General features: G+C 46.4%; 1 protein-coding gene across 1 annotated transcript; it reads left to right on the forward strand.

Moving 5' to 3' along the window:
* Positions 1 to 45,500: 45,500 nt before the first annotated feature.
* On the forward strand, positions 45,501 to 105,382 carry dkk2 (dickkopf WNT signaling pathway inhibitor 2). The gene is made up of 4 exons (XM_070872584.1): positions 45,501 to 45,982; positions 74,654 to 74,807; positions 89,004 to 89,153; positions 98,692 to 105,382. The coding sequence occupies exons 1-4, from the start codon at positions 45,788 to 45,790 to the stop codon at positions 98,928 to 98,930; spliced, it is 738 nt and encodes a 245-aa protein (XP_070728685.1). The 5' UTR covers positions 45,501 to 45,787; the 3' UTR covers positions 98,931 to 105,382.
* Positions 105,383 to 144,179: the final 38,797 nt, after the last annotated feature.

The raw sequence follows: 144,179 nt of genomic DNA on the forward strand, positions 1-144,179 counted from the left end.
ATTATGACTAAGCAAGTATTGATTTACTTTTCCTCCATTGTTCCCTGTTGGTTTTGGCACCTTGGTCACCCAGTTGGCTATATAGGTGAGCCTTGATAATGACTATCAGCAGGCTGTAGGACCACTGAGGGCTTGACAGCAAAATCTGATCGGGACCTCACACATACTTACCAGCAGGGGTTGCTGGATCGCGATTCGGACAGGAATCCTCCCCTAACCCAGGGACTCTGACTCCAATTGTAGCACATCCACTGCTCCACCTGGCTGAGATAAGCAAACTCATCACGGACCAATGCTTTGAACCTGGGACCTTCCTGGTATGCAAGATTCAGCTATTCACCAGATAAATCTGCTGAGACATCGGGGGAGCTTGAATAATGTTGTAATTAATTTATCTGTTTCTAGTTGCAGTTGCTATGGTGAAAGCTTTACTTCTTGCTATTATAATTTTTTATATGTGTTTTTTTCCTACAGAAATGAAAAAGGTGCTTTTGGTCCATGCAAGAAAGACTTGAATTTATCATAAACATCATAGGTAGTCCCTCGAAATTGAGGAAGACTTGCTTCCATTCTAAAAGTGAGTTCTTAGGTGACTGTACAGTCCAATATGGGAATTACAGTCTCAGTCACAGGTGGGATAGACAGTTGTTGGAGGAAAGGGTGGGTGGGGAGTCTGGTTTGCCGCAAGCTCCTTCCGCAGCCTGCGCCTGTTTTCTGCATGCTCTCGGTGACGAGACTCGAGGTGCTCAGCGCCCTCCCAGATGCTCTTCCTCCACTTAGGGCGGTCTTTGGCCAGGGACTCCCAGGTGTTGAAGGGGAAGTTGCATTTGATCAAAGAGGGTGTCCTCGAAACATTTCCTCTGCCCATCTGGGACTCGCTTGCTGTGTAGGAGTTCCGAGTAGAGCACTTGCTTTAGGAGTCTTGTATCAGGCATGCGAACAATGTGGCCTACCTGGAGCTGGTCGAGTGTGGTCAATGCTTCGATGCTGGGGATGTTGGCCTGATCGAGAACACTAACGTTGGTGCGTCTGTCCTTCCAGGGGATTTGCAGGATCTTGCGGAGACATAGTTGGTGGTATTTCTCCAGCGATTTGAGGTGTCTACTGTATATGGTCCATGTCTCTGAGCCATAAAGGATGGGCTGCAGTGCTCCACCTCACACTCTTGCATTTATATAGCACCTTTCACAATATCAGGATACACAGCAGCCAAATTGCACAGAGATCCACAAACAGCAATGAGATAATGACCAGTTAATTTATTTTTTAGAGATGTTGTTTGAGGGATTAATATTGGGCAGTGTAACGTATGCACCTGTGATTATGCTCACAGGTTTGTAGAGCTGTTGCATTGGGAATGGCTTAGCCAGTCACGTGATGTTCACAAGACTCAATAAAACCCCAGTCAGTTGGGTCTGGGTCATCCACGATGAGGCAGGTGGTTGTGAGCCTAGTGAATGAACTGGTAATGTGTAGTGTGATAGTTAAACTTTTATTAATAAACCAACTAGTTAACAATAGAACATAAGAAATAGGAGCAGACATAGGCTATTTGGCCCCTCGAGCCTGCTCCGCCATTCAATATGATCATAATTCTTAATAGCAATGTGTCGCTATGAATTCTCAAGCAAAGAACCCATGAAGCAAATACATTACAGGCAGGACACCAGCTGAGCTTACCTTTAAATAGTATCATGGGATACAACCACTTGAGAGGGCAGTCAGGGCCTCGGTTTAACATCCCATTGGAAAGTTAGCACCTCTGACAGTGCAGCAGTCCCTCAATACTGCCCTGGGAGCGTCAGCCTGGATTATATGCTTGAATCTCTGGAGTGGGACTTGAACCTACAACCGATACAAGAGTGCTACCACTCAGGCATGACTGACTCCTGTTTACCTCACTTCTAGCTCCCTTCCACCAGGGACAGGCCCATATTATTCTAGGTGCTTGAGTGCTCCAAGCAAATCCACATTCCCTGTGAGGGGTGCTGATCGAGACCGAAAATGCACAACTCCCAAGAGTAAAGCTGCTTCTGTTTCAGACAGTGCGCGAGAGGCTCTCTTTGCTTGTGACCATGCCTGCCCTGTTAATGCAGTCATTTGATGATGGTGTCTTTGTGGTGTGGAAAGCAAAGAAGGGAAAATGAATCCCAGGCCGAGGTCACTGGGCCTCACACACAGATTGAGATATTTCCCTTATAGAGCGCTGAAGGAGGAGGCGACAACAGGATTCAGCTATGTAACATGAGGAGAGGACTTTGCAAGTTTACAGATGTTAGGGACTATTCCCAACAGCTGGCTGCTCATTCCTTTTGACTGAAAGACAGGCGGCTGACAGTTAAAAATGGACTGGGGGGAATGGTGGTCCCACAAGCTGCCCCATTAACACCTAAGGCCTGCCCGACACGATTTTCAGGCAGGGCCTGTAAATGGGCGAGCAGCCTGCCTGCCTGTTTCAGAGTCCTACTTCAGCTGTCGGACCCCAGTTGCAATTTTCGGGCACAGATGGACAGAAAATGCGCCGTGCAGGCTCCGTCCATTTGTACCAGCGGTCCTTAAAGGGACCGCTCAAAAGAAACGGCTCAGGAAATGTAACATTTTTTGCTCTCCTCCTGGGTCCACAATAAAAAAAAACCTCTGGCCTACTGCCGACGGGTTCAAGGTCCTCCCCGGGATCACCTCTTTCCCCCCAACACCAAACCCCAGCCCACCCAGCAAGTGTGAGAGCCAGCTGATTTCCCATCTAATTAAATTAGGCCCTAATTTTTTTTTAACTAACCAGGGTCAAGGGTCAAGTGTATCAGTACAGCCTGTGATGTGCGCATGCTATATCCTGGGTCCGTGAAGGTTTGTAAGACAGAGTGTGTATCCCAGTGAAACGTCCTCCTCCCCCGAACTGTCCCTTCCCTCACTCCATCCACTGCCCACCCTCCCTCATCATCATAGGCAGTCCCTCGGAATCGCGTAGGACTTGCTTCCAATCAAAAAATGAGTCCTTAGGTGGCTGTACAGTCCAATGCGAGAACCACGGTCGCTGTCACAGATGGAACAGATAGTCATTGAGGGAAGGGGTGGGTGGGACTGGTTTGCTGCACACTCCTTCCGCTGCCTGCGCTTGATTTCTGCATGCTCTCGGCGACAAGACTCGAGGTGCTCAGCGCCCTCCCGGATGCCCTTCCTCCACTTAGGCAGCCTTTGGAGATCCTTAGACGCCATGCAGGCCGTGATCCTTACCAATGGATCCATTATAGACCCACCCTCCCTACCACAACATGGTATTTAAAGCCTGGGAACAGTCTGTTCTTTCCTTGGTTTCAATTCTGCTTCCAAAGCCTTTGCAAGAGGCGTCACCGAGCAAAGATCAAGCATAATAACGTGGGAATTCTAGAATGGGAATCTTCCCGGATAATGAGCAGGAGAAAAGAAACAGGAAGCGTAGAACTGGTGAGCCTATGGAGCTTTTCCTTCTCAATCCCTACCGGACCAGTAACTCTCATGACGGATCGATTTCCTATGTATCTCAGTTGTAAAACAGAACAAGAGGAATGTTTTGCATTACTGAATGTGCCTTAGTTGGCAGTGTTGCTAAGTAGACTTTAAAAAAATTTGATTTCTTGGATGCAGATTGCAGAGATATTGCTGTGTTCACAATGGAAAATACTTGCCTTTATATAGCATCTTTTTACAGTCTCAGGACATCCCAAAGCGCTTTACAGCCAATGAAGTACTTTTGAAGTGTGGTCACTGTTGTAATGTAGGAAACGCGGCAGACAATTTGCGTACAGCAAGCTCCCGCAAACAGCAATGTGACAATGACCAGATAATCTGTTTTAATGATGTTGGTTGAGGGATAAATATTTGCCAGGACACCGGGGAGAACTCCCCTGCTCGTCTTCAAATAGTGCTGTGGCTGTACTAGGATTTGGATCCTGGAGAAGTGTGCTAATCTTTGTCTTATTGCTGTTCATTTATGTAATGATCAAATATATATCAAATCGAATGGACAACAGTGCAGTTTGCAATCATGAGCTTGTTCTCGCCAGTGATTGTAATAAAAAGTCTGAATGATTGATTTTGATATATTCGCTGGTCCAGCATGGACCTCTGCACACTTGCTCAAAGACATGTGTGGGTTTCAGCTGACAGCCAGTAAATGCTATATGTATTGAGATGTTTGTCACTGTTGAAACTGTACAAGATTTGCACACATAGTCTTGGCTGAAACTTCAGTGCAGTGCTGCATTGTCAGAAGGTCTTTTGATTCATGTCTCATATGCTTAGGGTTGCCAACTCTGATTGGACGTATTCCTGGAGGTCCCCATCACATGAATACCCACCTCCAACCCTCCCCGCCCCGCCCCACCGCGTTCCTGCTATTGGTTACCTGGCACGTCCATCCTCCCAGCACACGGCCAATTGGAAAGCAATTCTTTGTTACCTGGTGGAATGTTTCTTGACTCTCAGTCCAACAGTTGACGGTTGCTCACACAGTTTAGTCTTCAATTCCTGGAGACTCCAGGACAAGCCTGGAGGGTTGGCAACCCTGGATATGGTAGATATAAAAAAAACCTCAAGGCACTACCAAAGAGCGGGGGAGTTCTCCCCGGTGTCCTGGACAAAATTTTCCCCTCAGCCAACATCACCGAAATAGATTAACTGGTCGTTCATCTCATTTGCTGTTTGTGGGACCTTGTTCTGCGCTAATTAGCTGCTGCATTTGCCTACACACCAACAGTGATTCAAAAGTAATTAATTGCCTACAAAACGCATTGGGACACACTGAGATGCTATATAAATGCAAGCTCTTTGCTTTTGCTGTGGTCAGACCGCACCCTAACTATCGTGCCCAATATTAGTCACGGAGACAGTTCAGCAAGAGCCATCAAGTTCATTTCTTGTGTCAGAGGATTGAGCTGAAGGCAAAAATTGGAAGGACGCAATGAAAAGGACTTTATAGAGATCTATAACGTTGCTAAACTATATAGAAAGAACACTGGTAAGTCAGGACAGCAAAAGAAAGAATAAACTTGCATTTCTATAGCGCCTTTCATGACCTCAGGGCATCCCAAAGCGCTTTACAGCCAATGAAGCACTTTTGAAGTGTAGTCTTTGATGTATTAGAAACATAGAAAATAGGTGCAGGAGCAGGCCAGCCGGCCCTTCGAGCCTGCATCACCATTCAGTAAGATCATGGCTGATCATTCACCTCAGTACCCCTTTCGTGCTTTCTCTCCATACCCCTTGATCCCTTTAGCTGTAAGGGCCATATCTAACTCTCTCTTGAATATATCCAATGAACTGGCATCAACAACTCTCTGCAGTAGGGAATTCCACAGGTTAACAACTCTCTGAGTGAAGAAGTTTCTCCTCATCTCAGTCCTAAATGGCTTACCCCTTATCTTTAGACTATGTCCCCTGGTTCTGGACTTCCCCAACATCAGAAACATCCTTCCTGCATCTAACCTGTCCAGCCCCGTCAGAATTTTATATGTTTCTATGAGATCCCCCCTCATCCTTCTAAACTCCAGTGAATACAGGCCCAGTCGATCCAGTCTCTCCTCATATGACAGTTCAGCCATCCCTGGAATCAGTCTGGTGAACCTTCGCTGCACTCCCTCAATAGCAAGAACGTCTTTCCTCAGATTAGGAGACCAAAACTGAACACAATATTCCAGGTGAGGCCTCACTAAAGCCTGTACAACTGCAGTAAGATCCCCCTGCTCCTATACTCAAATCCCCTAGCTATGAAGGCCAACATACCATTTGCCTTCATCTCCGCCTGTTGTACCTGCATGCCAACTTTCAATGACTGATGAACTATGACACCCAGGTGTCGTTGCACCTCCCCTTTTCCTAATCTGCCACCATTCAGATAATATTCTGCCTTCATGTTTTTGCCACCAAAGTGGATAACCTCACATTTATCCACATTATACTGCATCTGCCATGCATTTGCCCTCTCACCTAACCTGTCCAAGTCACCCTGCAGCCTCTTAGCGTCCTCCTCACCGCCATCCAGCTTAGTGTCATCTGCAAACTTGGAGATATTACTCTCAATTCCCTCATCCAAATCATTGATGTATATTGTAAAGAGCTGGGGTCCCAGCACTGAGCCCTGTAGCACCCCACTAGTCACTGCCTGCCATTCTGAAAAGGACCCGTTTATCCCGACTCTCTGCTTTCTGTCTGCCAACCAGTTCTCTATCCAAGTCAGTACATTATCCCCAATACCATGTGTTTTAATTTTGCACACCAATCTCTTGTGCAAGAAACGCAGCGGACAAGTTGCGTCAGAACACCGGGGAGAACTCCCCTGCTCCTCGTCAAAATAGTGTCATAGGAGCCTTTACGTAGCTCAAAGGGTATAGGCTAAAGCAGATAAAAAGGACAGATGTCAGAACTTTCTTTTTCACCTCTCCGCCTCTCTACCTCTCTTTCCTCCTTCAGGAAGCTCCTTAAAATCTACCACTTCGACCAGGCTTTTGGTCATCTGCCATACTATCTCCTTATGTGGCTCAGTGTCAAACTTTATTTGATAATGCTCCCGCGAAGCACCTTGGGACATTTCACTACGTTAAAGGTGCTATATAAATACAAGTTGTTGTCGAGTCACTTAACAGATAGTTGGAAACTGTAACAGGAGCGTTGCTGTATGTTTTTATCTAGCTGGATTAGTTAAGTAGGTCTGAATGACCTTCCTCATCCTTTTTTAGTTTGCGATTGGAGCATGCTCAGAAACTACCTATCTAATATCTTCACACAGCTTACTTCAACGAAAGGATGTCCTTATAGGAGAATTATTTTTCCTTGGGAATTTGCATCATTAGGAGGGCACAAGTACTGCGTGAGCAAGACTAACTATTTCATAACTAACCAGTCAATCCGCCACAGCGTTGCGCACAGTGAATAAAGATTAAGTGTGGTCTCAGATGACATGGGGTTAGAGAGTGAGGCTAATTCGACCAAGGCACACAGATATAATTCAATCCCCATTCCAAAGTCATTCATTATGTCCTTATTATTATGATAAATTCCTATGTCCACATCTATAAGGAAAATTGTCTATGTAAACTTGTCATGCTGCAATTACAATCTCCTGCCAGTGATGGCGCCGTGATGCTACTTGGAACTCCGACACGGCAATCAAGCCCCAGGAGGGCAGAGGAAACATTTCAAGCACACCCTCAAAACCTCCTTGATAAAGTGCAACATCCCCACCAACACCTGGGAGTCCCTGGCCAAAGACCACCCTAAGTGGAGGAAGAGCATCCGGGAGGGCGCTGAGCACCTCGAGTCTCGTCGTCGAGAGCATGCAGAAATCAAGCGCAGGCAGCGGAAGGAGCATGCGGCAAACCAGACTCCCCACTCACCCTTTCCTTCAACGACTGTTTGTCCCACCTGTGACAGAGACTGTGGTTCCTGTATTGGACTGTACAGTCACCTGCGAACTCACTTTTAGAGTGGAAGCAAGTCTTCCTCGATTTCGAGGAACTGCCGATGATGATAATGATGGTGGTGGGAGGAAGTAATTACAATGTGACATGCTTTCATAGACAGCTTCCATTCTAAATATGGATGTGGGAATTTATAATGGAAAAGGTTGATAGGAAATGAGTGCAGATGTAAGAGTTTTAATGTATTAATAGATGCGTTCTTCCAAAATTCACCTTTCAGATTAATACAGACATTGGAGTTAAAATACATGAGGTTGACATCCAGCAGGTCCGGACAGAGTGAGCATTGCTCAGTGATAGTATTCCTGCCTCTGAGCCAGAAAAGGATGGGTTTGGGCCCAGACCAAACAGCCGCGGCGAGTGGAGACCAGACTGTCAGCTCTGAATACTGAGTTGACGTCCAACGGGGGAGGGGTGGTGGGGGAAGGGGGCTCCTTGTGTCCAACTGGTGCAGTTGACCCCTCGCATTGAAAAAGGAAGGTTAGCCTTGGTTGCAGCCCAGCTAGGAGAAGATACTCAGAAGATAAAATGTGTCAGGATGGCAATGGGAAACCACCTCACCTACTCTTCGCTAGTAAGTGGCTCCAGCACCTCAAGGGCAAGATTTGAGTGAGGACTGGGGCAGAACACAACGGACAGGTGGATATTTGTGACAGAGGTACTCTCTGTTCTACGAAAACTGGCAGTTGAGTTGAGTACTAAGTTCCTGGATGACAGACACCACCTACTGTATTACATGACTCATTACTTCAGCAGTATTGTATCATGTACCTTAATGATGTAGTACTCTCAATTTTTCAATTGCCATGTCCACGTATGCTCATGCAAGTGTGTTTTCTAGTGACAGGACAGTCATCTCTCTTCAAGTAGTCATCCACCAAGTATCTGGCAGAAAACATTCTTCCCTGTCTAAGGAATGTTGGAGCTGTGACCAAAAGGTATGTTTATATAATCCATGCATTCTGAGCAATGAACTAGGGGATCATAAAGACTATATGATTGGCCTCATAATCCCAGCAGATCCTTACTTTGTGCTTACTGGACCTACTGCAAGAGGGGGCGAAATTGCCATTTTTTTTATAGTCACATGAGCGTTTCCAGGGAGTGCTATTGGGGCACAACGAGGTTATGGCTCAGAGGGAGGGGTCGATAGCATCTCCGGGAAATTGCACCGGAGGTTTGAGGGGTGTTGTGTCGTTAGCGCCGGCTCTGCGATTTGCACCCTGGGCTGGTGCACGCGCAGCGATGATGTCATCGATGATGTCATTACCGTGCATGCTGACCCCCTCACCGCTACGCGTCAACTCCTTTGCGCCTCGTGGGGCAAATTGCCCTGTGGGCGGCGCGGATGGCGCCGGCCTATGTCACGGCCAGATTCCCGGGTCACGAAGCTGGCGCACATCCGCCGCTTAATGATGTCGTTACACAGCATTTACCAATGAAGTACTCCCAATTTTTCAATTGCCATGTCCATGTATGCTCATGCAGGTGAGTTTTCTAGTGACAGGAGGCTACTTGCGCTGTGGTCCGCCATATTTTTCTGACGGCCGACTCTTCTGTCGGCGTGACAATGGCGGCCCTCACACCAAGTGGGCTGCCATCCTGCAGCACGGCGCTCCGCTATGTGTGCTGGGCTGTTGACCCCTGACGAGGACGACCCTGGTGGCCCTGTGGCGGCCGCGCAAAGGGGACTGCAGAGCGCGCAGCGACCCTCCCCTTTAATTGAAGAGGAGGGGCGCGCTGCTGATGTTGCCGGTGGGGGCTGGGCTCCAGAGCGCACCTCCACGGATGTGGAGCACCTCCGATAGTCCCGGGGAAGGAACTTCCGGGCTGGGCGATAAAAGTCCCGGCCCCGAAAGGTTATTGCCTCCAAATGGAGCGCGGGGCAATTTCGCCGCCTAAGAACCCCTCTGTTCCCACAGGATGCAAAGAGGTATATCTTTATGCTATCGTAAAGTGTGCAAGCTCCCACAATAAAACGGCAATGGGAAGTCCAAATGGAAAGTGCACAGCCTCTGCATTGGATTGGGCACCCCTCCGAAAGGCCTTTTCAGTGTCATCAATTCTTGGAACGTGTCAGCATCCCTATAAAAACGGAGCTGACCACTGCAAAAAGAACACTGCCAAAGCAGTGAAAACCCCACTACAGGGACAAGCTAGCCCAGCCCATCTGCCCCAAGCTGACTCACAGCTAACAACAGGCTCCAAGCCCCTCGTGTGACAATGACGCTCCAGCATGTTCAGCTTGGCTAGGCCATCAAGGGGTTGAATTTCTGCAGGGCTTTTCCAATCTTTTGCCGTAACTTCAGCGTAAACTCCGAGGTGTAATGATGTAAACACTGGCTCCGTGGTTCCCGCTGACCTTCTACAAAAGTTACAGCGATCGGGGGAACGGCCGTGGAAATTTCGGGTGTATATTCCGGCAAGGGTTCGACGGGCCGAATGGCCTCCTTCTGTGCTGTAACCATTCTATGATTCTCTGAAATGTACAAATTGCTAAAGCCTAGAAATAACTGTTGCTGATATTGGTGGCAAATGCTTAAGCATTCGTATCATGTTCCCCATTTCACTATTTTAATAAAGACCTTTTTAAAAAAATCGTTCCTGGGATGTGTGCATTGCTGGCAAGGCCGGCATTTATTGCCCATTCCTAATTGCCCTTGAGAAGGTGGTGGTGAGCTGCCAGTTCAGAGGGCAGTTAAGAGTCAACCACATTGTAGGTCAGGCCAGACCGGGTAAGGGCAGCAGATTTCCCTCCCTAAAGGACATCGGTGGACCTGTTGGGTCGTGATGACAATCCGGCAGTTTCATGGTCATCATTACTGATGCTAGCATTTTATTCCAGATTAACTTAATTAACTGAATTTAAATTCCCCCAGCTGCCGTGGTGGGATTTGAACTTGCGTCTCTGGATAATTAGTCCAGACCTCTGGATTACTAGTCCACCCTTATCAACCCATTTCAAGTAAGAAAGTCCAGGGTACTTGGATTTATATAGAAGAAATAAAGACTTACATTTATATAGCGCTTTTCCTGACCACTGGACATCCCAAACACTTTACACAAATGAAGTACTTTTTTTGAAATGTAGTCACTGTTGTAATGTAGGAAACGCGCCCTCCTGCAGCAGCACGCGCTGCTCCCTGCAGTGCTATGCCGCCGCACGCTTCTCCCTCTGATGGCCCCGGCCTGCTGATGGTCTTGCATGCCGGGACCGCGCCAATTTCCGGGCCGGTCCACCGCACGCAGCTCCTGCACGCAGCAGTGTGGGCAGCTACAGCAGGAGCGGTGAGGTCGGGGCGAAGGAGCAGCAAGAGTTCGTAGAGGGATGTGATCGGGGCCCAGGAGAGGCGCGAGTCCGGGGCCCAGAAGAGGAGAGGGCCCAGGGGCAGCACGGGCCAGCCCACACTGCGATATGTGCGCGCACTAGGTCCGTGCAACAGAGCAGGTCTCCAGTCGTCTTGGTTAATCCTTGCCACTGGACCAATATCTAGCTGTGTCAAGCCCATGTGGTGGCTGGTGTGCAACGGTCACCACACGTTAAAAAATCCACACACAGGCATCTTTCTCCCTTCAAGATGTAGTTCGGGATCCGGAATATTAGGTCCTTCGTTGAAACACCTTTGAACTCATCCCTTTTCGGCATGGAAGCAAGTCATCCTCGTTTCGAGGGACTGCCTATGATGATGATGTAGGAAACGCGGCAGCCAACTTGCACACAAGCTCCCACAAACAGCAATGTGATAATGACCAGATCATCTGTTTTAGTGATGTTGATTGAGGGATAAATATTGACCAGGAGACCGGGGATAACTCCCCTGCTCTTCGTCTAAATAGTGCCATGGGATCTTTTACATCTACCTGAGAAAGTAAACAGGGCCTCGGTTTAACGTCTCATCCGAAAGACGGCACTCCCTCAGCACTGCACCTAGATTTTTGTGCTCAAGTCCCTGGACTGGAACGTGAATCCATCAACCCTTCTGACTCAGAATCGAGGGTGCTACCCACTGAGAAACTGGCTGACACACGGGCTGACATATAGCGACTTTCATGACTTCAGGATGTCCCAAAGCACCGTACAGCCAATGAATTACTTTTGAAGTGTAGTCACTGCTGTAATGTAGGAATAATGACAGCCAATTTGTGCAGAAGCAATTCAAGGAGAGAGCCCGCCCTCAACTTCTGAGGCCAACTAGGGAGGGATAATGACGGCAGCCTTGCCAGCGACGTCCACATTCTGAGCACCAATGACTGGCTGCTGCTTGATCACATCTGTGAGGGCAGGAAGGAGAGATTGCATGTGATAAAAGGAGGTGGTGGAGGGGCAGTGGAGGGGAGATACAGAGGTTCTTGGAATTTAGAAGGAAGGGACAGACGTATCATACCACAAAGTTCCACACCATCATTAACATCAGAATGGAGAACTGCCAAAAGGAAACAAAAAGACACAGGACATAGATGGGAAAATAACAGCCACTTTACATACAATGGGTAAATGTGCTCTTCATATATAGCTGCAGCAAATGTAGTTGTCCCTTCATCATTGTCACATTGTGTATATTAATATAAAATGGTCATTGATCATCTGAAATTCTTTCAGAGCTGCTAATATTCCATCGTACTTGTTCTGTCTCCTCTGTAGCCTCACTGTGTTGGCATCGAGACAATCCCCTGTTAGCAACTCTAACTACTGCTACCTCCAAAATGTAGAGCCCCTTACCTCCCTCAAACTCCCCTTCTTCTACAATCTACAGGCTTATAAAACTATGTCCGTGGCCCTTCGCCTAGATTTCAATGTTAAAAAGTACAAATTAAGATTGATATCAGTGCAAACCGCAGTGCTCCTCAGGTGATATTCTTTTGTTCCATTTAATAAAGTCTGCAAGATTAATTACGTTATAGAAAACTAATGGGATGCAACATCAGGGGGCTAGATTTCCCCCTAGATTTTCAATGTCCGATTGCCCGCTCAGAAAAACCACTAACATTTTGCAACTAACACTGGTGAGAATTTCCATAATTAATTAGTTTTATGTACTGTTAAATGGCATTGAATTATTTTGAAAATGTATTTTTTTTCTCCCACTCTTTTCATCAATATTGCCCTCAGCAGGTGGCAATGTTTGGGAGGAGCCATCATTTTGACGTGCCCTTCACGGTTCTGGGTCTGGGACCGCATCAACGCTGAGGACCACATGAAGGTTCAGGGTGGTCTTCAGGGAAGTCGCATGAGCTCCATGGAGACCTGGTCATTTTGAACCAGTGCGATGAGCAGGTTAATGAGAGAATCAACCTCATCCATCAACTGTGCTTGGCATTATATTGGAATGGTTATACAATAGTCATACTGTGGGCAACAGCAGGTGTGACCTGGGGTGTGACAGGGACAGCCCTTGTCCTCACCTTGCTTGGTACACCTCTCCCTGCATGTGAACCTCTGGCTTCCACTGCAGAACCCAAAGAAACTCCTGTTGGGGAGCCAATCACTGCTCATGTGTCTTTTAGCCACGTGGCAACCCTTCATCCTGATGGCAGACTTTGATCTCTGTGTCAGGGATTTCCTCCTCACTTTCTAAAATGGTAATGGCCTCCTGCTTCAACCCAGAGGTGGATGTGGTGACTTCATCAGAAGATACAGTTTACGCCTCCATACTTTGGTCTGTACATGGACGTTGTACGTGAGCAAAAACCAGTATCGAAAGCAGAGTAAAACCACACAAGTTCTTTACTGAGAGGTCAAGAAATGATGAGGGAATGCAAGACATTACAGCAAGCAACTCAGCCAGCATTTATTATCTAGAGTTGGGATATATACAACAATGGACATTGTGAGATTTAAGGCACAGTTATGTATTTACAGCTGCAAAAGACACACATGCCAAGTTCCTCAAGCACTTCAGGCAAAGAGGTATTATCAGCACACATCATTCAATGGAGATGAGCTGAGATACATTAACGCTTTTGCAAGAGGTTTATTGATGGCCAGTTGCTACTGTTTGAATTTGCTGTTATGATCTTGTTTGAATTTTGTTGATAATTTGAAGTTGATGTGTGTTTTTTTGCGAATCCGATACTTCTAATATTTGTTAACTTTTTAACTGAGACCAGACTATGTATTAGCTCATTCCCTGCGGTTTTGGAAAAGGTCACTTGAGTTCCGAAGAACAATTCTACCCCTTACAGCAAGAAGTAAACCTTCACTAAAACAAGGCTGCCTGATACGTTGTGTGTTTCCCCCCATGTTAATTTATATAAAGATATATATAGAGATATAAATCACAGCAGCTCATGCATGAATGTGAGACATGTCAAAACCAGCCAGTTAGCATTTGATTGGGTGACTTAAATTAGCACATTGGAATCCAGGGGAACCCAAACTAGAATGTAATTGGTTAGGTTTAATCCAGAGTTAATGCCTGCAGTGCCTTAACATCCGACAGTCAGGAAATAGGGCCCAAGAGAAGAGGCACAATGTACCTTCTATGTGTTAATAACCAATTTAAAATCTTGAACATAGTGGCAAATTGCCTTCCAGCCACATGCTTTAAAAAAAAACTCATAAAAGAGTGCAGTAATTTTTTTAATTGAGCCACAACTCAGGTCTGCTGACGGACGCCAACATTAGGAGTTCCATATGATCATTATCCTGCGTTACTGTTAAAGTAACTGTCACACCAGTATGTTCTCACCTTCTGCCAATAAGTTATTAACACATTCTCTTAGGTGACAGGGGGATCTCAGTAGGTGATTAACGGCACCAACTCAGAACATAATGATGCAAAACCACTTTATTAGGTCCCCAGTGTGCACTACAGCTCAAAAAGAGGGGAGGCGGTGGGGAAAGCTTATGGAAATGTAGCGATACTGAAGCGCTAGGAACAGCAGCAATTCATACGTGAAGAATTGCAGCCCACTGTAACCAACAGCGGAATGCCAATGCAGATCGATAGACTTGGATTTCTGTAGCGCCTTTCATGACCACCGGATGTCGAGAAGTGCTTTACAGCCAATGAAGTACTTTTGGAGTGCAGTCACTGTTGAATGTGGAAAACACGGCAGCAAATTTGCGCACAGTAAGCTCCCACAAACAGCGATGTGATAATGACCAGATTATCTGTTTTTGTTATGTTGATTGAGGGATAAATATTGACCAGGATAATTCCGCTGTTTCTTCTTCGAAATAGTGCCATGGAATCTTTTACATGCACTTGAGAGAGCAGGCGGGGCCTCGGTTTAATGTCTCAACTGAAGAAATCAAACTTTTAATTAAACACTGAAGGTAAGAACTTTGAAGTTGTGGGAATATACAATGTATAAAGAGAGGAACATTGAAAACAAAAATTGGTTAAGGCATCCTGCACTCAATCTTTCCACAGTGTGCACAATGTGACCACCAGACATATACAACAACTTTTATTTATATAGCACCTTAACGTAGTAAAACATTCCAAGGCACTTCACAGCAGTGTTATAAGAACAAACAAATAAATTTGACACTGAGCCACATAAGGAGAAATTAGGGCAGGTGACCAAAAGCTTGGGCAAAGAGTTAGGTTTTAAGGAGCGTCTTAAAGGAGGAAAGAGAGGTTTTAAGGCGGAGAGGTTTAGGGAAGTAGTTCTGGGATGGCAGGACTGACATATGAAGAAAGACTGGATCGACGAGGCTTATATTCAGAAGAATGAGAGGGGATCTCATAGAAACATAAAATTCTGATGGGATTGGATAGGTTAGATGCAGGAAGAATGTTCCCAATGTTGGGGAAGTCCAGAACCAGGGGTCACAGTCTAAGGATAAGCGGTAAGCCATTTAGGACCGAGATGAGGAGAAACTTCTTCACTCAGAGAATTGTGAACCTGTGGAATGCTCTACCACAGAAAGTTGTTGAGGCCAGTTTGTTAGATATATTCAAAAGGGAGTTAGATGTGGCCCTTACGGCTAAAGGGATCAAGGGGTATGGAGAGAAAGCAAGAATGGGATACTGAAGTTGCATGATCAGCCCATAACCCCGGCTGAAGGGACACCCCAATTTCGCCGCATCTTATCCCGGGCCGAGTGGCCTCCCGCATTGGCCGGCCGGCCCGCTGAGTTCCCGGGCCGAGGTGGGACTTCAGTTTTATTTTTTATTCATTGATGGTTGATGGTTGTGCTTGAGAGTGTTGATTGCGGGGTGGGGGGGGGGGGAGGAGGAGAGTTTTGGGGGGGCGGGAGAGTGTTTGGGTGGGGGGAGAGAAAGAGTGTTTTGTATACCAGCAGCTCTCTCTCTCTGGCTACCCCCCGCCCCCCCCCAGTGACATCGCTGCCAGCAGCTCGCATTTCACCGGTCGCTCTGGACTCCCGGTGCGTGTCTTCCCTCCCCTATCCAGGCTGAATGGCCTCACGCACAGGCCAGCCCACTGCCTCCCCGGGCTGACTTTAAAGATTAAGGTAGGATTTACCTCATTTTTATTAGTATTTTAATTGTTTGAGCATTTCCTTGCAATGTTTAGTGCTTGGTTGTTGAGGTCCTCTCCAGTTCCCTTCCCTCCCCTATCCCTGCCCTAATGTCTGCCGAATGTGCGCTGCTTTTTCTTCACTGCCCACAAGGTTTTTCAGAGCTGGCCACATACGCTGACCTAAGTTGATTTGGAGTAAGTTTTTGCTGGCCAAAGTGGCATAAATGGCCAAAACTGGTGTAAGCATCTGGAAAAGAAAAACTGACCTAAAAAAAAAATCATACCTAACTGACTTACTCTGGAGCAAATTTTTTGAGGAAAATGGCATTTTTTAAACTTACGCCAGAAAAAACAACTTACTCCAAAAAACTTGATGCAAGTTATGGCCAAGGTTAGGCCCATAGGCACCACACTCCCATCCTGCTGCTTCTAACATACCTGACAGTTTAGCAATGGGAGTATGGGAATATATACAGAAAAAGGTTTGCTGCTTTTCAGAGGTGCCTAGCACTTGTGATAAAGGATGCAGTATAGAATCACTGAAAATGCAGCACACAAAGAGGCCATTCAGCCCTTCGCACTAGTGCAACATCTGGAGCCAGTGTTAAAGAAAGAAGGACTTGCATATATATATATATGGCCTTTCATGACCACCAGACATCCCAAAGCATGTTACAGACAATGAAATACTTTTGAAGCGTAGTCACTGTTGTAATGTGGGAAAAGCGGCAGCCAATTTGCGCACAGCAAGCTCCCACAAACAGTTTTTTTTTTAAAGTGATGTTGTTTGACGGATAAATATTGGCCAGGACACCAGGGAGAACTCCCCGGCTCTTCTTCAAAATAGTTCCATGGGATCTTTTATGTCCACCTGAGAGAGCAGACGGGGCCTCGGTTTAACGACTCATCCGAAACACACGTGAAATAAATGTTCAACCACTTATATCCGCAACAGTAATTTTGGACTCAATGCTAAATTTCTTTGGTGGCTGTAATGGAATTAATTATAAATGCTCTTAGTGCAAGTTGTCGCAGGTTGTAATGAGGAATAAAACATCTATTTTTTTTTGTCTATACGTTGATTTTGTTGAACATTACTGTTTAAACTTTGGATGCCAATGACAATAATGGGAACTCAACTGCGTGAGAGTTAAATATCCACAGTGGGACAAACATTAATCCAGGGTTAGATCAGTGATTGTGTTTTAAATTCCTTCGCAGTGACAAATGAATAACTTCTCCCAACCATTTCCACCAGTTTTCCAAACATTATTCACTCCGGTGGCCCTGAAAATATGTTGTGGGGAGTTAGTATACTAACGCTTCATGCATTCACCTGAAATCCCTCTGTGCTATTGTACCGGGGGTGATAACCTAGTTAAAATAAATGCCTCTGGTAAATAGGAGTGGAGGGGACTTCCAGACTGGAAGGATTCATCTGCTAGTGAACCACAGTGCAATTACAGGGCAATGTTTTACAAAATCAACAGCAATAAAAAAGGTAATTAAAGTTAACAGTTGATTTTTTATAATGAGGCCCCGATAGAAAGCCTTGCTCGCCAAGAATTCCCTTTGTTAGGAGTTTGTACTTGAATTAGATTTTTTTCTCTCTCTATGTGGCAGGCTTACCTGAAGAATGTCTACACAATGGACCAAGCCTCAGTTTTTTCATTTGGTTTGATATCTATGTGATGTATCAAAATAGCACTCTTAGCACTAATAGCAGATGTGATTGCACTAGAGAGAGTGCAGAGGAGATTTACAAGGATGTTGCCAGGACTGGAGAATTTTAACTATGAGGAAAGATTGGGTAGGCTGGGGTTTGTTTTCTTTGAACAGAGGCGGCTGAGGGGAGACCTTATTGAGGTGTATAAAATGATGAGGGGCCCAGATAGGGTGGATAGGAAGGATCTATTTCTCTTAGCAGAGGGGTCAACAACCAGGGGCCATAGATTTAAAGTAATTGGTAGGAGGTGAGGGGAGTTTTTTTCACCCAGAGGGTGGTGGGGGTCTGGAACTCACTGCCTGAAAGGGTGGTAGAGGCAGAAACCATCACCACATTTAAAAAGTATTTGGATGTGCACTTGAAATGCCATAACCTACAGGGCTACGGACCAAGAGGTAGAAAGTGGGATAGCTATTTGTCGGCCGGCGCGGACACGATGGGCTGAAATGGCATCCTTCCATGCTGTAAATTTCTATGATTTTTATGTTCAGCTCAGAGTGGTTCAGTATGCATGAGTCTAGTATGGTTTACTGCCCTGGTTGTACTGTCTTTTAAGTTTACAATCTTGCTTATAATTCTGAACCTGATGCCAGTCAAGATAATAATGAATAATAGCCGTAAATTGCCACACTACCAATTTTCTTCCACAATTTTAAGGCCTTGGTACAAATAACACTAATTTTGAGAAATTTGTCCTCGCTAATTAACGCCCCATATCCAACCTCTTCAATGTCTTTGAAACTCTTGTTGCTTCTGCAAAAATGGGTCAATTTCAGGATTGCAAACTGTAACTAGTGGGGTGCCACAGGGATCAGTGCTGGGGCCTCAACTATTTACAATCTATATGAATGATTTGGATGAAGGGATCGAGTGTAATGTAGTCAAGTTTGCTGATGATACAAAGGTGGGCGGGAAGCAAGTTGTGAGGAGGACGCAAAGAATCTGCAAAGGGATATAGACAGCTAAGTGACTGGGCAAAAATTTGACAGATGGAGTATAATGTGGGAAAATGTGAGGTTATTCACTTAGGTAGGAAAAATAAAAAAGCAAACTTTTATTTAAATGTGGAGAAATTACAAAATGCTGAGGTACAGAGGGATCTGGGGGTCCTTGTACATGAAACATAAAACGTTAGCATGCAGGTACAGCAAGTAATTAGGAAGGCAAATGGAATGTTGGCATTTATTGCAAGGTGGATGGAGTATAAAAATAGGGAAGTCCTGCTACAACTGTACAGGGCATTGGTGAGACCACACCTGGAGTACTGCGTACTGATTTGGTCTCATTTTTTAAAGGAGGGATATACTTGCATTGGAGGCAGTTCAGAGAAGGTTCACTAGGTTGATTCCTGAGATGAAGGTGTCGTCTTATGAAGAAAAGTTGAGCAGGTTTGGCCTATACTCATTGGAGTTTAGAAGAATGAGAGGTGATCTTATTGAAATGTATAAGATTCTGAGGGAGCTTGACAGGGTAGATGCAGAGAGGATGTTTCTCCTCGTGGGGGAATCTAGAACTAGGAGGCATAGTTTCAGAATAAGGGGTCACCCATTTAAAACGGAAATGTGGAGGAATTTCTTCTCTCAAAAGGTCGTGAATCTTTGGAATTCTCTACCCCAGAGAGCTGTGGAGACTGGCTCATTGAATATATTTAAGGTGGAGATAGACAGATTGTTGAACGATAAGGGGATCAAGGGTTATGGGGAGTGGGGCAGGGAAGTGGAGTTGAGGCCAGGATCAAATCAGCAATGATCTTATTGAACAACGGAGCAGGCTCGAGGGACTAAATGGCCGACTCCTGCTCCTATTTCTTATGATCTTCCCAAATGCATTCTCATCTGTCTCACAACTCCCTGACATTATCCACACCCTGACCTGCCTCCATCCCTACCTCAGTCGATCCACTTCCGAATCCCTCATTCATGCTTTTGTCAACTCCAGACTCAATTACTCCAATGCTTTCCTGGCCCATCGCACCCTCCACCCTCTGAATTTCAGCTTATCCAAAACTGCTCTCTCTATCCTATCCAGCAACAAGTTTCACTTCATCCATCACTCCTTCCTCAGTGACCTCCATTGTGTCCTGGTCCCCCAGTGCTTGCAATTTAAAATTCACATCCTTGTGTTTAAATCTCTCCATGGCCTCTCCCCTCAGTATCTCTGTATCTTTCTCCAGACCCACAGCCAACCTGCCCAGAATTCCCCATTGCTCCCACTATGTTCTCTTGTGCATCCCCCTTCTTTTACTCCATCATCGGTGGCCATGCCTTCAACCCCACGCTTTGGAATTTTTTTCCCCTATACCCTTTCACCTCTCTGTCTCCCTTACTTCTTTATGACCCTCCTTAAAATCCACCTCTTTCACCAAATGTTTGGTCATCCCACCAATTTTAACCTTATTTGGCTTTGACTTGGCATTCAATTTTTTTCCTTATGCCCCTGTGAAGGACCTTGGGCTGTTTTTCTCCATAAACTCTTCAAACGACCTATAGTAAGATACAACACTAACGAAGCTAGATTATGGATCCCAGTGTAACTTCTCACTAGAACTGATTTTGGATGAAGGGCCATACCTGAACGATTAATCTGTATTTCACTGCCATTATACCATCCCCCTCTGCACCAGTGGGACGAGCTTTTGACTGAGCATCAACAAGCAAGTGGCTGGTGTAACTCAGGAGTCATGTTCCAATCTGACTTAAAGATGCACTGCTATAAGGTCGAAGACCACTTCTAGTAGGTATTATTATCACCACTCGGGCTTTGTACCACATGAAGTATAACTCCAGCCCAATGTGAGGCCACATTTTAAATGTGTCCAGGCAATCTGCCGGTTCTGTCCTCTTGCTCAGCTACACGCTCCGCCTTGTAGTGACATCATCGGCAGACATGGAGTCAGCTGCCACATGTTCGCTGATGACACCTAGCTCTACTTCTCCACCACTTCTCTTGACCCCTTTCACTGTGTTTTCAGGCTGCTTAGCTGATGTCCAGTGGGACTGGAGTCACATATTGGCCAGACCGGGTAAGTAATCATAGAAACATAGAAAATAGGTGCAGGCGAAGGCCATTCGGCCCTTCGAGCCTGCACCACCATTCAATATGATCATGACTGATCATGCAACTTCAGTACCCCATTCTTGCTTTCTCTCCATACTCCTTGATCCCTTTAGCCATAAGGACAACATCTAACTCCCTTTCGAATATATCCAATGAACTGGACTCAATAACTTTCTGTGGTAGAGAATTCCACAGGTTCACAATTCTCTGGGTGAAAAATTTTCTCCTCACCCAGGTCCTAGATGGCTTACCCCTTATCCTTAGACTGTGACCCCTGGTTCTGGACTTCCCCAACATCGGGAACATTCTTCCTGCATCGAACCTGTCCAATCCCATCAGAATTTTATATGTTTCTATGAGATCTCCTCTCATTCTTCTAAATTCCAGTGAATATAAGCCTAGTTGATCCAGTCTCTCCTCATATGTCAGTCCTGCCATCCCAGAAATCAGTCTGGTGAACCTTCGCTGCACTCCCTCAATAGCAAGAATGTCCTTCCTCAGATTAGGAGACCAAAACTGAACACAATATTCAAGATGTGGCCTCACCAAGGCCGTATACAATTGGAGTAAGACCTCCCTGCTCAAATCCTCTCGCTATGAAGGCCAACATGCCATTTACTTTCTTTACTGCCTGCTGTACCTGCATGCCTACTTTCAATGACTGATGTACCATGACACCCATTTGCACCTCCCCTTTTATTAACCTGCCACCATTCAGATAATAATCTGCCTTCCTGTTTTTGCCCCCAAAGTGGATAACCTCACATTTATCCACATTATGCTGCATCTGCCATGCTTTTGCCCACTCACCTAACCTGTCCAAGTCACCCTGCACCCTCTTAGCATCCCCCTCACAGCTCACACTGCCACCCAGCTTAGTGCCATCTGCAAACAATCAATTCCTTCATCTAAATCATTTATATTGTAAATAGCTGGGGTCCAAGCACTGAGCCCTGCGGCACCCCACTAGTCACTGCCTGCCATTCTGAAAAGGACCCTTTTATTCCCACTCTCTGCTTCCTGTCTGCCAACCAGTTCACTATCCACGTCAATACATTACCCCCAATACCACGTGCTTTAATTTTGCACATTAATCTCTTGTGCGGGACCTTGTCAAAAGCCTTTTGAAAGTCCAAATACACCACATCCACTGGTTCTCCCTTGTGCACTCTACCAGTTACATCATCAAAAAATTATAGAGATGTTGTTGAATAGAAAATTCCATAGAAGATTCTAGATGGTCGGTTTCCTTCCTTAAAGGACAGCAGTGAACCAGTTGAGTTTTTAACTACAATCAAAAGCATGACGGTCACTTTTACGATACCAGCATTGTTACTTCCCGCTTTTTAAAAAGAAAAGTGGGATTTGAACTCAGATTCCGTGGATTACTAGTCCAGTAACATAAACGCTATACTACCGTGTCCATTCCCTTCAAGGTTCCTTATGCCTGTCTGAGCAGCAAGGTTACATGTAAGTACAATTAGTAAAGAAACATCTAACACAGAAAGCAGCAATTACAGTGTGTCAGCCATTACTTCCATCTCATTTTTTGCTGCTACCAATGTCGGCTGAAGGCAGGGGGGAGGGGGAGGGGAGGGGGGTTCAAAAAGCCAGCTGCTGTGACAACAAAACCTGCAAATATTACAGAACAAAATAGGAGTGTATTAAATTACAGTTCCAGTACCTCAAAAGGGAAAAAAAAAAACAGGTCAAAGTCAGGCAGCTTCCAGTTGCCTGTATAATCTACACATGTTGCACAAACTGAGCTCACACATTACCTGACTAAGCAAACATCAGTCGCTAAAAGGGTTACACCAGGGGTGGGGAGTGGGTATAAGGAAGAAAGACTTGCATTCATATAGTGCCTTTCACAACCTCAGGATGTCCCAAAGCCAATGAAGTACTTTTGAAGTGCAGTCACTGTTCTAATGCAGGAAAGGGAGGGGAGGGTAACAGCAAAAACAGACCTTTGTACAGAGAGACATTATAGAATGTGTTCTGTGTGAAGGTGCTCCAGTGTTCTGCCAGCTAAGAAAAAGAAAGACTTGCATTTATATAGCGCCTTTCATGACCACCGGACGTCCCAAAATGCTTTACAGGCAATGAAGTTTTTTTTTAAATGTCATCACTGTTGTAATGTAGGAAACGCAGCAGCCAATTTGTGCACAGCAAGCTCCCATGAACAGCAATGTGATAATGACCAGATAATCTGTTTTCCTGATGTTGATTGAAGGATAGATATTGACCGGGACATCGGGGATATCTCGTCTGCTCTTCTTTGAAATAGTGCCGCAGGAACTTTTACATCCACTTGAGAGGACAGGCGGGGCATCGGTTTAACATCTCATCTGAAAGACGGTACCTCCGACAGTGCAGCATTCCCTCAGCACTGCACTGGAGCGTCAACCGAGATTTTTGTTCTCATGTCTCTGGAGTGGGACTTGAACCCACAACGTTCATGACTCAGAAGTGAGAGTGCTACCCACCGAGCCACAGCTGACACCGAGATCAGGCGTTATAATGAAAGTCACACTCTATTAAAGATTGCACCAAGCCAAGCTCTAACTTTCATTACATAACAATAGATTTTAAAAACCTTATTAAAGTGGGCACAACCATAAATAAACAGCGTCACTCCTCTCTCCCAATCTATATCCCAATATTGAAGCAAATATTTACTTAGATGCATCTTATTTTATTGTCTGGTGTTGCTCAATAGAAATCACTGACTACCCACAAGTGTGGGTGGAGTGACACTGTTTTAGCCACATGCATTAAATTTAATAGAAACGGCCTTATTGTTTCCATATCTTCACGGTCTTCCCTTGGTGTACAGTAGAATGATTCGCAGGCTGATTAACAATCTGACTGGCCACGATGTGAACACTCCTTCCGTGGCCGTAACCATCTTTGTATACCAGCCGATGTTTTGTCCCACACGGCAGGAGAGGTTTATTGGCTCCACGACCAATGATTGGGGGGGCACCCAAACCCACTAGATGCAAGTATCCTGCTGGAAGCCCACACAGAATTCAGAGCTGGAGTCTTCGCTCACCAGGATTGTGGTTCGAACCTTACACCTTCTGACTCCGAGGCGTGAATGCGGCCACTAAACAACAACAACTTGTATTTATATAGCGCCTTTAACGTAGAGAAATGTCCCAGGGCGCTTCACAGGAGCCGCATAAGTAGAAATTAGGGCCAATGTCCAAAAGCTTGGTCAAAGAGTTCGGTTTTAAGGAGCGTTTTGAAGCAGGAAAGAGAGGTAGAGTGGTGGCGAGGTTTAGGCAGGGAGTTCCAGAGCTTGGGGCCTAAGCAACAGAGGGCACGGCCACCAATGGTTGAGTGATTACAATCGGGGATGCTCAGGAGGGCAGAATTAGAGGAGCGTAGATATCTCAGGGGAGTAATAGGGCAAAAGCAGATTACAGAGATAGGGAAGCCAAGGCTTACTCCACAATCCAGATAAATGTACTTCGGTGTACATTCACTTCACAAACATCTACCACCGTTCAGTAACCAAGGAATTAAGACAGTCACAAAAGCACTGACACACTAAAATCTAGGCTGACACTCCAGTGCAGTGCTGTCGGAGGTGCTGTCTTTCGGATGAGACGTTAAACTGAGGTCCTGTCTGCTCTCGCAGGTGGACGTAAAAGAGTCCATGGTACTATTTGTAAGAAGAGCAGGGGACTTATCCCCGCTGTCCTGGCCAATATTTATCTTTCAATGAACATAACAAAAAACAGATTATCACATTGCTGTTTGTGGGAGCTTGCTGTGTGCAAATTAGCTGCCACATTTCCCTCATTGCAACTGTGACTACATTGCAAAAGTACTTCACTGGCTGTAAGCACTTTGAGACGTCTGGTGGTCGTGAAAGGCACTAAATAAATGCAAGTCAGTCTTTCATAATAAAAACAGAAAATGCTGGAAACACTTGGCAGGTCAGACAGCATCTGTGGAGAGAGCAGCAGAGGGGCTAGATTTTTCCATTCCAGCTGCCGGATTACCGCCCAGTCACCGCCCGTTTTTGAAAGAATTGCAAATTATCACCTGTTACCGCCCATTTACCGCCTGTTGTAGACCCGAATATCGCTAGCGGTAATTGCGCTACCTGCGATTACCACCGGCGTTGCTGTAGACGTTTCCCGTCCAAAAAAATCAAGAAAATCCCCTCCAGTGCTAAATTCGCTAATTCATCCGTTTTCATCACCCACTACCGCCCGCTATCACTGAGGACATGTACCGCCCATTTTTTTAGGTACTTACCATGCCTTGTCCCAGCATTGTGCCTCCATTTTGGAATTTTTTTTTCGGTGGTGGAAAAGGCTGTGTAAAGTTGCCAGAAGGCTGGAATTTATTTTTCGGTGATTTTCAATGATATCTGGAGTAGTTAATAAAGGATTTTGATTTTGAATATATTGTGGATAATTGACTTTAATTCTTTTGTGGACATCTGAACATTGTTGAGTACGTTAAAAGAAATGGGGCCTATAGTTTCATTGCCAATATTGCTGACTACTTACATGATGCAGAATAGAGCTGGAAGAAGGTTCGTTGATGTGCCCAATCAAATAGGACGCAGACTCTTGAGGAGGACGAGACCTTACCCTCAATGAAATTACACGGAGTACTATTCGTACTTGCACCTGACTGAGACGCGGTGCATTAGAAGGTTGCACTTCCGAAAAGAGGTCATCACTGAGATATGTCAGCTCATTTAGATGTGCAACCTACTGGCACCATCAGCACTGCCTGTCGAGGTGAAGGTGACTGCGGCACTATCTTTCTATGCATCCGGCTCATTTCAGGCATCAGCTGGTGACATATGCAGAATATCTCAATATGCCACACATCGTTGCATTCGACAGGTAATTGATGCACTGTATGCACACAGGATGGATTTTATTAACTTTACAATGATCAAGGAGGCACAGAGTGAGAGGGCTTTGGGCTTTTCGAGACTAGCAAACTTCCACAAAGGTCCAGGGTGCAATAGACTGTAAGCACATCGCCCTGCGGGCACGTTGAGAGGAAACGGAGGTATACCGAAACCAAAAGGGATTCTACTCCCAGAACGTGCAGCTCGTTGTCGATCACAATCAAACATTCATGGCAGTAAATGCTAAATTTCCAGGGAGCACCCATGATGCGTATATCTTGTGTGAGAGTACTGACTCTGACCTGTTTAAGAGTCAGCCACAAGGTCAATGTTGGGTGCTGGGGGACAAATGATACCGCCTTACCAGCTGGCTCATGACCCCTCTGCGAAAGACTCAGACAGAAGCCGAGAAGCGCAACAACGAAAGCCATATAGCCACATGCAATATAGTCGAAAAGACAATTGGAGTGCTGAAGCAACGCTTCCAATGTCTGAACCACTCAGGAGGCATCCTGCAATACCTTCCTGAGCAGGTTGCTCAGTTCGTTGTGGTGTGTAGCATGTTGCACAACCTAGCCATCAAGAGAGGACAGGAATTGCCAGATGGTACTGCCGGACCACCTCAAGAGAGGGGTGGAGGAAGACGAGGAGGAGGAAGACAGGGACATTGAGGAGGACGAGGTTGAAGAACCTGGCGATGAACATGTACCACCACCACCCTGCCCCCCCACTCCCGACACCACAGGGGAAGCCTCGTGGTGCTTTAGCAACTGCGAAACTGCTCTGTCAGCAGCTCATAAATGAACGCTTTGCTTGAACGTCAAGAGTTGCGTTTAACCCTTGCATGGCCATGTATGTAACCCTTACAATGATTGTTACTCCTCATTTTCCAGAAGTAAGACACTGTATAAGAATGGTTTAGTTGAATACATTTTTTTAATAAATGTTGTAATTTGAATTTAACTTTAACAATTTTTAATAAAATAAATAAAATAACAACTAATTGTTCTCAGTGAACATTTTGCAAAACAAAACATTATCAACAACCAACAGCAACAACAACAACATCAACAACGAGTAAAAACACTCCTCCCACGATTCTACCTGTGGCCACCTTTCCCAATGCCTTCCCTCCCCAATCCCCCCCCCCGATCCTTGGCCTTGCCCTCGTCCTCCTCCCGTTATTAGTACCCTTGGTCCTGCCCACATGGTGACCAGTACGTCGTGCAGCAGAGCACCTCGTGCGTGACTACTGTGGGGGGGGGGGAGCGGGGGGGGAGGCAATAATGGCAGTACGATATATGTGGGGTCTAGAGAAGCTGGGGGTGTTGAGGACCCGTCTTCAAAGTTAGACGGAAGTACTTCCTCCCGACGATCAAGTGGTCACCATTGATGGTACGGCACCTTGGGATGCAGTGCCATATCCCAGGACCGTCAATTGTCGCATAGCATTGGCATTGACGGTGTCATGTATGTTACTACAATGTAACACCACTGTATTACTGTATACACACAACCTAGATGCACACCTTGACCACAAGAGGTGAACTTGTGGGAGACACTCCTTACCTGATCTCCCGGGTATATAAAGGGAGGTCCCACGCAGGGTCATCACTTGTGGAGTGCTGTGAATAAAGAGTTGAGGTCACAGAGTGACTTTGTCCCCAGAATGTGCCTCGTGTGGTTTCATGCTGTAGAGTAAGGACTTTACATTGGCGACGAGAAACGGGAACTCACGACCCACGAGAATGGCCACCGGTAGCACAGAGGAACGGTACTGTGTTGGGGAAGACTGGGACGATTTTGTCGAGAGGCTTCAGCAAAGCTTCGTTACGAAAGAATGGCTGGGGGATGCAGCGGCCGACAAGCGAAGGGCTCATCTTTTGATCAGCTGCGGACCAAAGACTTACGCGCTCATGAAGGACTTAGTAGCACCCGAAAAGCCGGCGGACAAAACCTTTGAAGAACTTAGCAAACTGATCGGGGAGCACCTCAAACCGGCAAGTAGCATACATATGGCCCGACACAGATTCTACACCCACGACATCGTGAAGGCCAGAGCATACCGGACTTCGTAGCGGACCTCTGGCGTTTGGCCAGCCTCTGTAAGTTCACAGACACCTGCAGGGGGGAGATGTTGAGGGACTTCTTTGTCGAGGGCATCGGTCATGCGGGAATTTTCCACAAATTAATTGAGACCAAGGATTTGACCTTGGAAACGGCGGCGTTGTTCGCTCAAACTTTCATGGCGGGGGAGGAAGAGACGAAAATAATATACGCACGCAATTCTGCATCCAAAGCGGCGATGGATCAGGGAGTCAACATCATCAATGCGACTCAGAGCCCCGCAGGCTGGCAGGGGCAGTCCGACATTCCCCAGGCAGCAATAGACCTCAGAGTAAGACTCCAACAGAGACAATGGCAGGCTGAACGGACATTCACGCCATCACAAAGGACAATACGGCCCGGGAATAGGGTACTTAAGAGCAGTCAAAGGGACAGTCAGCACGGAATGCCTGGCCATAGTCCCTTTGTCTCCAACAATAGAAACTTTAGCTCATGCTGGAGGTGTGGGGGAAAACACTCAGCCAGATCTTGCAGATTTCAACAGTTTGTCTGCAGAATCTGCAATCTCAGTGGCCAATTAGCTCGAAGTTGCAGGCTTCCTGCAACCAGACTAATATATGAGGCAGATGGACCAGAAGAGGGTTCTGTGAGGCAGGATGACTTTTGGGGCAAATTGATGGACACCGATGTTCAGCGGGTCCATGCGGCGAATATTCACAGTTCATACACCAAAACGCCACCAATGATGATGAGGGTTTTATTAAACAGTATCCCAGTACGCATGGAGCTCGACACTAGGGCCAGCCAGTCACTCATAGGCGTTCAGCAATTTGAGAAGCTATGGCCACTTAAAGCCAGTAGACTCAAATTAGCACGTATTGAGACACAATTACGGACTTACACGAAAGAAATCATTCCGGTGCGAGGCAGTGCAATGTTGGCTGTCACACACAATGGGTTAGTGAATCGGCTGCCGCTCTGGATTGTCCCAGGCAATGGTCCCGCACTGTTGGGGAGGAGCTGGTTAGCCGAGATGAACTGGAAATGGGGGGATGTTCACGCAATGTCATCTGTGGAGCCAAGTTCGTGCTCACAAGTCCTACAACAATTCAATTCACTATTCCAACCTGGCGTCGGGACTTTCAAAGGCAGCAAAGTAGTGATACACATCACCCCGGACGCCAGGCCAGTCCACCACAAAGCCAGAGCGGTGCCGCATGTGATGCGGGAAAAAAAATCGAGAGCAAATTGGACCAGCTGTTGAGATAGGGCATCATCTCGCCTGTTGAATTCAGCGACTGGGCGAGCCCCATTGTTCCCATCCTAAAAGCGGATGGCTCTGTCAGGATCTGTGGCGACTACAAGGCCACCATCAATCGGGTATCCCTACAAGACCAATACCCGCTCCCAAGAGCGGAGGACCTTTTCGCCACGCTGGCAAGCGGCAAGCTGTTCACCAAGTTGGACCTCACTTCAGCCTATATGACCCAGGAACTGGCCGCCGAATCTAAACTACTGACCACCATCACCACGCACAAGGGACTGTTCGTTTATAACAGGTGTCCGTTTGGCATTCGATCAGCGGCCGCGATTTTTCAACGAAACATGGAAAGCCTGCTTAAATCCATTCCTGGAACGATCGTATTCCAAGACGACATCCTCATCACGGGTCGAGACACCGAGGAACACCTTCACAACCTGGAGGAGGTGCTACACCGACTGGACCGGGTAGGCCTGTGACTCAAGAAGTTTAAATATGTGCTTTTAGCTCCTGAAGTTGAGTTTCTGGGCAGGAGGGTTGCTACAGATGGGATTCGGCCCACCGAATCCAAAACAGGCGATTCGACGAGAACCCAGGCCCTGCAACACATCGGGGTTGTGTTCATTTCTGGGACTGTTGAACTATTTCGGGAACTTTCTGCCGAACTTGAGCACGTTGTTGGAGCGGCTACACATGCTCTTGCGCAAGGGTTGTGACTGGTTTTGGAGGGACTGTCAGGAACGGGCTTTTAATCGGGCGCGAAACCTACTTTGTTCAAACAAGTTGTTGACTCTGTATGACCCCTGTAAAAAAATTGGTTCTGCCATGTGATGCATCGCCCTATGGAGTTGGGTGCGTGTTGCAGCAGGGCAATGCTGAGGGTCAACTACAACCTGTGGCTTATGCCTGCAGGTCGCTCTCTCAAGCAGAACGGGGATATAGGATGGTCGAGAAGGAAGCGCTTGCATGTGTCTATGGTGTAAAAAAAATGCATCAGTACCTCTTTGGTAGGAAGTTTGAATTAGAGACTGTTATGTATTGTCCAGGTACATTAAATGTATAGTTACAATGGTGCACCACAAGGGCGCTGTGGTGGGAGACCCGCAAGTACCTGCAAGACAGAGTATAAAACGCTGCCCACCACACCTGAGAGGCACACTGGAGTTACACAATAAAGGATTAAGGTCACAGCAGTTACTACAAAACTAGGCTGTGTGGAGTCAGTGATTTGTGTGCTAAATACACCACATTGGCGACGATCACACGGACGAGCTTCACGCAACCATGGCTACTCTGAGCTCATTAAAGGATTTTACGGAAAGGCTCGAGTACTACTTCACAGCAAACGACCTGACGGGAGACACCGACGTACTGAGAGAGAAGCATAAAGCGATATTGCTGACCAGTTGTGGCGATGAAGTTTACTGTCTTGTCAGGGATTTGCTGGCACCCACGAGCGCCAAGGACAGGTCATATGAGCAGCTGATTGAACTCATTCGTGACCAACTGAATCCGAAGGAGAGCATCCTCACGGCCAGGCACAAATTCTACCACCACTGCAGACCTGAGGGCCAGGATGTCACCAAATATGCTGCGGACATCAGGAGACTTGCGGCGCCGTGCGATTTTGGCACACACCTTGACGAGGCTTTGTGAGACGTTTTTGTTATGGGGATCGGCCATGAGGGTCTCCTTCACAAGCTGCTAGCCACTGAACCTACAGTCAGTCTGCAGCAAGCCATCAACATTAGCCGGGCATTTATGACCTCGACTTGCAGCACCAAGCAGATGATCCACACGGTCTCGAACCCGGCAGGCACTGTCCACAGGATAGTACCCGTCATGGACAAAACTGCAGAACGTGGCTCTGCCCAGGGCAGGGAGCACGGACCTAGGGGTCCTGGAACTCAGAGTCCGCCGAGGGGGGCTAATCGAGTAGCACCATGCTGGCGCTGCGGAGGAAGCCATGGGGCTCACCGGTGCAGGTTTGCGGAGTATACGTGCAATACCTGCCACACGAAAGGCCACCTTCAGCGTATGTGGAAAAGAAACACGACTCACCGTGTGGCTGAGGAGATGGTAGATGATCAACTATCCAGCGAGGAGCAGGTAGAAGAAGATGTGGCATTTGGACTGTATACTTGTACGACCCAAGCTGGTCCCGGTCACGGCGAAGCTGCGTACCTACACCAAGGAGCTGATACCTGTTCTTGGCAGAGCGGATGTGCAGGTATCTCACGGGGGCGAGACGCACGGTTTACCTTTGTGGATCATTGCAGGCGATGGGCCGACTCTACTCGGCAGGAGATGGATGGGGAAGATCCGTGGGAGCTGGGAAGGCTTCATTCCCACACAGACCGCTGTTCCCCGTGTTCTCAGCCCGGGAGAAGGTGCAGGATATCGGCACTGTGGAATGTTCTGAGGCGATCCAGACAAAAGATTACAATGGCCATACTTGGTGCTTGCTCTGTCAACGAGTGTGCGCTGGATTTCGTCAGGAAGATAAAGACTCACTGTGCCGAGCCCTTCACAGAGTACTGGACGAGCGACCTGGAACTGGTGATAATAAAGTAATGACCTTGCTGAAGAAGTTAAGATGGCGGCGAGCCTCGTGGCAGCAGAGTTCTGCAGGGAGAGAGACAGGCAGGACCAGCAGAGCACCTAAAATGGCGCACCCCCGCCACCCCCCATGGAAACCTCGTGGAAAAACATGATGGCGTCTTAAAAGGGAAATGTACCCAGGAGCCTTAAAAGGGCCTTACACCGTTGGCGGACCCCACAAAGAGACTTTTGTGAGGGCAGGAGTGAGTCAAAATGATTAATGTGATTTGTACGATGATGTGATTTATGACAAGAGTTAATATTTTGATGCTGAAATGGCTACTGTGTTTAAAATGATTGTATGATTTACGAAAAGAGTTAGTATCACAATATGCAAATAAAAGGGTTAATGGATCTGGACTAACATGACTAATGGACTAATACGATTTCCGATTTTATGTGATTCATGCAATGGTTCAGCGCCTGCAGATGAGCCGCAAAGGCGACTATTTGCCATACCCTGTCTCAGCGCAGCCCATTACCTCGGGCAAAAAGGGGCGGTGTACCGCCACCATACCTCACCCAGTGGAGCAGGGATTAAATAACTGTTCAGTGTACCTGCAAGCATTTGATATAACTCTTCAATGTATCTATATGTACCACACAAATGTACTGTCTATGTATACCTGCTGTCTGTTGGAGGTTATGCTTGTGTACTTCATCACCCATATAAGGACTGCAAATACCACGTGCTTGCACCGGACCGCAAGCATAATCTCTACATCGGGGGGAGAAGAGGAAAGTGGATGGTCATGGACTCACACTCACAAATCAACCAGGACGAACAAGGCCGAGGTTACCGGCAATGTGCTTGTGGAACTGGGGTGGGAGTGAGATGTTATGTATTGTCCAGGTACATTAAATGTATAGTTACAATGGTGCGCCACAGAGGGCGCTGTGGTGGAAGACCCAAAAGTAACTGCAAGAGGCACTCTGGAGTTACACAATAAAGGACTAAGGTCACAGCAGTTACTACAACACCAGACTGTGTGGAGTCAGTGATTTGAGTGCTACATACACCACGGAGATGGACCGCAAGCCATTAATATTCCTGTTGTCAGACAGCAAGGCTATCAATTCCAACGCATTAGCCCACATACAGCGATGGGCTCTCACGCTGGCTGCTTATGACTACTCCATCCGGCACCAGCCCTGCACTGAAAATTGCACTGACGCGCTCAGCAGGCTTCCACTGGCCACCACTGAGGGTGCAGTGGAGCAAAGCGCTGAGATGGTCATGGTTGTCGATGCCTTTGACAGCGCAGGCTCCCCCATCACAGCCCGTCAGATCAAAATCTGGACAAACAGAGATCCCCTCCTATCCCTGATTAAGAAATGAGCCCTGACTGGGGATTGGGCGCCCACACACGGAGCATGCCCTGAGGAGGTCAGACCGTTCCACAGATGGATGGATGAGCTCTCCATCCAAGCCGACTGCCTACTATGGGGCAGTCGGGTAGTCATGCCCAGAAGGGCAGGAAGGCATTCATCAGGGAACTCCACAGCGAGCACCCAGGTATTGTGCTGATGAAGGGCATTGCCCGGTCACACGTTTGGTGGCCTGGAATTGATTCAGACCTGGAACACTGTGTTCGCAGGTGTACGACCTGTGCCCAGCTGGGTAATGCCCCCAGGGAGGGCCCGCTCAGCCCGTGGCCCTGGCCCACCAGGCCATGGTCACGCATTCATGTTGACTACGTGGGCCCATTCATAGGAAAGATGTTCCTTATTGTGGTAGATGTGTACTCGAAATGGATCGAGTGCATCATTCTGAATTCATGCACGTCATCCACCACCGTGGAAAGCCTACGTGTGATCTTTGCAACCCATGGCTTACCGGACATCCTGGTTACTGGCCCATGCTTCACAAACTACGAATTCCGGGAGTTTATGTCGGGCAATGGCATCAACCACGTCAGACTGCGCCGTTCAAGCCGGCCTCCAATGGCCAGGTGGAACGTACGGTCCAAATCATTAAGCAAGGTATGCTCAGGATTCAAGGACCCTCCCTACAATGCTGCCTATCGCACCTTCTGCTGGCCTAAAGATCCCGCCCGCACTCGCTCACGGGGGTCTCGCCCGCAGAGCTACGAATGAAACAGACACTCAAAACCCGGTTGTCCCTCATTCACCCAGTCCTAACCGACATAGTTGAGGGCAAGTGCAAGTCACGAAACGAGTACCATGACCGTAATTCAAGGGGGAGATGTATAGAAATAAATTATCCTGTATTTGTCCTCAATCACGCCATGGGCCCAAACGGCTTGAGGGCACTGTAATTAACAAAGAGGGGAATAGGGTCCTCGTGGTAAAACTCAACAATGGTCAGATATGCCGTAAGCATCTGGACCAAGTAAAAAAAAGGTTCAGCATCGACACGGAGGAACCTGAAGAAGACCATGAGATGGAGCTCACACTACCGCCAGTGAATGAGCAACAAGAGCAATGAGAGGAATGCACAGTCCCTGCGGTCAGCCCGGACAGGCCGGAATCACCACAGGTGATAGAAACTCACGTCAGTGTCCAACAACCAGAGCCGCAACTGCGGCGCTCCACGAGGGAGCATAGACCACCTGAAAGACTAAACCTATGATCCGAACAAGACTTTGGGGGGGGAGGTGATGTCATGTCTGTAACCATAATGTAACACCACTGTATTACTGTATACACACAACCTAGATGCACACCTTGACCACAAGGGGTGAACTTATGGGAGACACTCATAAGAACATTAGAACATAAGAATTAGGAACAGGAGTAGGCCATCTAGCCCCTCGAGCCTGCTCCACCATTCAACAAGATCATGGCTGATCTGGCCGTGGACTCAGCTCCACTTACCTGCCCACTCCCCATAACCCTTAATTCCCTTATTGGTTAAAAATCTATCTATCTGTGATTTGAATACATTCAATGAGCTAGCCTCAACTGCTTCCTTGGGCAGAGAATTCCACAGATTCTCTGGGAGAAGAAATTCCTTCTCAACTCGGTTTTAAATTGGATCCCCCGTATTTCGAGGCTGTGCCCCCGAGTTCTAGTCTCCCCGACCAGTGGAAACAACCTCTCTGCCTCTATCTTGTCTATCCCTTTCATTATTTTAAATGTTTCTATAAGATCACCCCTCATCCTTCTGAACTCCAACGAGTAAAGACCCAGTCTACTCAATCTATCATCATAAGGTAACCCCCTCATCTCCGGAATCAACCTAGTGAATCGTCTCTGTACCCCCTCCAAAGCTAGTATATCTTTCCTTAAGAAAGGTGAACAAAACTGCACGCAGTACTCCAGATGCGGCCTCACCAGTACCCTATACAGTTGCAAAAGGACCTCCCTGCTTTTGTACTCCATCCCTCTCGCAATGAAGGCCAACATTCCATTCGCCTTCCTGATTACCCGCTGCACCTGCAAACTAACTTTTTGGGATTCATGCACAAGGACCCCCAGGTCCCTCTGCACCACAGCATGTTGTAATTTCTCCCCATTCAAATAATATTCCCTTTTACTGTTTTTTTTTTCCCAAGGTGGATGACCTCACATTTTCCGACATTGTATTCCATCTGCCAAACCTTAGCCCATTCGCTTAACCTATCTAAATCTCTTTGCAGCCTCTCTGTGTCCTCTACACAACCCGCTTTCCCACTAATCTTTGTGTCATCTGCAAATTTTGTTACACTACACTCTGTCCCCTCTTCCAGGTCATCTATGTATATTATAAACAGTTGTGGTCCCAGCACCGATCCCTGTGGCACACCACTAACCACCGATTTCCAACCCGAAAAGGACCCATTTATCCCGACTCTCTGCTTTCTGTCAGCCAGCCAATTCTCTATCCATGCTAATACATTTCCTCTGACTCTGCGTACCTTTATCTTCTGCAGTAACCTTTGTGTGGCACCTTATCGAATGTCTTTTGAAAATCTAAATACACCACATCCATCGGTACACCTCTATCCACCATGCTCGTTATATCCTCAAAGAATTCCAGTAAATTAGTTAAACATGATTTCCCTTTCATGAATCCATGCTGCGTCTGCTTGATTGCACTATTTCTATCTAGATGTCCTGCTATTTCTTCCTTAATGATAGTTTCAAGCATTTTCCCCACTACAGATGTTAAACTAACCAGCCTATAGTTACCTGCCTTTTGTCTGCCTCCTTTTTTAAACAGAGGCGTTACATTAGCTACTTTCCAATCCACTGGTACCTCCCCAGAGTCCAGAGAATTTTGGTAGATTATAACGAATGCATCTGCTATAACTTCCGCCATCTCTTAATAGTGCATTTCATCAGGACCAGAGGACTTTTCTACCTTGAGTCCCATTAGTCTGTCCAGCACTACCCCCCTAGTGATAGTGATTGTCTCAAGGTCCTCCCTTCCCACATTCCTGTGACCAGCAATTTTTGGCATGGTTTTTGTGTCTTCCACTGTGAAGACCGAAGCAAAATAATTGTTTAATCTCAGCCATTTCCACATTTCCCATTATTAAATCCCCCTTCTCATCTTCTAAGGGACCAACATTTACTTTAGTCACTCTTTTCCGTTTTATATATCTGCAAAAGCTTTCACTATCCGTTTTTATGTTTTGCGCAAGTTTACCTTCGTAATCTATCTTTCCTTTCTTTGTTGCTTTCTTAGTCATTCTTTGCTGTCGTTTAAAATTTTCCCAATCTTCAATTTTCCCACTAACCTTGGCCACCTTATACGCATTGGTTTTTAATTTGATACTCTCCTTTATTTCCTTGGTTATCCACGGCTGGTTATCCCTTCTTTTTCACTGGAATATATTTTTGTTGAGCACTATGAAAGAGCTCCTTAAAAGTCCTCCACTGTTCCTCAATTGTGCCACCGTTTAGTCTGTGATTCCAGTCTATTTTAGCCAACTCTGCCCTCATCCCACTGTAGTCTCCTTTGTTTAAGCATAGTACGCTCGTTTGAGACACTACTTCCTCACCCTCAATCTGTATTACAAATTCAACCATAATGTGATCACTCATTCCGAGAGGATCTTTCCCTCGGAGATCGTTTATTATTCCTGTCTCATTACACAGGACCAGATCTAAGATAGCTTGCTCCCTTGTAGGTTCTGTAACATACTGTTCTAAGAAACAATCCCGTATGCATTCTATGAATTCCCCCTCCCGCTTCCTTACCTGATCTTCCAGGTATATAAAGGGAGGTCCCACACAGGGTCATCACTTGTGGAGTGCTGTGAATAAAGAGTTGAGGTCACAGAGTGACCTTGTCCTAGAATGTGCCTCAAGTGGTTTCATGCTATAGCGTAAGGGCTTTACAGACGGTATGGGTATTCTCCCTCACTGCCGCAATCAGCTCCGCCATGTCCTTTGATTGACGGGCTGCTAAAGCTGCGATGTTTTGCGGACAGCCCAGCAAGGGCCTGGAGGAGCTCTCGACTCAAGTTGATACTCATCCTAGACAGTCCCACCATGTCCAGGCTCACATCTGCCTGTCTCGCAGCATTCCTACCTTGCTGGATCAGCCGTTGACGATTCAGCATGGGGGTCGGTATGCGCCGCTGCATGTCGCTTGGTCCCGCTTCCTCGGACCGGAATCCAAGAAAATTGGATTCCGACGAGGAACCAGTGGCCGCAGGCAGAAAGGACTCTTCAAGTCCCACCACCCCTCCCTCCTCCTCCACCACCGTCACAAAGTTTTGAGGAATGTTCTCGTCCTGCTCCTCAACCATCTCTTCCACCACTGTCCCTTCCATCGTCACTTCATCCAATAACTCCTCCTGTGCAACTGTAAAAACATAACAGTAATGGTTGGCGACAGGGGAGGGGAGGGAGAGGAGGGGTCAGGGGTAACATGAGAGCAATTCACTTTGCGCAGGCTTATGTGGAGAACAAACATATATTTCCAAGAATCATTACATGAAACTATCATAGACAGAAACTACATGGCATAACAAAACTTGAGTCCCAAACAGTATGTTGCTTTCCAAGTGGCAGAGTGTGATCAACCAAAAATTCATGTCAGAACTGACAACATTTCGTGCTCCCAGCACGACATAGGGAAGTTACAGGCGACATAGAATGTACTGATATTTATTGTCATGTCATTATATTGACATGACAATAAATTACATGACCACAGGACAGCCCAGGGATGATGCAGACTTACCCTCCGTGAGAACTAGTTTGGCGCCAACACACAGGCTGTAGCACATTCTTCAATATCCGGCAAGTCAACCCTCTTCGGTGGACCTCCGACCATTTTAGAACATAAGAACATAAGAATTAGGAACAGGAGCAGGCCATCTAGCCCCTCGAGCCTGCTCCGCCACTCAACAAGATCATGGCTGATCTGGCCGTGGACTCAGCTCCACTTACCCGCCCGCTCACCGTAACCCTTAATTCCCTTATTGATTAAAAATCTATCTATCTGTGATTTGAATACATTCAATGAGCTAGCCTCAACTGCTTCCTTGGGCAGAGAATTCCACAGATTCAGAACCCTCTGGGAGAAGAAATTCCTTCTCAACTCGATTTTAAATTGGCTCCCACGTATTTTGAGGCTGTGCCCCCTAGTTCTAGTCTCCCCGACCAGTGGAAACAACCTCTCCGCCTCTATCTTGTCTATCCCTTTCATTATTTTAAATGTTTCTATAAGATCACCCCTCATCCTTCTGAACTCCAACGAGTAAAGACCAGTCCACTCAATCTATCATCATAAGGTAACCCCCTCATCTCCGGAATCAGCCTAGTGAATCGTCTCTGTACCCCCTCCAAAGCTAATATATCTTTCCTTAAGAAAGGTGACCAAAACTGCACGCAGTACTCCAGGTGCGGCCTCACCAATACCCTATTACAGTTGCAGAAGGACCTCCCTGCTTTTGTACTCCATCCCTCTCGCAATGAAGGCCAACATTCCATTCGCCTTCCTGATTACCTGCTGCACCTGCAAACTAACTTTTTGGGATTCATGTCCCCTTCCCTTTTATAGGGGGCACTGGAAAAATGTGATTTTAGCGCCCAAAAAAAAAACCCCAAAAAAATGAAAAACACAAAAAAAAAGGAAAAAAGGGCCTTGTAAATGGTCTGGTGTGTCACCCAGGTCGGGTGGCACGGTTTAATGTTTTATGTTTTTGCAGGTAGACTCTAAAAGAGTTTCATGCACAAGGACCCCCAGGTCCCTCTGCACCGCAGCATGTTGTAATTTCTCCCCATTCAAATAATATTCCCTTTTACTGTTTTTTTTTCCACGGTGAATGACCTCACATTTTCCGACATTGTATTCCATCTGCCAAACCTTAGCCCAGTCGTTTAACCTATCTAAATCTCTTTGCAGCCTCTCTGTGTCCTCTACACAACCCGCTTTCCCACTAATCTTTGTGTCATCTGCAAATTTTGTTACACTACACTCTGTCCCCTCTTCCAGGTCATCTATGTATATTGTAAACAGTTGTGGTCCCAGCACCGATCCCTGTGGCACACCACTAACCACCGATTTCCAACCCGAAAAGGACCCATTTATCCCGACTCTCTGCTTTCTATTAGCTAGCCAATTCTCTATCCATGCTAATACATTTCCTCTGACTCTGCGTACCTTTATCTTCTGCAGTAACTTTTTGTGTGGCACCGTATCGAATGCCTTTTGGAAATCTAAATAGACCACATCCATCGGTACACCTCTATCCACCATGCTTGTTATATCCTCAAAGAATTCCAGTAAATTAGTTAAACATGATTTCCCCTTCATGAATCCATGTTGCGTCTGCTTGATTGCACTATTCCTATCTAGATGTCCTGCTATTTCTTCCTTAATGGTAGCTTCAAACATTTTCCCCACTACAGATGTTAAACTAACCGGCCTATAGTTACCTGCCTTTTGTCTGCCCCCTTTTTTAAACAGAGGTATTACATTAGCTGCTTTCCAATCCAATGGTACCTCCCCAGAGTCCAGAGAATTTTGGTAGATTATAACGAATGCATCTGCTATAACTTCCGCCATCTCTTTTAATACCCTGGGATGCATTTCATCAGGACCAGGGGACTTGTCTACCTTGAGTCCCATTAGCCTGTCCAGCACTACCCCCCTAGTGATCGTGATTATCTCAAGGTCCTCCCTTCCCACATTCCCGTGACCAGCAATTTTTGGCATGGTTTTTGTGTCTTCCACTGTGAAGATCGAAACAAAATAATTGTTTAAGGTCTCAGCCATTTCTACATTTCCCATTATTAAATCCCCCTTCTCATTTTCTAAAGGGACCAGCATTTACTTTAGTCACTCTATTCCGTTTTATATAATCGGTAAAAGCTTTTACTATCTGTTTTTATGTTTTGCGCAAGTTTACCTTCGTAATCTATCTTTCCTTTCTTTATTGCTTTCTTAGTCATTCTTTGCTGTCGTTTAAAATTTTCCCAATCTGCTAGTTTCCCACTAACCTTGGCCACTTTATACGCATTGGTTTTTAATTTGATACTCTCCTTTATTTCCTTGGTTATGCACGGCTGGTTATCCCTTGTCTTACCGCCCTTCTTTTTCACTGGAATATATTTTTGTTGAGCACTATGAAAGAGCTCCTTAAAAGTCCTCCACTGTTCCTCAATTGTGCCACCGTTTAGTCTGTGTTTCCAGTCTACTTTAGCCAACTCTGCCCTCATCCCACTGTAGTCCCCTTTGTTTAAGCATAGTACGCTCGTTTGAGACACTACTTCCTCACCCTCAATCTGTATTACAAATTCAACCATACTGTGATCACTCATTCCTAGAGGATCTCTTACTAGGAGATCATTTATTATTCCTGTCTCATTACACAGGACCAAATCTAAGATAGCTTGCTCCCTTGTAGGTTCTGTAACATACTGTTCTAAGAAATAATCCCGTATGCATTCTATGAATTCCTCCTCAAGGCTACCCCATGCGATTTGATTTGACCAATCAATATGTAGGTTAAAATCTCCCATGATTACTGCCGTTCCTTTTTCTCATGCCTCCATTATTCCCTTGATTATTGCCCGCCCCACTGTGAAGTTATTATTTGGGGGCCTATAAACTACACCCACCAGTGACTTTTTCCCCTTACTATCTCTAATCTCCACCCACAATGATTCAACATTTTGTTCATTAGAGCCAATATCGTCTCTCACAACTGCCCTGATATCATCCTTTAATAACAGAGCTACTGCACCTCCTTTCCCTTCTTGTCTATCTTTCCGAATTGTCAGATACCCCTGTATGTTTAATTCCCAGTCTTGGCCACCCTACAACCACGTTTCTGTAATGGCCACCAAATCATACCCACTTGTAATGATTTGTGCCGTCAACTCATTTACTTTATTTCGAATGCTGCATGCGTTTAGGTAGAGTGTTTTAATACTAGTTTTTAAACCATGATTTTTAGTTTTGACCCCTCCTGCAGTCCCTTTATATTCATACATATTGTCCCTTCCTATCACCTTGTGGTTTACACTTACCCCAGTGCTACTCTGCTCTGTTGCCTCCTGCCTTTTGCATTCTTTCTTGAGGTCCTGTTCATCTGAGCTCTCACCCACTCTAACTAGCTCAGAGCCCTCTCCTGGGTTCCGAATACTCCTTGCGTTGAGGCACCGAGCTTTCATGCTTGCCTTTTTATTACACTTTGACCCTTTAGAATTTTGCTGTACAGTGGCCCTTTTTCTTTTTTGCCTTGGGTTTCTCTGCCCTCCACTTTTACTCATCTCCTTTCTGTCTTTTGCTTTCGTCTCCATTTTGTTTCCCTCTGTCTCCCTGCATTGGTTCCCATCCCCCTGCAATATTAGTTTAACTCCTCCCTAACAGCACTAGCAAACACTCCCCCTCGGACATTGGTTCCGGTCCTGCCCAGGTGCAGACCGTCCGGTTTGTACTGGTCCCACCTCCCCCAGAACCGGTTCCAATGCCCCAGGAATTTGAATCCCACTGCTCAAGCCACATATTCATCTGAGTTATCCTGCGATTCCTACTCTGACTAGCACGTGGCACTGGTAGCAATCCCAAGATTACTACTTTTGAGGTCCTACGTTTTAATTTAGCTCCTAGCTCCTTAAATTCGTCTCGTAGGACCTCATCCCTTTTTTTTAACCTATATCGTTGCTACCAATGTGCACCACGACAACTGGCTGTTCACCCTCCCTTTTCAGAATGTCCTGCACCCGCTCCGAGACATCCTTGACCCTTGCACCAGGGAGGCAACATACCATCCTGGAGTCTCGGTTGAGGCCGCAGAAACGCCTATCTATTCCCCTTACAATTTACGGTGCTCCGCCCTATTACTGACTCATTTTTTCTGCAAAGGTGATAAAAAATATGTGTAAACTAATTTCACGGCCACTATTACGGAACACACATAATAATGTGGATAGAGAACTGGTTGGCAGACAGGAAGCAGAGAATTGGAATAAATGGGTCCTTTTCAGAATGGCAGGCAGTGACTAGTGGGGTGCTGCAGGTTTCAGTGCTGGGACCCCAGCTATTTACAATATACATCAATGATTTAGATGAAGGAATTGAATGTAATATCTCCAAGTTTGCAGATGACACTAAGCTGGGTGGCGGTGTGAGCTGGGAGGAGGATGCTAAGAGGCTGCAGGGTGACTTGGACAGGTTAGGTGAGTGGGCAAATGCATGGCAGATGCAATATAATGTGGATAAATGTGAGGTTATCCACTTTGGTGGCAAAAGCAGAAAGACAGAATATTATCTGAATGGTGACAGATTAGGAAAAGGGAAGGTGCAACGAGACCTGGGTGTCATGGTACATCAGTCATTGAAGTTTGGCATGCAGGTACAGCAGGCGGTGAAGAAGGTAAATGGCATGTTGACCTTCATAGCGAGAGGATTTGAGTCTAGGAACAGGGAGGTCTTACTGCAGCTGTACAGAGCCTTGGTGAGGCCACACCTGGAATATTGTGTTCAGTTTTGGTCTCCTAATCTGAGGAAGAACTTTCTTGCTATTGAGGAAGTACAGTGAAGGTTGACCAGACTGATTCCCGGGATGGCAGGACTGACATATGAGGAGAGACTGGATCAACTGGGCTTGTATCCACTGGAGTTTAGAAGAATGAGAGAGGAACTCATAGAAACATATAAAATTCTGACGGGATTGGACAGGTTAGAGGCAGGAAGAATGTTCCCGTGCTGGGGAGATCCAGAACCAGGGGTCACAGTCTAAGAATAAGAGGTAAGCCATTTAGGACCGAGATGAGGAGAAACTTCTTCACTCAGAGAGTGGTTAACCTGTGGAATTCCCTACTGCAGAAAGTTGTTGAGGCCAATTCGTTAGATATATTCAAAAGAGAGTTAGATAGGGCCCTTACGGTCAAAGGGATCAAGGGGTATGGAGAGAAATCAGGAAAGGGGTACTGAGGTTGAATGATAAGCCATGATCTTATTGAATGGCAGTGCAGGCTCGAAGAGCCGAATGGCCTGCTCCTGCACCTAATTTCTGTGTTTCTATATTTCTATACTTATATAGGTAGACATCCCCAATTAACCATCCCCCGTCCTTTTGTCAACGAGTGCACCTTTTAAGTTTTGTTAGGACGCAAGTGTCGCATGATGAACACATGAAAATACAGATGATTAACACAATGAGATCGATGATGGAAAATAAAAAATGTCACCAAACTTTACAACATAATAAAATGTGGCACTACTTAGTGCATGATGAAAGTTATTACTTACTCTCACCGACCCAACGTTGTCATGCCAACGTCTGCGGCACTGGTTCGGCCCCCACATCACTGCCTCAACGATCTCTTGCCATAACCGCTGGTACACATTTGGTGCAGGTTTTCCTCGCCCATCCCATGGTAATTGCTGCCAGCAAGCCTCCACTTCGTGCACCAACAATTCCTGGGCTTCTTCACAAAAATGCACGGCCCTCCTCCTCCTCCTCCTCCTCCTCCCACCTACCTCCCTCTCCACTTCCATATCTTGTCTTTGCATCTTAATTATTTATTATTTATATTTATATTTAAATAATTAATTATTATTTCTTCTTTTTTTAATCTTGTAGAAGTGTTATTATATTATGAATTATGAATTACAATAATGCTCCAAATCCTTTCGAAATACTTTTGAAATAACTGCTGTGTCTCTGCAGACAACGATCTCCAGCTCACCATTCAGCACTCCTCTCTCACTCTTCTCTGCTGCGCATGCGCAGAGTCAACTCTGACCCCGAAACCGTGGGAGAATGCCCGCGCATGCGCAAAAAGAAAAAAAATGCTCGTTACTAGGGAGTCTGTTTGCCTTTACAAAAGCAAGCAAACCATCGACTCCGGGGGACTTCACCATCGCCCGCTCCGGCCCGCTACCGCTGAATACCGCCGCCGCTGAGAACCAACACGCAAAAATCGCAGTAGCGCGTCTTAGCGGTGTTCTGGCGGTTCTAAAGACACAACCGCCGGACTACCGCTAAGATTCGGGCGGGAGCGATCTGGATGCAAATTCTAGCCCAGAGTTAATGTTTCAGGTCGATGACCTTTCAAAGGATTGAGAGCATTCACAGTATTTTGCTTTTATAAATCACTGCTTTTCCTCTTCGCATTTTACCAATAAATTCACAAAAGGGTTAAAGTTCACGTGCATACCGTGCAAAGAAGAGCAACGTGATCTCAAGCCCAACAAAGGTTGTCTATTACTCATTGTTTTCTAATAAGGAATAACATTCCCCACGCCTGGATTCCTGGTTAGCCACACGTGGATGGTGAAGTGGTCTGTTGTCGGGGTCTCTGTCGCTGGGGTGATCCACCTCCCCAGATGGGGATGCAAAGCGACAAAACAACCCTTGGAATAAAAAACAAAAAATGCTGGCAATACTCAGCAGGTCAGGCAGCATCTGTGGAGAGAGAAACAGAGTTAACTGTTTGGGTGTGAGTTCATGATAAGTGAATCCTTTCACCGTATCTCTTAAGAACTGTGGTTGCTTTATTTATCCGTGCATTTTACCCCTGAGTTTTGCTCTTTAATTGAGTTTTATTTAAAGTGTTAAAATATCTATAGTACTTTTAATTTTCGTGTATCGGGCAAATTTCCTGTTTTTGTTTGGGGCTGGGCGAGGTGGGAAGCCTTCTGTGATCTTTGACAGTCCAGCGAGAGATCCGTGATCTTTGGGAGTCAAACGAGAGATCAGTGATCTTTGACAGTCCAGCGAGAGATCAGTGATCTTTGACAGTCCAGCGAGAGATCCGTGATCTTTGGGAGTCAAACGAGAGATCAGTGATCTTTGACAGTCCAGCGAGAGATCCGTGATCTTTGGGAGTCAAACGAGAGATCAGTGATCTTTGACAGTCCAGCGAGAGATCAGTGATCTTTGACAGTCCAGCGAGAGTTTAAGATGAGACAGAGGACGACCTGATAGTGCAAGTCCGGGATCCTGTGGAAAATGACAGGTTTTGCCAATATCTCTGATAGTGACCCAATCCCACTGCTAATCCCACCCTCTGGACTTGATACACTTCCCCCTCTCCCTCCCTCCCTCCCTCCCTCGCTCTCTTCTGCCCGCCTGACGATGTCTCTAGCACTGTGATGAGATGTTAATACACTGGAGACTGCGAACTGGAACATCTCGGTCTAATTTAAAATTTGCGATAGAAATTTCAAGCGATTAGGATCCCTGTCTCAATCCTGCAGCGTGTTTTTTGGTGCTGTTGCCCCGATTTGGGGGTATTGGACGGTGCCCCCGGTGGATGGTCGAGTCTCGATGTGTTCCCCAAGTGGCCGAGGTCTGAGCCGTGGCTCGGTGGCGGGCGAAAGGACAGTGTGGCCGCAGGGGAGGCAGAGACTCCCTCCTCGCTTCCCCTGCCAGCCGCGGCTGCCTTGATCCGCACTGTTGCTCGCTCGCTGTGTCTTTCCAAGTTGGGCATAAGTCTCCTGGGGAACGGGAACGGGGATGGGGAGGGAGGTGGTTGAGGAGGAGGAGGGGAGAGACCCGCCTGCATTCGACCCTCCCTCCCTCCTGTCATCTCCTGAATTGGGGAGGGGAGGGCGGAGGGAGTCAGGCGGAGGTCTATAAATAAAGAGGTTGAGTACAGGAGAGGCGCAGACGCCGATCTCAGGATCAACTTCAGACAACGAGCAACTTCCCTGAAAGAAATTAACAAGCGATAAATCAATTTCATTGGGATATCCAGACAGCACGGTCTATCCATCCAGTCGTGACTAATCCTCCTAGGTTTGGGATTTTCTCTTAAATTGCTTCCTTTTTTTTTTAAAGTCCTTTCTCCCTCTCACTCCTTCCCTCTCTCTCTCGCTCTCCCTCCCTCTCTCTCTCTCTCTCTCGCTCTCCCTCCCTCTCTCGTTCTGTTCTGCCCGCCTAACGATGTCTCTAGCGGGCTCTCTCTTGCTCTGGACCGCACTCCTCATCCTGAGCGTTCAAAGGATTGACAGCGCCAGGTCCAAGGTCAACTCCATCAAATCTCCGGCCGGCGGGCAGACCTCCGACCAGCCCCCCGCCAACCGCTCTGTCGGCGTCCAGCAGGCGAAAGTCAACAAGAAGAACCCCCCGGGCAGTCAGGTGAGTGGTCAAGGCGAGGGGACCTCAGCCTGGTCCAATGTCAGCATTGGGGAGGGGGCTCCCAGCAGGAATCAGTTGGGAGGAGAGGGGGGGGCGGGGGGGTTCATGGCATCGTTATGGGAAGGTTTCTTTCGGGGATTAAGGACTTGCAGTCCACGGATGTGTCATAGCAACATAGGATAGTGTCATTACAGACATTTACGGCATGGAAAGAGACCATTTCGGCCCGTCGCGTCTGTGCCGGCTGGGACAAAGAGCTACCCAGCCTAATCCCACTCCAGCTCTTGGTCCGGTACACCGCAGGTTGCAGCACTTCAAGTACACATCCGAGTACTTTCTGAATGCAGGGTCTGTTTTTTTGGTGTGCACTGGGGGGGAAGGTAAAGAGCGTGAAAGTCCCATTTCACCATGAGGTGCCTCTACCACCCTTTCAGGCAGTGAGTTCCAGACTCCCACCGCCTCCCACCACCCTCTGGGTGAAAACACTTTTCCTCAGCTGACTTCTAGCCCTTACTTTAAATCTATGCCCCCTGGTTATTGACCTCTCTGCTCAGGGAAATGACATCTTATGGTTGGGTAGGGAACTGGGGACTCCTGCCAGCTCCCAATGGCAGCTGACCATAGGGACCAAGTTATCTATAAGAGTCATCGGTCTGCCTTCTGCTTGGGTATGGTTCAAAAGAGAATTTGACCGGTATTGATGGCGGAGTCTATTTTTGCTGTGCACTGGGGGTGGGGATGGGGGGCAGGTAGAGAATGTGGAGGATCCCATTTCACCACAATGAGGTTTATGTTAACTGCCAGGAAACCAGTTCACGGGCTGTTTGAACAGAAACTGGAGAAACATCGGTCTACAACTAATATAACCACCAAGTTTCCTCCGGCGACATTAAAATGATTTTGAAAACATTTGTTCCAACACGTTGAAAGATTGGGGCTTCAAATCGAGGAGATTACAGGGAGATTTGATGGACATGTTTCAAATCATGAAGGGATGGGGCAGTGCAGATAGAAATAGAGTCTTTCCAGTGGTTGAAGAGCTCTAGATTGAGGGGACCTAGACAGAAGGTAAATGCCAGAGATTTAGTACAGAAAACAGGAGGGACAATGTTACAGTGAGTGAAGCAGAGACCATCAAAGGGGATGAATTTTCCCGCTTAACCCGCCATATCTTTGGCAGAACCCCTGTCCATGTGAGTGAAGCACTTTGCGACGTTTTACTAAATGCTGTATAAATGCATCATCATCATAGGCAGTCCCTCGGAATCGAGGAAGACTTGCTTCCACTCTTAAAATGAGTCCTTAGGTGACCAAACAGTCCAATACGAGAGCCATGGTCCCTGTCACAGGTGGGACAGATAATCGTTGAGGGTAAGGGAGGGTGGGACAGGTTTGCCGCGCGCTCTTTCCGCTGCCTGTTGTGGCTGTTGTCTCCGCCAAAGTCACAGCGACAGAGTGGGAGAATTCCCAAGGAAATTCAAACACCCCATGTTAACATTACAGACTGGGTTAGCTAGAGGGTTGAAGGAATCGGGGAAATAAAGGGATACGGGAACAGGACGGACACCTGAGATTCAAGCTACTGCTTGTGTGGATAATAAACACCGGCACGGACTGGGTGGGCTGGACATCCTGTTTCTGTGTTTCAATTTCAAAGTCAAAGTTACGCAGCAGTTAGAAGACTCTCTTGTAAATTGAGTTTATTTGGTAAATCTAAATGGACCCCCATCCCCTTTTTAAGATTAAGTGCAAGGTTTAATATCTGAAAATCGTGCACATTGTAAGGGTGAAGAGCACAAGGAAAGTTTACTTTGCCATGCACGGATATTGCAATGACGGTGCTTTACGTTTCTTCAGCTCAAATAATTCTTCAATAGGAACAGAAACTGTTGGAAGTACAGTACTCAGCAGGTCAGGCAGCATCTGTGGAGCCAGAAACCGAGTTAACGTTTTAGTTCGATGAGTTTTCACCAGAACTACTATTAATGAGTCATGATGAAGTTACCTGGTATATGCAGGCTCTTGACTTTTCAGTATTTATTTAGTTTTATTATACTTTGGTGTTTATTTGGGTGTCAGCCATGGCTCAGTTGGCAGCGCTCTTGTCTGTGATTCAGAAGATTGTAGGTGCAAGTCCTACTCCAGAGACTTGATCACATAATCTAGGCTGACCCTCCAGCGCAGTGCTGAGGGAGTGTTGCACTATTGAAGATGCTGCTTTTTTGGATGAAACGTTAAACCTGCCCTCGCAGGTGGATATAAAGGTTCCTTTGCACTATTCGAAAAAAAGTAGAGGAGTTCTCGCTGAAGTCCTGGTCAATAATTATCCCTTAACCAATATCACTGGAGTAGATTATCTGGTCATTATCACATTGCTGTCTGTGGAACCTTGTGTAAAAATTGTCTGCCACATTTCTTATTTTACAACAGTGACTAGACTTCAAAAGTTCTTTATTGGCTGGAAAACGCTTTGAACAACCTGAAATGGTGAAAGCTGTTATAAAAATGCAAGTTCCTTATTTTTACCAACCTACCATTTTTTTTCTTTCTCTTTCTCTCCCTCCTTCCTTCCTTCCTTCCTTCCTTCCTTTCTCTCTCTCTCTCTCTCTCTCTCTCTCCATCCTTCCTTCCTTTCTTCCTTTTTCTTTCTGCCTTTCTTTCTTTCTCACAATCTTTTTATGTGCAGGGAAAGGGTGTCATTGCATTCCATCAGATAAAGATTAAAAACTGCAGCAAATATTTTATCTTTGTTCACCTCACAAGACTGGCTGTGCTCTCATGAAATGCTGTTATTAATAAGGATACCAGGAGTCATTTCCTCCTTTTCAGTAATTTGGTTGAAGCTCATAAACGTAAACTCACATTACTGAAAGTAAAATTGTACAAGTTATTATGTAAAATGTTATGTTTATATTTTTGGTTAACAAATTAACATGGAGTTCAACATTTTTTAATTGCTAGTTTATCGATTTAGCTCAAACCTCTAGAGCCTACATCATAAGTTTCCAAACTGGGGTTCCTTGAGGGAATTCCTGTGGTTTGTGAGGTCTTCAGATTTTATCATCAGCGTTTTGTACTTTATTTTCTGTTTTTGATGACTTGCTAAGGTTTTTACAGCAATGATGGTACAGTTTTGCAATAAGTAGCTAATGCTGTGTCTCAGATCTTAGTCTCCGGGAGGGTTGGGAGTGAATCAATAGTTGTGGTGAGGGGGTCATGGGGAATGTGCCAATTTTTTCCAGGGAAAAATTTGAAAATCACGGCCCTAAACACATGGCGAGCAGGAGATTACCACCCAGGCGGTGGTGATGAAAATGTACCCCCTAGATGTCAGCTATAAGAGAGGAGAATAGGCACATAGGAATTGCTAGGTGAGAAAAGATCACGGTCCATCTAATTCGCCTTCTACCATCCTGGTAGCTACGTGATGCAACGATAGGGATATTAAGGGAATCAAGGGATATGGGGATAGTACAGGAAAGTGTTGAGGTAAAAGATCAGCCATGATCTTGCTGAATAGCGGAGCCTACTCCTGCTCCTAATTCTTATGTTCTTGTAATGGAGTTATTGACCAATCAGTCTCTATTAATTGGTCTATAAAAGATCCGGAGATGACACGAGAAAAGTCCCAGTAGTGGAGAGCTTTGGGAACTATAGGTCCAAAGTTACCTGTTCCTCCCAAGCACGCTACACTCACCACACATCATGTCTCAAGTTACTCATCTATTGTATCTCAAAATTTTATTTACTGAAAGAAATCTATCTAAAGAAAGAAATGTATTTGAATTCATCCACACTAACAGCTTCCACCATCTCCCGAGGGAGCCTGTACCATAGATTGATCACTCGCTACAGATTGGTTTTGAATTTATCCCCTCCATCGAGCGCAGGCCAAGTCCTCTGGTTCTACTGTTCTGGGCAAGGGGAAGTAGTTTGTCTTGGTCTAACAATCAGCATGGTCATGGAGATGAACATAACCAGAGCCCTGGCTGGTGCAGACACTTGCACTTAAGTGGGAATATCAGATTTAATCATTTGGCGCATCCACTTGTCAATGTATACACATCTATGGATGTTAGTCTGAATATGTGTATTCGTATATATGTTAGAATTAATCCTTGGGGTACCTGGGCTTAAAGCAGCAGAATAACTTTTAGGAAGTTCCAGACAAACAACAATGACTTGCATTTATATAGCACCATTAACGTAGTAAAACATGCCCAGGCATCTCTCAGGAGCTTAATCAAATAAAAATTGACACCAAGCCAAAGGAAGAGATATTAGGAGGGGTGACTAAAAACTTGCTCAAAGTGGTAGGTTTTAAGCAGCATCTGAAAAGCGGAAAGAGAGGTAGAAAGGTGGAGAACTCTAGGGTGGGAATTCCAGAGCTTAGCGCTTAGATGGGTGAAGGCATGGCCGGCAATGGGGGGATGCATAAGAGGCTGGAGTTGGAGGAATGCAGAGCTCCAGGAGGATTGCACAGCTGGAGAAACTTAGAGATAGGGGAGGGGTGAGGCCATGGAGAGATCTGACAGAAGGATGGGAATATTAAATTTGAGGCCTTGATGGACCGGGATTCAACGTAGCTCAGTGAACACGAGTGATGACTGAGTGGGATTCAGTGCGAGTTAGGACACGGGCAGCAAAGTTTTGGATAAGCTAAAGTTTATGGAGGGTTGAGGATGGGAGGCTGGTTAGGAGAGCATTGGAATAGTCGAGTCTGGAGGTAACAAAAGCATGGATAAGGGTTTCAGCAGCAAATGGGCTGAGGCGGGGCAGAGATGGGCTACATTTTGGAGTTGGAAGTAGAAAGATGGAAAGAAAGAAAGAAAGAGAGATTCATATAGCATCTTTCATGACTACTAGATGCCTCCAAGCACTTCACAGCTAATGAAGTACTTTTGAAGTGTAGTCACTGTTGTAATGTGGGAAATGCGGCAGCCAATTTTCACACAGCAAGCTCCCACAAACAGCAATGTGATAATGACCAGATAATCTGTTTTTGTTATGTTGATTAAGCAGGGGGTCTTAGTGAAAGGGATTCAAGTCAGTCAATCCCTCTCACATACCATACCATAGTGGTCAGAGAGGCTTGTTTAGATAATGCATGTGTTGATAGCAGTGATAGCATGTGATGAGGTTAGAGTTACCATATAATTAATAAGCAAGTGACTTTATGCTAACCGAATAGTCGATCTGCATTTTTAAGGTCCAGTTTTTTAATGGAAGGCTATTGTTGGCAAAGGAGACCACCTATTCCCCACTACCCTATGTGCAAAGAAAGAACTTGCATTTATATAACGACATCTGGATGTCCCAAAGTGCTTCACAGCCAATGACGTACTTTTTGAAGTGTAGTCACTCTTGTAATGTAGGAAAAGCAACAGCCAATTTTCACACACGTTCAATGTCCCATAAACAGTAATGAGAAAAATGACCAGGTAGTCTGTTTTAGGTGTTGGTTGAGGGATAAACATGGATAGGGACTCCAGGGAGAACTTCCCTGTTCTTCAAATAGCGCCAGGGGATCTTTTATGCCCACTTAGAGGGCATTGTTTTAATATCTCATCCAAAAGGCAGCACCTCCGACAATGCAAACTCCCCCAGCACTGCACTGGATTATGTGCTTGAGTGGGACTTGAACTGACAGCCTTCTGACTCAGAGGCAAGACTGCTACCACTGAGTCAAGGCTGACATCTTGTGTCAAAAATTCAGTCTGAAACTGGAACAATCATTTACACTGTTAGAGGATGTTGGTGTGTATTAAATGATTGTTTGGTTAGAATGAAAGTAGCAAATCAAAGGCAGCACCACTTATGGGTTCTTAAGAGGTACATGCATCATTACCTTTTAAAAGAGGAACTCATTACCTTCTTGCAGAGGAGCGAGCCCAGACAAGCCAGGACGAGAAGATTCCCATCACTATGACATCATGCATAAGTAACACATTGTCCTATTTCAATACCAATCGCTTGATGGGAAAGTAAATTACATCATATCATTGCATGCTTAAGAAACTGGTTAGAAGCATTGCATGCGATATTTAAGGTACAATAATGCCCTTTTAAAAATGAATCTAAAAGTTGACACACCTATTGATGATTACAAAGCAGAAATTTGATTCTATGGTATGGCTCCTCAGGATGATTACATAGAAATTACAACGCAAGAACTGTCCGTTCGGCCAAACCAGTCCGCATTGGTGGTGTTCCGCTTAATCCTGTGTTTCTGCCCTGTTCCCATATCCCTTTATTCCCATTTTCCTTCAACCACTTACCGAACATATTCTTAAATGTCCTCTGCTTCAATCACTAACAGCTGTCTGTGGAGAAGAGTCACTGTCCTAAATCTCTCACATCTAAGCCTAGAAATTCGGGTCATTTGCACCTTGGTCCCCGCTAAATTCGGCAGGAGTTTAGCGGTGGTGGTAACCCGTAGCAACCCGCTCCACTGCACCGGCGATGCTGACGTCACCACCACGCGCTGCGCTCCGTTAGTGCCCCGGACACTAAACTGGGTCTCGCCCCCTGAAGCTCCGCAGGGCGGTGACAGAGACAGCTTCAGGGGGATGCTCCATGGGGCGAACGTTAAAGGGGAGGTGTGCTGCTGCTAAAAAAGAAATTGCCGATTAGTTTTCCTGTGCCCCGTTGGCAGCTTTGAACACGGGGTCCGTGCCTGGATAGATCACATGGATGAACTTCAACAATTGTACATCCCTGTCTGGAGTAAAAATAAAACGGGGAAGGTGGCTCAACCGTGGCGAACAAGGGAATTTAAGGATAGTGTTAACTCCAAGGAAGAGGCATATAAATTGGCCAGAAAAAGCAACAAACCTGAGGACTGGGAGAATTTTATAATTCAGCAGAGGAGGACAAAGGGTTTAATTAGGAGGGGGAAAATAGAGTATGAGCGGAAGCTTGCTAGGAACACAAAAACTGACTGCAAAGGCTTCTATAGATATGTGAAGAGAAAAAGATTAGTGAAGACAAACATAGGTCCCTTGCAGTCAGATTCAGGTGAATTTATAATGGGGAACAAAGAAATGACGGACCAATTGAACAAATACTTTGGTTCTGTCTTCATGAAGGAAGACACAAATAACCTTCCGGAAATACTAGGGGACTGAGGGTCTAGTGGGAAGGAGGAACTGAAGGAAATTGTGTTAGGGAAATTGATGGGATTGAAGGCCGATAAATCCCCGGGGCCTGATAGTCTTCATCCCAGAGTACTTAAGGAAGTGGCCCGAGAAATAGTGGATGCATTGGTGATCATTTTCCAACAGTCTATCAACTCTGGATCAGTTCCTATGGACTGGAGGGTAGCTAATGTAACCCCACTGTTTAAAAAAAAAGAGGGAGCAAGAAAACGGAGAATTAGCCTGAAATCAGTAGCGGGGAAAATGTTGGAATCAATTATTAAAGATGAAATAGCAGCACATTTGGAAAGCAGTGACCGGATCGGTCCAAGTCAGCATGGATTTATGAAAGGGAAATCATGCTTGACAAATCTTCTGGAATTTTTTGAGGATGTAACTAGTAGAGTGGACAAGGGAGAACCAGTGGATGTGGTGTATTTGGACTTTCAAAAGGCTTTTGACAAGGTCCCACACAAGAGATTGGTGTGCAAAATTAAAGCACATGGTATTGGGGGTAATGTACTGACGTGGATAGAGAACTGGTTGGCAGACAGGAAGCAGAGAGTCGGGATAAATGGGTCCTTTTCAGAATGGCAGGCAGTAACTAGTGGGGTGCCGCAGGGCTCAGTGCTGGGACCCCAGCTCTTTACAATATATATCAATGATTTAGATGAAGGAATTGAGTGTAATTTCTCCAAGTTTGCCAATAACACTAAGCTGGGTGGCGGTGTGAGCTGTGAGGAGGACGCTAAGAGGCTGCAGGATGACTTGGACAGGTTAGGTGAGTGGCAAATGCATGGCAGATGCAGTATAATGTGGATAAATGTGAGGTTATCCACTTTGGTGGCAAAAACACGAAGGCAGAATATTATCTGAATGGCGGAAGATTAGGAAAAGGGGAGGTGCAACGAGACCTGGGTGTCATGGTACATCAGTCATTGAAAGTTGGCATGCAGGTACAGTGGGTGGTGAAGAAGGCAAATAGTATGTTGGCCTTCATAGCTAGGGGATTTAAGTATAGGAGCAAGGAGGTCTTACTGCAGTTGTACAGGGCCTTAGTGAGGCCTCACCTGGAATATTGTGTTGAGTTTTGGTCTCCTAATCTGAGGAAAGACATTCTTGCTATTGAGGGAGTGCAGCGAAGGTTCACAAGACTGATTCCTGGGATGGCTGGACTGATTCCTGGGATGGCAGGACTGACATATGAGGAGAGACTGGATCAACTGGGCCTGTATTCACTGGAGTTTAGAAGGATGAGAGGGGATCTTATAGAAACATATAAAATTCTGACGGGACTGAACAAGTTAGATGCAAGGAGAATGTTCCCAATGTTGGGGAAGTCTAGAACCAAGGGACATATTCTAAGGATTAGGGGTAAGCCATTTAGGACTGAGATGAGGAGAAACTTCTTCACTCAGAGAGTTGTTAACCTGTGGAATTCCCTGCCGCAGAGAGTTGTTGATGCCAGTCCATTGGATATATTCAAGAGGGAGTTAGATATGGCCCTTACGGCTAAAGGGATCAAGGGGTATGTAGGTAAATGATCAACCATGATCCTATTGAATGGTGGTGCAGGCTTGAAGGGCCGAATGGCCTACTCCTGCACCTATTTTCTTTGTTTCTATGTCAGCCGGCACAACCACACTCCCCGGTGGTCCAAGTAGGACCTTTTTTTTTTGCTGAAGTGTATGCAGCTTGGGCCCTTCCCTTTTAATTAAAGGATGAGCCCTTCCTACACAGCAGCACTATGCAGCCCCGCTCCTGAGGCATCTGCCCCACTACCGCCCCAGAAAAGAATTGGAGCGTTTGATTTAGCGCTCCACTTCCTTTCGGGGGCGCGAACCCCAATTTCCCGCAAGAGGCGAGACCTCTGCGCCTGGCGCAAAGTCTCGCGCCGCACAAGTGTGACCGCTCCCTACCGAATTTTTCCCCGTTAATCTTATAATTATTTATATTATGCTTTATATTTATATATTTATTTATATTTCCTCGCTCGAGACCCCCTCAATCACCGGAAATGGTCTGTTCCATTCCTTCACAATATTAAACATCTCTGTCCAATCAGCACTTACTCTCTCCATTCTAGTGAAAACAGCCCCAATGTTTCACGTCTTTCTTTGTATTTCCGCATGCTGAGCTGCAGCCCAGTGAATCTGCACTGTGCAGCATTTCTAGAATATATACCAATGATTGGTAACTAAATGGTTGAAACAATCATAGAATCGTAGACGTTTACAGCACAGAAGGAGGCCATTCGGGATCATGTCCATACCGGCCTCTTGGTCCGTAGCTTTGTGTGTTACGGCATTTGAAGTGCATATCCAAATATTTTTTAAATGTGATGAGGGTTTCTGCCTCTACCACCCTTTCAGGTAGTGCGTTCCAGACCCCCACCACTCTCTGGTTGAAAAACATTCTCCGCCACGAAAAGAGAGAAAGAGTAGCAGGAATGGAACAGACTGGGAGAGTAATAGATGGAAGAAGGAAAGAGCTTGGGAGGGAGCCAGATAGTAAACGGGAGCGGAGTGAATAAAAGGTCAGTGCGTGTATGGGATACACATGGTCAGTAGTGGCTCTAAGTGGCATTGGTGGTAAACTGATACTTGTGGTATAAACAGCAATGTGTCTGAGAAAATGATATTTAAATGTCTCGTTTCACTTTGTGCATTAAAAAAAATTGAGACAAAACGAGACAGACAGACAGAGAAACAAATGAGATTAAAGGCAAGGCTTTTATAAACTGAAAGTGATATGATATAATGAGGGAAGTTTAAACATCTAAAAGCCCTATACTTTCAAAGCTGCCTAGAGTGGGTGTAAAGGTAGGGGATGTTAATCAGTCAGGATACTATCTGTGATCTTTTCTCTCTTGGGCTGAAGTTGGAAGGCAGCACGTCTGTATGGACAAGGATTGCCAGTTGATTCACTGTCCCAATCTCTTCCGTCCCACCCCCGCCCGATGCAATCACAAAGCTGCAGATTAGAATCACTCCCTCCATTTCTGGGGGTTGATAGGTTTCACCTCCTGTTCACCAGCGACAACTTTCCTCCCCTGTCTCTTGAACAGGAGCAGACTTGTGTCAGACAGTTTACCATGCTGGTGCGTGTGTTGTACATGGCACTCCACACGGCTTGCAACTATATCACTTTCCACTTGCGAAAGGATGAGTATTGTATACACAGGTGCCCAACCTGATCCAAATATAGGATTCTAATATGCACATTGTGTACAGTCCCTAAACCCAAGTATATCACTACTTTTGCCTCATCTCCTAAGGTACAATTCATGCCTCACCCAAGTGACTGTTATTTGTGCATGAAACTATTTGACTGCTTGGGGCATCACAGCAAGTCCCATTCCTATCTTCATCCGGCATCTGCATATTTCCAGTATTCCATTGCAATAGTGTCCAGGGGCTGATTTTATCCTGTTTTATACAAGCAATTAAGCCAATTATAAGGTTCCTTACTTCCCCATTGACTGAGATAAGTTAACTCAGTGCAGACCAATTCATTGCATCTGAGACTTGCTTGGTCTATATGGTGATTGCTTACTGATACATTTCCTGAGCAATGAAAGGAGCCATTAAGCTTAACACGCAAGTATTTGTACCTGATTGAAGCATAACATGCTTAATAGATCAACCCAATAATACATGTCAGTCTGCAAGGGTGACCCCGAGCTTCCGCTCGCCTGTCACTTTAATTCTCCGCTCCACTCCCAATCTGATCTCTCCATCCTTGGCCTCTTACTGTTCCAATGAAGCTCAAGGTAAGTTCGAAGAACCGCATCTCATCTTTCGTTTAGGCACTTTATAGCCTTCTGGACTCAACATCGAGTTAAAAAATTTCACACCGTAACCCATACCTCTCTTTTTTTTTTGTCTTTTTTTCTCTTTCCCACTGCTGTTGTTGTTTCTGCCATTTCCATTTACACCCTATCTAGACTCATCTTTTGTTTCTTAACTTGTCCCATTACCATCTCCTTTTGCCTTGCACCGTCATCCCTTTTGTGTCTCTAATCTCTCCTGCCTTCCACCCTATCACAGACCTTCTCTTTTGTTCTTTCCTCCCCTCCCCACTTTCCCTGCCTCTGCATTTGCTTAAAAACCTGTTGCATCTCTAACTTTTTCCAGTTCTGACGAAGGGTCTCCACAGATGCTGCCTGACCTGCTGAGTATTTCCAGTATTTTCGGTTGTTATTTAATATGTGTCACTTAATTGCAGTACACCGAAACTCTCGAGTAAGATCTGATTTTCTGTGCTAAACAATTCTCATGCCGTACGAGAGACTGAATGGTCTCAGGTACAAATAACACCAACTTACAATTATTTTGACCTTTAAAGAAAGAACTTGCATTTATATAGTGCCTTCCACAACCTCAGGACATCCCAACATGTGGTTACAGCTAATGAAGTACCCTTGAAGTGTAGTCACTGTTGTAGCATAGGAAATGCAGCAGCTAATTTGAGCACAGCAAGGTCCCACAAGCAGCAATGAGATTAAATGATCAGATAATCTGCTTTAGTGATGTTGATTGAGGGATGAATATCGGCCAGGACACCGGGGAGAACGCCCTTGCTCTTTTTCAAATAGTGCCGTGGGATCTCACTAGAGTGGGACTTGAACTCACAACCTTTTGACTCCGAGGCGGGCGTGCGACCACTGAATCAAGGCTGACACCACAATAGAAAAAATCCTATGGTGCTTCAGAGTGGTGTAAAGACACTGAGCCAAAGCTACGTGGAGAGACTGGAGAAGCTGGGGTTCTTCTCAGAGCAGAGAAGGCTAGAAGAGATTTGATAAAGATGTTTAAAATCAAGGAGGGTTTAGATAGATTAAGTAATTATAAACTGTTTCCAATGGCTGAAGGGTCAATAACCAGAGGGCACTGATTTAAGGCGATTGGCAAAAGAACCAGAGGCAATATGAGGAAAACAATTTTAATGCAATGAGTGGTTAGGATCTGGAATGCACTGCCTGATATGGTGGAGGAAACAGAATTAATATAGCCTTCAAAGGGGAATTGGATAAATACTTGAAGGAGAAAAAGTTGCAGGGATATGGGGAAAGAGCAGGGGAGTGGGACTAACTGGATTGCCCTACGAAAGAGTTGGCGCAAACTCGATGGGCCAAATAGCCTCCTGTGCTGTGCTGTTTTATGAGGGGTGACAAAAGGTCAGAGATGGGTTATAAGAAGGGTCTTAAAGGAGGACACGGAGGTGCTGAAGACGAGTATGGGGGTGGGGGAGACGTTGGGTGGGAATTTAGGGTGCAGGCTGATCACATGACCACGAATGCTGAGATAAAGGCAGGAACGGATATACAAGAGGTTCAGAGGAAAGGAGAGTTTGTTACGGAGGGGGAGTGCAAATCTGGAGCAGGTTACAGAGAGAGGACAGGACAAGGCCGGAGGAATTTAAACACAAGGATGAGAATTTTAAATTGCAAGTGCTGTGGGACTGTGACCCAATGTGCTTCAGTGAGGACAGGGGTGATGGGTGAGCAGGACTTGGTGTTGGATAGGCTACAGGTAGCATGATTTTGAATGTTCTGAAGTTTATGGAGGGTAGGAGAATGGGTGGCCAATTAAGAAAACATTGGAGTAATGTGTTGCAAATTGATCGTTTTTTAAAATATAGACAAGTGTCAAATTTCTCCCATTGTTTATTATTCTGCTGGTGCTCGCTGTCTCATCAGCCGTGGCTCAGTGGATAGCACTCTCGCCTCTGAGTCAGAAGGTTGTGGGTTCAGGTCCCACTCAGGAAGCTTGAGCACATAAATCTAGGCTGACAGCCTAGTGCAGTGCTGAGGGAGTGCTGCACTGTCAGAGGTGCTGTTTTTTCAAATGAGACATTAAAACCAAGGCCCTGTCTGCCCTTTCAGATAGATGTAAAAGATTCATGGCACTATTTCAAAGAAGAGCAGGGGAGTTATCCCCAGTGTCTTGGGCCAATATTTATCCCTCAATCAACATAACAAAAAAACTGATTTTTTTGTCATTATCACATTGCTGTGGGAGCTTGCTGTGCACAAATTGGCTGCCGTGTTTCCCACATTACAGCAGTGACTACACTATAAAAGAACTTCATTGGCTGTAAAGCGCTTTTGAGGCGTCCGGTGGTCGTGAAAAGGACTATATAAATGCACGTCTTTCCTTCTTTTCTTAAAGAATGATCACTTGGGTGGGCATTAGGAGCACACTGCCGCCCAAGTAATTTTTAAAATCCCAGTCTGAGTCGCATCTTTAGGTGGGGGTGGACATGAAACATTGGAGCAAAAAAAATCTAATCATTGAGAAGTCGGGACCTGAGGAAGCGACAAAGAAACTCAATTCTGTGCGGTAACAAATAAAATGATGATAGCAAGTAGAAACCGAGGCTCAGTTAGAATTGGCCTTGAACAGTAACAACAGTTGCCGTTCTAAATTGACCTTCAGAAACAACAGTTGTCACATTCGTTGGCACCTGCGCCTTCCTCCCTAGTTCTGGGCCACAGATAAACAGTGGATATTCAGCGAGTAGTGGTTTGTGGTGTTGAATGTAAAAGTCCCAATGCTCCTGAGCCCAGTAAGGCAGTGAGCTGTCGTAATGGTTATATTTAGTTAAATGTGGGGAGTAGCACAGAGTTGAAATATTTCATTGCGAAACTTCTGGCGATGGGCGGCAAGACTGGAATGTGCAGTGTTTTTAATAACATCACGAGACAAAAACAACAAAAAGAAGGGTGCCAGTTGCATAATGATCAGTATAATTAAAATTAAAAGCCTAAAAATTCTTTAATGATATGCCTCTGGCAATTTTATGTCAGGCATCAATCATGCAAAGGTATTAAGCATTGCACCACTTAATATCACTGATAGCAATAAAGAAAGGAAAGATAGATTACGAAAGTAAACTTGCGCAAAACATAAAAACAGAGAGTAAAAGCTTTTACCGATTATATAAAACGGAAAAGAGTGACTAAAGTAAATGTTGGTCCTTCAGAAGATAAGAAGGGGGATTTAATAATGGGAAATGTAGAAATGGCTGAAACCGTAAACAATTATTTTGCTTCGGTCTTCACAGTGGAAGACACAAAAACCATGCCAAAAATTGCTGGTCACGGGAATGTGGGAATGGAGGACTTAAGACAATCACTATGACTAGGGGGGTAGTGCTGGACAGGCTAATGGGACTCAAGGTAGACAAGTCCCCTGGTCCTGATGAAATGCATCCCAGGGAATTAAAAGAAATGGTGGAAGTTATAGCAGATTCTTTATAATCTACCAAAATTCTCTGGACTCTGGGGAGGTACCAGCGGATTGGAAAGCAGCTAATGTAGCGCCTCTGTTTAAAAAAGGGGGCAGACAAAAGGCAGGTAACTATAGGCCGGTTAGTTTAACATCTGTAGTGGGGAAAATGCTTGAAGCTATCATTAAGGAAGAAATAGCAGGACATCTAGATAGGAATAGTGCAATCAAGGAGACGCAACATGGATTCATGAAGGGGAAATCATGTTCAACTAATTTACTTGAATTCTTTGAGGATATAATGAGCATGGTGGATAGAGGTGTACCGATGGATGTGGTGTATTTAGATTTTAAAAAGGCATTCGATAAGGTGCCACACAAATGGTTACTGCAGAAGATAAAGGTATGCAGAGTCAGAGGAAATGTATTAGCATGGATCGAGAATTGGCTGGCTAACAGAAAGCAGAGAGTTGGGATAAATGGGTCCTTTTCTGGTTGGAAATCAGTGGTTAGTGGTGTGCCACAGGGATCGGTGCTGGGACCACAACTGTTTACAATATACATAGATGACCTGGAAGAGGGGACAGAGTGTAGTGTAACAAAATTTGTAGATGACACAAAGATTAGTGGGAATGCTGGTTGTGTAGAGGACACAGAGAGGCTGCAAAGAGATTTAGATAGGTTAAGCGAATGGGCTAAGGTTTGGCAGATGGAATACAATGTCGGAAAATGTGAGGTCATCCACCTTGGGAAAAAAAACAGTAAAAGGGAATATTATTTGAATGGGGAGAAATTACAACATGCTGCGGTGCAGAGGGACCTGGGGGTCCTTGTGCATGAATCCCAAAACATTAGTTTGCAGGTGCAGCAGGTAATCAGGAAGGCGAATGGAATGTTGGCCTTCATTGCGAGAGGGATGGAGTACAAAAGTAGGGAGGTCCTGCTGCAACTGTACAGGGTATTGGTGAGGCTGCACCTGGAGTACTGCGTGCAGTTTTGGTCACCTTACTTAAGGAAGGATATACTAGCTTTGGAGGGGGTACAGAGACGATTCACTAGGCTGATTCCGGAGATGAGGGGGTTACCTTATGATGATAGATTGAGTAGACTGGGTCTTTACTCGTTGGAGTTCAGAAAGATGAAGGGTGATCTTATAGAAACATTTAAAATAATGAAAGGGATAGACAAGATAGAGGCAGAGAGGTTGTTTCCACTGGTCAGGGAGACTAGAACTAGGGGGCACAGCCTCAAAATACAGGGGAGCCAATTTAAAACCGAGTTGAGAAGCAATTTCTTCTCCCAGAGGGTTGTGAATCTGTGGAATTCTCTGCCCAGGAATGCAGTTGAGGCTAGCTCATTGAATGTATTCAAATCACAGATCGATAGATTTTTAACCAATAAGGGAATTAAGAGTTATGGAGAGCGGGCGGGTAAGTGGAGCTGAGTCCACGGCCAGATCAGCCATGATCTTGTTGAGTGGCGGAGCAGGCTCTGGGGGCTAGATGGCCTACTCCTGTTCCTAATTCTTATGTTCTTTATGTTCTTATGTAATTAAACATTCACTCCCTCCACCACCGGCGCCTCCTGGCTGCAGTGTGCACCATCTACAAGATGCACTGCAGCAACTTTCCAAGGCTTCTTCGGCAGCACCTCCCAAACCCGCCACCTCTACCCCCTAGAAGGACAAGGGCAACAGGCGCCTGGGAACACCATCACCTGCAAGTTCCCTTCCAAGTCACACACCATCCTGATTTGGAAATATATCGCCGTTCCTTCATCGTTGCTGGGTCAAAATCCTGGAACTCCCTCCCTATCAGCACTGTGGGAGCACCTTCACCATACGGACTGCAGCGGTTCAATAAGGCGGCTCACCACCACCTTCTCAAGGGCAATTAGGGATGGGCAATAAATGCCGGCCTTGCCAGCGACGCCCTCATCCCATGAATGAATAAAAAACATCCTAAGAATCAGATATAATAGAATGTAAAAAAATAGGAGAAATGTCGAAATGAGCCCTGAGGTCATGAGTTCAAATCTCAACATAGCAAATTAAACTCAATAAATTGTATAATTTGAGGGGTGGCACCAGAAAAAAATGACCATGAAAAGCTTTCAATTTGTTACAAAAACCCAACTGGTTCACCAATGTCCTCCAGGGAAGGGAAGCTGCCACACTACCTGGACTTGTCTACATGTGAGTCCAGTCCCACACAATGTGGTTGACTCCAGGGCTGGAACTTCCCCAACCTTGCGCCGGTTTTTCGGCATTATTTCGCTGTTTTTGGTGCAAAACGGTGCGGCGGGAAATTCCCTGAAGCGGATTTGAAATACCGCTGGGGAGCGGACTGCTGGCGTGCAAGACAGGAAAAAGCACTTTCGCCCGATTTTTGGCTCAGGACCCGGAGCTAGGACTAAAAAAAACGCCGGGGAAAAAGCTGCGTTGCAGCCCTGGGAACGGCGGTAAGTATGAAGACCTGCAAAACAGGTAAGTTAAAGTTTTTAATTTTTAATTCTTTTGCTGCGATCCGCTAGCAAAGGGTCTTGTGAATATTTTGTGATTTAAAAAAAAAATTTTTTTTTGAGTAAAATAATTTTTGGTGTCCCCCCTCCGCCCCCCTCCGCCCACCCAAACCCAACTTGCAGCAGTATCGGCCACAGAGAAAAGTTGCAGAAAATTCGCGGTTAGCGCTGCCAATCTTCGTGCACCACCGATTTTTACCGCTGGGCACATTTTTTCCCGAATGTTAGGTCTTGGAATCAAAGCAGTATGATTAGCGATACGTTTGGCGAAAAATGCAAAGAAAATACCCAGAAACGAATTTCTCGCCCTTAATGCCTTTTAGGGCAACTAGGGATTGTTGAACAATAGCATCCAATAGTGGCTGGTGAACTCAAGCAGGAAAGCCAGACTGTTTTGTCCTTCCTAGCTCAGTTGTTGAGGCAAATAAGTAGCACTCCAGCTCAGATGAGGGATTAAATTGTGCGTCCATCCTGTTTGGTATGGCTCAGTTCCATATTAAGTATTCACTATCGAGGAAGCTACTGATTTTTAAATATAAATTACTATCGTGTTTGAGTACTGATGCTTGGTGTCATCAAGTGATGGGGCTTGAATTTTATACTCTCTTCCTCTTGTCTCCACCCACTTTCATTGATTTCCTGATCTCATCCGTTCAGTTAAAAAAGAAAGACTTGCATTTATATAGCGCCTTTCACGACCACCGAACGTCTCAAAGCGCTTTACAGCCAATGAAGTACTTTTGGAGTGTAGTCATTGTTGTAATGTGGGAAATGCAGCAGCCAATTTGCGCACAGCAAGCTCCCACAAACAGCAATGTGATAATGACCAGATCATCTGTTTTTTTGTTACGTTGATTAAGGGATCAATATTGGCCAAAACACCAGGGATAACTCCCCTGCTCTTCTTCGATATGGTGCCACGGGATCTTTTACATCCACTTGAGAAAGATGGGGCTTCGGTTTATTGTCTGATCCAAAGCTGGGCACCTCCGACAGTGCAGCACTCCCTCAGCACTGCACTGGGAATGTCAGCTTAGATATTTTGTGCTCAAGTTGCTAGAGTGGCACTTGAACCCACAACCTTCTGACTCAGAGGCAAGAGTGTTGCCCACTGAGCCACAGCTGACACTGTCAAAGTTGTGGGAAGATACTTTCCAAAAGAGGAGCGGGGGAAAATCATTGCTGAAGCATTTGGGCGCAATACCTTGTGGCCGGCGCACAGCAGTGTTGGCAGTGGTCTGGGAAGCAGGTTAGCTTGTCTGCTCACCCTCTCCATCACATTCGGTCTGTGCCCTAGAGAGATCACTGGAAAGGGCTGAGGGATCCCATAAACTCCAGAAAGAAAGACTCGCTTGTTGAACATAACATAATGCAATGAACTTCTCAAAGAGAAGCAGGCACAATCAGAGCATTGGGCAACACATTTAAGCACGCTATCCCTTTAGATTATTGGGATAGAACATAGCCAAAGAAAAGCACTTTTTACAAGTGGGACAGTTTATTCTCAATGGGAATTCAATCCCGTTGAAATTAGTGACGCTGTTGTGAATAAGAAGCTTATTCTTGTTGTTTCCCAAAAAACTAATCAGTAAGGCAACACAAACAAGAAAAGACCTTTTAATAGCAGTCCTGGGTTACCTTTCTCTTAAAGCCGCATTGCAGAGTCTGATATTTCTATTGCAGTCTTCTTCTGACCTACAAATACTTATTGGTGAGAAATAAAAACCACCGAGAGAACTCTAGTATAATGGATGCTATTTAATAAGTGAGGGGCAGTCCTGGTATTATAAAACTTCCAGAGTTTATGAACATCAGAACTAGTCGTGGATATTTTACATTTTTATATTAGCAAATTTTACTATATTTTAAAAACTTTTACTTTTAAATTATATCAACATAATAAAAACAGATTATCTGGTCATTATCACATTGCTGTTTGTGGGAGCTTGCTGTGCACAAATTGGCTGCCGCGTTTCCCACATTACAACTGTGACTACACTCCAAAAGTACTTCATTGTCTGTAAAGCGCTTTGAGATGTCAGGTGATTGTGAAAGGCGCTATATAAATATAAGTCTTTTCTTTTAATCACCCATTACTCTGGTCGACTTTAGATTGAGAAAGTACTTGCACTTATACGGCGCCTTTCACATCCTCAGGACGTCCCAAAAAGCATCATGCAATGCATGACTTTTGAAGTGTAGTCACGGTTGTAATGGAGCAGCTAATTTGTGCACAGCAAGGTTCCACAAACAGCAATGACATAAATGGTGGCATCAAGGGATATGGCGAGAAAGCAGGAATGGGGTACTGAAGTTGCATGTTCAGCCATGAACTCATTGAATGGCGGTACAGGCTCGAAGGGCCGAATGGCCTACTCCTGCACCTATTTTCCATGTTTCTATCAGTTGAGGGGGTAACTGTTGGCCAGTACACCAGTAAAACTCCCTTGCACTTCTTCAAATAGTGCCAGTGAATCTTTTGTATCCATCTGAACAGGTAGACTTGGTCGCAGTCTAACATCTCATCTGAATACTAGCACCTCGAACACTGCAGTGCAAGCCTGGAATATGTACTCAAGTCTCTAGCATGGGGCTTGAAGCCACAACTTTCACCTCAGAGGCCGAGCTCCATGCTACTGATAGTTAATGGGTAGAATTACTCCCTGCAGCATTGCAGCTATATAGTCCCAAACTTCATGAAAAGGTGTGATGTATTTTGCAGTGGATCTCCAGGCAGTTCACTGTACAGTCTCTGTATAAAGAATAGCAGAATCATGATTATCCAATCATGGCACCATGAAGTGAGAAAGAAATTGATTTATGATTGCCCTTTGAATCTTTTAATCAGATTACAATATTATAGTCATTAATCATTTTTCATAACATAAACTAACTGATCTCTGGTGTCATTGCTCTGGGGCAGTCTGCGATCTGGAATGCAATTGTCAGATTTAGTTGCTGTAAGATGGAGCTGCACCTAATCTGACCTGTCCCTTTAAGAACATTAGCTGTGAGGAAGTGACCTGACTAGGAGCTTCCTCGGGTCAACTAGAGTCTGATGTTGAGCCGAATTTCTGTAGATTGGTAGTTGCCAGTAAATACTCGTTTTTTGTCCTCGAAGAAAGGCTAGTTATCGGAGTCAGGAAAAACTAGGAGCAAGTGACTGGCTTTTCACCACTTTTTAAAATAATCTTTCACCATTCCGAAGTGTAATGCTTAAAGTGTGATGGACACACACTATGCAAGAGATTTATATTAATGGGTGTTGGGGCCGAGAGTCCTCAGACTCCCTCTCCCTCTGCCACTGTCCTCCACTCCTCCTACACTGTTCCCCACATTACAACAGTGACTACACCCAAAAGTACTTCATTGGCTGTAAAGCACTTTGACATGTCCGGTGGTCTTGAAAGGCGCTATATAAATCCAAGTCTTTCTTTTCTTTCCCTCTTTCCCGCTTTCTCTCGCTCTCGCTGTCTCTCGCTCTTTCTCTCTTTCTCTCTTTCTTTCTCTCTTTCTTTATTTCTCTCTCTCTTTCTCTTTCTCTTTCTCTCTCTTTCTCTTTCTCTTTTTTTTCTCTTTCTCTTTTTTTCTCTTTCTCTTTCTCGTTTTTTCTCTTTCTCTTTCTCGTTTTTTCTCTTTCTCTTTCTCGTTTTTTCTCTTTCTCTTTCTCTTTTTCTTTTTTTCTCTTTCTCTCTTTCTTCCTCACACTGGCAGAGTATTTGGGACGTCAGATAGCCACACAGGATGCTAGAAGGGAATGGCGATGTCTCCAAAAGCCACTGCTGGCCAGATCATCGGCCCTACTTTATAAGAGGCCTGTGTGGCCTAGGGTTGGAACAGTTGTGAGGATTCCTTGCTGTCCAGTCCCCTTGTTCTGGACCTGGTGATCCTGACCGAGTTCTGCCAAGGGATACCATTCTGACCAGAGTCGGATTCAGAATTCCAAACATTTCACAATGTCCTCTCGATCCTCAGCTAAGGCTCCGTTGGTGCCACATGGAAGTTCTGTCATTAACTCGCTTTTCAGGCGAAGGACCTGCATTGAAAATATTCTGAGAGTCTATCTGGCCCTTGCTCCTCAGAACCACATAGAAAGATAGAGAATAGGTGCAGGAGTAGGCCATTTGGCCCTTCGAGCCTGCATGGCCATTCAATAAGATCATGGCTGATCATTCCCTCAGTACCCCTTTCCTGCTTTCTCTCCATACCCCTTGATCCCCTTAGCCATAAGGGCCATATCTAACTCCCTCTTGAATATATCCAATGAACTGGCATCGACAACTCTTTGCGACAGGGAATTCCATAGGTTAACAACTCTGAGTGAAGAAGTTTCTCCTCATCTCAGTCCTAAATGGCCTACCCCTTATCCTAAGACTGTCCCCTGGTTCTGGACTTCCCCAACATCGGGAACATTCTTCCTCCATCTAACCTGTCCAGTTCCATCAGAATCTTATACGTTTCTATGAGATCCCCTCTCATCCATCTAAACTCCAGTGAATAAAGGCCCAGTTGATCCAGTCTCTCCTCATATGACAGTCCAGCCATCCCTGGAATCAGTTTGGTGAACCTTCGCTGCACTCCCTCAATAGCAAGAACGTCCTTCCTCAGATTAGGAGACCAAAACTAACACAATATTCCAGGTGAGGCCTCACTAAGGCCCTGTACAACTGCAGTAAGACCTCCCTGCTCCAATACTCAAATCCCCTAGCTATGAAGGCTAACATGCCATTTGCCGCCTTCACCGCCTGCTGTACCTGCATGCCAACTTTCAATGACTGATGAACCACGACACCCAGGTCTCGTTGCACCTCCCCTTTTCCTAATCTGCCACCATTCAGATAATATACTGCCTTCGTGTTTTTGCTCCCAAAATGGATAACCTCACATTTATCCATATTATACTGCATCTGCCATGCATTTGCCCACTCACCTAACCTGTCCAAGTCACCCTGCAGCCTCTTTGCATCCTCCTCACAGCTCACACTGCCTCCCAATTTAGTGTCGTCTGCAAACTTGGAGATATTACACTTAATTCCTTCATCTAAATCGTTAACATATATTGTAAAGAGCTGGGGTCCCAGCACTGAGCCCTGCGGCACTCCACTAGTCACTGCCTGCCATTCTGAAAAGGACCCGTTCATCCCGACTCTCTGCTTCCTATCTGCCAACCAGTTCTCTATCCACGTTAGTACATTACCCCCAATACCATGCGCTTTGATTTTGCACACCAATCTCTTGTGCGGGACCTTGTCAAAAGCCTTTTGAAAGTCCAAATACACAACATCCACTGGTCCACTCTGCTAGTTACATCCTCACAAAATTCCAGAACATTCGTCACGCATGATTTCCCTTTCATAAATCCGTGCTGACTTGGACTGATCCTGTCACTGCTTTCCAATTGCGCTGCTATTTCATCCTTAATGATTGATTCCAACATTTTCCTCACTACTGATGTCAGGCTAACCAGCCTATAATTACCCGTTTGCTTTCTCCCTCCTTTTTTAAAAAGTGGTGTTACATTAGCTACCCTCCAATCCATAGGAACTGATCCAGAGTCGATAGACTGTTGGAAAACGATCACCAATGCATCCACTATTTCTAGGGCCTCTTCCTTAAGTACTCTGGGATGCGGACTATCAGGCCCCGGGGATTTATCGGCCTTCAATCCCATCAATTTCCCGAACACAATTTCCCGCCTAACAAAGATATCCTTCAGTTCCTCCTTCTCACTAGACCCATTGACCCCTAGTACATTCGGAAGGTTATTTGTGTCTTCCCTCGTGAAGACAGAACCGAAGTATTTGTTCAATTGGTTTGGTTTAATTTCTTTGTTCCCCGTTATAAATTCACCTGAATCTGACTGCAAGGGACCTACGTTTGTCTTCACTAATCTTTTTCTCTTCACATATTTTTAGAAGCTTTTGCAGTCACTTTTTATTTTCACTGCAAGCTTCCTCTCGTACTCTATTTTCCCCCTCTTAATTAAACCCTTACTCCTCCTCTGTTGAATTCTAAATTCCTCCCAATCCTCAGGTTTGTTGCTTTTTCTAGCCAATTTATATTCCTCTTCCTTGATTTTAACACTATCCTTAATTTCCCTTGTTAGCCATGGTTGAGCCACCTTCCCTGTTTTATTTTTACTCCAGACAGGGATGTACAATTGCTGAAGTTCATCCATGTGATCTTTAAATGTTTGCCATTGCTTATCCACCGTCGACCCTTTAAGTATCATTTGTCAGTCTATTCTAGCCAATTCTCCCCTCACACCGTCGAAGTTACTTTTCCTTAAGTTCAGGACCCTAGTTTCCGAATTAACTGTGTCACTCTCCATCTTAATAAAGAATTCTACCATATTATGGTCACTCTTCCCCAAGAGGCCTCGCACAACAAGATTGCTAATTAGTCCCTTCTCATTACACATCACCCAGTCTAGGATGGCCAGCTCTCTAGTTGGTTCCTCGACATATTGGTCTAGAAAACCATCCCCAATGTGGTGTATGTAGCACACAAATCACTGACTCCACACGGTCTGGTGTTGATCTAACTGCTGTGACCTTCGTCCTTTATTGTTCAGCTCCAGAGTGCCTCTCATGTGTGGTGGTCAGCCTTATATAGCGCCTGTTGCAGGTACTACCAGGTTTCCCACCACAGCGCTCTCTGTGGTGTGGCATAGTACTTACATTACATTTAAGGTACTGGGACGATACACACATCATTACATAACAGCTAATACACTCCAGGAAATCCTCCTCCACCGCATTGCTGCCAGTTTGGTTAGCCCAATCAATATGTAGATTAAAGTCACCCATGATACCTGCTGTACCTTTATTGCACACATCCCTAATTTCTTGTTTGATGCTGTCCCCAACATCACTACTACTGTTTGGTCGTCTGTACACAACTCCCACTAGTGTTTTCTGCCCTTTGGTATTCCGCAGCTCCACCCATACAGATTCCACATCATCCAAGCTAATGTCCCTCCTTACTATTGCATTAATTTCCCCTTTAACCAGCAACGTCACCCCGCCTCCTTTTCCTTTCTGTCTCTCCTTCCTAAATGTTGAATACCCCTGGATGTTGAGTTCCTAGCCTTGGTCACCCTGGAGCCATGTCTCCGTGATGCCAATTACATCATATCCGTTAACTGCTATCTGCACAGTTAATTCATCCACCTTATTCCGAATACTCCTCGCATTGAGGCACAGAGCCTTCAGGCTTGTCTTTTTAACACACTTTTCCCCTTTAAAATTTTTCTGTAATGTGGCCCTTTTTGTTTTTTGCCCTGGGTTTCTCTGCCCTCCACTTTTACTATTCTCCTTTCTATCTTTTGCTTCTGCCTCCATTTTATTTCCCTCTGTCTCCCTGCATAGGTTCCCATCCCCCTGCCATATTAGTTTAACTCCTCCCCAACAGCACTAGCAAACATTCCCCCTTGGACATTGGTTCCGGTCCTGCCCAGGTGCAGACCATCCGGTTTGTACTGGTCCCACCTTCCCCAGAACCGGTTCCAATGCCCCAGGAATTTGAATCCCTCTCTTTTGCACCACTCCTCAAGCCACGGATTCATCTGCGCTATCCTGTGATTCCTAATCTGACTAGCACGTGGCACTGGTAGCAATCCCGAGATTATTACTTTTGAGGTCCTGCTTTTTAATTTAGCTCCTAGCTCCCTAAATTCGTCTTGTAGGACTTCATCCCATTTTTTACCTATATGCACCATGACAACTGGCTGTTCACCCTCCCTTTTCAGAATGTCCTGCACCCGCTCCGAGACATCCTTGACCCTTATATCAGGGAGGCAACATCCCATCCTGGAGTCTCGGTTGCGGCCGCAGAAACTCCTATCTATTCCCCTTACAATCGAATCCCCTACCACTATAGCTCTCCCACTCTTTTTCCTGCCCTCCTGTGCAGCAGAGCCACCCACGGTGCCATGAACTTGGCTGCTGCTGCTCCCCCCGATGAGTCATCCCCCTCAGCAGTACCCAAAGCAGTGTATCTGTTTTGCAGGGGGATGACCGCAGTGGACTCCTGCACTACCTTCCTTGCACTGCTCTTCCTGTTGGTCACCCATTTACTATTTGGCTGTGTACCCTTTATCTGCGGTAAGACCAACTCGCTAAACGTGCTATTCACGACATTCTCAGCATCGTGGATGCTCCAGAGTTCATCCACCCGTAGCTCCAGTGCCGCAATGCAGCCTGTCAGGAGCTGGAGGCGGATGCACTTCCCGCACACGTAGTCGTCAGGGACACCGGAGGCGTCCCTGACTTCCCACATAGTACAGGAGGAGCATAGCACGTGTCCGAACTCTCCTGCCATGACTTAGCCCTTAGATAAACTTAATTTGGCAACAACACTGCTAAAGGTTACTTACTGATAAAGAAAAAAGAAAAGCTGCTTACCAATCATCAGCCAATCACTTTCCCCCTTGGCTGTGACGTCACCTTTCGATTTCTTCCTACTTTTTTGCCTTCTATCCCCGCTGCAGCTGCACCGGCTGGGCCTTTATAGGCCTCACTAACGCCCCGAACTCCCGCCTCTCCGACATGCACCTGGACCCCCCCCGCCACACACCCCACAGTGGATCTACGTATGCCCCGGGCACTGATTTCTTTCTGGTGTCTAGATCATTGGGCACAAAGGAGGTGGGCCCAACGGGAATTCCAGTGGGAGAAGCCCTCCTACTGGCCCCGCTTCCTTGTGACATCATGGATCGGGTGGATTGATGTTCCACGTTCCCAGGCCCCTATGGAAATTCTTTCTGGTTCCTCTTCTGGGTGCAAGCCCAGTCATTCTGGTTGCTGTCAGAATTTCCTCTCTCTCCATTGCACTCCAGGCTCCGTTACACCCCAGGCCCTGATGAATTTCGGGGCCATTTTTTTCTGTGGGCATTATTCTGCTTTGGACAACAAACAGTCATGTATAAAGCCATCAAATGTTTCTGTACATTAATCAGCAAAGAAGGGAGTCAATGTCCTACCAATCAAAGGAGATACAACCTTCATACATACATACGAACAATGACAGACAAGTAAAGATCATCTGGTCCATCGAGGCTGTCATTGGTGGAATTCGACAGTTAAAAGGAATTATGTACCGAGGAACTAAGGGGATGAAATTCCCCAGTTCTGCACCTCCTGTTAGCGCCTTCAGGTGGCGCTAACAGGACGCAAAATTGTTTTCACCCGGGGGGGAATTGCTAGATGAAAAATGACCACGGTCCATCAAGTTCACCTTTCTGCTATCCTGCTAGTCACATGATACAATGACACTCTCGATCGATTGGTCTACAACAGACCCAGACATGCGTTGAGGAAAACCCGCCAGTGGTGGAAAGCTTTAGGAACCATAGGGCCAAAGTCACTTGCTCCTCCCAAATTTGCTACACTCACTACACGTCACATCTCAAATACAATACCTACGCTCATGGAATGAAGAAAGAAAATAAGTGAATGGGAAGTTAGCTGACGGGGGCAGGGCAGAGGTTTGGGCAGGTTTTGCAGTATTGGTGGATGTCAAGGCAAGTGGCAATTGACTGTGCAGTCCAGGTTGTTGAGATTCACACTCTAGGATAACTGGTTATGATATTTTCGTAGATTTATCAATACTACTCAGCAGTTAATTAACAAGCAATTCTTCGCCAATAACATTTAACAATATTCATTCATATTAACTGTATTCCTCGACTCCATTAGATATCAGAATATTTTTTTAAATACAAAAAAGGTCCGATCTATATTCCAAACAGCAAAAGTAATAAAATAAGTATTAGCCAGAAGGCAAGAACCACACAATCAGACAAAAATCTGAGATTTGTAATTTTTTGATATTCATTCAGTTAATAAGTTCAAACCTTGTATTGAGCATTATATCCAACATTTTTCATTCAAAAATATTTGCAGACAGTTTCAGAAGTGTAATGGGATACATAAAACTATTAGGGTGAACGCTAAAAGATCAACATATTTTGAAAATGCAGAATGAACAATTAATTTTTAAATGACTAGTTGATCTCCCATGAGATTGCAGAAGGGGAGAGAAATTTGCGTGCAGTTTTCAGGTAGTGGGGTTAGAGGTCGGGATAATTGGACCAGGGATGCAGGTAATTTAGCCCCCATTTTGAAATTATACATTCTGTCCTTATTTTTATATTTCTTTTATAGATTCGTAAATACACATTTATAATGGAAACTGGCTGTGTTTCTCCATGGCCAATCACTAAAACAGATGATCTGGTTCTGTGTCTCAATGCTGTGGGATTTTGCTGTTGGGTTTCCTACATTACGACAGTGACGACACTTCAATAGTACTTCATTGGCTGTAAAGCGCAAAAGTATCGCCGGGCGGTAAAGATTTGATTCTGCCGGGAACTTCCGCCTTAGTACTCCGAAGTGAAGCGCTAAATCAAGCGTGACCACTTCCCTTAGAGCACTAAAGGGAGGGAGAGGGGCAGTGGCAGCAGGATGCTGAGCAATGTTCAGGGCAGCGCTGCCGTCTTTACAGGCTCCTTACCTCCCTTAAGGGGAAGGCCCAATGCTGTGTTGAATGAATCTTCAGGCTGTGTCTGTTGGGCGACGCACTTCTGATACGCGCGTAGCAGCCTCAAGCACTCTAAGAGAGTGCAGGGCTGAGCAATCGCGGGGGCAAAAGAAAGCAGGAGGCACCTGAATGGGGATATAAATACATTTTGCCCTACCTAACCACCACTGCTTTTAATTAGCGCTCTCCAAGCAGCGGCCAGCCAAGGGGACAATGCCTCCTGCAGCTGCCTTTGTTGACACCCGGCAATGCCGCAGGGGGCGGGAGTGAATATTGCATCTGAGGCGGTAACGGGTTGCTGCGCACTGGATGATGCGCAAGAGATCGAGGCGGTAATTCTTAGCGCCAGCGCAAAACCGTCAGAAGTTCGCGGGCGTTGTTGATTTCGCCGCACCCAGTCGGTAACCCCTTAGCACCCCGTTACCGCACCCCCCACCCTCACCGCAGGCGTTAACGGGAGGCGCAAACTAGGCCAATTTCTCCTATTTCTTTTCCTATGTAAATTTGTCAACTTGTAATTACACCCGCCCACCAGTGATGGCGCTGCAGAGCCTCCACTGACCAGCGGGTCTAATGCTGGTGTGACATGTTTACACAAGCAGCTTTCGTAATAAAATTGACAGGAAACGCATTCCGTCATATCATTTTTTGATATATTATAATAGATATTTTTGTGAACTTTTAATCTTTCACAGTTGGCAACACTTGAGGGCTGAGTTCCTGAGGTACGCTCAGTGAAGGCGGAGTGGCAAAACATATTGCTGCCTTGGTACAGACGCACCGCTCGTACCTCTCCGCCACCACCCTCCCAGCTATGCTGCTGCCGCGTTAATTATCTTTCTCTCCGCTCCCTCCCGCCAACAGCAAGCAGCAAGTAAAAGCAAAGTCTCTGATGGTTACTGTGAAGCGAGGGGACATTGTTTGAGGGGGCATGACGCTGTGACTGAGATAAGAAGAGGATATCTGTGTGAAAATGATTCCAGACAAAGCTAGCTTTCACAAGGCACTCAATAATGTGAGGTAGCTCACTGAGTACAGCCAATCTTTACAAGCAAATGCGCATCAAAACCTGATACTCTACCCTTCAGGGCACAAGTGCTGGGTAGATTTTACACAACCACCCCCTCCCCAAAACCCCCACCCCCTCAATCGAGACTGTTTGTCTCACACCGACCGGCTGCTTTTAAAATATATATATATATATATATTTATAATCTCGTGTTTTTTTTTGTACCCATCAGAATCAAGCGTGCAGCAGTGATAAAGAGTGTGGGCTCACTGGCTACTGTCACCATTCGCACCACCAAGGCTACCCGGCTTGCCTATCCTGCAGGAGGAGGAAGAAACGTTGCCATAGAGACTCGATGTGCTGCCCAGGGAACTACTGCAGTAACGGTACGTTGGCTTTTACTTCACTGGGGCACGGGTCTTGGAGTGAAAGTGGAATTTAAGCTCTTGTTTGTTGGAGGGCCGGTAATTTTAACCGAACTAGCGCTAGGTGGGCGACGAAGAGTTAAATCGGGTGCGGGGGATGTAAAACGGGCGGTCTCCCGCCGGGCGGGTTGGCTGAGGTTCGGTGTCAGCTGTGGTTCAGTGGGTAGCACTCCCGCCTTTGATCAGAAGCTTGTGGGTTCAAGCCCCACTGCAGCGACTTGAGTGCGCAGTGCCGAGGGAGCGCTGCACTGTCGGAGGTGCGGAGACGCTAAACCGAGGCCCCGTCTGCCCCCTCGGGTGGACGTGAAAGATCCCGTGGCACCATGCAAAGAAAAGCAGGGGAGTTCTTCTTGGTGTCCTGGCCGATATTTGTCCCGAAAGCAAGCCTCACAAAAACAGATTATCTGGTCATTATCTCAAGCCAGGGGGGTGCTCGGAGAGGCAATCGAGGGGCTAGCTCTGACTGTCAGTGGCTCACAGTTTAATCACGGAACCAGGAGGAGCTCACATTCAGGTGAGTATTAAAACCTCTAGCTGTCCCTTTAAAGACCACTGCTTAGGCCTCATGCAGATCTGGTAATCCTGATCTCCTGCTGCATTCAGGGCAAACCAACCTGGGGTTTGGGTCCTAGAACAGTTTCTGATAAGAGACCTAACATTCAAGGAGTCTAACCATTTTAGGCAGTCATCAGGAACGCCTCTACTGTGTCCGAACCAGCATGAATGAAGGACTTGCATTTATATAGTGCCTTTCACGACCAGCGGACGTCTCAAAGCGCTTTACAGCCAAGGAAGTACTTTTTGGAGTGTAGACACTGTTGTAATGTAGTACTGTTGATAAAATGCAACATCCCCACTGACACCTGGGAGTCCGTGGCCAAAGACCACCCTAAGTGGAGGAAGAGCATTCGGGAGGGCGCTGAGTACCTCAAGTCTCGTTGCCGAGAGCATGCAGAAATCAAGCGCAGGCAGCAGACCAGACTCCCCACTCACCCTTTCCTTCAACCGCTGTCTGTCTCACCTGTGACAGAGACTGCAATTCCTATATTGGACTGTTCAGTCACCTAAGAACTCACTTTTAGAGTGGAAGCAAGTCTTCCTCGGTTTCGAGGGACTGCCTATGATGATGAATGTGGGAAACGCGGCAGCCAATTTGCACACAGCAAGCTCCCACAAACAGCAATGTGATAATGACCAGATAATCTGGGTTTTTGTTATGTTGATTGAGGGATAAATATTGGCCAGGATACCAGGGATAACACCCCTGCTCTTCGAAATAGTGCCATGTTTTACATCAACTTGAGAGAGCAGATGGGACCTCGGTTAAAGTCTGATCCAAAAGACGGAACCTTTGACAGTGCACTGCACTGGGAGTGTCGGCCTAGATTTATGTGCTCAAGTCCCTGGAATGGGACTTGAACCCACAACATTCTGACTCAGAGGCAAGCGTGATACCTACTAAGCCACGGCTGACACAGTATGGTATCAGAAGTCTTTCCAATGGTGTGAGAGATCGACCCTCCAATTTAAACACATGTCTGCAGTATGTGGAAAGTTGCAAGACTAATCACAAGGAGATTTTCTTTAATAATATATGACAATGAGAACACAAGATGCCTGGATTTACTCTATAAAGAATTGCTGGCGCTGGGGGAAAAATGGCATTTCTGCCTTGGCACGAACAAGACTAATTTTAGTGCAGTTTAAATATTTTCCAATCGTGCCTAGTTCCAAAATCCCTATTGTCCGTTTAATAATTTCCATTTGCCTGAGTTCTCTGGCTCATCCTGAGGAAGCACTGTGTCGGGACATGTTGACGGCAATACGATGGAAACGACTTTCAAATGAAGAAATGTGGCATTTCAATGATGGACATGCCTGGATGAGTACAGCTCCAACAACGTTCAAGAAACTTGACACCATGCAGGACAAAGCAACCCGCTTGATTGACTCCCCATCCAGCACCTTCAACATTCACTCCCTCCACCACCGGCGCCCCCTGGCTGCAGGGTGTACCATCTACAAGATGCACTGCAACAATTCGCCAAGGCTTCTTCGGCAGCACCTCCCAAACCCGCGACCTCTAACACTTAGAAGGACAAGCGCAGCAGGCGCATGGGAACACCATCACCTGCAAGTTCCTCTCCAAGTCACATACCATCCTGACATGGAAACATATCGGCCATTCCTTCATCGTCGCTGGATCAAAATCCTGGAACTCCCTCTCTATCAACACTGTGGGAGTTCCTTCACATCACCGACTGCAGCGGTTCAAGAAGGCGGCTCACCACCACTTTCTCAAGGGCAATTAGGGATGGGCAATAAATGCTGGACTTGCCAGCAGCGCCCATACCCTTCATTCCAGCTCTCTGTTACAAAGAGTACATATTAGGAGTAATCCCACGATTTCTTGTTCCCAATGGTGAACCATGTTTTCGGCACTGCCCCCTGGGAGCAAGGGATCGCGGCTAGTGTACTGTTTAATGGAACAGTAACAGGGGTCTAGCACAGCAGCTGAAAATGTTGGTGGTTCAGCAAAGAAGTGTGCAGAATGATGCAATCACAGCTGCACCCTGGTACTTGTTTTAAGAGTTTCATTAGAGACCACACTTCCCAAAAAACACCACATAAATTAATTTTGAAGTGTCAGGAACAGAAGAAATATCACCCCCTTGCAATTCGTGAGTTCCTAAGATTCCTGCAAGCATCAGTTTATGATAAATGGACATTCAGCTTGAATTGCTGTGCTTCGGTAGAGCTCGCTTGGGAGCCTCTGACTGGGCCAATATCCTTCTTTCATTCTCTACAAAAATCTGCTGGATGTCATCCAAGCTGATGTTTTCTTTGTTGTTCATGCTGGTTCGGACACTGTAGAGGTGTTCCTGATGACTGCCTAAAATGGTGAGTGTTTAACATTCCATCTGCAGGACAGGCATTGACCAAACCACCGCTGCCTGACACAGAAGGATGAATTCATTGATTCCATGTGCCCAGCAGGGGGCCAAGCTCAAAAGGAACACGTCAGAGAGTCAGTGCTGTACTGTTGCAGTCTAAGTTTGCCACCATCCTCCGCCTGCTCCATGATGACATGCAGGCCGTGATCCTGACCAACAGATCCACCACAGAGCCAATCCACGTCCGGACTGGGGTCAAGCAGGGCTGTGTCATCGCGCCAACCCTCTTCTCGATCTTCCTCTCTGCAATGCTCCACCTCACACTCCACAAGCTCCCCGCTGGATTGGAACTAAACCTCAGAACCAGTGAGAACCTGTTCAACCTTCGATATCTCCAGGCCAGATCCAAGACCGTCCCATTCTCTGTTGTCGAACTACAGTATGCGCACGACGCTTGCATCTGTGCACATTCAGAGACTGAACTCCAAGTCATAGTCAATATCTTGACTGAAGCGTACGAAAGCATGGCCCTTACACTAAACATCCGTAAGACAAAGGTCCTCCACCAACCTAACCCCTCCACACAGCACTGCCAGTCATCAAGATCCACGGCGCGGCCCTGGACAACGTGGACCACATTCCATACCTCGGGAGTCTATTATCAGCAAGGGCAGACATCGACAACGAGATTCAACACCAGTGCGCCAGCGCAGCCTTCAGCCACGAGGAAAAGAGTGCGGAAGGAGCATGCGTCAAAGCAGACTCCTCACCCACCCTTTCCTTCTACCACTGTCCGTCCCACCTGTGACAGGGACTGTAATTCCCGTATTGGACTGTTCAGTCACCTAAGAACTCACTTTTAGAGTGGAAGCAAGTGTTCCTCAATTTCGAGGGAATGCCTATGATGTTGCAGTCTATTGGGGAATCCTGCAATGGATCATTCACTGCAAAGGAAAACAGCATTCTGCCCTCAGCACTAACAGGACCCAGCAATACCTGTCAAGAGAGATGGATTGTGATGTTGTCCACCCATTCCAACTTCCTGACAGCAGCATTCTAAATTCAACTCCAAACATTCAGCTTCTTTGCTGCTTAATCATATCTGATCTTTGAAAACAATTGGGGGAAACAGCCGGAAAGCTGGTCGGAGGAGCATCGACCCTCATGAAAGCTCCATGTTACTTTGAAATCATCTTCACATTTGATGTTCCACCATACCTTGATCTACAATGGAATGGAATATTATAACACTGTCTGACAGTCACCGAGAAAAGTGACCTCTTGTTCCTGGAGGCACCACATCATCATCATCATTATCGTCACAGGCAGTCCCTCGGAATCGAGGAAGACTTGCTTCCACTCTAAAAATGAGTCCTTAGGTGGCTGAACAGTCCAATACGAGAGCCAAAGTCTCTGTCACAGGTGGGACAGAGAGTCGTTGAGGGAAAGGGTGGGTGGGACTGGTTTGCCACACGTTCCTTCCGCTGCCTGCGTTTGATTTCTGCATGCTCTCGGCAACGAGACTCGAGATGCTCAGCGCCCTCCCGGATGCACTTGCTCCACTTTGGCCAGGGACTCCCAGGTGTCAGTGGGGATGTTGCACTTTATCAGTGAGGCTTTGAGAGGGTGTCCTTGTAACGTTTCATCTGCCCACCATGGCTCGTTTGTCATGAAGGAATTCTGAGTGAAGCGCTTGCTTTGGGAGTCTCGTGTCTGGCATGCGAACAGTGTGGCCTGCCCAGCGGAACTGATCAATTGTGGTCAGTGCTTCGATGATGGGTCAAGGACACTAACGTTGGTGTGTCTGTCCTCCCAGGGGATTTCCAGGATCTTGCGGAGATCACAGTTCAAAGACTAGTAGACTTAGAGGCAGGTCTGCTCCAGTACCAAAGGACAGTCTCGACAGCAGAAGACCAGCGTGGTTGGGCTGTCTGTTGACGTGGCACCACAAGATGTTTTAGTGCTTAAGACAGACCTCCACTGCCAAGAACATTGGAGCCACTGCAGCCACCCCTCAACATCCTGTACCAAACCAAAACGTTTGCACAGAATACCAGCATGGGAACAGGAGTAGCCCATTCAGGCCCTCATACCTGCTCCACTGTTCAATCAAATCACGGCTGATCTGTACCTCAACTCCATTACCTACTGTAATGTATTCGCTTCATGGGTTCTGTGTTTAAGAATTCATAGCAACACATTGTGATTAAGAACTAGTTAGTTTATTAGCAAAAGGTTTAACAATCACACTACACATTACCAGTTCATCCACCAGGCTCGCAACTACCTGCCTCAGGGATCACACTGTTGGTACATCTCCTTGCTGTGCTCCACTTGCATTTGCCTTCTCATAAAAGGAAATTCCACCAAAAATGTCTTCATGAATAAAATCCCATTTTCATCGCCATTTTGTAATTTATTGGCCCCGTGAGTTCTTTGCTTAATAGCAATGTGTTGCCATGAATTCTTAAGAACTAGTTGGTTTATTAGAAGTGTGTTGCTATGAATTCTTAAGCAAAGAACCCATGAAGTAAATACATTACACCTGCTTTTGTTCCATATCCCTAGATACCCTTACCTAATTAAAATCTGCCAATCTTGAAAATTCCAATTGGCCCAGCATCCACAGCCTTTTGAGGGAGAGAATTCCACTTTTGTACGCCTGTTTGTGTGAAAAATTGCTTCCCGATTTCACTCCTGAATGGCCTGGTTGTAATTTTAAGATTACGCCCCCTTGTTCTGTATTTCCCCCAGCAGAGGAAATAATTTATCTGTATCTGCCCAGTCAAATCCCTTTATCATTTTAAACACATCAATTAGATCACACCACTCCCCCACATCACACCTTTCCCCACTCGCCCCCCCCCCCCCTCCACCCGAGCCAGTCCCATCTTCTAAACTCAAGGGAATATAAGTCAAGTCTATGCAATGTTTACTCATAACTTCACCCTTTAAGCCCTGGTATTAACAGCGAAGCTCTCCACTCTGGTCCTCCAGTCTGTGGGATTTTCTCCCAGACAGTGTTGTTGCCCAGAGATGTGAGTTATCCATCACTGACTGTTGGCCACATTGGTGTTCGGGCATTGACCGGGACAGTGGAATATCTGCGATCTGCCAATTGTTAACCTCGTGCAATCTCTCCAAGTCTACTGGGTTCACAGAAATCACCAGGGTTTGATTCATAATTCATCTCTTCTTGCTGCTGTTGTCTAGAGTTCAATCTTGTTGCTACCTCCATGATGTACAAAGGAAAAAAATGAGAAACTTGCCTTGGCGGTCAACAAAGCAATCTTCAGAGTACATGCTCCTGGTCTATGTCCAGGATTAAATAGGATATACGGCACAGAAACAGGCCGTTCGGCCCAACCCGTCCGTACCGGCATTTATGCTCCACTCGAGCCTCCTCCTGTCTTTCCTCATCTAAATCTATCAGCGTAACCCTCTATTCCCTTCTCCCTCCTATGCTTGTCTAGCCTTGCCTTAAATGCATCGATACTATTCGCCTCAACCACTCCTTGTGGTAGCGAGTTCCACATTCTCAGCACTCTCTGGGTAAAGAATTTTCTTCTGAATTCCCTGTTGGATTTCTTGGTGGCTATCTTATATTGAAGGCCTCTAGTTATGCTCTTCCCCACAAGTGGAAACATTCTCTATGTATCTACTGTATCAAAACCTTTCATAATTTTAAAGACATCTATTAGGTCACCCCTCAGCCTTTTTTTTTAAGAGAAAAGAAACCCAGCCTGTTCATCCTTTCCTGATATGTAAACACATGCATTTCTGGTATCATCCTTGTAAATCTTCTCTGCAACCTCTCCAGTGCCTCTGCATCCTTTTTATAATATGGCGACTAGAATTGTACGTAGTAATTCAAGCGTGGTCTAACCAAGGTTCGATACATGGTTAGCATAACTTCCCTACTTTTCAATTCACTACCTCGAGAAATAAATCCTAGTGCTTAGTTTGCTTTCTTTATGGCCTTGCTAACCTGTGTCTCAACTTTTAGCGATTTTATGTATTTGTACTCTGAGATCCTTTTGTTCCTCTACCCCACCCAGACTCTCACCCTCCAAATATCATTATTCATTAAATAGCTGTTATACCGTTATTATAATCAGTAACACTTCAGTAATTCTTTGGTATAGATGTACATTACAAACGCTAACCCATTCCTAAATAGTAGACAGGCTTTGATTATAACTTGACACAAATGATTTTAACTTTTGCGTGCTGGCCTTTTCTGAGTCAGGGAGTCATAGGTCCAAACCCACTCCAGACTCTTGAGCAATGGAGCATACGTTGGGATTCCACTTGAGATCAGAGGCGATATTGGGGCTGGAAATATAAACAGATGAAGAAGGACTAAGATTGAAAAAATAGAAAGAAAGACTTGCATTTATATAGCGCCTTTCACGACCAGCGGATGTCTCAAAGCACTTTACAGCCAATGAAGTACGTTTGGAGTGTAGTCACTGTTGTAATGTAGAAAACGCGGCAGCAAATTTGCGCACAGCAAGCTCCCACAAACAGCAATGTGATAATGACCAGATAATCTGTTTTTTTGTTATGTTGATTGAGGGATAAATCTTGGCCAGGACACCGGGGATAACTCCCCTGCTCTTTTTCGAAATAGTGCCATGGGATCTTTTACATCCATCTGTGAGGGAAGACAGGGCCTCGGTTTAACGTCTCGTCCGAGAAACAGCAACTCTGACAGTGTAGCATTCCCTCAGCCTAGATATTTTTTGTGCTCAAGTCCCTAGAGTGGGACTTGAACCCACAACCTTCTGACTCCGAGGTGAGAGTGCTACCCACTGAACCACAGCTGAGTCACAAATAAGAGCTGATGTTCTTGTGAAGCTCGTGACAAAGAGTAATAAACTGCATTTTTGAAGAACTGAGATAGATAGATTTTTGGACTCGAGGGGAATCAAGGGATATGGGGATAGGGCGGGAAAGGGGAGTTGGGGTTGAAGATCAGCCATGATCTTATTGAATGGCGGAGCAGGCTCGAGGGGCAGTATGGCCTACTCCTGCTCTTAATTCTTATGTTCTTAAAGAAACTGCATCGGAGGGCTTGTGAACTGCTGCACTGCAAGAGGAATCAAGGTTGTGTGCACTAAAGTCATGTGATGTTGAAAGAGGCTGATGAATGTTAAGAGAATGATTCAATGATGAATGGATGGGGTGATTCGATGTGGAGCAGGGAGTGTGCGAGAGAGGACAGAAGCTGGAGAAATCCCTTAGTTCATTAAAAAAGAGTCAGGATGAGTTATTAAACGAGACCACAGATGGAGCAGTTACCAGCCATCAATATAGTTTTGATGGGAGCCCATGTGCATGAGTGCCAGACCCTATCAGGTTTTCGTGATGTTCACGGCAATGGAAAATGAATCACCAAAGTGCCGAAGTGTAGGCTTGTGCGTCATCCAACAAGATCACCAATGGAATGATCATAGATCATACCAATAATCAGGGGTTGGGTCAGAAGTTTCAAGATGATGGATAACTTGGAAGTTAAAATTGGAGCATCGGAAAGCAGCTCTAGACCTCAAGAAGGTCACTGAATCCTGTACAGAGTTTAAAAAAAAAAGCTGTGTAAATGTTTCCCCGTGTTAAACAGTTGCACTTTGGAGAAGGGACATGGTGGGGATTTCTTCCCTTACCACAATGACTCCTTTTACCCTCCATGTGCATGATTCATGAATTAAGAAGCCTCAAAAGCAATGTGGGAGTAATTTCATGCCACAGTGAAAAATATAGCTATTTTAAAACCTGGAAGAGTTAAGGCAGACAAAGAGAAACACTTAATTCTGAAAGAAACAAATGCTGAACTATAAAGCAGGTCCCTTGGCACTATAATTGGACAACATGGGCTGACACTTAAGGTGGCACTTTATCAGTGCTGGAGTGTGGGAGTTAGGCCTGGCCCTTTATGGAAGTAAATCTAATGGAAGAGGTGGGAGAGCAACAGGTAAACATTAAGGGGGAGAAATCGGCCTCCTTTGCGCCTCTCATTAGCGCCTCCGGGGGGGCGATAACGAGGCACTACCGGTTCTGAGTACCTGCGAACTTGCCTTGCTGGTTAGCGCTGGTGGTAAACACTAACGCCACGCTCTCCTGCGCCTCGGAGATCGTGATGTCATCCAGTGTGCAGCTCCCCGGTACTGCCCCGGATGCGAACTTCAGTTCCACCCCCTGCAGCATTACACCAGCAGCTGTAGGAGACGTTGCAAGGTAGGCCGGCTGCTTGGGGAGCGGTATTTAAAGGGATCACCAGTGCGGTAAGTGAAAAATCTTTTAAAAGCACTGTGTGCACTTTTTTTTTACCGTGATTGATCAGCCCTGCACTCTGTTAGAACCCTTGGGGCTGATTGTTGCAGATCACAGATGCCATCGGTGAGCAGCTGAGTCGATTTTATTGCACAGCCTGAAGCAATGGCCCTTCCCTTTCATCATCATCATAGGCAGTCCCTTGAAATCGAGGAAGACATTCCTCCACTCCAAAAGTGAGTTCTCAGGTAGCTGTACAGTCCAATACGGGAATTACAAGCTCTGTCACAGGTGGGACAGACAGTAGTTGGAGGAAAGGGTGGGTGGGGAGTCTGGTTTGCCGCACGCTCCTTCCGCTGTCTGCGCTTGTCCTCCGCATGCTCTCGGCAACAAGTCCCGAGCTGCTCAGCGCCCTCCCAGATGCTCTTCCTCCACTTTGGGCGGTCTTGGGCCAGGGATTCCAGGTGCCGGTGAGGATGTTGCACTTTATCAAGGAGGTTTTGAGGGTGTCTTTGAAACGTTTCCTCTGCCCACCTAGGACTCGTTTGCCGTGTAGGAGTTCTGAGACGAGCGCTTGCTTTGGGAGTCTTGTGTCGGGCATGCGGACGATGTGGCCCGTCCAACGGAGCTGGTCGAGTGTGGTCAGTGCTTCGATGCTGGGGATGTTGGCCTGATCAAGAACACTGACGTTGGTGCATCTATCCTCCCAGTGGATTTGCAGGATCTTGCGGAGGCAGCGCTGGTGGTACTTCTCCTGTGCTTTGCGATGTCTGCTGTATATAGTCCACATCTCTGAGCCATACAGGAGGGCGAGTATCACAACTGCCCTGTGGACCATGAGCTTGATGCCAGATTTGAGGGCCTGGTCTTCAAATACTCTCTTCCTCAGGCGACTGAAGGCTGCACTGGCGTAGTGGAGGTGGTGTTGGACCTCATCATCGATGTTTTCCCTTGCTGATAGTAGGCTCCTGAGGTATGGACAGTGGTCCATGTTGTCCAGGGCCGCGCCGTGGATTTTGATGACCGGGGGTGGAGGGCAGTGCTATGTGGCGGGGTCAGGTTTGTCTTACGGATGTAAGGCCCATGCTTTTGTACGCCTCGGTGAAGGTGTTGATGGCTTGGAGTTTGGCCTCTGAACATGAGCAGATGCAAGCATCATCCGCATACTGTAGTTCGATGACAGAGGATGGGACCGTCTTGGATCTAGTCTGGAGGCGGAGAAGGTTGAACAGGTTCCCATTGGTTCTATAGTTTAGTTCCACTCCAGCGGTGATAGTGAGTTGGAGCATTGCAACAAGGAAGATCGAGAAGAGCGTTGGTGCGATGATGCAGCCCTGCTTGACCCCGGTCCGGTCCGGACGTAAAGACATCTTTACCCATCTCCTTCCCTTTAAGCAAGGGAAGAAGCCTCCGATCCCGGCAGCTGCGCACTGAACATTGTGCAGCGCTCTACCGCTACCGCCCTTCTGGTCTGGTTTAGCGCCCCAAGGGAAGTGGTAGCTCTTGATTTAGTGCCCCACTTCCTTCGCAGAGCGCTAAACCGGAAGTTTGCGTCGGCTTCACTTGCGTAGTGCCCGGCGATACTTTTGCGCTCCCGCAAAAGCTATCACCCCAAATGAGGCGCTACGCAAATTCTAGCCCGAAGAGTGAGATATAATGCCATCTAGCAGCAGTTGATGGACTACAAGGTTATTTTTGAACAGTTGGAAAGAGGTGAAAAAAACGCTGGATAATAATTCATCACAGCCAGACAGTGAAAAGGTATTAGAAAGACAAAAAGAAGCATTATACTTTGAGATGAAGGCTAACATGCTCCTCTGACCAAGACTCTCCTGGAACCACCTCCCCACACCTACCTCCGGAGGACTGGGAGCCATTTCCCACCCAATTCCTGCCTAATCTAAACCAGTGGCATGTTAGTGAGGCCTGGGGGTTAAAATAGCCCGGGTTTCAAATTCTCTCCGGCAACTGCGTTTCACGTTCACCCCCCCCCCCCCCCCCCCCCTCCCCGAGTTAAATCAACCCCAGGGTAATTGAAAAAGCAACACATCTGATTCCAGGTTTGTCCATTTCAGCCTAATTCACACCAGGTTGGATTATAGCTCGAGATTCGGTGAAAATCCGAGTTCTCCACGTTGAGGTAGCTGGGAGCTCAGGTTACCCGGAAACCAGAAACCACAGAGAGAAGTTTATTTGGAAGACAAACAATAGCTTCAGGGAATGGACTTTGGACAATTAAAATTCAGATAGTTGGATGCTCGGTATACTTTGAAGAAGTTTGGGAATATATTAAGTTTATTAACAGTTTCTTCATGACTATACAGCATTATAGGTGCACACACAGACTCTTGTGAAAGAGAATGGTCGTGCTCACTGGAGGTAGAGCAAAATCGGCAACGTCAAATCGACATCCTGTCTGATATCCTTTTCCATTGAAGTCAGCGGGGAAAGAAAATGGGGTGGGTTATTAAACCGGCCATTTGACTTGTTAGTGCTCGTTTTGCCCTCCCTTCAATTCCATACTCAACGCGCTTTATCGGAGAGCTACTTCAGAAGCTGTTCTTCGGCTGTGCACTTATCGTTTCATTTGCTCCCTCCACAGATTCGGGAGTTCTTGATAGCAACACTGAGTGCCCAAGCCCTTAATGTCAGTTGTGGCTCAGTGGGTAGCATTCTTACCCCTGAGTCAGAAGGTTGTGGGTTCAAGTCCCACTCCAGGGAATTGAGCACAACAAATCTAGGCTGACTCTCCAGTGCAGGGCTGAGGGAGTGTTGCACTGTCGAAGGTGCCATCTTTAGGATGAGATGTTAAACTGAGGCCACGTCTGCTATCTCAGGTGGATGTAAAAGATTCCATGGCACTATTTCGAAGAAAAGCAGGGGAGTTATCCCGGGTGTCTTGGGGCAATATTTATCCCTCAATCAACATAACAAAAACAGATTATCAGGTCATTATCACATTGCTGTTTGTGGGAGCTTGCTGTGCACAAATTGGCTGCTGCGTTTCCCACATTACAACAGTGACTACACTCCAAAAAGTACTTCATTGGCTGTAAAACGCTTTAAGACGTCCGATGGTCATGAAAGGCGCTATATAAATCCAAGTCTTTCCTTTTTGAGCGTAAACGTTATAGAATCAACCCGTGTAAAACAGTGTTTCTAAAGTAGGTATAGTTCTGGTCGTATTTTTTGGAGCGAGGATACGAAACAAATATTTTACAGTGGCAACAGTGAAGCTTTAAAAGGACAGGCCTACTCAAATGGTGTAAGTTAGGACAAATTTCACACTTTCTGGCTGATGCATATCCCATTGTGATAGAATCAGATTGAGAAGCTCACTCAGATCTCAGCTCCGATACAGTTGGAATTGTTAGAGCGATCGAGATTTAAAAGAAGGGAAAAAGTAACATGTATTTGATATGTTTAGCTCATGAAATATATTGTGCAATGTAAAAGATTCAAGAACGACCTCTCCAACATGATATAATACTGACTGCTGGCTCCCACATAAGCTCCTTGTTCTAATAATATGACAAGAGCTTCATTGTAACTAGAAACAGGTTATTGAAAGAAAGAACTTGGATTTAGTTAGCGCCTTTCACAACCTCAGGACTTTACAGCCAATTAAACACTTTTGAAGTGTAGCCACTGTTGTAATGTAGGAAACACGGCAGCTAATTTGCACACAGCAAGCTCCCACAAACAGCAATGAGATCATGAACAGATCATCTGTTTCAGTGATGTTGGTTGAGGGATAAATATTGGCCAGGATACTGGGGATAACTTCCCTGCTCATCTTCAAAATAGTGCCATGTGATCTTTTACGCCTACGTGAGAGGGCAGAGGGGGCCTCGGTTTAATGTCTTATCTGCGAGATGGCACCTCCGACAGTGCAGCACTCCCTCAGCACTGCACTGCAGTGTCAGCCTAGATTAGGTGTTTAACTCTCTGGAGTGGGACTTGAACCCACAACCTCTGACTGTGAGGCAAAAATGCTCCAACTGAGCCAGGGGTGGCGCATAGTTGTAATCAATCCTGTTACTTACAGATACACGTGCACACACACACATATATGTGTATACAAATACACACATACAATTATACTTATACATCCACATACACGTCCATACACATGCTTATATCTACACGGCACACATACCTATATAGACACATACATGGTGTTAATGGTGGGTGGGTGGAGATGGAGAAGAATTAAATATTCTTTTCATGACGATGGTGTGAGATGCAGTGAGACATTTCAGTGAAAGTGATAACATTGTGGTGTGCATTTGGGGACATTGAAAGATTCACCCTGTGCTGACAATGCCCCTTTAACTTTCTTTGCACCCAACGGATTCATTGCGACTAATCTTCGGCCGCGAGTGTGAAGTGTGTGCAAATCCTGGTTTAGTTCCTGCCATTGTCGCCCTTTCCCTTATTTTGAGTCTAGAACCAGGGGGAGTCACAGTCTCAGAATAAGGGGTCGGCCATTTAGGGCTGAGATGAGGAGACATTTTTTTCACTCAGAGGGTGGTGAATCTCTGGAATTCTCTACCTCAGAGGGCTGTGGAGGCTTATTCTTTGAGTATATTCAAGACAGAGATCGATAGATGTTTGGATATTAAGGGAATCAAGGGATATGGGAAAAGTGCAGGAAAGTGGAGTTGAGGTAGAAGATCAGCCGTGATCTCATTGAATGGTGGAGCAGGCTCGAGGGGCTAAATGGCCTACTCCTGCTCCTAATTCTTATGTTCTTATGTTATGTTCCCCTTTCGAGCTAGCAGTCACTTGGGTATGCAAAGTGGTAGATAATTGAGTTCAGCATCTGTACATGCACATTACTGGTTTCTAAAGTCACCTAATGCTGGCTCTCATTAACATCCATTTCTTAAAGTGGAGTTGAGGACAAGATCAGATCAGCCACAGTCTTATTGAATGGTGGAGCAGGCTCGAAGGAGCTACTAATTCTTATGTTCTTATGTTCCCTCAGGTATCTGTGTACCACTTCTTGAAGGCACTGCCCGCAGAACCACCGCGGGGGATATACAGGAACACACTAAAAAGGGCAGCCACCACGGATCCAAGGGCGCATATTGGCAGGTTGTGGGTAACACACAGGCTAAACCGTCCCGCGAGAAAGGTTAGTGGCGTGATTGGTTTTTCCAGCGAAATCTGCCTGGGGTCTTATCAGCAACACGCGGCTAATGGTCTCATCTGAACTTTCCAGTAGCCGCCTGATGACGAGGAGTGAGAACTATTCGCGTCAGACCTGGAAAGCAACCCCAATTATAGTGCTGCGTGTAACCGGGAGTCAAACCTGGGCCCTTGTCGGAGTGTGTGAGACGCTGCCACTTCGAGCAGTGCAGAGGCACCGCCCAGTTAATGGAAGGTTGGGGGTCGGGGTGGGAGGGGGGGTAGTTTGCCATCACTTTCTCCACAAGTACGCTTCCTGCTGCCCGTGGGGTCCTTGCAGTTCACAACAGCAGTCGCTAGAGGACAATAAAGATGCCTGAGGCTGAATGAAAGCAACAGTTAATTGTGTGGGTTTTACAATGGTTCCCAGTCAATCAAAACCCTTTTTCATCAACCTCATAATCTATAATTGGAAACTAAAACTAAGACATAGTCACAGAAAAAGGGGCCGCCCATTTAAAACTGAGATGAGGAGGAATTTCTTCTCTGAGTGTTGTAAATCGATGGATTTCTCTGCCCCAGAGAGCTGTGGTGGCTGAGTCATTGAATATATTTAAGGTGGAGATGAACAGATTTTTGAACGATAAGGGAGTAAAGAGTTATGGGGAGCGGGCAGGGAAGTGGAGCTGAGTCAGATCAACCATGATCTTATTGAATGGTGGAGCAGGCTCGAGGGACCAAATGGCCTACTCCAGCTCCTATTTCTTATAGAAACATAGAAAATAGTTGCAGGAGTAGGCCATTCAGCCCCTCTAGCCTGCACCGCCATTCAATGAGTTCATGGCTGAACATGAACTTCAGTACCCCCTTCCTGCTTTCTCGCCATACCCCTTGATCCCCCGAGTAGTAAGGACTTCATCTAACTCCCTTTTGAATATATTTAGTGAATTGGCCTCAACTACTTTCTGTGGTAGAGAATTCCACAGGTTCACCACTCTCTGGGTGAAGAAGTTTCTCCTCATCTCAGTCCTAAATGGCTTACCCCTTATCCTTAGACTGTGACCCCTGGTTCTGGACTTCCCCAACATTGGAAACATCCTTCCTGCATCTAACCTGTCTAAACCCGTCAGAATTTTACACTTTTCTATGAGGTCCCCTCTCATTCTTCTGAACTCCAGTGAATACAAGCCCAGTTGATCCAGTCTTTCTTGATGGGTCAGTCCCACCATCCCGGGAATCAGTCTGGTGAATCTTCGCTGCACTCCCTCAATAGCAAGAATGTCCTTCCTCAAGTTAGGAGACCAAAACTGTACACAATACTCCAGGTGTGGCCTCACCAAGGCCCTGTACAACTGTAGCAACACCTCCCTGCCCCTGTACTCAAATCCCCTCGCTATGAAGGCCAACATGCCATTTGCTTTCTTAACCGCCTGCTGTACCTGCATGCCAACCTTCAATGACTGATGTACCATGACACCCAGGTCTCGTTGCACCTCCCCTTTTCCTAATCTGTTCACCATTCAGATAATAGTCTGTCTCTCTGTTTTTACCACCAAAGTGGACAACCTCACATTTATCCACATGATACTTCATCTGCCATGCATTTGCCCACTCACCTAACCTATCCAAGTCTTATGTTGTTATATCTGGCAGGTTACTCCACTGAAGACTAATATAGCTGCTGTTCTCCCATTACTTTTTCAAGCTGCAGCCGTAATGCACTTGGCCATGACCGGCTGCCGTGAATGACAATAACTAAAATAGGAATTGGCAGGAACAAGAGTGCTTGGCTTCATAATGTGCTTGCTAAAACTCCAAGGGGTAGAAATTCGGGTCACGCCTCTGCTGTGGCGTTAATTGAGGCGGAGCGGTAATTTTAACACCTTGAAAAATGTGCGCCCCCGGCCAGAAATTTGTCCGAATCATTCGAAGAGCTGACAGGGGCGTTAAATCAGCCACTGCACACCAGAGCTGGGGCTGGGGGGGGAGGGGGGGGCGATAACAAAAATGCATGTGGCAAACTCCGATTCCGATCCCGGGAAAAGCCGAGTCATAAAGGTGTGGCATAATAATGCAACCATTAATGTTTTCAAAATCACTTTTTCTCAAGCTGAATTCTTATTTCTGTCTGCCGCTCTAAACTCGGAGACTCACGCACCGTGCTGTGTGTAAACGTTGCACTGATTGTGACCTCCGAGGGAGGCCCTTCCTCACCCCTTTCAGAGGCCACCAGTTAACGACTCTGCAAGTCTGTACCCACTGTTTTTCCAGACGTTATCATTAGCGGCCGCGCTTAATTTACCAACTGGGGCGCAAACATGGGCATTGCACCAGGACTACGCCATGACCGGAGAGATCATCAACAGCAGGCGCTAATGGTTTGAGCGCCCTTTGAGCCTCTAACGAATTTCCGGTCGGGGCGCTAAACGCTGTGCTCCAGGTCGGTAACCTCTTACGCTGCCATTAACGACCCCTCTGGCCGCTAGCTGAGGCGTCAGGCAACCGAAAATCCAGCCCCAAGGGCCTTCCCAATCTGGTCTGATGTACTCATACGTTAGAATTCAGATGGCGAGCTTCTGTTGATCAAGGAGACAGTGTAAAAGAGAAACAAACTTAAGATTCCTGCTCGCAAGTTTTCTCACTGACTCGAGCCTTGTAATGAAATCTAGCAAACGAAAGACATTCTTTAGCCATTACTGAACGCTTCGTAAAGAATTTAAAGGTGTATTATCACTCAATATGCTGACAGAAGAGCTGAATAGCACAATTAGAATGTAATGGCAGCAACACTTCAGCAGTATCATTTTTAAAACATATTTCAGAAGGTTGTTTTGCAAAAAGGCACCCGGGGAGTTTAATGCAGTTACTCCATGAAAGGAGACGGCCCAGAATTTTCCCAGTCTGGTGACATTATCGCTTTAATTAAGCGGACATGCACTTATGGGTCCCTTGTTTGACGAGGTAGGTCATTATTGGCGGTGCAATATTGGTTCCTATAAAGTTGCATGTGGGAATGTGGGACGAGTCTCCCAGCCCGTCTGTTCATCGTGGGGCGCCCTGGCCTAAGGCAGGTCCAAACTCAAGTCTCGCACACGAGATTCTTGAGTCACTTACTGTGGGGTGGTTTCACTTTCTCATGTTTTAAAAAAAATCTTTGGGAGTATCTTTTCCTAGCTGGGCTGCAACTAAAGCTAAAGAGCGCCCACCTATCCTTTACAATGGGGGTGGAGGGAGGGGGAGGGGCTACATTAGAGCATAAGAAATAGGAGCAGGATTAGGCCATTGGGCCCTCGAGCCTGCTCTGCCATTTAATACGATCATGGCGGGTTTGATCTTGGTCTCAACTCCACTTCCCCGCCCACTCCCCATAACCCTTGACTCCCCTATAGTTCAAATATCTGTCTATCTCCACCTTAAATACATTCAGTGACCCAGCCTCCACAGCTCCCTGGGGTAGAGAATGGCAAAGATTCACGACCCTCAGAGAAGAAATTCCTCCTCACCTCCATCTTAAATGTGCAACCCCTTATTCTGAAACTATGCTATCTAGTTTTAGATTCCCCCACGAGGGGAAACATCCTCTCTGCATCTACCCTGTCGAGCCCCCTCAGAATCTTATATGGAGGGGAATACTACCACTGAGTCAGTGGTCCCTCCATCTGAACGTGAGTATCAGCCCAATAATTGGAGACCCTATTCTAGTCTCCACTCACCAGGATTGTGCTGGAGTGGGGCACCCTCTGATTCAGTAGCTGGCATGCTCATCATCATAGGCAGTCCCTCAAAATTGCTTCCACTCCAAAAGTGAGTTCTCAGGTGACCGAACAGTCCAATTTTGAAATTACAGTCTCTGTCGCAGGTGGAACAGACAGTGTTTGGAGGAAAGGGTGGGTGGGGAGTCTGGTTTGCCGTGCTCTCCTTCCACTGCCTGCGCTTGTTTTCTGCATGCTCTCGGCGACGAGACTCGAGGTGCTCAGCGCCCTCCCGGATGCTCTTCCTCCACTTGGGGCAGTCTTTGGCCAGGGACTCCCAGGTGTCGGTGGGGATGTTGCACTTTATCAAGGAGACTTTGAGGGTGTCCTTGAAATGTTTTCTCTGCCTACCTGAGGCTCTCTTGCCGTGTAGGAGTTCCGAGTAGAGCACTTGCTCAGTGAGTCTTGTGTCCGGCATGCAGACAATGTGGGCCGCCCAAAGGAACTGGTATGCTACCCCTAAGCCAAAGGTTCACTCTAGTTTCCAAGTCCTTCCAATTAATTCTCAGTAAAGCTATACTCCTGTAACAGCAACTGTGAATCCAGTTATAAGAAGGTCTTCACACATCAAATGGAGCAGACAGTTGTTATTTAACATTGACAGCTGTCTCTGCCACAAAAGCTGACCAAAAGCACGATACCTTCCTTTGAAAAAACTTCAGGCAAAAAGGGGGAAGAGATTAATACAGACTCCTTCTTTATAAATGCATTTCTGATTTTGCTTCACAAAGTCCACAAAGAAAATCTTCCTCTTGTATTAGCATTGTAACAGAGTCTAGGAAGTAGTTACGAAGCTGTGCTGGAATATTGAGACCCATGAACTCCTGCTACTGAAACCCTCACTCATGCCTTTTTCACCTCCAGACTTAACTATTCAAATTCTCTTCTGGTCGGGCCTCCCATTCTCCATTCTTCGTAAACTTCCCTGCTGCCTGTATCCTATCCCACATCAAGTCCTGCTCATCCATTGCTCCTGTCCTGGCTGACCTACATTGCCTCCCAGTCCCCCAATGCCTCCAATTGAAACATTTCATCCATGTCTTTAAATCACTCCATGGTTTTGTTGCTCCCTATCTCTGTAATCTCCTCCAGGCCAATAACGACCCGCAAACTCTCCATTCCCCTGACACTGGCCTCTTCTGAAAAAGGGAGTTAGATGTGGCCCTTACGGCTAAAGGGATCAAAGGGTATGGAGAGAAAGCAGGAATGGGGAACTGAAGTTGCATGATCAGCCATGATCGTATTGAATGGTGGTACAAGCTCGAAGGGCCAAATGGCCCACTCCTGCACCTATTTTCTACCCCAATCCATCAGCTCACCATTGGTGGCTGTGCCTTCAGCTGCCTATGCCACATACTCTACAATTCCCTCCTTACACCTCTCTGCCTCTCCACCTCGCTGTCCTCCTTAAAGATCCTGCTTAAAGCTCACCTCTCTGAGCAAGCTTCTAGTCACCCCTCCTAATAAATGCCCTTTTGGCTCTGCATTGATTTAATTTTGTGCCTTAGTACATTTTTAATCTATGTTAAAGAAACTATATATAAACGCAAGTTGTTGAGATTCTGTCATAAATCATTCAAATGGATTATGGGATTATCTGAAGCCTTTGATTGGACCTTATAATCACCCCATTGCATCCATTAAATACTTTATATAATTAGAAAAGCAGCTATATTAAGGTTTCTGTTGTGGATTAATGGGCGTTATAAGTGTAAAGGTTGGTGTTAACTGATTAAATATTCTACCAGTTCGAATCCCACCACGGCAGCTGGGGGAATTTAAATTAGGTTAATTAAATAAATTTGGAATTAAATGCTTGTATCAGTACTGGAGCTACCAGATTATTGTAAATACCTAACTGGCTCACTAATGCCCTTCAGGAAAGGAAATCTGCTGTCCTTACCCAGTCCGGCCTATAAGTGACTCCAGACCCACAACAATGTGGTTGACTCTTAACTGCCCTCTGAAATGGCCCAGCAAGCCACTCCGTTGTATCAAATCACCACAACAAAGTCAGCACTGTGACAGTACCTTCACCACACGGGTCTGCAGAGGTTCAAGAAGGCGGCTCACCACCGCCTTCTCAAGGGAAATTAGGGATGGGCAATAAATGCTGGCTTTGCCAGCGACGCCCACATCCCGTAAATGAACAAAATTTAAAAAAAATATTTTTGTGTGTTGGCTGTTTTCCGTTCCCTCCTTTTTCTTGTGTCTTGGTACCGTCTGTGCCACATTATCCCAAAGCAAGACGGCCCGCTCCCAGGCTGCTGCTGATAAAAGAAATAAAGACTTGCATTTATATAGCACCTTTTATAACCACCGGATGTCTCAAAGCGCTTTAAAGCCAATGACGTACTTTTGAAGTGTAGTCACAGTTGTAATGTGGGAAACACAGCAGCCAATTTGTGCACAAGCAAGCTCCCACAAACAGCAATGTGATAATGACCAGATAATCTGTGTTTTTTTTTATGTTGATTGAGGGATAAATATTGGCCAGGACACCAGGGATAACTCCCTTGCTCTTCTTCATAATAGTGCCATGGGATCTTTTGCGTCCACCTGAGAGAGCAGACAGGGCCTTGGTTTAGTGTCTCATCTGAAAGACAGCACCTCCGACAGTGCAGTACTCCCTCAGCACTGCCCTTAATGTTAGCTTAGATTTTTGTGCTCAAGTTCCTGGAGTGGGACTTGAACCCACAACCTTCTGACTGAGAGACAAGAGTGCTACCCACTGAGCCACAGCTGACACTATCCCTCTCCTAGGCCAACCCCAGCATTGAAGCACTGACTACACTTGATCAGCTCCGGTGGGCGGGCCACATAGTTCGCATGCCAGATACGAGACTCTCAAAGCAAGCGCTCTACTCGGAATTCATCCACAGCAAACGAGCCAAAGATAGGCAGCGGAGATATTACAAGGACACCCTCAAAGCCTTGATAAAGTGCGACATCCCCACTGACACCTGGGAGTCCCTGGCCAAAGACTGCCCTAAATGGAGGACCGCATCTGGGAGGGCACTGAGCACCTCGAGTCTCATCGTCGAGAGCATGCAGAAATCTAGTACAGGCAGCGGAAGGAGCGTGCGGCAAACCAGACTCCCCACCAACCCTTTCCTTCAACTACTGTCTGTCCCACTTGTGACAGAGACTGTGGTTCCTGTATTGGACTGTACAGCCACCTGAGAACTAATGCTAAGAGTGGAAGCAAGTCTTCCTTGATTTCGAGGGACTGCCTATGATGAGGGTCATTAAGGTTGCCAACCCTCCAGGATTGTCCTGGAGTCTCCAGGAATTAGGGATTAATCTCTCGGACAATGCTGTGAACAAATCTCTGGAGAAAAATGATAGTGGCTTTAAAAAAGTTGTATTTTTGCTTGTCATTGTTTTTGAACACTTTTGTTTATTACTTATAAAAATATTGGAGTTGGGGAGGGAAAAAAATGGTTGTTTGACTGGGTGAGGTGATTGTAGACAGGAAGTCTTATGATGAAACCTCCAGGAATATATCCAACCAGAGTTGCCAACTCTACTCTTCATAAGTGACTCAACAGCTCGACAGTGTGACTTTCTGAGGATCAGGTCCTATTTTCCCCCCCACCATCCCACTTCTCCATTCCCCAATCCATCATCGGAAGTCCCTCGAAATCGAGGAAGACTTGCTTCCACTCTAAAAGTGCGTTCTCAGGTGACTGAACAGTTCAATATGGGAATTACAGTCTCTGTCACAGGTGGGACAGACAGTGGTTGAAGGAAAGGGTGGGTGGGGAGTCTGGTTTGCCGCACACTCCTTCCGCTGTCTGCGCTTGTTTTCTGCATGCTCTCGGCAACGAGACTCGAGGTGCTCAGCACCCTCCCGGATGCTCTTCCTCCACTTAGGGCGGTCTTTGGCCAGGGACTCCCAAGTATCGGTGGGGATGTTGCACTTTATCAGGGAGGCTTTGAGGGTGTCCTTGAAACGTTTCCTCTGCCCACCTGGGGCTCGCTTGCCATGTAAGAGTTCTGATTAGAGCGCTTGCTTTGGGAGCCTTGTGTCGGGCGTGCGGACAATGTGGCCCGCCCAACGGAGCTGGTTGAGTGTGATCAGTGCCTCGATGCTGGGAATGTTGGCCTGTTCATGAAAATCTCCAATGACATGACTTAGATCACTGATAAGGACTTATGATTTAAGAACCTGGTTTCTACACGGCCTGGCAATTCTGCACTCGTAAATGTAAAACATTTTCTGAGGGATTATTTCTAAGTGGTGGAGTTCTTCCATGGAAGTGTCAGCATGTAATTCTCAAAGATTTATGTTTTGAAATGGAATCACGTCAGAACTTGTCAGCTTGTGGGTTTTAATGTAGGGATCAGTAGTCATATAAAAGTCGATCATGCATTTGTGCAGGTCATTGAGAACAAGCGAGTTCTTTCCTGGGAACGCTCATAAAAATGTTATTCGGCATGTGTTGCTGGCAGATGCTTTGAGCTAGCTTTGGGCAATGAATCAGGTGTTTGTAAGGAGAAAGGGTCTGGGAGGGAAGGATTTTCAATGCAATGCATTTTTCCCTTTTAATATCAACAGTCGTATCATTTACGAAAGATCTCTTATCTGTTCGGAGAAACTTTCAATTGGATTGGCCCCACTCCTTTCTCCCCCGCACCCCCCCATCTCAACCCCCCCTGGGGAAACCCACACTTTAGGTTAGGTAGATTTGCTGAGATCAGTCAGTCAGTTCCCCAAACCTACAAATATACCCACACAATTGCGATACCTCCACTCCACCCGAAACCATGTGATTTCCTGGGTGAGGCAAAAAGAAAACACAGTTAAAACAACCCAGGCCAATTAGGGGGGGAAAATCTGGGAAATTCCTCTACGACCCAGCTAGGCGACTGAAACTAGCCCAGGAGATCACTCTGGCTATGAATTCCCTGCAGTATCTTCCTTCTGTAAGAGGTAATCTCCGCACCCAGCCAGCTCTCGCTTGAAGGAATTCAGCGAATCAGCATCTACCATACGAAAGGGCAGCCTGTTCCCGCGGTCCACTATTCTCTGGGAAAAGAACCACCTCCTGACCTCTAACCTAGATCTGGCCTTTTACAACTTAAATTTGTGATCTGTTATGCGCCCCAATCCCTTCTCATCAACCACAGGCGGCCGTGCCTTCAACCACATAAGCCCCAAGTTCTGGAATTCCCTCCCTAAACCTCTCTGCCTCTTTCTCTCTCCTCCTTCAGGACCCTCCTTCAAACCCACCTCTTTAAGCGCGCTTTTGGCCATCCCGGCTGATATCTCCAACTTTGAGCTCAGTGTTGACTATTGTCTGATAATACGACCACCAAGTGCCTTGGGGGACATATTCTTTAGCATCTTTAACATTGAAAAAAAGAGAGGTGATCCCATTGAAACATACAAAATTCTTACAGGGTAGGTGCAGGGAGGATGTTTCCCCTGGCTGCGGAGTCTAGAACCAGGGGACACAGTCTCAGAATAAGGGAGCGGCCATTTAGGACTGAGATGAGGTGAAACCTCTTCACTCAGAGGGTGGTGAATCTTTGGAATTCTCTGCCTCAGAGGGCTGTGGAGGCTCAGTCTTTGAGTATATTCAAGACAGAGATCGATAGATTTTTGGATATTAAGGGAATCGAGGGATTATGGGGACAGTGCAGGAAAGTGGAGTTGAGGTAGAAGATCAGCCATGATCTCATTGAATAACGGAGCAGGCTCGAGGGGCCGAATGGCCTGCTCCTGCTCCTAATTCTGATGTTCTTATATTATATAAATGCAAGTTTGTTGTCCTTCTTGTTGCGTAGGTCACGAAGGGGACTCCTGTTTACGTTCCTCAGACTGCGCGGAAGGATTTTGCTGCGCGCGTCACTTTTGGACCAAGATCTGCAAGCCAGTTCTTCGCCAAGGGGAAGTGTGCACGAAGCAGAAACGGAAGGGCTCTCACGGTTTGGAGCTGTTCCAGCGATGTGACTGTGCCAAAGGACTTGCCTGTAAAATCTGGAAAGAGGCCAAATCACGGCTCCACATCTGCCAGAAGATCTGAGTGCGTTGGCATTGCGCTGCAGCCCTGAGACTGTGAAGCAAGGTGCTTTATAGGACCATATTGTGTAAATAATACCAAGATTTGTGAAAGTGCCATTTCGTTCACAAGAATTCATTCATGCTTAATGCAAAAAGTACACAGGACCAGAGTCTGAGGACCACGGTATATCCACTCTGGCCATTTTGCGTATAGGTTAGTAGCTCCAAAAACAATCGAAGGCAGTTTCTAACTTCAGCAGGAGTGTTGAGCTGGAGCCTCTATTTTCCCTTTCGCTGTATAAATACTTAAAAAAAAAAATTCTTGGGTTGTGGGCGTCGCTGACGAGACCGGCATTTATTGCCCCTCCCTCGTCGCCCCTTGAGAAGGAGGTGGTGAGCCACCTTTTTAAACCGCTGCAGTCCTCGCGGTGAAGGTGCTCCCACAACGCTTTTAGGTAGGGAGTTTCAGGATTTTGACCCACATAATATTTAAAAAAAAAACATCTCTGCAAAAATCACAGAATATTACCGCATAGATGGAGGACACTTGGCCTATCGGGCCTGTGCTGGTATGAGTGCAAGGCCTTATCTGTTGACCATCACGAGTTGTCCCTGAGAAAATGCTGGTGGGCCGCCGCCTTCAACTACTGCAGTCCCTTCGACTGTGCCCCAAATTTCATTTTCCCAACAAGCTGCAGAAGAACAGTCACTGGGCAATTATTTTACCCCGAACACTTGTTGGAGCCCATTCAGCAGATCCACACAATAATGATTAATATTACAAATTTAGAACATCCCACTTGTAATTCAGCGATTTTCTGACAGCAATTGTCTCTTACATTTCAGTTCAATAAACCCTGTCTGTTACAGTGCAGATAAACTCAATCATGGCCAACATTGGACCATTCAGCCCCTCGAGCCTGTCCCACCATTCAGTTAGATCATGGCTGATCTGCACCTCAATGCCATTTACCCGCCATTTCCATTCAGTGGCTTGGGATTGCTGCACCGACTCACGAAATACATTTACAGATATCACCATGGTTGACAATGGCACCACTAATCAAATACAAATAGACGAGACTGTATCCAAAATTAACTAAATTGGGAATAAATATTCATATCTCATTGACATACTGAAAGTCAAAGAGCATAAAGGCCATTCTGAATTAATCACTAATTATGGCTTGTTGTAACTATGAACTAGGCAGTTTAACTGAAATGGGCCTGTTGATCAAATTGCTTGCTTCATCCTATTATACAATTCATTTATTCCTATGCCATGGCTTAAAAATTGGACATATTTGAGACACTAAAAAATAGTTATTCATTGACTGTAGTCTGCTTGAAGTCAAAGTGAGGGGTGTAAAATGACAACTTTTTGTTAATGGTAAATCTGTCATTTTATATATAAAAACCAACAGATTAAGAAAAATTAATAATGGGAGGAGGATAGTAGCAGTCTCCAGGAGAAGATGGACAGAACGGTGAAATGGGCAAATTAAATTTAATGTGAGGTGTTGCATTTTAGAAGGAAGAATGAGGAGAGACAATATAACAAAATGGTACAATTTTAAAGGGGGTGCAGGAACAGACACCTGGAGGTTCACACACACAAATCTTTGAAGGAGGCAGAACATGTTAAGGAGGCTGTTTTTTTTTAAAAAACATGGGATCCTTGGTTTTGTAAATAGAGGCATAGAGTGCAAAAGTAAAGAAGTTCTGCTAAACATTTATTAATCACTGGTTAGGTCTCATCTGGGCGGCACACTTTAGCAAGGATGTCAAGACCTTCGAGAGGATGCAGAGAAGATTTAATAAAATGCTACCAGGGATGAGGGACTTCTGTTATGTGGAGAAACTGGGGTTGTTCTCCTTACAGCAGAGAAGTTAAGGGGAGATTTAATAGCGGTGTTCAAGATTATGAAGGGTTTTGATAGGGAGAAACTGTGTCCACTGGCCGGTTGGGCTGATAACCAGAGGACACAGATTTAAAGATAATTGACAAAACAACCAGGGAGGCGATGAGGGGAAATTGTTTTACACGGCGAGTTGTTACAATCTGGAATGCATGGCCTGAAAGGGCGGTGGAAGCAGATTCAATAATAACTTTCAACAAGCTACATACTTGAAAAGGAAAGATTTGCAGGGCTATTGCAAAAGAGCAAAGGAATCGGACGAATTGGATAGCTCTTTCAAAGTGCCGGCACATGCATAATGGGCCAAATGGCCTCTTGTTCACTGTAGTGAAGGTTCAACTAGCACGGGGCACAAGTTAAAAGTTGGAAACTTGGGGTCAGAAAGGGAAGGCAGACACAGCTTTTTCATCTAAGGGTGATAGTCTTCTGAAATAAGTTAACAGGAAAAGCCCTTTGAAACAGATGTGATACCTGGAGCGAGAAGGGATTGAAGGAGATGTGACAAGGGAGGTCAGAAGAGTTGATCTATCAAAAGGAGAAGGACTTGTTGGGCCTCATCACCTTTTCTGTTCTGAAAGATTCTGTTGGTTCTTAATGCTTTCAATCCAACGGGACTGTACGGTAATTGCTAATCATATTAAATCTAAACAGAAAATGCTGGAAGTACGCAGCAGGGGTCATGCAGCAACTGTGAAAAGAGAAACAGAGTTAACATTTCAGGTCGATGGCCTTTTGTCAGAACTAGAAAGAGTTAGAGATGTAACAGATACTAAGCAAGTCAGGGACAGGAAAAGGGGGGTGGGGAGGAGAAGAAAGAACAAAAGGGAAGGTCTGTGATAAGGAGAAGGCAAGAGAGATTAAACGCCAAAAAGTAGATGATGGCATAGAAACTTGCCGATGACACAGCAAGGTGATAGGCGGCATTGTAGGCGGTGTAGATGGAAGCATCAAATGACAAAGGAATATCGACAGATTCTGGGCAAAACTGCGGCAAATGGATTTCAATGTAGGCAAATGTGAGGTCATCCACTTTGGACCTAAAATGGATAGAACAGGGTACTTTCTAAATGGTGAAAGGCTAACAATAGCGGAGGTCTAAAGAGACTTGAGGCCCCAGTACATAGATCATTAAAATGTCTTGAACAGGTACAGAAAATAACCAAAAAGGCTAATGGGATGCTGGCCTTTATATCAAGAGGACTCGAATACAAGGGGCTAGAAGTTATGCTGCAGCTGTACAAAACCCTGGTTAGACCACACCTGGAGCACTGTGAGCAATTCTGGGCACCACACCTTAGGAAGGATATATTGGCCTTGAGGGGAGTGCAGCGTAGGTTTACCAGAATGATATTCGGACTTCAAGTGTTAAGTTATGAGGAAATATTACACAAATTAGAGTTGTATTCCCTAGAATTTAGATGGTTAAGGGGTCATCTAATCGATGTTTTCAAAATATTAAAGGGAATAGATAGGGTAGATAGAGAGAAACTATTTTAGCTGGTTGGGGATTCTAGGACTAGGAGGCATAGTCTAAAAATTAGAGCCAGCTTTTCAGGAGTGAAATGAGGAAACACTTCTACACACAAAGGGTGGTAGAAGTTTGGAATTCTCTGCCGCAAACGGCAATTGATGCTAGATCAATTGTTAATTCTAAATCGGAGATTGATAGCTTTTTGTTAACCAAAGGTATTACGGGATATGGGTCAAAGGTGGGTATGTGGAGTTAGGTCAGCCATTGAATGGCGGAGCAGGCTTGAAGGGCTAAATGTCTTGTTCCTAGGTTCCTATGTATAATAGTACAAAGCAAAATGAGATGGTAATGGGACACAAGTAAAGAAACAAAAGCTGAGTCTAGAAGTGGTGTAAATGGGAATGAAAGAATCAACAACAGCTACTATGTGAAAAAATTGGGGCAGAGGTTACGGTCTGAAATTGTTGAACTTGATGTTCAATCCAGAAGGCTGTAAAGTGCCTTCATATTGATACCTCTATATTGATACCTTGGAGATCTTGTAACAGTGTGATGGATTCAACCAGGCAAAAAGGGTAGGGGCAGTATAAATAATGTAAAACATAACCAATGTCAAGGGAGGTGAAATTGGTCTTCTCCAGTAGACAGGATCCTAGCGAATCAGAAGTCTGTTATGCCCCGTGCCCAATTTTCTTCGAGATAATCGGATGCAGTGTAAAAATGGGCTGCCTATTCACAAGCAGCCTGGGTTGCACTATGGACGACGACCAATTTCACCTTCAAGGAGAAACAGAGGAGGCTTTCCACTGAAGCACTCCGTTGCACGATGGAATGCATTTCAGGAATTTGTACAACTCCAATTTCTGTCCATTAAAACTAAATGAATGGAAAATCATGGGTTAGGGGTCCATACTTTCAAAGCACACGCTGACGGCATGTGGTGGGAATAGGAAATCTCCCCTAATAGTGTTAAGGTGCGATCAAATAACCGAATTAGACATCGTGGGTGCAGCACACGCACACATCTGTTAGCCCTTAATCTGGCATCAACCCTGCCGAGCAATAGGAAGCTTCGCCCAGTAGGAGCAACAGGAATTATCGCAACAAGTACATGGGGTGAAAGTTTAGGAGCCAGGTCTGCAAAGAAGGAAAAAAAAGGCCTACATAGATGCTGCCGCAGACCCCGACACACCATAGTCACAAAAAAAGTGCCATCTTTTTAAAAAAAAAATGTAATTTCCCCATCAGATGAAACAGAAATAAATACAGGATGTCCCATCAAAGAAGAGAAGCAACAAATAATACTGCAAAACCCACTGGTGGTGGCTAAGTGTAAATTTGTACAGGATTTTATGTACAGTATTGTAAACCAAAACTTTGGATTTTTTGAAAGAAGAAAATTGAAGCCGGATCCTTTCTATACAGAGCATGTTTGAGTCAGGTCTGCTGGTACTGATAATGCATGTAACATGATTATTATTTTTTTCTTTTAAGAGTTCTCTACAAATATCAAAATATATTTTTAATAAACAGACACCTTGAGGGTTTAAAGCACATATAAGGCACAATGAAGTATGTATTATTGGTGAATAATGCTTAAAGCAACAGATGTAACATAGATAAGGTTATTTTAGCCTCCTCCCTTCTCGCCCTCCCCTACACGTATAATGCTCGCAAGTATGGAAAGAGTAAATTGTGAAGTAATATTGGAGAGAATTATATAGAGAATAATGGATAGCTGGGTGTGCTAATCAGAAACTCATCTCGTTAAAAGGAGTTCAGATGATCATTAAATCCTTGAATTTTGCTGTTGTCATTTATCTTGAGCTGAATCCAAGGAATGGGATTATTTTCATCGTAATCACTCCACCAGTTATTTCTTAATAGTTACAGCAGTGCAATTGATGACATAAGGACTAAGTTTGGGATGCTACCAGCACATGTCAGTCTGCAAGTAGGTCACTGGGAGATGACACTGTGTAGATATAATGCAGAGAATAGCAGATGGTTCATGTTGGGCTGGAACGCGTGTGTACTTCCAGGCTGGTTTGGGCACAAGAGACACAAGCAAGATCCAGGCCTATAAGGGGCCCGTGATCCATCGGTGCTTCATCCGCTGGCTAAGCGCTATTTTGAATAATGTATATTCAATGTAAAAATAATGGCCCGCTTAATGTGAGGAGAATTTAGGAAATTATACCATGGCCCCGATTTTAACTCCAGGTGGAATCCCCGCTCAGGCCTGAGTTAAAATTATAGTCGACTTTCAATGATGTCATCGGGCCGCAACATGCGTATGTAAAGAAGGACCCTGTTGACTCTGGGAGTGTGTCCTTGCATGCCTGCTCAGGAGAGCGGGTTAAAATTGCAGATGTCGCAATCATGGTGGCTTTCGGACAGGTTAAGAGCCAGGAGCGATTTTAACTGCCCACCCGCCAGGTTTCTGTTGAGCGAGTAGGGTTAAAATCATCCCCGATTACTGATGTTACAGTTGTCAGAGATGTAAAATCACAGATGAATAAATTGTCACTCTACCTGTTGTTTGCAGAAGCCAAGTTTTCAGAAAGTATAAACAGGGGAATGAAGTACCAGCTATATGTTATAATAATGCTCAGCTCTCTCTCCAGTTTGTTTTGCAGTCACAATTAATGCTGGTTTATTGAGCAAGTCAAACAAAAATCACTCTTGGCTTTTTCCCCCTCCCATAAATACAGAGAAGTATCCGTTATAATCATTCAGAGAATATATTTATAGAGTTTTGCATTTACTTTCCAAAGCCGTCATCACAGGTTTCAGAGAATTGTGACAAATCTCAATATTTTTTCCAGTCGCTGAAATTCTATCTTCACATGAAAGATATTAAAATGTCAAAAAGATTTAGTCTAACCACCTCGCTGTAGAATTCTTACAGACGGGTCAATGTTGCTTTTAAGAGCTGTTAATATCATTCAACTGGAATCAATTCTATTCAGTTGTTGTATTTCCCAAAGTTGCCAGGACGAATAAAGATTTTTTGTATAGTATTGTTTTACATGTATTCAGAATGATTTATTTTACATATGACAATTCATAATTTTTTTAAATAAAGCAAATCACGATTGTTCATCAACTATGCTTTTTGTTTGCAACTTTTCTGCCGCATATATTTCTTTATTTGCCATGTAGTTGAAGTGCGACACTTTAACTTGTAGTCTAAGCTCGGAAACATACTAAGTTGTCTAAATTGAAGTCACAGAGGCACAGAGACAGCCTAAGTGAGTGGGCAAATCGATGGCAGATGGAGTTAAATGTGAGGATGTGTGAGGTCACCCACTTTTGGTCCGAGAAAGACAAATGGCAATATTTTCTTAATGGTGAGAGACGGGGAGCGGTGGAGGAGCGAAGGCATTTGGGTGTCCAGGTGCACAAATCACTAAAAGCTAGTGGTCAGTCAGAAAAAGTAATCAAAATGCCGAATGGAATGTTGGGCCTTTATCTCAAGGAGATTGAAATTATGCTACCAGAGCCTTGGTCAGACCCCATCTGGAGCACTGTGTTCAGTTAAAAAAACATAAGAACATAAGAAATAGGAGCAGGAGTAGGTCATTTGGCCCCTCGAGCCTGCTCCGCCATTCAATAAACCATTCATGGCTCCACTTTCCTGCCTGCTCCCCATAGCCCTTTACTCCCTTATCGCTCAAAAATCTGTCTATCTCCACCTTAAATATATTCAACGACCCAGCCTCCACAGCTCTCTGGGGCAGAGAATTCCATAAATTTACAACCCTCTGAGAGAAGAAATTTCTCCTCATCTCAGTTTTAAATAGGCGGCCCCTTATTCTAAGACAATGTCCCCTAGTTTTAGTTTCCCCTATGTGGAAATATCCTCTCTGCATCCATCTTGTCGAGCCCCCTCATTATTTTATAAGTTTAAAAAAGATCACCTCTCATTCTTCTGTACTCCAATATATATGTATAGGCCCAACCTACTCAACCTATCCTCATAAGTCAACCGCCTCATCTCCGGAATCAACCGAGTGAACCTTCTCTGAACAGCCTCCAAGGCAAGTATAGCTTTCCTTAAATACGGAGACCGAAACTGTACGCAGTACTCCAGGTGTGGCCTCACCAATACCCTGTACAGTTGTAGCAAGATGTCTCTGAATTATACTCTATCCCCCTTCCACCTCACCTCAGGAAGGATATATTGTCCTTGGGAGGGGCTGCAGCACAGATTTACTAGAATTATCTCGGGGCTAAAAGGGTAGCATTATAAGTCCAACATTAGTGCCTCAATCATGCTAACATCCCCAGCATCAAAGCACTGACCACACTCGACCAGCTCCGTTGGGCAGGCCGCATTGTTCACATGCCTGAACACAAGATTCCCAAAGCAAGCTCTCTACTCGGAACTCCTAAACGCAAGCGAGCCCCAGGTGGGCAGAGGAAACGTTTCAAGGACACCATCAAAGCATCCTTGATAAAATGCAACATCCCCACCGAAACCTGGGAGATCCTGGCCAAGGACCGCCCTAAATGGAGGAAGAGCATCCGGGAGGGCGCTGAGCACCTCGAGTCTTGTCGCCGATTGCATGCAGAAAACAAGCGCAGGCAGCGGAAGGAGCGTGCGGCAAACCAGACTCCCCACCCACCCTTTCCTTCAACGACTGTCTGTCCCACCTGTGACAGAGGCTGTAATTCCCGTATTGGACTGTTCAGTCACCGGAGAACTCACTTTTAGAGTGGAAGCAAGATGAAGTATAATGTGGATAAATGTGAGGTTATCCACTTTGGTGGTAAAAACAGAGAGACAGACTATTATCTGAATGGTGACAGATTAGGAAAAGAGGAGGTGCAAAGAGACCTGGGTGTCATGGTACATCAGTCATTGAAGGTTGGCATGCAGGTGCAGCAGGCGGTTAAGAAAGCAAATGGCATGTTGGCCTTCATAGCAAGGGGATTTGAGTACAGGGGCAGGGAGGTGTTGCTACAGTTGTACAGGGCATTGGTGAGGCCACACCTGGAGTATTGTGTACAGTTTTGGTCTCCTAACCTGAGGAAGGACATTCTTGCTATTGAGGGAGTGCAGCGAAGGTTCACCAGACTGATTCCCGGGATGGCGGGACTGACCTATCAAGAAAGACTGGATCAACTGGGCTTGTATTCACTGGAGTTCAGAAGAATGAGAGGGGACCTCATAGAAACATTTAAAATTCTGACGGGGTTAGACAGGTTAGATGCAGGAAGAATGTTCCCAATGTTGGGGAAGTCCAGAACCAGAGGTCACAGTCTAAGGATAAGGGGTAAGCCATTTAGGACCGAGATGCGGAGGAACTTCTTCACCCAGAGAGTGGTGAACCTGTGGAATTCTCTACCACAGAAAGTTGTTGAGGCCAATTCACTAAATATATTCAAAAAGGAGTTAGATGAGGTCCTTACTCCTAGGGGGATCAAGGGGTATGGCGAGAAAGCAGGAATGGGGTACTGAAGTTGAATGTTCAGCCATGAACTCATTGAATGGCGGTGCAGGCTAGAAGGGCTGAATGGCCTACTCCTGCACCTATTTTCTATGTTTCTATGTTTCTATGTTTCCTCGATTTCGAGGGACTGCCGATGATGATAAGTACAGGTTGCATAAACCTGGTAATAAAAACAGAAAATGCTGGAAATAGCAGGTCAGGCAGCATCTGTGGAGAGAGAAACAGAGTTAACGTTTCAGGTCGATGACCCTTCGTCAGAACTGGAAAAAGTTAGAGATGTAGCAGGTTTTTAAGCAAGTGCAGGGGCAGGGAAAGGGGGAGGGGAAGAAAGAACAAAAGGGAAGGTCTGTGATAGATGTTATATCTTGGATAAAGAGTCAGACTAGATGCTGAAAGCTCAAAGTGTGACCGTATTCTTTTATTACAGAGCATAGTCCTTTATTGCAGATCTCAGAGTGCCTCTCCAGCCTGTGAGGCCTCCTTATATACAGGTGCTCCCAAGGGATTGTGGGATCCCTTGGGACTCCAGGGGATAAGCCCTCTGGAGGTTAGACATGGTAATTAGAGGTTTACATACATAACAACACTACCCCCCAAAGTCAATAGTGTAACTATTTACAAAGTGAGTCGATCTGGGGCCTTCCTTTCCCTGGTTGATTGTCTCGGTGTAAATGCTTGTGTTGATGAGTCATTTGTTGTGCCTTCGCTGGGCTGCTGCACAGCTGGCCTTTCTGGACTGCTGGGGGCGGTGAGCCTTGCTGGGCTGCTGCGGGTGCTGGGTCGGTTGCCACTTGTGTGTGTGTTGGAGGGGAAAAAGGTAGAGTCTACTGTGGGTTGTTCTGGATAGTCCATAAATCTGAGTTTGGTTTGGTCCAAGTGTTTTCTGAAGGTGAGTCCATTTGCGAGTTTGACCTCAAACACCCAACTCCCCTCTTTGGCCAAAACAGTGCCAGCAATCCACTTGGGACCTTGTCCATAGTTCAACACAAATACAGGATCATTTACTTCAATTTCGCGTGACACATTTGCGCGATCATGATATGTACTCTGTTGAAGCCGCCTGCTCTCTACCTGTTCAAGTAGATCAGGATGGACTAACAAGAGCCTTGTCTTAAGTGCCCTTTTCATGAGCAGTTCAGCGGGAGGGACCCCGGTGAGCGAGTGGGGTCTTGTGCGGTAACTAAGCAGGACTTGGGATAAGCGAGTCTGCAGTGAGCCTTCAGTTACTCTTTTCAAGCTCTGCTTGATTGTTTGAACTGCTCGTTCTGCCTGACCGTTGGACGCTGGCTTAAACGGGGCAGACATGACATGTTTGACGCCATTGCAGATCATGAATTCCTTGAATTTGGCACTAATAAAGCATGGCCCATTGTCACTTACAAGGACATCAGGCAGGCTGTGCGTGGCAAACATGGCCCGTAGGCTTTCAATGGTGGCAGCGGACGTGCTTGCCCACATTATCACGCATTCAATCCATTTGGAGTACACACCTACAACCACTAAAAACATTTTTCCCAAGAATGGGCCTGCATAGTCGACATGAACTCTAGACCATGGTTTGGAGGGTCAAGACTGTCATGTGTGTAACCACAATGTAACACCACTGTATTACTGTATACACTCAACCTAGATGCACACCTTGACCACAAGGGGTGAACTTGTGGGAGACACTCCTTACCTGATCACACAGGTATAAAAAGGGAGGTCCCACGCAGGGTCATCGTCTTTGGAGTCCTGTGAATAAAGAGTTACGGTCACAGAGTGACCTTGTCCCCAGAATGTGCTTCGTGTGGTTTCATACTGTTGAGTAAGGACTTTACATTGGCGACGAGAAACGGGAATTCATGACCCACGAGAATGGCCACCGGTAGCACAGAGGAACGGTACTGTGTTGGGGAAGACTGGGACGATTTTGTCGAGAGGCTTCAGCAAAGCTTTGTTACGAAAGACTGGCTGGGGGATGCAGCGACCGACAAGCGAAAGGCTTATCTTTTGACCAGCTGCGGACCAAAGACTTATGTGCTCATGAAGGACTTACTAGCACCCGAAAAGCAGCAGACAAAACCTTTGAAGAACTTAGAAACTTGATCGGGGAGCACCTCAAACTGGCGAGTAGCATACATATGGCCCGACACAGATTCTACGCCCACCGACGTCCTGAAGGACAGAGCATACCGGACTTCGTAGCGGACCTCCGGCGTTTGGCCAGCCTCTGTAAGTTCACAGATGCCTGCAGGGGGGAGATGCTAAGGGACTTTTTTATCGAGGGCATCGGTCATGTGGGAATTTTTCGCAAATTAATTGAGACCAAGGATTTGACCTTGGAAGCAGCGGCGTAGATAGCTCAAACTTTCATGGCGGGGGAGGAAGAGACGAAAATAATATATGCGTGCAATTCTGCCTCTAACACAGCGATGGATCAGGGAGTCAACATCATCAATGCGACTCAGAGCCCCGCAGGCAGGTAGGGGCAGTCCGACACTCCCCAGGCAGCAATAGACCCCAGAGTAAGACTTCAACAGAGACAATGGCAGGCTGAACGGACATTCACGCCATCACAGTGGACAATGCGGCCCGGAATGGGGCCATTGACACCCATTAATAGGGTACTTAAGAGCAGTCCAAGGGACAGTCAGTGCGGAATGCCTGGCCATAGTCCCTTTGTTCCCAACAATGGAAACTTTAACTCATGCTGGAGGTGTGGGGAAAAACACTCAGCGAGATCTTGCAGATTTCAACAGTTTGTCTGCAGCTGCTGCAATCTCAGTGGCCATTTAGCTCGAATGTGCAGGAAGTCTGCAACCAGACTAATATATGAGGCGGATGGACCAGAAGAGGGTTCTTTGACGCAGGATGACTTTTGGGGCAAATGGATGGACGCCGAGGTTCAACGAGTCCATGTGGTGAATATTCACGGTTCATACACCAAAACGCCACCAATGATGATGAGGGTTTTATTAAACGGTATCCTAGTACGCATGGAACTGGACACTGGGGCCAGCCAGTCACTCATGGGCGTTCAGCAATTTGAGAAGCTATGGCCACTTAAAGCCAGTAGACCCAAATTAGCACGTATTGAGACACAATTACGGACTTACACAAAATAAATCATTCCGGTGCTAGGCAGTGCAATGTTGGCTGTCACACACAATGGGTTAGTGAATCGGCTTCCGCTCTCGATTGTCCCGGGCAATGGTCCCGCACTGTTGGGGAGGAGCTGGTTAGCCGAGATGAACTGGAAATGGGGGGATGTTCACGCAATGTCATCTGTGGAGCGAAGTTCGTGCTCACAAATCTTACAACAATTCGATTCACTATTCCAACCTGGCGTCGGGACTTTCAAAGGCACTAAAGTAGTGTTACACATCACCCCGGACGCCAGACCAGTGCACCACAAAGCCAGAGCGGTGCCGTATGTGATGTGGGAGAAAATTGAAAGCGAATTGGACCGTTTGCTGAGAGAGGGCATCATCTCGCCTGTTGAATTCAGCGACTGGGCGAGTCCCATTGTTCCCGTCCTAAAAGCGGATGGCTCGGTCAGGATCTGTGGCGACTACAAGGCCACTATCAACCGGGTGACCCTACAAGACCAATACCCGCTTCCGAGAGCGGAGGATCTTTTTGCCACACTTGCAGGCGGCAAGCTGTTCACCAAGTTGGACCTCACTTCAGCCTACATGACTCAAGAACTGGCCGACGAATCCAAACTACTGACCACAATCACCACGCACAAGGGACTGTTTGTTTACAACAGGTGCCTGTTTGGCATTCGATCAGCGGCCGCGATCTTTCAAAGAAACATGGAAAGCCTGCTCAAATCCATTCCTGGAACGATCGTATTCCAGGACGATATTCTCATCACGGGTCGTGACACCGAAGAACACCTCCACAACCTGGGGGCAGCGGAGCAAAGCGCTGAGATTGTCATGGCCGTTGATGCCTTTGACAGGGCAGGCTCCCCCATCACAGCCCGCCAGAGCAAAATCTAGACCAACATAGATCCCCTGCTATCTTTGAATAAGAAATGTGTCCTGACTAGGGATTGGGCGCCCGCACACGGAGCATGCCCTGAGGAGGTCAGACCGTTTCACAGGCGGATGGATGAGCTCTCCATCCAAGCCGACTGCCTACTATGGGGCAGCCGGGTAGTCATGGCCCAGAGGGGCAGGGAAGCTTTCATCAGGGATCTCCACAGCGAGCATCCAGGCATCGTGCTGATGAAGGCCATTGCCCGGTCACACGTTTGGTGGCTGGGAATTGATTCAGACCTGGAACACTGTGTTCGCGGGTGCACGACATGTGCTCAGCTGGGAAGTGCCCCCAGGGAGGCCCCGCTCAGCCCGTGGCCCTGGCCCACCAGACCATGGTCACGCATTCACGTAGACTAAGCGGGCCCGTTCACGGGGAAAATGTTTCTCAATGTAGTTGATGCGTACTCGAAATGGATTTAGTGCATCATTTTGAATTCGTGCATGACATCCACCACTGTGGAGAGTCTACGTGCGGTCTTTGTGACCCACGGTTTGCCGGACATCCTTGTTAGCGATAACGGCCCATGTTTCACTAGCTACGAATTCCGGGAGTAATGGCATCAACCATGTCAGGACAGCACCATTCAAGCCGGCCTCCAATGGCCAGGCGGAACGTGCGGTCCAAATCATAAAACAAGGCATGCTCAGGATTCAAGGTCCCTCCCTTCAATGCCACCTATCGCGCCTCCTGCTGGCCTATAGGTCCCGACTGCATTCGCTCAACGGGGTCCCGCCCGCGGAGCTCCTTATGAAATGTACACTCAAAACTCGGCTGTCCCTCATTCATCCCCTCATGTCTGACATTGTTGAAAGCAGGCGCCAGTCCCAAAATGAGTACCATGACCGTAATTCAAGGGGGAGATGAATAGAAATTGGTGACCCCGTATTTGTTCTCAATCACGTTTTGGGGCCCAAATGGCTTGAAGGTACTGTAATAGACAAAGAGGGGAATAAGGTCATCGTGGTTAAACTTAACAATGGGCAGATATGCCGCAAGCATCTGGACCAAGTAAAAAAAAGGTTCAGCATGGACACTGAGGAACCCGAGGAAGATCATGAGATGGTATTCACACCACCGCCAGTGAACGAGCAACAAGAACATTCAGCAGCATGCACAGTCCCTGCGGTCAGCCCAAACAGGCCAGAATCAGCACAGGGGACAGACACGCAGGCCAAGGCTCAACAGCCAGAGCCCCAACTGCGGCGCTCCACGAGGGAGCGCAGACCACCCAAAAGACTTAACCTGTGATCCCAATAAGACGTTGGGGGGGCGGTGATGTCATGTACGTAACCTTCACGTAACAACACTGCAATACTGTATATACTTGAGAAATGCACACATTGACCACAGGGGGTGAGCTTGTGGGAGACACTCCTCACCTGGTCATCCAGGTATATAAAGGGAGGTCCCACGCAGGGTCATCACTTCTTGGTCCTGTGAATAAAGGTGCAGGTCACAGAGTGACCTTGTCCATAGAATGTACCTTGTGTGCATTTGTGGTATTGTGTAAGGACTTTACATTGCTCATCCAGATTCTAATCTGTCTAATGGTAACAGGTGATTGCTCACTCTCGAATGCTTCCATTACCATAACTAAATCTGCAGGCTGCGCCATCTCCACCCTGGTGGTGGCCAATGGTAGCCTACTGACAGCATCGGCACAGTTTTCTGTGCCTGGCCTGTGGCTGATGACGTAGTTGTATGCGGACAACGTGAGCGCCCATCTCTGGAAGTGGGCCGATGCATTTGTATTTATCCCCTAATTTTCAGAGAAGAGGGATATAAGAGGCTTATGGTCAGTTTCCAATTCAAATTTGAGCCCGAACAGATATTGATGCATTTTCTTTACCCCGTAAACACACGCTAACGCTTCTTTTTCGATCATACTGTAGGCTCTCTCGGCCTTAGACAGACTTCTGGAACATAAGCAACCAGTTGCAATTTCCCAAATTCATTAGCTTGTTGTAATACACATCCGACCCCGTACGACGACGCATCACAATAAGTGTGAGCATAGTCCTTTATTGCAGATCTCAGAGTGCCTCTCCAGCCTATGAGGCTTCCTTATATACAGGTGCTCCCAAGGGATTGTGGGATCCCTTGGGACTCCAGGGGATAAGCCCTCTGGTGGTTAGACATGGTAATTACAGGTTTACATACATAACAATAGGGTGGAAGGCAGAAGAGATTAAGAGACAAAATGGACGATGGTGCGAAGGAAACCTATCTTGTGTTCCCTTGAATTCAGAAGACTGAGGGATGATCTAATTGAGGTGTTTAAAATGATAAAGGGATTTGAAAGGGTAGATACAGAAAAACTATTTCCTCTGGTGGGGGAATCTAGAATAAAGGCCCATAATTTTAAAATTAGAGCAATCCATCAGTAAAACCAGGAATCTCTTTATTTACACAAGGGTACTGGAAATTTGGGACTCTCTCCCCAACAAGGCTGTGGATGCAGGGTCAGTTGGAGCTTTCAACACTGAGATAGATAGAATTTTGTTAGGTAAGGGCATCAAGGGGATGGAGCAAAGATGAGTAAATTTTGCATTGAGGTACAGATCAGCCATGATCGGACTGAATGGTGGAACAGGCTCGAGGAGTTCAATGGCCACTTACTGCAGTTGTACAGGGTCTTGGTGAGGCCACACCTGGAATATTGTGTACAGTTTTGGTCTCCTAATCTGAGGAAGGACATTCTTGCTATTGAGGGAGTGCAGCGAAGGTTCACCAGACTGATTCCCGGGATGACAGGACTGACCTATGAAGAAAGACTGGATCGACTAGGCTTATATTCACTGGAAAGTAGAAGAATGAGAGGGGATCTCATAGAAACATATAAAATTCTGATGGGATTGGACGGGTTAGATGCAGGAAGAATGTTCCCGATGTTGGGGAAGTCCGAAACCAGGGGTCACAGTCTAAGGATAAGGGGTAAGCCATTTAGGACCGAGATGAGGAAAAACTTCTTCACCCAGAGAATTGTGAACCTGTAGAATTCTCTACCACAGAAAGTTGTTGAGGCCAGTTTGTTAGATATATTCAAAAGGGAGTTAGAGGAGGACAGCGGAAACGTTATAAGGACACCCTCAAAGCCTCGCTGGTAAAGTGCGACATCACCACTGACACCTGGGAGACCCTGACCGTAGACCGCCCGAGGTGGAGAAAGTCCATCCGGGAGGGCGTTGAGCTCTTCGAGTCTCAATGCAAAGAGCATGAAGAGGCCAAGCGCAGGCAGCGGAAGGAGCGCGCGGCAAAACAGCCCCACTGACCCCTTCCCTCGACAAATGTCTGTCCCACCTGTAACAGGGTCTGTGGCTCTCATATCGGACTGTTCAGCATCAAAGAACTCACTTTGGGGGTGGAAGCAAGTCCTCCTCGATTCCGAGGGACTGCCTATGATGATGATGAAGAGATGTGACCCTTATGGCTAAAGGGATCAAGGGGTATGGAGAGAAAGCAGGCATGGGCTACTGAAGTTGCATGATCAGCCATGATCATATTGAATGGTGGTGCAGGCCCGAAGGGCCGAATGGCCTACTCCTGCACCTATTTTCTATGTTTCTATGTATGTTTCCTGTTCCTATGTTCCTACATTTGCAACTAGATCCATGGACATTTCTGTCTTCCTGGGTAAGCCAGTTTTGTACATTTTCAGCTCACACGCACTGAAACAAACAATAGTGGGTTGGATTTTGTATTAAGAATAAAGGTGAGGCTATGTGCTCATCGTTATTCTGGAGTAAATCAGCAACTTCTGGAATCCACATATGTGCAGCTAAACATGAAAATCCGGAAGTTGCTGTTCAAGTTGCCCAGCTCCTCCAGAATTTTCGTCACATTGGTACCTCGCCGAGAGACTCAGCATTAAGACACATGAAAGGAATGAAGTTGCTGTTCTTACCCGCTACATACGCATCAAACATTCCAGGAAAAGTTAGGGCTTGTCCATTCAAGTGTAAGTGAATTTTTAACCGCGTGATATGTCTTAGTTATTACCAAACAACCTCACTGGCACGGAAAATTAACTTTTACAAATGTGGCATCTCATTCCTTCAGAACTTAATGATTGTTGGAGATTTTTTGTTAAGTTAAAATATTTTCTTTCTGTTCATTTTATCTCTCTCTTAATCCAATCATGCTTTCCTGGTCCTGATGAAATGCATCCCAGGGTATTAAAAGAGATGGCGGAAGTTATAGCAGATGCATTCATTATAATCTACCAACATTCTCTGGACTCTGGGGAGGTACCAGCGGTTTGGAAAGCAGCTAATGTAACGCCTCTGTTTAAAAAAGGGGGCAGACAAAAGGCAGGTAACTATAGGCCGGTTAGTTTAACATCTGTAGTGGGGAAAATGCTTGAAGCTATCATTAAGGAAAAAATAGCGGGACATCTAGATAGGAATAGTGCAATCAAGCAGACGCAACATGGATTCATGAAGGGGAAATCATGTTCAACTAATTTACTGGAATTCTTTGAGGATATAACAAGCATGGTGGATAGAGGTGTACCGATGGATGTGGTGTATTTAGATTTCCAAAAGGCATTCGATAAAGTGCCACACAAAAGGTTACTGCAGAAGATAAAGGTACGCAGAGTCAGAGGAAATGTATTAGCATGGATAGAGAATTGGCTGGCGAACAGAAAGCAGAGAGTCGGGATAAATGGGTCCTTTTCGGGTTGGAAATCAGTGGTTAGTGGTGTGCCACAGGGATCGGTGTTGGGACCACAACTGTTTACAATATACATAGATGACCTGGAAGAGGGGACAGAGTGTAGTGTAACAAAATTTGCAGATGACACAAAGATTAGTGGGAAAGCGGGTTGTGTAGAGGACACAGAGAGGCTGCAAAGAGATTTAGATAGGTTAAGCGAATGGGCTAATGTTTGGCAGATGGAATACAATGTCGGAAAATGTGAGGTCATCCACCTTGGGAAAAAAAACACAGTAAAAGGGAATATTATTTGAATGGGGAGAAATTACAACATGCTGTGGTGCAGAGGGACCTGGGGGTCCTTGTTCATGAATCCCAAAAAGTTAGTTTGCAGGTGCAGCAGGTAATCAGGAAGGCAAATGGAATGTTGGCCTTCATTGCCCACAATATCGTTTGCTCAAAAAAACGCCCACAAAAAGCGGTGTGGCTGGCATTTGTTAAATCACGCTCTTACATGAGGAGCTGACATCTGAAAGATTTGCCTGAAAGAGCGCTCAGACATCAATGGTGCCAGTTAAAGTTTACGTTGATTGATGTTAAGTTGTATTTAACCCTTTCATGGTCAGGAATCACCAGTGTGTAACAGTCTAGCTATCTGAGACAGTGTGCAACAAGGTTATTCAATAACAAAAGTTTAATACTAACATTGGTCTGAAATCATAAGTATCACAGCCAATAACACCGAACCCCCGCCCACACCCTACTTTTTCCACCATTGACATAAATCAGATGTTCAACATGTCCAGCAAAACAGAATACAAAGGCAAAGCAGGAGCGTGGTCCCCAGCCCCCATACATTGCAACAAATTGCATACACCCAATTGGAGATATAACACAGCCATCACCTGTGCACATGCACCTCACTTTCCTTCCCCCCTCTCCTTATTCTCCCCACCTCTACCCCTTCCCCTCCTTGCTCCACGGCGCCTGGCCGAGGAGCTCCTCAGGCGGTGCCTCATTGGGGGGGGATGAAGGCAGATGCGGTGGTTGCACGGGTACGGGAGCTGGGGGTGCCGAGGAGGCAACATTCTCTGATGCAGAAGCAGGATCTTGGTCCTTGCTCTCATCTGTTATTCGCAGTGGTGGTGCGGAACCTAGGGGTGGAGTGTCGCACTCGGGGACCACTGGGAGGCCTGTGGCAGCAGTGTTCCTGGCTATCGCATCCAGGGACTCCGCCATGCGCAGAATGTACTCGGTCATGGTGGCCAGTTGTCGGGATATGCCTCCCAATGCTTCGATGAGTTGGTCACCAATGTCTACAGTCCTCCTGGACAACTGAACCATCTCTCCGCTGTCATATCACGCTCGTGGAACAGACCTGCCGTGTCCACGAGGCCTCTGCAGCGTCGGCGCCATCCTGGGGACAAATGGGGTGCTCTGTGGAGAGGTGCTTGGGGCCGGTACCTCCAGAGTGGAGGCAGGAATGACTGGAGGACCATTAGATGGCCTTGGGGTGGAATGGCTTCTGGAGCGTGACGATGCAGATTCTTCGAAGACCGCGCTCTCATCCATCGAGAATAGACCCAGCAGATTGACGGGCGACAATCGGAGCTGCTCAGCACCAGTTCAGGTAGGATCGTCCGCCGACTCCTGCCCCACGCCCCCACTTTCTGGGCTCTGTGGCCTTGCCTGGGGCCACGCTGCTGGCTGAGCTGCAAAACACAAATGAGTTTATTAGAGGAGAAGGGGATGCTAGGGTGACAAGGTGAGTCCAGCGCTACACACAGCATATTCAAGACCATCAACATGTTGTGCATTGCAATGATTTTCATTAGGCCAGCATTATTTCTATGATACTTTTAGAAATCATCTATCATATATGATTGTTCAGATATGAGTGGGTGTGGCAATCTATTGACTTTACATCGCACGATGGTGTTAGCTTTACTCACGTGGCATCACTTCAGGATCTGCAGATGTGTCCGTGGCTGTCCGGGGGTGCTTCCCCATGAGCGCGAGCACTCGCTCCTCCATCTCTGTGATGTCACTGGGGACTGGTGGCCCCCCACCCGTTCACCTCTGCACGGACCTCATCACGATAGCTTCTTCTGTAAAAGGTGACAGGACGACATGGCATGAGATCATTGCGTGATATCATTGCTAGGTACTGTCACAGAGACTGATACAACACATAACCAAGAGATGTAATCATGATTATTATGATTATTATCATTCTTTACCTAAAGACTTACACCGTGACCGCAGGCTTTGAGTAAAACATTCCCGGTAAAAGTGCAAGACCTCACATCTGCTGATACTCATTCATGACTGTTACAAATCAAATTATATAAATACATAAGTACATGTTAATCAATGTAATAATTACTCCTGCGGATCCCACAAGGTCATTCCATCGTTTGCGGCACTGGTTGCCCTCACGCACATCGTTGGTCACCAACGAGACCACCTCTGCTATCTCGATCCATATCCTCTGGTAGGCCTTTGGGGTGGGCTTCCCACGCCCTCCCCATGTCAAATCACCCCAGCGTGACTCAACCTCCTGCAGGAGGGAGGCATTTGCTTCGTCCGAGAACCTCCTGGCTCTTTTGCGGCCTCCAATGTGCTCCTCTCCCACCTCACTTCTCTCTCCAGCATCAGTCTCCACAGCGTGCCGTGATGCCTCCTCCTTTCTCTCCATTATGGGGCAAATTCGGTCAAATATGTGGTTGGTAACAGCTAGTTTTTGTTTGCCTACTTGCTGTGAAGCTCTGAAGTCACCCTCCTTCTTCCCAAAGCAGCCACACCACACCCAGTCACGCCTTCAGTCCCTCTGAGCTCCCTCTCTCTCTTCTTCTGCACATGTCATGGTGACCCTTGACTCCAGAAAGTGGGAATCGAGCACTGCCATGCCGTTGCTAAGGACGTAACACTTTACGACAGGAGGTCAAAAAAATTTAATGCTCCCGCCCATTTGATATCGCTCGCGGTAACATCCATTTTCAAAAATGTAAACTAGGTGTTTTGAGAATGGGTGAGAAGCCAGTGATCTGGAAACCCTTTTTTACCGCCCACGCCGGAAATAACGCCAATTTTTGGGCGATAAGCATAAAAGTGGAGGTTCTAGCCCTATAACTTACCACCTAAAATGTGGCCAGTTGTTAGCGCAAAGAATCGTAAGTGTCATTTCTTCGCCGCTGACTGCAAAATCCAGACCAATATTACTATAAATAACTTGCTCATGTTTCAGATTAATGTAATATTTACGCTATGCAACAAAAATAAAACATATTTCAAGAGGCCGATTATCATCTTCAGGTTTAGAACCACTGATAGTCTCCCCTGAATCTTGTACAAGTAGCACTCAATTCTCCAGTTTAAACTTACCTGCATAATTATTCACACCTCCACATGTCAATTCAGATACTAGTAGAGGCATGAGCAAAATTGCATGTGGGTGAAATTTAAAGGGATGGTAACAATTAAAGGGATCACGGGGGCCAATTCTGAAAGCATTTGGAGAGTCATAAAAAGTGCACCATTCCATCAGCCTATACCAGGGTTAAAGAGCAGTAGGTTAAAAATCGTCAGGCTCAAGTTGAAGAAAATGCAGTCCGAGGTACAACATGAGTCTGCAGGCAAATACAAACATACAAAAAATGATGAATAGGAAAAGACGCTTCACACTCAGAGCCATGCAATCTTCTGGGAAACACAAAAAAAACCAGATCTCAGGTCAATTTGAGGAGTAAAATCTGGAACATCCTTCTCCGATTCCCTTATGCGATCGAAACTAGTGCAGGGGTCACTCTGGCCCTGATTAATGTTGTATGGCATCCACCTCTTATACGAGGTGATCTCTGCCCAGCCAGAAAGAGGTCCAGCTCTCGCCTTGAAGGAATTCAGCCAATCAGCGTTCACCGCACTAGTTAACAGCCTATTCCACGGGTCCGCCATTCTCTGGGGAAAGAAGACCCTCCTAGCTTCTAACCCAGTTCTACCCTTGGATAATTTGTAAGAGTGACCTTATGTCCTCTTAAACCTATTCATTTTAAAAACTGGTCTGCATAAACACAACGGCCCGTAAATTGCGGCCACTCCGGGTACGTTCGATGTGTGCAAGCACCCACAGAGGCCCCGCAAGTTCCAGGTTTAGATGTGCAACTGTGAGTGCGCCTAAACCCGGCACTTGCGATCTGTCAAAGTTTCTTTTGGCAGATCACAAGCATCCCCAGGAGAAGAGCCTCCGTGGGCGGAGATTTGGGCAATTTGCCCAACTCCTGCCCAGTGAATGTCCTTCAAACTCTTGCTCCTGGTAAAAGCAGGTGTGAGGCCTGCTTCTATCAGCATAAGAGTTTTAAAAGATAGAAAAAAATAAATGTTATTACTAGTTTTTATATTAAAAAACCTGCCCATGAAGGTAAGTTTATGTTTAACACTATTAAAACATTTTTAAAAATGTAACAAATATATTTTTAAAAAGACATTGAATTTCATTTAATTTCTATTACTTCTAAAAAACTGAAGTGTTCTTTTTATTTATGTGTGCGTTGTTTTGCTGTTGAGGTATTCTCATTGATGGTACCATGTAAAGGATGACATTTATTGCAAAAGGGATGGAGTATAAAAGCAGGGAAGTCTTGCTACAGCTATATAAAGTTTTGGTGAGGCCACACCTGGAATACTGCGTGCAGTTTTGGTTTCCATATTTACGAAAGGATATACTTGCTTTGGAGGCAGTTCAGAGAAGGTTCACTAGGTTGATTCCAGGGATGAGGGGGTTGACTTATGAGGAAAGGTTGAGTAGGTTGGGCCTCTACTCATTGGAATTCAGAAGAATGAGAGGTGATCTTATCGAGACATATAAGATTATGAGGGGGCTTGACAGGGTGGAAGCAGAGAGGATGTTTCCACTGATGGGGGAGACTGGAACTAGAGGGCATGATCTTAGAATAAGGGGCCGCCCATGTAAAACTGAGATGAGGAGAAATTTCTTCTCACAGAGGGTTATGAATCTGTGGAATTTGCTGCCTCAGAGAGCTGTGGAACCAATAAATTTAAGACAGAAATAGACGGTTTCTTAAACGATAAGGGGATAAGGGGTTATGGGGAGCGGGCAGGGAAGTGGAGCTGAGTCCATGATCAGATCAGCCATGATCTTATTGAATGGCGGTGCAGGCTCGAGGGGCCATATGGCCTACTTCTGTTCCTGTTCCTATGGTGAGTCAGGCATTTAAATCTCATAGTGATGACTCTTGGGGTCTGCTGCAACCATTTTCTTTGAGATGAGGATCTGCAGGTGTGTGTGTGTGTGTTTGGGTGCAGGCACAAAGTATGGAGCATCTCTCGGACAACTTGATCGCCTGGCACCCTCGCTGGCCCACGGGTGCCAATAATGGGAGCTATGGGCAAAAATAAATAATTAATGGAAATTAAGTGGCATCAAGAAAGCCTGTGTGCCAGCAGCAAAACTGAAACAAAACTCAAGTATATCCCAAGAAAGGCCCCAAAACACACACCTTTAACAACGTGGGCTTTTAAAAATCTCTACCGTCTGAAGAGCCATTCGTAGACCCCTTTGTGCCAGGCTTCCTGGGAATGTTGGGAACTTTGCATCCAGTTGGCCACAATGATCTTTTAAAGCTGATAAGTTCCCAGCTTGGTGTGGGGTTATAAAAGCCTGCCCTGTGCCTAACTGTTAAATGGAATGGGTCTGTGATTATATGGCAATCTGGAAGGACCCCATGGCATCTCATTTGACGGTCCATTACACACCCGCCCTGGACATGAAAACTGTCACCCAAATCTTTAATGAATTGAAACCTGCATCTTTATGTGCTGCTATGTACAGTGTCAGCTGTAGCTCAGTCAATAGCACCTTTGCCTCTGAGTCAGAGGGTTGTGGGTTTAAGTCCCACTCCATGGCCCCAAGTTTCCACATGATTTGCTCCTGATTTTTAGGAGCAACTGGTGTAGAATGGAGTATCTTAGAAATCGGAATTCTCCACATTTAGTTTTCTGCAGTTCTAGTCAGGTAGAACAGTTTCACTTTCGAACTGAATTTTATTTTCAAAGAGGGGCGTGTCCGGCCACTGACGCCTGATTTGAAAGTTTCCACAGTGAAAACGTACTCCAAACTAACTTAGAATGGAGCAAGTGAAGATTTTTGTAGGCTTGAAAAAACACATTAAAAAATCAGGCACAGGTTACAAATTAGGCGTCCGGAACGAGGTGGGGGGGGGGGGAGAAGGGAAGTTATTAAATTCTACAATAAATCCTTAGTTATACTTATACAAATATTATACAAATAAATCCAACCTGAATAAAAATTTATAAGCAAAGAAAAGATTAAATAAACCATCTTCCTACCTGTGTGAAAGTGCTTCAGGCAGACATTTCAGTCAGCTCAGCGGTGTGGCGTTGGTCCCGACGACGGGAGGGGCAGGCAGGCAGCCATTCCCGACAGCAGGGGGGGGGAGGCAGGGAGAAGGCTGCAGGAAGCCTCAGTACTTGAGGCAGCCGTTTGCCGTTGGGCCCGACGGACGGCAGGGGGAGAAAGCTGCAAGAAGCCTCAGTGCTGATCATAGAAGGGCAATGTGGTTTTATTAAAAAATGTTAAAATTGAACAGCTACAAAGAATTTGAATAGTCTCAAACAAGTGCATGTGTCCCGTTTATCACAGTCTATCTTTAATTACAGAATGCACTCCCTCACCCTCACACAGAAATATCAAGAAAATTAAAATACAAGCCTTTGCAAGGGTTCAATAAACAAATTTTCACTTTTTCTGCAGCACTTTTTAAAATGGCCGAGTGCCAATGTTTCCTTCAGACTGCGTGTGCGCGAACGCTCCAACGCGCACACGCAGGGTTGCCGGCACGAAAAAAACTCATTTAAATTGTACCCGCTCCCTCCTACTTACAAAATCGGCGCGAGTGGTAGGCTCCGCCCCCTTGGCGCCGCGCCAAGCAGACATCGAGCTGCAAAGCACTCGAGAATAGTGCGTTTTTTTTCAGGCGCCGTTTTCGGCGCGAAAAACGGGCGCCCAGCTCGGAGGGGCACCTGTTTTGCCGCGTGTGGAAACTTGGGGCCCATGAGACTTGAGCACAAAAATCTAGACTGACACTCCATTGCGGTGCTGCACTGTCAGAGGTGCTGTCTTTCACGTACGACATTAAAACGAGGCCCCCTCTGCTCTCTCACGTAAAAGATCCCATGGCACTATTTCGAAAAAGAGCAAGGCAGTTACCCTTGGTATCTTAGCCAATAATTATGCCTCAATCAACATCATCAAAACAAAGTACCTGGTTATTATCACATCATTGTTTGTGTGATCTTGCTGTGCGCAAATTGGCTGCCGCGTATCTCACATTACAGCAGTGACTACACTTCAAATATACTTGATTGGCTGTAAAGCACTTTGGGAAGTCCGGTGGTCGGGAAAGGCACTATAGAAATGCAAGGCTTTCTTTCTTTTAGCCCAGGTCTAACACTTAAACCCAAACCATAATAAAATACTTACTGGAGAATACATGGGATACTTTTACATTCTCCCAACATCCCAGAATGCAGAAAAATAAAATGCCACTGCATAGAGCCTGAACTACATCACCAGATCATTGCATACAGGCTAAGCTACTTAGTCAGATATATTTATGGATAAAACAATATATTGAAGAACTAGATATAGCAAGATAATAAGCAAGAGTACTAGTGGGATCAGCTCACAAGAGGTTAATTTGCACTATTCAGAAAGATCTTTCTTGCCATTTCTTCTTAGCAGTTCCTGGAAATATAGGCTCTAATGGTAAAATAATTAAAAACATTTTTCCCTGAGGCCCTATCTCCCGATATAGTCTCTTCGAAAAATTTAGCGCTTTCCAGATTTGTATCCCACTGATTGGACTCTTTCCACCAGTTGTCTGTGATGCTGATGATGTCCAATCTGTCAGTCCTTGCAAGACCTTCACTGTCACTGTTATGTTTTCACTGGAACATCGTGGCCCCCCCGTCCTGTGAGAGAACAGCTCCGCAGGTCGGGCTATAAAAGAGCTGGAGCAGTTTACCACTTTAACCTGCAGCGCGAGCTGCTCCAAGTGTGCACCAATTTTGAGATGGGCGACTGGGTGACGTCATCAAAACCCTGGTCGCCGTTTTGGAGTGTGGGCAGGAACATCGGGAGAGCCCAGATACAGAGGAGTGGGAAGGTCGGGGCGGATGAGTGGCGAGTGCTTGTGGCGAGATGCGGTGAATATTTATGGTGGAGGAGTGGCGAGAGATCATGGCGGAGGTGCAACAGATGAGGTTACGGGACCCAGAAGAGCCGAGGGCTCAAGGGCAGCAGGGGCCAGCCCATACTACGATATGTGTGCGCACTAGGCCCGTGCAGCAGAGCAGGTCTCCAGTCATCTTGGTTAATCCTTGCCACTGGACCAAGACCTAGCTCTGTGAAGCCCGTGTGGTGGCTGGTGTGCAACGGCCACCACACGTTAAAAAAATTCACACACAGGCATCTTCCACCCCCTCAATTGGAGTTCAGGACTGGAACATCGGGTCCTTCATCGTAACATCTGTGAACTCGTGGAAGCAAGTCATCCTCGTTCGAGGAACCACCTATGATGATGATGATTGGATCCCAGTATGTAATAACAATAAGGCAAATAAATAACTAGAGGCCATGAGAGGGTCCTGGATTATAGGGAACACTGCTTTTGACGTAGAGGCTCAACTGTTAGGGATTATCCATTTGATTGTATTAGTCATCAAAGCAATAATGGTGACAATAACACCAATCTTAAATCACACATTAAAAGGATTTTCTAAAAGCTTAACATTTATAGAACACAAAGCCATCTGTATCTTGTGGATGCTTCCAAATTATTGCCATCTGTCAAGCTATACGCTAATTCCTTTAAACTGGTTCTTTATCCAGCTAAGGCAATCCTTTTATCAGCTATCTGTTTACATGCAGAGTGAGTGTTGTTTTCCATTATAGAACATAGTGAAGGACAGTTTACAGTCACATGAAATAAAGGCATCAATTTCTGTTTCCATCATAGATTACTCACTGGTCAATCGTTGAGAGAGAAGACAATTCTTTAAAAGCCAGAAATTGGAACATTAAACTTTCCTTTCTTACCTCTAGATTTGACTATTCCAACGCACTCCTGGCTGGTTTTCCACATTCTACTCGGCTGCCCGTGTCCTAACTCGCACCAAGTCCCGCTCACCCATCACCCCTGCGCTCGCTGACCTACATTGGCTCCCGGTTAAGCAACACCTTGATTTCAAAATTCTCATCCTTATTTTCAAATCCCTCTATGGCCTCACCCCTCCCTACCTCTGTAATCTCCTCTAGCCCCACAACTCCCCGAAATGTCTGCGCTCCTCTAATTCTGCCCTCTTGAGCATCCCTGATTATAATCACTCAACCATTGGTGGCCATACCTTCTGTTGCCTGGGCCCCAAGCTCTGGAACTCCCTGCCTAAACCTCTCCACCTCTCGACCTCTCTTTCTTTCTTCAAGAGGTTCCTTAAAACATATCTCTTTGACCCCTGCCTTAATTTCTACTTATGCAGCTCGGTGTCAAATTTTTATTTCTTGATACTCCTTTGAAGCGTCTTGGAACATTTCATTATGTTAAAGGCGCTGTATAAATACACGTTGTTGTTCGTCGCCTCCAGGCCAGATCCAAGACTGTCCCGTCCTCTGTCATCGAACTACAGTGCACGGACAATGCTTGCGTCTGCACACTTTCAGAGGCTGAACTCCAAGCCATCGTCAACATCTTCACCAAGGCGTACGAAAGCATGGGCCTTACACTAAACATCCATAAGACAAAGATCCTCCACCAACCTGACCCCGCCACACAGCACTGCCTCTCGATCATCAAAATCCACGGCGTGTCCTTGGACAACATGGATCACTTTCCATACCTCGGGAGCATACTATCAGCAAGGGCAGACATCGACGACGAGGTCCAACATCGCCTCCAGTGCACTAGCGCAGCCTTCAGTCGCCTGAGGAAGAGAGTATTCGAAGACCAGGCCCTCAAAGCTTATAGTCTACATGGCTGTAGTGATACCCGCCTTCCTATATGGCTCAGAGACATGGACCATATACAGTAGACACCTCAAATCGCTGGAGCAATACCACCAATGATGTTTCTGCAAGATCATGCAAATCCCCTGGGAGGATAGATGCACCAATGTCAGTGTTCTCGATCAGGCCAACATCCCCAGCATCGAAGCGCTGACCACACACGTCCAGCTCTGTTGGGCGGGCTACATCATCTGCATGCCCGACACAAGACTTCCAAAGCAATCGCTCTACTTGGAACTCCTACACAGCAAGCGATCTCCAGGTGGGCAGAGGAAACAATTCAAGGACACCCTCAAAGCCTCCTTGATAAAGTGCAATATCCCCACCGACACCTCGGAATCCCTGGCCAAAGACCACCCTAAGTGGAGGAAGAGCAACCGGGAATGCGTTGAACACCTTGAGTCTCGTCGCCGAGAGCATGCAGAAATCAAGCGCAGGCAGCGGAAGGAGCATGCGGCAAATCAGTATCACCCACCCACCCTTTCCTTCAACGACTGTCTGCCAATGGGCTCAAATTTCCCCAGGAGTTGCCCCGTTTTTTTGGGAGTAAGTAGCTTTTTTTGGAGCAACTTAAAAATCGCAAATTTCCCCAGTTAACTTGCTCCAGTGTAAGTTAGTTAGTTAGGTTTTTTTCGAGTTTAGTTTGTTCTCTCCAAAAGGGGGCGTGACAAGCCACTTATGTCTCTTTTGGCCAAAGAAGCAAATTTGTCCAGCTGAAAGTTACTCCAAACTAACCTAGGCCAGTGTATGTGGCCACTTTTGTAAGCACAGAAAAACTTTATCTACATTTAAGAAATCAGCGCAGGTAGCCAGAGATAGCGGGGGAGAAGTTGAGTTCGAGGATTCTAAAGCATTAAAGACCTTCACAACATCACAACATCTTCAGCACAACAGCTGCACAACACCATCAAAAATAAATGAGAGATAAATCAGTTACTGAAAATAGAGCAGTCCTACCTTGCCGACTGCAGAATGCACCGGCTAGCCCTCCCGCACGCATGACTGTAAGGGTGAGGGATTTTTACTTTTTACAGTTGTTCCTAAATGTTGTGTGGTCCTAATGGAACATGATTCAATTTTAATGCAAAATATCTTTTATTGGATATTTTACAGTGCACTTCAACGACAACAACAACAACAGCAACAACAGCAAAGAAAGGCTGCACCCATCCCTCACCCACAGCTCGGGGAAAACGCTATTTCTCATAGGGTCGGTGATGGTGGTGGGGTGGGATTGGAGGCTCGGCTTGGGTCTCATGGTGGCTGGTGCGTGGATTGAAGTGGGAGTGGCATTTGACTATCCAGCCTTTGTGCACTTTGTGGGTCTCAACTAATTGCAGCAGTGGGTCTTTCAATAAAGAAAAACAACAGCCCCTGTTCCTGAGATGGGTGCCCCCATCTGCTCCTGTTAATGGAACGGGGTCCTTACCCAATGCCCCCTGACCTCAGTTATTCTGCCCCGCCTTAGATCTGCTTGCAGAAGACAACCTGAGGAAAGGTTTCTGTGAGGAACACTGCGTAAAATCAATCAGCCTCTCTCTCCCTGAGGGCTCATCTGAGCTGAGGTGTTTGTGTATTCTGTAAAGTCCTTACTCTGCAGTATCAAACCACACGAGGCACCTTCTGGGGACAAGGTCACTCTGTGACCTTAACTCTTTATTCACAGGACTCCAAAGACAGTGACTCTGTGTGGGACCTCCCTTTATATACCTGAGTGATCAGATAAGGATGTCTCCCACAAGTTCACCCCTTGTGGTCAAGGTGTGCATCTAGGTTGAGTGTATACAGTAATACAATGGTGTTACATTGTGGTTACATACATGACATCACCTTCCCCCACAAAATCTTATTGGGATCATAGGTTTAGTCTTTCAGGTGGTCTACGCTCCCTCGTGGAGCGCCGCAGTTGCGGCTCTGGTTGTTGGACACTGACGTGAGTGTCTGTCACCTGTGGTGATTCCGGCCTGTCCGGGCTGACCGCAGGGACTGTGCATTCTTCTGATTGCTCTTGTTGCTCATTCACTGGTGGTGTTGTGAGCTCCATCTCATGGTCTTCTTCAGGTTCCTCCGTGTCGATGCTGAACCTTTTTTTTACTTGGTCCAGATGCTTACGGCATATCTGACCATTGTTGAGTTTTACCACGAGGACCCCATTCCCCTCTTTGTCAATTACAGTGCCCTCAAGCCATTTGGGCCCCATGGCGTGATTGAGGACGAATACAGGATCATTTATTTCTCTACATCTCCCCCTTGCATTACGGTCATTGTACTCGTTTTGTGACTTGCGCTTGCCCTCAACTCAACGATATTGGTCAGGACTGGGTGAATGAGGGACAACTGAGTTTTGAGTGTCCATTTCATTAGTAGCTCTGTGGGTGGGACCCCCGTGAGCGAGTGCGGTCGGGATCTATAGGCCAGCAGGAGGCCCGACAGGCGGCATTGTAGGGAGGGTCCTTGAATCCTGAGCATACCTTGCTTAATGATTTGGACCGCACGTTCCACCTGGCCATTGGAGGCCGGCTTGAACGGCGCAGATTGAACGTGGTTGATGCCATTGCCTGACATAAACTCTCGGAATTCGTAGCTTGTAAAACATGGGTCATTATCACTAACCAGGATGTCCGGCAAGCCATGAGTTGCAAAGATCGCATGTAGGCTTTCCACGGTGGTGGATGACGTGCATGAATTCAGAATGATGCACTCGATCCATTTTGAGTACGCATCTACCACAATAAGGAACATCTTACCCATGAATGGGCCCACGTAGTCAACATGAATGCGTGACCATGGCCTGGTGGGCCAGGGCCACGGGCTGAGCGGGGCCTCCCTGGGGCATTACCCAGCTGGGCACACGTCGTGCACCTGCGAACACAGTGTTCTAGGTCTGAATCAATTTCAGGCCACCAAACGTGTGACCGGGCAATGGCCTTAATCAGCACAATGCCTGGGTGCTCACTGTGGAGTTCCCTGATGAATGCCTCCCTGCCCTTCTGGGGCATAACTACCCGGCTGCCCCATAGTAGGCAGTCAGCTTGGATGGAGAGCTCATCCATCCATCTATGGAACGGTCTGACAGTCCCCCAAAGCCAATCGCATCCCTTACGCAGGAGTACGTGTAGCGGCTCCAACAACGTGCTCAAGTTCGGCAGAAAGTTCCAGAAATAGGTCAACAGTTCCAGGAATGAATGCAACTCCGATGTGTTGCAGGGCCTGGGTGCTCATTGAATCGCCTCTGTTTTGGATTCGGTGGGCCGAATCCCATCTACAGCAACCCTCCTTACTCTGCAGCATGAAACCACACGAGGCACATTCCGGGGACAAGGCCACTCTGTGACCATAACCCTTTATTACAGGATGCCAGAAGTGATGACCCTGCGTGGGACCTCCCTTTTTATACCTGTGTGATCAGGTAAGGAGTGTCTCCCACAAGTTCATCCCCTGTGGTAAAGGTGTGTATCTAGGTTGAGTGTATGGAGTAATACAGTGGTGTTACATTGTGGTTACAAACATGACATCACCTTCCCCCCCCCCAAAGTCTTACTGGGATCATAGGTTTAGTCTTTCAGGTGGTCTACGCTCCCTCGTGGAGCGCCGCAGTTGGGGCTCTGGTTGTTGGACACTGACGTGAGTGTCTGTCACCTGTGGTGATTCCGGCCTGTCCGGGCTGACCGCAGGGACTGTGCATTCTTCTGATTGCTCTTGTTGCTCGTTCACTGGCGGTAGTGTGAGCTCCATCTCATGGTCTTCTTCAGGTTCCTCCGTGTCCATGCTGAACCTTTTTTTTACTTGGTCCAGATGCTTACGGCATATCCTGCCATTGTTGAGTTTTACCATGAGGACTCTATTCCCCTCTTTGCCAATTACAGTACCCTCAAGCCATTTGGGCCCCATGGCGTGATTGAAGATGAATACAGGATCATTTATTTCTCTACATCTCCCCCTTGAGTTACGGTCATGGTACTTGTTTTGTGACTTGCGTTTGCCCTCAACTATGTCGGTCAGGACTGGGTGGATGAGGGACAACCGAGTTTTAAGTATCCGTTTCATGAGTAGCTCTGCGGGCGGGACCCCCGTGAGCAAGTGCGGGCGGGATCTATAGGCCAGCAGGAGGCGCGATAGGCGGCATTGTAGGGAGGGTCCTTGAATCCTGAACATACCTTGTTTAATGATTTTGACTGCCCGTTCCGCCTGGCCATTGGAGGCCGGCTTGAACGGCGCAGTCCTGACGTGGTTGATGCCATTGCCAGACATAAACTCCCGGAATTCATAGCTCATGAAACATGGGCCATTATCACTAACCAGGATGTCCGGCAAGCCATGGGTTGCAAAGCTCGCACGTAGGCTTTCCACAGTGGTGGATGACGTGCATGAATTCAGGATGATGCACTCGATCCATTTCGAGTACGTATCTACAATAATGAGGAACATCTTCCCCATGAACGGGCCTGCGTAGTCAACGTGAATGCGTGACCATGGCTTGTTGGGCCAGGGCCACGGGCTGAGCGGCCTCCCTGGGGGCATTACCCAGCTGGGCACAGGTCGTGCACCTGCGAAGACAGTGTTCCAGGTCTGCTTCAATTCCAGGCCACTAAACGTGTGACCGGGCAATGGCCTTCATCATCACAATGCCTGGGTGCTCGCTGTGGAGATCCCTGATGAATGCCTCTCTGCCCTTCTGAGGTAGGACTACCCGGCTGCCCCATAGTAGGCAGTCGGCTTGGATGGAGAGCTCATCCATCCGCCTGTGGAACAGTCTGACCTCCTCAGGGCATGCTCCGTGTGCGGGCGCCCAATCCCCAGTCAGGACACATTTCTTAATCAAGGATAGGAGGGGATCTCTGTTTTCCAGATTTTGATCTGGCGGGCTGTGATGGGGGAGGCTGCACTGTCTAAGGCATCGACAGCCATGATCATCTCAGCACTTTGCTCAGTTGCCCTCTCGGTGGTGGCCAGTGGAAGCCTGCTGAGCGCGTCATTGCAATTTTCAGTGCCGGGCCGGTTCCGGATGGAGTAGTCATAAGCAGCCAGCGTGAGAGCCCATCGCTGTATGCGAGCTGATGCATTAGCATTGACAGCCTTGCTGTCTGACAACAGGGATGTGAGTGGCTTGTGGTTTGTCTCTAATTCAAACTTCCTACTGAAGAGGTACTGATGCATTTTTTTTACACCATAGACACATGCAAGCGCTTTCTTCTCGACCATCCCATATCCCCGTTCTGCTTGAGAGAGCGACCTTGAGGTTGTAGCTGACCCTCAGTGTTACCCTGCTGCAACACGCACCCAACCCCATAGGACGATGCATCACATATCAGAACTAAACGTTTATGGGGGTCGTACAGGGTCAACAACTTGTTTGAACAAAGTAGGTTTCGTGCCCGATTAAAAGCCCGTTCCTGACAGTCCCCCCAAAACCAATCGCAACCCTTACGCTGGAGCACATGTAATGGCTCCAACAACGTGCTCAAGTTCGGCAGAAAGTTCCCGAAATAGTTCAACAGTCCCAGGAATGAACGCAACTCCGATGTGTTGCAGGGCCTGGGTGCTCGTCGAATCGCCTCTGTTTTGGATTCGGTGGGCCGAATCCCATCTGCAGCAACCCTCCTGCCCAGAAACTCAACCTCAGGAGCTAAGAACACACATTTAGACTTCTTGAGTCACAGGCCTACCCGGTCCAATCGGCGTAGCACCTCCTCCAGGTTGTGGAGGTGTTCCTCCGTATCTCGACCCGTGATGAGGATGTCGTCCTGGAATACGATCGTTCCCGGAATGGATTTAAGCAGGCTTTCCATGTTACGTTGAAAAATCGCGGCCGCTGATCGAAAGCCAAACGGACACCTGTTATACGCAAACAGTCCCTTGTGCGAGGTGATGGTGGTCAGTAGTTTGGATTCGTCGGCCAGTTCCTGGGTCATATAGGCTGAAGTGATGTCCAACTTGGTGAACAGCTTTCTGCCTGCCAGCGTGGCGAAGAGGTCCTCGGCTCTTGGGAGCGGGTTTTGGTCTTGTAGGGACACCCAATTGATGGTGGCCTTGTAGTCGCCACAGATCCTGACAGATCCATCCGCTTTTAGAATGGGAACGATGGGGCTCGCCCAGTCATTGAATTAAACAGGCGAAATGATGCCCTCTCACAACAGCTGGTCCAATTTGCTCTCGATTTGTTCCCGCATTACATACGGCACCATTCTGACTTTGTGGTGCACCGGCCTGGCACCCGGGGTGATGTGTATCACTACTTTAGTGCCTTTGAAAGTCCCGACGCCAGGTTGGAGAAGTGACTCGAATTGTTGTAGAACTTGTGAGCACGAACTTCACTACACCAAGGACATTGCGAGAACATCCTCCCATTTCCAGTTCATCTCAGCTAACCAGCTCCTCCCCAACAGTGCGGGACCATTGCCCGGGACAATCCAGAGTGGCAGCCGGTTCACTAACCCATTGTGTGTGACAGCCATCATTGCACTGCCTAGCACCGGAATGATTTCTTTGGTGTAAGTCCGTAATTGTGTCTCAATACGTTCTAATTTGGGTCCACTGGCTTTGAGTGGTCATAGCTTCTCAAATTGCTGAACGCCAATGAGTGACTGGCTGGCCCCTGTGTCCAGCTCCATGCGTACTGGGATACCATTCAACAAAACCCTCATCATTATTGGTGGCGTTTTGGTGTATGAACTGTGAATATTCGCCACATGGACCCGCTGAACCTAGGCGTCCATCGATTTGTCCCAAAAGTCATCTTGCCTCACAGAACCCTCTTCTGGTCCATCTGCTTCATATAATAGTCTAGTTGCAGGTTTTCTGCACATTCAAGCTAAATGGCCACTGAGATTGCAGGTTCGGCAGACAAAATGTTGGAATCTGCAAGATCTGGCTGAGTGTTTTCCCCCACACCTCCAGCATGAGTTAAAGTTTCCATTGTTGGGGACAAAGAATGGCCAGGAATTCTGCACTGACTGTCCCTTTGACTGCTCTTAAGTACACTATTAGTGGGTGTCAATGGCCCCAACCCGGGCCGCATTGTCCACTGTGATGGCGTGATTGTCCGTTCAGCCCGCCATTGTCTCTGTTGAGATCCTGCTTTGGGGTCTATAGCTGCCTGGTAAATGTCGGACTGCCCCTGCTGTCTGCGGGGCTCTGAGTAGCATTGATGGTGTTGACTCCCAGATCAATTGCTGCGTTAGAGGCAGAATTGCGCGCGTAAATCATTTTCATCTCTTCCTCCCCGCCATGAAAGTTTGAGCTAACAACGCCGCCGCTTCCAAGGTCAAGTCCTTGGTCTCAATTAACTTGTGAAAAATTCCAGCATGACCGATACCCTCGATAAAGAAGTCCCTTAGCATCTCCCCCCTGCAGGCATCTGTGAACTTACAGAGGCTGGCCAAACGCCGGAGGTCCACTACAAATTCCGGTATGGCCTGTCCTTCACAACGTCGGTGGGTGTAGCATCTGTGTCGAGCCATATGAATGCTCCTCGCCGGTTTAAGGTGCTCCCCGATCAATTTGCTAAGCTCTTCAAAGATTTTGTCCGCTGGCTTTTCAGGTGCTAGTAAGTCCTTCATGAGCGCGTAAGTCTTTGGTCCGCAGCTGGTCAAGAGATGAGCCCTTCGCTTGTCGGCCGCTGCATTCCCCAGCCAATCTTTCATAACGAAGCTTTGCTGAAGCCTCTCGACAAAATCGTCCCAGTCTTCCCCAACACAGTACCATTCCTCTGTGCTACCGGTGGCCATTCTCGTGGGTCATGAATTCCCGTTTCCCGTCGCCAATGTAAAGTCCTTACTCTACAGTATGAAACCACACGAGGCACCTTCTGGGGACAAGGTCACTCTGTGACCTTAACTCTTTATTCACAGGACTCCAAACACAGTGACCCCCCTTTTTATACCTGAGTGATCAGGTAAGGAGTGTCTCCCACAAGTTCACCCCTTGTGGTCAAGGTGTGCATCTAGGTTGAGTGTACACAGTAATACGTGGTGTTACATTGTGGTTACATATTCCAACTTTGTTTTAAATCTCTCCATGTAGAGACTAGCACAATAAATTTTTTTAAATTGTTTATACAAGTATCAAAGGCCTTGAAAATAGTTTTCTGCAGTTGCAAGCATTTTACAAATGTAAGGGATTGAACATTTGTAAAATAGCCTTGGGGCCTGCGGAACATTTGGTGGGGCGGGGTGACGTGGGGCCCATTTGGGGGGTGGTTGGGAGGGGGCGTAGAAAGTTTCTGTGCGACTGGGAGACTCCAGCTTTGCTTCAGCTATGATCCTCCTGTGCAATGGAAATAAAGCCCACCGTTGTCTCCAGAAGAACTCCCCCCAGAGCCAACTTAATCGCATCTTGGAGGTGACCCAATTGAGGTTTGCAACTTCATAATGAAACCAACACGCCTCTGCTCCCCTCCGACAGGAATGTTCATTTAAGGACTAAAATGGGAGCATCTCCAGTGGCCATTATTTTGTGAAGGAGGTTGCTAGTCCGTACAGCAGACGTATCAATCAACTGACAGTGGCTATATTTAAATCGGAGTTCTCTGGTTCTCATTAAATCGGGTAGGAAGTGGAATTATGTAAATTGCAGTGCTGATGATGTAATTAGCAGATACTGCAATGGCCCTCTTATCCCGCTGCTTTCTGAGCCTTGTAGTCTAGACTGGGCACATTGTAATAATTAATCACCAAAACTTGTGATTTGTTTCAGCAAGATATCTTGGAACAGAACCTCTAGCATTTTATCTTCTCTTGGAACAGATAAGATTCTACATAAGAACATAAGAAATAGGAGCAGGAGTAGGCCATACGGTCCCTCGAGCCTGCTCCACCATTTAATACGATCATGGCTGATTCGATCATGGACTCAGGTTCACTTCCCTGCCCGCTCCCCATAACCCCTTATTCCCGTCCCCATGTCGTATGATTTTGTTTTTAGATTTTGTCAATTCTTTGTGGATTTTCTTTTAATTGTAAGAAATAACTTGTATAACGCCTTTCCAGACCTCAGGACAACCTGAAGCGCTTTACGGGCAATCAAGTACTCTTGAAGTGTAGTACTGCCGCATGCCGTTTCTTGCCCATGCTCTGGCATTATCCCGAAGCGCCCACTATTTTTGGACTGTAAAACCATCATCGTCCCAGACGCCCTGCGCGTACAGTGTCCCTCATTTTATGATGCAGGCAACAATAACCCACCTGAGTAACTGTTACGTATGTAAACCTGTAATTACCATGTCTAACCACCAGAGGGCTTATCCCCTGGAGTCCCAATGGATCCCACAATCCCTTGGGAGCACCTGTATATAAGGAGGTCTCACAGGCTGGAGAGGCACTCTGAGATCTGCAATAAAGGACTATGGTCACATTTATTTTGAGGTTGCAGCATCAAGTCTGACTCTTTAGCTAAGACATAACAATTGGCGACGAGATACAGATAACAAACCCCAACGCAACAATGCAGAGATCTGTGGGCATCCTGGAGAAATTTTCGGAAGGAGATGATTAGGAAACCTTCGTGGAGCGACTTGACCAGTACTTCGTGGCCAACGAGCTGGAAGGGGAAGCGAGCACTGCCAAACAAAGGGCGATCCTCCTCATCGTTTGCGGGGCATCAACGTATGGCCTCATGAAAAACCTGCTCGCTTCAGCAAAACCCACAGACAAGGTGTACCATGAGTTGTGCACACTGGTGCGGGAGCATCTAAACCTGAAGGAAAGCATTCTGATGGCGAGGTATCGGTTCTATACCTACAAGAGGTCTGAAGGCCAGCAAGTGGCAAGCTACATCGATGAATTAAGGCGCCTTGAAGGACATTGCGAATTTGAAGGACACTTGAGCATATGCTCAGAGACTTCTTTGTACTTGGCATTGGCCATGAAGTAATACTTCGCAAACATTTGACTGTAGAGACCTCAAACTTGAGTAAAGCCATAGCGATACGATAGCCCAGGAGTTCATCGCCACCAGTGACAATACCAAACAAATTTCCCAACACACTAGTGCTGCTGCAAGTACTGTGAACAAAGTAACGTTGTTTTCGAATCGAAATGTACATGGCAGGACTTACACGCCATTAGCTGCACATTCGCAGATGACTCAGAGTCCGCCATCAAGGGTGGTGAATACAAGGCAATTAACACCTTTTGGCGCTGCGGGGGTGATCATCGATTCCATTCATGCCGCTTCAAAGAATACGTTTGCAACAGTTGTGGAACAATGGAACACCTCCAACGCATGTGTAGGCAAGCTGCAAACCCTGCTAATCCTGCAAACCACCATGTAGCAGAGGAGGACAGATCCATGGTGGATCATGACGAACCAGAGCCTCAGACCGAGGAGGCAGAGGTATATGGGGTGCACATATTTACCACAAAGTGTCCCCCGATAAAGCTGAAGGTTGAATTAAATGGAGTCCTGGTGTCCATGGAGCTGGATACGGGCGCAAGCCAATCCATAATGAGTAAAAAGACTTTCGATAAGTTGTGGTGCAACAAGGCTTCAAGGCCAGTCCTGACTCCCATTTGTACCAAACTCAGAACGTACACAAAGGAACTGATTCCCGTAAATTGGCAGTGCCACCGTAAAGGTCTCCTACGATGGAGCGGTGCACGAGTTACCACTCTGGATGGTACCAGGCGATGGCCCCATGCTGTTCAGCAGGAGCTGGCTAGGAAAGAAAAGCTGGAACTGGGATGACGTCTGAGCGCTTTCGTCCGTTGACGACACCCCATGTGCCCAGGTCCTAAGCAAGTTCCCCTCGCTGTTTGAACCAGGCATTGGGAAGTTCCAAGGAGCAACAGTGCAGATCCATTTGATTCCGGGGACGCGACCCATCCATCACAAGGCGAGAGTGGTACCTTACATGATGAGAGAGAGGGTGGAGATCGAGCTGGACAGGCTGCAATGAAAGGGCATCATTTCGCTGATCGAATTCAATGAGTGGGCCAGTCCGATCGTTCCAGCCATCAAGGGAGACGGCACCGTCAGAATCTGTGGTGATTACAAAGTAACTATCAATCGTTTCTTGCTGCAGGATCAATACCCGCCAACTAACGCAGATGACCTATTTGCGACGCTGGCAAGGGAAAATGTTCATGAAGCTGGACTTGACCTCGGTCTACATGACGCAGGAGCTGGAAGAATCTGAGAAAGACTTCACCTGCATCAGCACGCACAAAGGTCTTTTTGTTTACAACAGATGCCCATTTGGGATTCGATCGGCCGCGGCAATATTCCAGAGAAACATGGAAGGCTTGCTGAAGTCGGTCCCGCGCTCCGTGGTCTTACAGGACGACATCTTGGTTACAGGTCGGGACACCATTGAGCACCTGCAGAACCTGGAGGAGGTTCTTAGTCGGCTTAATCGTGTGGGGCTCAGGCTAAAACACTCGAAGTGCGTTTTCTTGGTGTCTGAAGTAGAGTTCCTGGGGAGAAGAATCACGGTGGACGGCATCAGGCCCACCGATTCGAAGATGGAGGCAATCAAAAACGCACCGAGACCACAGAACGTGATGCAGCTGCGATCGTTTCTAATATTCCTGAACTATTTTGGTAACTTCTTACCGGGTCTTAGCACCTTGTTAGAACTTCTGCACTCTTTACTGTGTAAGGGAGATGTGTGGGTATGGGGTAAAAGCCAAGAAAATGCCTTTGAGAAAGCTAGGAAGCTGTTATGTTCAAACAAATTGTTTGTGTTGTACGATCCATGTAAACATTTGGTACTAGCATGTGATGCGTCGTCGTATGGGATCGGGTGTGTATTGCAACAAGCTAATGAATTTGAGAAATTTCAGCCGGTTGCTTATGCATCCAGAAGTCGGTCTAAGGCCGAAAGGGCCTACAGTATGATCGAAAAAGAAAAAAAGAAGCGTTAGCATGTGTTTACGTGGTAAAGAAAATGCATCAATATCTATTCGGGTTCAAATTTGAATTGGAAACCGACCATAAGCCTCTTATATACCCTCTTTTCTGAAAATAAGGGGATAAATACGAATGCATCGGCCCACATCCAGAGATGAGCGTTCACGTTATCCACATACAACGACGCCATCCGCAACAGGCCAGGCACAGAAAACTGTGCCGATGGTCTCAGCAGGCTACCATTGCCCACCACCGGGGTGGAGATGGCACAGCCTGCAGATTTAGTTATGGTAATAGAAGCATTCGAGAGTGAGCAATCACCTGTTACCATTAGACAGATTAGAACCTGGACGATCCAGGACCACTTAGTATCCTTCATAAAAAAAACGTGTGCTCCACGGGAGTTGGTCTAGTGTCCCGTTAGAGATTCAGGAAGAAATAAAGCCGTACCAGCGGCGCAAAGATGAAATGTCTGTACAGGCAGACAGCCTCCAATGGGGCAATCGAGTAGTTGCGCCAAAAAAAGGGCAGGGACACTTTTATTAGTGATCTCCACAGTATCCACCCAGGCATTGTAATGATGAAAGCGATAGCCAGATCACATTTTGCAGACTTAGAATCCTGCGTGTAAAAATGGAATACATGTTCCCAGTTAAGCAATGCACCCAGGAAGGCACCACTAAGTTTATGGTCTTGGCCCCCCAAACCGTGGTCTAGGGTTCATGTTGACTATACAGGCCCATTTTTGGGAAAAATGTTTTTAGAGGTTTTGGATGCTTACTCCAAATGGATTGAATGTGTGATAATGTCGGCAAGCACGTCCGCTGCCTTCATTGAAAGCCTACGGGCCATGTTTGCCATGCACGGCCTGCCTGATGTCCTTGTAAGTGACAATGAGCCATGCTTTAACCAGTGCCGAATTCAAGGAGTTCATGACCCGCAATGGGGTCAAACACGTCACATCTGCCCCGTTTAAGCCAGCGTCCAACGGTCAGGCAGAATGAGCAGTTCAAACAATCAAGCAGAGCTTGAAATGGGTAACTGAAGGCTCACTGCAGACTCGCTTATCCCGGGTCCGGCTTAGTTACCCCACAAGACCCCACTCGCTCACTGGAGTCCCTCCCGCTGAACTGCTCATGAAAAGGGCACTTAAGACAAGGCTCTTGATAGTCCACCCTGAGCTACACGAACAGGTAGAGAGCAGGCGGCTTCAACAGAGTACATATCATGATCGCGCAAATGTGTCACGCGAAATTGAAGTAAATGATCCTGTATTTGTGTTGAACAATGGACAAGGTCCCTAGTGGATTGCTGCCACTGTTTTGGCCAAAGAGGGGAGTAGGTGTTTGTGGTTAAACTCGTAAATGGACTCACCTGCAGAAAACACTTGGACCAAACCAAACTCAGATTTACGGCCTATCCAGAACAACCCACAATAGACTCGACCTATTTTGACCCTCCAGCACACACACACATATGGCAACCGACCCAGCGGTTGACCACGAAGCAGAACCCATCACCCCCAGCAGCCCAGCAAGACTCACCACCGCCAGCAGTCCAGCAAGGCCAGCTGCGCAGCAGCCCAGCGAAGGCCCAACAAACAACTCACCAACACCAGCATTTGTACCGAGACGATCAACCAGGGAAAGGAAGGCCCCAGATCGACTCACATTGTAAATAGTTACACTATTGACTTTGCGGGAGAATGTTGTTATGTATGTAAACCTGTAATTACCATGTCTAACCACCAGAGGGCTTATCCCCTGGATTCCCAAGGGATCCCACAATCCCTTGGGAGCACCTGTATATCAGGAGGCCTCACAGGCTGGAGAGATACTCTGAGATTTGCAATAAAGGACTACGGTCACACTTACTTTGAGCTTGCAGAATCTAGTTTGACTCTTTATCTAAAACATAACAGTAAGGACGTTATTTTCCTAACCAGTAAGTCAGAATGCAACATGACCAGCTCATAAGTTTGTAGGGGCCACTGGCAGCTTGGATCATTCGCCCTTTGTTACTGGCACCTGTAAGATTCCAAAATTCGTGGAAATCCCCCAGTGTTTGGACTCACTGAAAAGGAAATTCGATTTGGGACTATTAAGCAGAAAGTTTGGGATCCTAAAATGCTTATGGAAGAAATCTATGAGTTTTAACCAAGTTTGGGACGTTTTTAACATAGAAACATAGAAAATAGGTGCAGGAGCAGGCCATTCAGCCCTTCTAGCCTGCACCGCCATTCAATGAGTTCATGGCTGAACATGAAACTTCAGTACCCCCTTCCTGCTTTCTCGCCATACCCCTTGATCCCCCAAGTAGTAAGGACTTCATCTAACTCCCTTTTGAACATATTTAGTGAATTGGCCTCAACTACTTTCTGTGGTAGAGAATTCCACAGGTTCACCACTCTCTGGGTGAAGAAGTTTCTCCTCATCTCAGTCCTAAATGGCTTACCCCTTATCCTCAGACTGTGACCCCTGGTTCTATACTTCCCCAACATTGGGAACGTTCTTCCTGCATCTAACCTGTCTAAACCCGTCAGAATTTTAAACGTTTCTATGAGGTCCCCTCTCATTCTTCTGAACTCCAGTGAATACAAGCCCAGTTGATCCAGTCTTTCTTGATAGGTCAGTCCTACCATCCCAGGAATCAGTCTGGTGAACCTTTGCTGCACTCCCTCAATAGCAAGAATGTCCTTCCTCAATTTAGGAGACCAAAACTGTACACAATACTCCAGGTGTGGCCTCACCAAGGCCCTGTACAACTGTAGCAACACCTCCCTGCCTCTGTACTCAAATCCCCTCGCTATGAAGGCCAACATGCCATTTGCTTTCTTAACCACCTGCTGTACCTGCATGCCAACCTTCAATGACTGATGTAAAGGTGAATGTTGGGGCTGCAAGAAAAGGGGTGGGTTTAATCTCTGAAATGCAGTTTGGATATTGGAGCTAATCAAGCTGTCTGGGAATATTGGAGCTAATCAAATTGTCTGGGAACTGTTTACCCTCAAAACCTGCCCCCTAGAAGACATTTACATTTACATTTCAACAATTAATCCAAAGAAGTACAGTTTCAATCCAAGCACAAAACCCATCCAACACATGCATAATGCTAATCACCTTTCCGGCCTGGATAGAAAGCTTGTACCCAGACAGACAACTCGACATCAGAAACTAACTTTAACAATTGCGACTCGAAACCAAAGGATAATTTCAACAATTAACAAGAGCTCATCAGCTCAGAAAAGTCTATCAACGCCAGATTAAAAACACTTAATCAAGTTTCAGTTAGCTGGGCAGCAAAACTTAAACAAAGGAAACGTTAGATTTGACGCAAAGATTAACGAGCCTCTCAGAGTATAATTAAGGGCCTATCGTACCAAGAGAGGTATTCTCTATTCTGACCATCACAAAAAGAACTATTCTGACCAGCATTTCGGAACAACAAGACCGAGAGCACACGGCTAGAAACCACAGGAAGAAACATCACGACATCGGAGAAAAGAACTCGCCCCAACTGGCTTCAATACGCAGCAGAGGTCTTTTACCACGTCCGGGATACGGCAAGGCAAACCGGCTATAACCAAAGAACCCCGAAACCGCAAAACAGCCCTAGCTGTCAAAGGAAAGGATCTGGTGAGTATGAATCCCTGGAGCCCTAGAGTTTGACCTAGTTAGAGAGTGAGTGGGAGGTGGGAGGTATTTCTGTTGTGTTTATTACCTGTAATAAAGTATTCCCCATTGTTTAGAACCTTTTTGTAAGATTTTACAGTTTTATTGGAGTGTATTTGTGTTATTTGCTTTCTTGAATAAAACCCATATCTTCATTGTACAAAACAGTTGGCTGCTGTACTTTATCACACCCTGATTAATAAATCCAGGCCCGAGAACCAGGGAGTGGGAGTGACTCGCAACTGCTCTGGGTCAGGAAGGCAAACTGAGAGACCCACCACCCCCGACATACCGTCGACCATTCACCCGGCATGCCAACACCAAGCAGCTGATTTCCCTTCCAACCATCTGATGATATATGGGTTTGTTTCTCGTGACAAATCACCGGTCTTATTAATGGCACTCGATGTAGTTCAGCCATGAACTCACTGAATGGCGGTGCAGGCTCGAAGGGCCGAATGGCCTACTCTTGCACCTATTTTCTATGTTTCCACGGGCCCAAGTTTCCACACGATAAAAAATGGGCGCCCCTCCGAGCTGGGCCTAAAACGGCGCCGGAAAAAAAACGCGCGATTCTGGAGCGCCCTGCAGCTCCTTGTCTGTTTGACGCGGCGCCCAGGGGGGGCGGAGCCGACACTCGCGCCGATTTTGTAAGTGGGAGGGGGCGGGTACTATTTAAATTAGTTTTTTTCCTGCCGGCGACGCTGCGTGTGCGCGTTGGAGCGTTCGCGCACGCGCAGTGTGAAGGAAACATTGGCACTCGGCCATTTTTGTAGTTCTTTGTAGCTGTTTAGTTTTTGAACATTTTTTAATAAAAGCACATTGCCATCAGCACATCAGCACTGAGAAGGCTGCAGGAAGCCTCAGAAAGTTGAGGCAGCCGTTTCCCGACGACCTCCCCCTTTTGCCGTCGGGAAATGGCTCCTCAATTTCTGAGGCTTCCTGCAGCCTTCTGTCTCCTTCCCTCCCTCCCTCCCTCCCTCCTGCCGTCTGGAACGGCTTCCTTCCCCCCCCCTCCCCCCCCCTCCGCGTTTGGGAACGGCTCCCTCATTTTGTGAGGCTTGCTGCACCATTCTCCCTGGCTGAAGCACTTTCACACAGGTAGGAAGATGGTTTATTTAATCTTTTCTTTGCTTATAAATGTTTATTCAGGTTGGATTTATTTGTATAATATTTGTATAAGTATAAATAAGGATTTATTGTAGAATTTAATGACTTCCCTTCCCCCCCATCCCCCCCCCCCACCTCGTTCTGGACGCCTAATTTGTAACCTGCGCCTGATTTTTTAATGTGTAGAACAGGTTTTTTCAGTTCTACAAAAATCTTCACTTGCTCCATTCTAAGTTAGTTTGGAGTACGTTTTCACTGTGGAAACTTTTAAATCAGGTGTCAGTGGCCGGACACGCCCCCTTTTGAAGAAAAAAATTCTGTTCCAAAGTGGAACTGTTCTACCTGACTAGGAACTGCAGAAAAAAAAATGTGGAGAATTGCGATTTCTAAGATAGTCCGTTCTCCACCAGTTGCTCCTAAAAATCAGGCGCAAATCATGTGGAAACTTGGGCCCCATGTTTCTACGTTAGAGTCATAGGGGCCAGAATTCATCACTCACCACCTGCTGCCGTCGACAGTGCTCTTCTTGATCCGCCCGGTGCCACTTTCCATTTGGCCTGGAGTGGGCGGGAGGGGAGAGCCCGCTGACGTCAGCGGATGGCCGAGTAGCGCAATTGAGTTCCCACCCACCGAGCTCCCAGATTCCTGTGGGTGGGAGTCGGCGGGACTCAGCAGCAGTACGAGGGGGGGGGGCTGGACTGTCCCCGACGGTGAGCATGAGGAACCTGAAAAAAAGGTAAGTGAACATTTTTTTTTCATTTTCCACAGCGACTTACCTGCATGAGATCCCCTGAAGGTCTTCCGATAGTTTAAAAAAATTTTTTATTGGTGATTTTTTTTTTCAGGTCGTCGACCCTCCGTGGGCACCGACTCCATCCTCGGTGGCACTTGGGCGGCAAGTGCCTCTGCCGCCGAGATATGCGACCTCCCGCCCGCTGCAGCCCAGATCGGCGCCGTACGTCGTTGGCTTTCCGACCACCGACCTTCGAGGGGCCTCGGCCATGAAT

The sequence above is a fragment of the Pristiophorus japonicus genome, chromosome 2, assembly GCF_044704955.1.
Source record: "Pristiophorus japonicus isolate sPriJap1 chromosome 2, sPriJap1.hap1, whole genome shotgun sequence".
NCBI lineage: Eukaryota > Metazoa > Chordata > Chondrichthyes > Pristiophoridae > Pristiophorus > Pristiophorus japonicus.

Coding starts and splice junctions, on each gene's coding strand:
- dkk2 (XM_070872584.1), top strand. CDS start 45,788: ATGTCTCTAGCGGGCTCTCTCTTGCTCTGGACCGCACTCCTCATCCTG. Junction 45,983..74,653: donor AGAACCCCCCGGGCAGTCAG/GTGAGTGGTCAA, acceptor TGTACCCATCAG/AATCAAGCGTGCAGCAGTGA. Junction 89,154..98,691: donor TAAACCGTCCCGCGAGAAAG/GTTAGTGGCGTG, acceptor CTTGTTGCGTAG/GTCACGAAGGGGACTCCTGT.